This window comes from Gymnoscopelus microlampas, assembly GCF_963454915.1.
Source record: "Gymnoscopelus microlampas genome assembly, chromosome: 7".
Lineage (NCBI taxonomy): Eukaryota > Metazoa > Chordata > Actinopteri > Myctophiformes > Myctophidae > Gymnoscopelus > Gymnoscopelus microlampas.
Genome location: NC_139944.1, coordinates 17,443,472 through 17,587,650, shown reverse-complemented (window position 1 = coordinate 17,587,650; position 144,179 = coordinate 17,443,472). Strand labels below are relative to the sequence as shown.

The following is a 144,179-nucleotide window of genomic DNA, read 5'->3' as shown; positions in this document are numbered from 1 at the left end:
AAGTCTAGATGTGAAGGCCTGAATATCTAGTTGATTAAATATTTATAAAACCCACAGACAGACGCAACCACATTCAACCTGGCGTCCCCGTTTTGGGCATTTAATTGCAGGCGAAGTCTTTCAAGAATCTTCTGCATTGTTCAGCAGTTCACGACACATTTTGAGCTTGTAGATCTGCTAGTTTCACTACTTTTGCGTGACACTATCATACGATGATGATGATCTGCTACTTTTGCTGCTGTTGTGTGACACTGTAGTATGATCACGTAGGACATTCATTTATGAAAAAAACACAAAAAGGTAAAACACAGAGATAAGAGGTTTCTGCCTGACAGCAACGATATAAAAGAACACTTGATGGAGATGGCATGAGAAGAGCTCGAGCTTGCAGCCCAGATGGCTCCCTCTTACACAAAGCTACCTGTCTTTAAGACATGCTCAGAGTTACATAAGAGCACAGTGGAAGCGGGTACAGTATGGGATGACCTTGAAGCATGCTGCAGAGGGCAGGGGGCTGTGTGGGAGTACAATCTATAGCCCAAGGACAGCCAGTTTGCCGAGGGGACAAAGCAGAGCCAGCCATTGTAAATTGTGAAATTGTAAAGCGCTTGGCAAAGTCGCCCGCAGGCCCGCCGAGGGCCCAGTAGTAGAGTATGCGCTTGTGCCATGATCTCAGTGCTACAGTAGCACCCGATGGGGGTCGTCCGTGAGGGGGGAAGGAAGGTTATTACGGTTTAGCATTTTTCATTAAAAAAAAAGAATATCTTGACTTTTTGTTTTCAATTTCAGTTTTTAAAGCGGGTTTGCTAGTTTATTTTATTATTATTATTATTAAAGGCTTAGTTTTAGTTTAGTTTATATTACTTTTAGTTTAGTTTTTATTACTTTTAGTGTTTTAATGTATGTAAAAAAAAAATATTGTGATACAGTGTAGTATGGGCCGAGATTCAAAAAACTCTGAAAAACTGAGAAAATAGCCAATCTACAAGCTCACAACACTTCAAGATGCGACTCATTGTGAGCTTATAGATTATTATAGCTATTTTCCCTGTTTTTGAAGAAAAATATTGGATATGGACAAAACAATGAAACTAAGGACATTTTCTCAGATTATTTTAGTTAGTTTTAGACAGTATTGTAAACGCACAATATCATTTCAGTTAGATATAGTTTATTTGTAAAGCCTAATGTTTTATTTTTAGCGGCGCTAGCCGCTCTATACCTTTAGGTATAGAGCGGATAGTAGCCCTCTATACCTGGCTTTTGCGTCAACGTTCTGATTGGTCAGGCTCGCCAACGTTCTGATTGGTCAGGCTCGCCAATGTTCTGATTGGTCAGGTCCGTCAACGTTCTGATTGGTCAGGCTCGCCAACGTTCTGATTGGTCAGGTCCGTCAACGTTCTGATTGGTCAGGCTCGCCAACGTTCTGATTGGTCAGGTCCGTCAACGTTCTGATTGGTCAGGCTCGCCAACGTTCTGATTGGTCAGGTCCGTCAACGTTCTGATTGGTCAGGCTCGCCAACGTTCTGATTGGTCAGGTCCATCAACGTTGGGATTGGTCACTATTCATGACATCACTATGTTACTATTCATGACATCACTATGATGTCATGAATATAGAATTAGATCTCTATATAAACAGAAATATTTATTAATTTCATTTTATTATTCATTTGGCTAAAGCCTCCTTCTAGGTAAGTTATTTAAAGTTAGATCCTCAATTTAACCTTATCTTGGGAATCTTGGGATCTGTCCAAGATTCCTCACAATATGACCAATAGAAAGAGAAAGATACAAGAACGTCATGTTCATGAGGAAATCCAGTCATCCGTTATGCGAGAATGGTTTGACGAAGGAGATCTAGTGTCCAAGAGTCCTTTCATTCGGCAGCCGAAAAACGCAGTCATTGACCCAAAAATTAGCTCAAAGAGTGATGTTATCCCGGGGGACACAAGAGGAGGTAGGGACACAAACAATGTTATTGACCCTATGACCTCGCTTGTAGTAGAAAGTTTGAGCTCGGGGATCCCGTCGTCCGTTATGAGAGAATGGTTTGATAAAGACGATCAAGAATCCAAGAGTCCTTTCTTTCAGGAGCCGAAAAACGCAGTCATCGAACCAAAAATTAGGATCCCAGAGGAAACAAGCGAAGTCATTGACCCTATAATTTCAAAGGATATCACAGAAATAATGATGTCCTATAAGTTCGAATTGAATGAACGTGATGTTCAAATACAGTTGCTCACCAAGGAACTCGACACCTTTAGAGGTAGAAACGCAGCCATGTCACAGAACCCGATGTTAAAACAGCTAGAGAGACCTTCGATCTGTAACAGTGCAAGTGCAGATACTCTGTTACGAATTACCGAGACCAAAGTATATGGAACCACAAATACTGAAGTAGCAGCCAATGTTTCAATAACCCCTATTGCCGAACTTAGAGTCTCTATGACCTGGAAAATTCAAGGAGTCGTCGCAGAAAGCTCAGATGTCAGGAAATATGTAAATTTCTCGGGAACGGGCAAGATATCTCATTTTACTGTGAGCGATCAAAGTGGAGCAATTAAAATCATTGCATTTGGAGAAGACGCAGAGAGGTTCTTTTTAAAAGTGAAGAAAAACAATTCTTATTGTATTTCGAATGCAAGACTACAAGTAGCTAACCATAAGTATCTCACGGTAAACAGGGATTATGAAATTATCTTACAAAGGAATAGTAAGGTAGTACCATCTGAAGGAATCGTGATTAATCCTAATATTGATTTTGAATTCATACCCATGATGATGTACACCTGGAGAAATCTAAAGGAACTGAAAATGCCACAAGAAGCGTTACCCATCACTTATAAAGTTATTATGGGTGAAATTTGCGACATTCAAATGAATTATTATAAATCGTGTCAGAATTGTAACACGAAGGTCATTGAAATGAATGAACAGTTATACTGTTCATTCTCTTGAACTCTTTTTGACTACACAGCTGAATTCCTTTTGGGCTACAACGCGAAGTATGTGGCAGAATTGAAAGAGACAGACCTATCTTCGATATATGTAAATATAATATCTAGGATATTATATTTACATATATCCCCCTTCTTTTTGTGTATTTTTAACGGCGATAGTCCTGCTCTATACCTCGCTTTTCCATCAACGTTCTGATTGGTCAGGTCTGTCAACGTTCTGATTGGTCAGAACATGGCTATAAACACATTATAAACACATATTGATGACAAAATGTATCACAGGCGCCGCTACCTTCACACAGGTGTGATTTTTATTTAATCTATAGTGTTGTTTTCAAGTCTAGTTTTTGTTATGTCATTAGTGTGTTAACCATAATAGATAACCCTGGGAGAAAGTGTAAAAACAATGTGTTGTTGTGGTTGTGTTGTTCTCCTCAGTGTTGCAGGAGGTGGTGTTTAGGGAGGAGTCGGAGAAGAACGGCCTGGGCGTGGCCCCGCGGAGCTGTTTCGGGGTTCAGGGAGGCTGCTTCCTCTCTTCTCTCTCTGAAGGTAGACCCCCCCCCGCCCCCCACCTTCTATCCTTCCCCTCTTCAGAACTGTTCTTTAAATGTCCAAGTCAGTGCACGCCATACACACACACGCACATGCACACGCACACACACACACACACACACACACACACACACACACACACACAACCATCATGAATACGACGTCACCGCCTGGTGACGTCGTATTCGTGTGCGTGTGTGTGTAGTCTATGGCTTGGTCAATGTGCATAACAATGTATAGAATTGGGTATGAAGTTATACATTGTAGGTTCATTTGCCTTTGTTTTTTTAAGCTAATTCTATAGTTTTTCTTTTTCTTTCATAATAATGTCGGTGCCGGTCGACAGGTGTGTCTGTGGCGTATAGTTAATGTTTAAGTGTGGTGCTCGCGTTGGTCCGTGTCGGTTATTATGTTTTTTCCTAAGCTAGTGTTCCCACAAACGGCTGGGTAAAACAGAGAGACGTGATGACATGGAAGTGTGGGTTGATGTGGTGCTGTTCAGGCTGGCTAACCTTTCCCTCTCCCCTCCTGTCTGTTTCTCTCTCCATCTCCTCTTCTCCTCTGCTCTCCCCCCTCTGTCCATACCTCCCTCTCCCTCTCTCTCTCTCTCTCTCTCTCTCTCTCTCTCTCTGTCCATACCCCCCCCCCCCTCTCTCCCTCTCTCTCTCTCTCTTCCCATCTCTGTCCATACCTCTCCCTCTCCCTCTCTCTCTCTCTCTCTCTCTCTCTCTCTCTCTCTCTCTCTCTGTCCATCTATTCCTCCTGCCTCTCTCTCTCCATCTCATGCACTCGTTCACCTCGCTGGCTCTGCTTCCCTTGCTCCCTCCCTCTCTCCTCCCTCCCTCCTTCCGTCCCTCCCTCCTCTCTTTCTCCCCTCCTCCCTCCTTTTCTCTCCCTCCCTCCATTCTCTCTAAATCCCCCCTTGTGTGTGTGTGTGTGTGTGTGTGTGTGTGTGTGTGTGTGTGTGTGTGTGTGTGTGTGTGTGTGTGTGTGTGTGTGTGTGTGTGTGTGTGTGTGTGTGTGTGTGTGTGTGTGTGTGTGTGTGTGTGTGTGTCACAGCTCAGAGTCCCACGGCAGCTGATCCCCTCCAGCAGGCTTACACAGGAGTCCAGCAGTACGCAGGTCTGTCTGTCACTCTCACTGGATCACTGCTGTGTATGGGCGTGCGTGTGTGTGTGGGTGTGTGTGTGTGTGTGTGTGGGTGCGTGTGTGTGTGCGTCTCCCTCAATGGGTGAGTGAGAGCGACAGAGAGAGAATGATTCATCTGTGTCTGAATTACAATTTTCTTCATGTAACATGAAGTGTGTAAGGTGAGCGGCAGCAATTTATTCTGTGTGTGAGGGAGAGAGAGAGAGAGAAACAGACTGGGTGTGTGCGTGTGCGTGTGCGTGTGTGTGTGTGTGTGTGTGTGTGAGACATGTAGACTCTATTGTCTTTGTCAATCTGATCGATTGCCTAGTGTGTCTTTGCATATACTATATCACAGTGTATTCTGGTGTGTTTGTGTGTGCGTGTGTACTGTATGTGTGTGTGTGTGCGTGTGTATGCGTGCGCGTGTGTATGTGCATGTGTGTGTGTGTGTGTGTGTGTGCGTGTGTGTGTCTCAGCAGCCTACCCAGCCGCATACGGCCAGATCAGCCAAGCTTTCCCCCAACCTCCTCCCATCATCCCACAGCAGCAGAGAGAAGGTACCACACACGCACACGCGCACACACGCACGCACGCACACACACACACACACACACACACACACACACACACACACACACACACACACAGTGTTTTCCGTGTATTTCAGTATGTGGTAGGGCTGTACAATAAATGAGGCATAATCAAATATTGTGATTTTATGCAGGCATTACAACAATTATGTACAACACAGCTGAAGTGCCCTTGAGCATGGCACTGAACCCCTGACTCTCCATATTCTAACTTTTGGTGTTTTATTCCCGTAAATTAACGCCCTACTTGATCATACAGTGTCACACAAAAGCATCAAAAGTAGCAGATCCGCAACTGTAGATCTGCTACTTTTGCTGTTTTTGAATTTGAATCCTGAAAAGTAACAGTTTTGGACATATGAGGTTTCCACCCGACAGAGACGATAAGGCTGTGGTCAGCTCCCAGGTTTTAATGTGTCTGTGTGTGTGCAGGGCGTTGCTGAAATTGAGCGTCTGTGCTCAGAAACTTTCCCTGAGTAAACATAAAGGACAATATTTTGTTAGTGAAACTTAATGGATTAATTCAAACATTATTTGATCAGCTGTTAAACCTTGCCTTCGTCTCCTCACGCTCACACAAGGGGTTAATGACTAGAACATTGTACAACAGCCCACCTAGTCTCATTGTCCGTAAGAACAATGAGCAACACAGACAAGAAAGGAACATTTTTACTGTGATATTGTAATCGCGATTGTAATCGTGATTACGATATTAAATACAACAATCAGGATGATCACTTTAGTTAAAATGGTGCAGCCCTACTGTGTGGTTAATATTGAGTTTATGTGTGTTTGTTTTGCTGTCATGTTGCATCAGCTTATAGTTCCATAATAAACACACAGTCGGTGATACTTTCATGGATAAAGTAGGTCTTCTAATTGGTCCATGATGGCTTCAATTAATTCTTTATTCCATAGGGACATCTCAATCCTAGTTTTTGCTATGATGTCAAAAAAATGTTTTTCTTATTTATTCTTTATTTAACCAGAGTAAATCACACTGGTATCTCTTTTTCACATCTAGTGTCACACATAGAAGCAACTAACAAACGGAGACAAAAACCAGCAGGTGTCCAATTTGATCATTAGATGATATCCTCTGCTTGATTTAGATTTAGAATGAATGTCCAGGGAGAGGTGGTGACATTCAACTAAGGTCTTGAGCCCAATTTGAATCCACAATGTTGACAAAGTCAATCTGATCCCTTTAGTCTGGCCGTTTTGAAAAAGTGTCCCCAGGAGGACTGTTAATGACTCGACACTAAATAAAAGCTAATAAAAGCAAAGAAAAAGGAATGTCTGCAAGGATGCCACATTATATATTTAAAAAAAAGGTTGGCTATTTTCAGTGGAGAATGTATAATAATTAGTATTAGTAACAATTCTTTGTATAGACGTCTCCTGAATGTTTGGAACAGAGAGCTGCTATGGACCAACTCCAGTCACACTGAAGAACTCAATGACCCCTGAGCCACTCCTGCTTGGGACGTTACTGCCCCCTTGTGGGAGTGAACAAAATGTTTAAAAACATAAAATAAAAAAAGGATAATTTCAAGATCCCAGCGGTCTTTGATCATCCAAAATTACTGACAGCTGATAGCTGTTTGCTCAGATGAAACACTCATTTGTTGTTTTTTTGTATTTGTTTGTTTTAATCTTCTCGCAGTTCTTTGAGGATTAACTTGATTTCACCCGGCGTGACGCAGCCGCTGAGGAAGATGTTGTTTGAGTTGGATATTCCATACAGTTTAGTGTTAGCTAGATAGCTGTGAGTTCAGAACAAGCCCATAATACATCATGTAAAAGCTTAATGTCTCTGTTATACTACGAAGGGTAACCCAGCACCTTCCAAAACCTGAAACTTTACTGAACCCATGAAGCTCTGTGCTGGTTTGTTTGTTTCTTTATGTTTCCACTAAGAACCAAGTTCTGAGTTAGCAGGGGTTCTCTTATCTGAAACAGAGCCATAACATGTGGAAACAAATCCAGAACCTGTGAAATAAGCTTCACAGCACCGCACGGTTTCATTACTTCTTCTCCATTATTTTTCATTTTCTTATCCCCCCGTCCTCACTTCTTTCTCTCACTTTGACCCTTCCCCTCTCCCCCCACCCTTCCTTCTCTCTCTCTGTCCCTCCCTCCCTCTCTGTCTCCCCCGTCCCCCCTGTCCCCCCCTCCCTCTGTCTCTCTGTCTTGTCTGCAGGACCAGAGGGTTGTAACCTGTTCATCTATCATCTCCCTCAGGAGTTTGGGGATGGAGAGCTGATGCAGATGTTCCTGCCTTTCGGTAATGTCATCTCCTCCAAAGTGTTTGTGGATCGAGCGACAAACCAAAGTAAATGCTTTGGTGGGTAAAAACGAATAAAACCAAGAGATTCTTATTATTATTCCTTCTTCTATTTTTTACTAATCACACTTCTTTACTGCAGCCAACAACCAACCCCAACCCCTTCTTTACGATTTCATGTTTCTTTTGTTTTTTTCACTGAGAAACCAAAGAGTTTATCCCTGTACTGAAAACCCTGATTGCCCCGAGAAAGCAGGCATGAAAAATCACTGTGTCTTGGAAGTTTTAATTATTCAACAACTGCTCCGTTTTAATCCCTTATCATTAATTTCTTGCTTTGTTAAACAACTCGCCGTTAATTGTAACCGCTGTAACTCACAAGTCATGTTGATCACGATGAACGCCAAACGTGTGGGAAAGGAGCTCGTTTTTAATGTCACTTTTTTTTTTCCTCCTTCATGCACCAAACATTGCCGATTTACAAGCACACGATGGCGACGTGTCAGGGCTGTGAGCTTGTAGATCTGCTATCTTCGGTGTGTGTGACACCCACACGCAGCTAAGTATACATGAGGCAGTCGTGTTTGAGTGGGCGGCACCCAGTCTCAGCGTTGTGCAGTGCATACGCACAGAGAATGGCTCATAGAGTTTCTGACAGATTCTAATCATTGACTTTACGACTATGCTATAGTCGTAACAACAAGATTTGCTAATTGTACGACGAGTCCCTCAGGTGACTTCACTTTACTAAGAGTCCCTGAGGTCAATTCTGAACAACTTCAGACTTGGGTTTAACCACTTAAAAACCCTCTATACTTAATAAACTGGATATGAGTTGGCTCTATAATTTGTGCGCTCTTTTTCCCTCTACACCAAATCTCTTTGCCAAAAAACAGCTGACCTGCTTGTAGACCGGCATTTTTTGCCGAACGTTCCCCTCAGAATAGGGATGCTGGGGTTCATGTGGTCAATATACATCACGTTTGTCAAATTTATGAACTTTACTCTTTTGGTATAACCACTTAAACCCCACCTGATTCGGATGCTATCAATGCATAGAATGGGAGATTATCACGTTCTATCAGACCATTGAATGGGCGAAGTAGGCGACCTACCGTCTACCCCGCGATTTATCAGACCATTCAGTGGGCGTAATCAGGAGCTACTGACCTACCGACGGAGATGACTTAAATACTTTAGTTTCGGTTTTGGTTTTGGTTGTTTCGGTTTCGGACCATGACGGAGGCGCGCAGTCTCAGGCGAGGTGGAGCCCCGCGACGGGCCACCGAAGGAGCTAAGGCGACTGAGTTGCCGTCCGGAGCGGTGCGACCCTCGCCTGTGCCTACTCAGCGCCGTTCGAGTTATGTACCGATATGGACAGAATCGTAAATATTGTTGTGGGGACTGCTCCGCCTCCGTCGGTAGGTCAGTAGCTCCTGATTACGCCCAATGAATGGTCTGACAAATCGCGGGGTAGACGGTAGCTCGCCTACTTCGCCCATTCAATGGTCTGATAAAACGTGATAATCTCCCATTCAATGCATTGATAGCATTCGAAGCCGGTGTAAACCCTAGCATCCATATCGTGGGGAAAGCTTTCGCTGAAAATAGCCGAATGGCAAGTTCAAAACGCGCCGCAGCGGCCCAATCCAACCCTTGATGCTGGGGCATTGGGTCCCATTTTTATAGTCTTTGGTATGACCCGGTCTCTAACCGCATGGCCACTGAGCTGGTTTTTAACAGAATTTAAACAAAGACAAATACACAATACTGCCTGGCTCAACCCAGCGGATGTTTGGGGATGATTTTGGTTGCATGTTAGTGCTGTCAATCTTGTGATCCTGTGGTATAATGTATGTCTGATGTAAAATGACTGCATGGATTCCATGACATATTTCTTGCACCTCTCGTAAGCATCGTGGATACATTCAATGATGATATCGTAGCTGTCGCGTGGAAACCTATATTGTGTCCAAAACGGTTACTTTTCAGGAAATGAAAAAAATAAATAACCTGTGTTCCTATGGATCCAATGTAGTTACTATTTAGTCACAAGCTCTTGTTAATATTTTTCATTGGATCAATATTTATAAAACCCACAGACACACTTTCATTAGGACTTTCAACATTTTCCAAAAATAGCCAAAATAGCAGATCTACAAGCTCACAATGCAACACGTTGTGAGCTTGTAGATCTACTATTTTGCTACTTTTGTGCGGCACAATCGTACGGAGAAGTAGGGCAATCATTTACAAAAAAACATAAAAAGTCAAAAAACGGAGATACAAGGTTTCTGCCAGACAGCGACAATCTGTAAAGTAGTACTGTCTACTATAATAGATTGCTAGTGACTGGATTCATCATAATACAACACTTTGAGTTATGACTGAATTGAGTTGTAGTCGATGCTTACGACAGGTCGTATGATTTGTTTAATTGAAACTCAATGTTTTGTGTTGCAGGGAATATTTTGTTTATAACCTATATGAAACAACTGCATTCTAATTGTAAAGTTGCATCTTTCATATATAACTGTACCTATATCTTTAGGCCGTGAGGATATAGCAAGTGGGCCCCCCAAATAATTGCCAAAACACTAAGATTTGAATGATAATATAACATTAATATTAAACAATGAATGGAAGAAAAAAACGAAGTCATGGTATTTTTGTTTTCTTAAAAACCTTGAAATATGAGTTTTCATTGTGATGATAAAGATAAACAAATAGGAACTTAATGTTCGTTCCAATGATTGATCATTCAAATACACGAACGCCTTCAAGATTTTTCAAAGCGGGCCCTGATCCAGAAACGTTTGGGAGCCGCCGCTCTACTGTCCTCTCTCCTCCCCTCTCTCTCTCTCTCTTTTAGCTAACCATATGGTTGTGTGTTGTGCATTCCTCCACCAGGGTTTGTAAGCTTCGACAACCCCGGCAGTGCGCAGGCTGCCATCCAGTCAATGAACGGCTTCCAGATCGGCATGAAGAGACTCAAGGTGCAGCTCAAGAGGCCGAAGGACGCCAACCGCCCCTACTAGCCCCGCCCCCCCATCCCCCCCGCCCCGCCCCTCCGCCCCACCCCGACCCACCCAGCCTTGCCCGAAAAACCCCGGGGGGCAGGGGCAGCCGCTGCACACAGGGAAATACAGGTCAGAACCGCAGTGCCTTTTTGACTCCTACACACTTTCAGGCTATACCTGCAAACTCTGTTGATTAGGGCTTCAAAATCAATATCACCATCGATTAATGAACCATATATATTTTGTTTTAATAGTGAATAGTGCGGTGTGAAAATAGACAATCTACAAGGTCACAGTGAGCTGTGATGCCAAGTTTAACACAAGGTTAATTGGTTAATCTGAAAACAATTGATTTGTTGATAGGGAAGAAAAAAAGGTATTTAAAAAACTGGTTCTTGATTATGCGATTAAGCTACATGAGCGAGGTTGACCGCCTCTGCATCCGTATTGTGGGGAAAGCTTTCGCTGAAAATAGCCGAGTGAGCTTGTCGGCAGAAAAACAGAAAAGACACTATAGAGCCCTGAGGGTCTCCGCTCAACCATATGGGGTTTAAGTGGTTAAGTTGGTTATTGGTTCTAAATGTCAGTTTAGATATATTTTCGGTTACTTTCCCAGTTTCTTTCTTTTTTCCCCCTTTATTTATTCAGGGAAGCCCATTGAGAGCATGCAAGCTCTCTTTTTCAAGGACGCCCTGATCACAGAATATAAAACACAATACATATTCATGGAGATTCTTTTGTTTTTGTCACATTCCTAAGCCAATCATTTGATGACCGGCGGAGTCTCCAGTAGGAGAAATGATTGGCTTAGGAATGCGACAAAAACAATAAAATCTCCATGAATTCAAGGCTTCATGGGGTGTGTAATAGATAGAAAATAAGTCATCTTTTGGGTGAACTACTCCTTAATATAGCATCACCAATTCACAGCTTTAACCCTTTAACCCCGTTTTTTTACTTAAGCTATTCAAAAATGTGTCACGTTGCGTTGTGGAGGCACATTGTGTTGTGGGCTTGTAGATCTGTTATTCTGCTAGACATTTTTTTTTAAACATAAATCTTCAGTTCTTGGGGTCTCCTTGAAAAAAATCTTTTCAGATGGGGTCTGCAGCCAAATACATATCAATTTGGGGGTTGGGGTTACTTCACATGGAAATGTTTGATAACCGCTGGTTAGAAAGGCTGTCTGGTAAGCAGAAGGTCACCGAATCTCCTCCCGAGTCGACCCCGGTCTATGTGTCGAAGTGTCCCTGAGTAAGACACTCAACCCTAACTGATCCCCACCAGGTGACCATCTGAGCAGCCATCAGCGGGTGAAGCTGAAACTTGAATTTCATTTGTCACATAGGTCTACTAATCATGATGAAAGCGGCAATGGCAGGGACGTTTATTGAAACTTTTATAAATGCCATAAAACATGGCAAAAACAGATCTATGCTTAAAAACTGGCTCTCTTAAAGAGCAGTCATTAAGCATTACCCAGTTCAGTTTCGTATTCATGAATATTAATTCTGTAGAAAATAGCAGATCTACATGCTCACCACGTAGAGTGTTGTGAGCATTTTTCACAGTGTATTTTTGCTATTTTTGTAAGTATAAATGGGGATTAAGTGATTGATCAGACTAATCGATTTTGTCAATTAATAAATAAATGTTCACGTTGATTCATTGAAACAAAAGCTGGTTCTCGATTATTCAACTAATCGATAGAACAATCGCTAATAAGATAATCGATAGTTGCAGCAGCCCCCTACATAACATGGTCCTGTATTGTCCGCTTGGCGGGTTGTGAAGTGTTTTTAATTGCATCCCTCCACAATGAAAGTCAAATGAGCGCAGACAGTTAATAGATTTTACTTTGGCATTGCTGGATGGTGGTGTTCATTATAATTACTCAGAGGAGCAGTCAGCTGGCATGACGCAGGCTCTGGACCAATGAGACTCTCTGCATTTATTTGCATTTTTGTAGAACGCGGTTACAGTAGGTGACCTCATGTCGTTGCTGTCTTATCTCCATATTTTAACCAGTTAACGTGGTGTTTTTTTTAATATAAATCAATGCAGTACTTCACACTACAGCGTCACACAAACACATCAAAAGTGGCAGATTCGCACGTTTCAAGCTTTCAGATCTGCTAACTTTGCTACTTTTGAATTTGAATCCTAAGAAAGTAACAGTTTTGGACATATGAGGTTTCCACCCGACAGAGACGATATATTACCATGTAGAAAAAAGATAATTGGCAAACGGTTCGCTGTGTTGCACTGGGAAGGGAACTGCATTCACATCACGGTACACTGCAAGAAATACGTTGACTGTATCTGTGATTCAAAAATGTTTTCATGTGAAGGATCCCCAAATTAATATGTATTTGGCCGCGGACCCCTTTTTAAAAAGATTTTGTGCCATCATTTTGTTCAAAACGCGCTTACAGTAGGGGATGTATCGTCTCTGTTGGGTAGAAACCTCATATCTCCAAAACTGTTCAATTTTTTTTTATTTGAATTCTGAAAAGTAACAGTTTTGGAGATATGAGGTTTCTTTCCACCCGAGCCTGGGGTATGGAAATAATTAGTTTCCCCTCCGTTACAAGCAGGAATTGTGTGGAGAGAGCGAAGGTGAGCGGAAAACGGTTCAGCAACACTTTTGCATAGCTCTTGTCGTTTTGCTTTGTAGCCGGCAGTTGAAGCCAAGCTCAACTTGGAGTGTAGCTTTGTAGATTTTGTAACAGCTACAAGCGGCGGGCATCGCTTTGTATCTTCATGTCGCTGGCTTCCATCGGAGAAAAAAAAAGAAACGGTACACGCGAGCGTCCCATTGTGGCACTCTGCGAGTGAAATGAAGACTCAGGGCTTTGCGGTGTGCAGGGGACATTTATTCCCCCTCAGGCGGGTAATTGTGCCGTTCCTCTTTGTCTCCTGTCTTCATCCGCATGATGGAGAGTTTGGAGCCGGTCGCTCATTCACCGCTGATGACTTCATTCAAGGACAACTCATCATCCGCTCACTAAATAACCCAAGCATACCTGAGCATCCTGCGGGCCACATCACACCCGCTGCACTCACTACACGCTGTTGATACATCACGTCAGGGCTGGGCGACATGACTCAACATCACGCTTATTACAAACTTTTGCCTCGATTATGATTAATGAACGATTATTATTATTTTAACCCATTCAATCCGGGAACGCATCTGTGTCATTTTAGATTTATTTGGCTATTAAAAAATAGCAGCTCTACAAGCTATCACGCTATGAGCTTGTAGATCTGCTATTTTCGCAAAATCGTGAAAATTCGTGCAAATCTTTAAATGTATATTTTTTTAAAGCGAACATTTGTAATGTAAATCTTTGCTTCTGGGGGGGGTCCCTGGAACAAAATATTGTAGAAATGTTCACTTTAAAATATATATATTCGTATAGTTGTTGCTGCTGTTCTATCCTACTGGCTCACCTGCCAGCGAGGAGCCCCCACCGGGAGGATGCAGCGCCTCCGTCCTACTCCTCCCGCCCGGAGTACGTGCAGTAACAAATATGCCCGGCTTCCCTCCACCGAACACGGGCCAATTGTGTTCGTATAGACGCTCGACAAAACCGGATGCACCGCGTAGGGATTCGAACTCCCTAGACCAGGGGTCTTCAACAGGGGGTCCGGGACCCCTAGGGGGTCCTCAGAGCTACTATAGGGGGTCCGCCATATCTTTGTGTGATAGGATTTAGTTTTTTTACATTAACCACTTGAACCCTAGAATTCCTTTTCTGAGGGGAACATTAGCCGAAAATAGCAGATCTACAAGCTCTCAACGCCTCGCTCTGCGAGGCGTTGAGAGCTTGTAGAGCTGCTATTTTTGGCAAAGAGGCTAGGTGTAGAGGGGAAAAAAGAGCAGACACATCTGAAACACAATTGTATACAACTAGAGGGTCGGGGCGCTGCGCGCCCCTCCCCCCTAGCCGCTGCGCGGTGCTTTGTGTTTGTTGGTCTCTATAATATATAAAGCCATAATAGGAGATGTTCCCAATGGAGCTATGCCCAAATATGGAGTGTGTTGTCTGACCTCACTTGGGTCTCGTTGGGCGGTTATATAAAGCCATAATAGGAGATGTTCCCAATGGAGCTATGCCCAAATATGGAGTGTGTTGTCTGACCTCACTTGGGTCTCGTTGGGCGGTGGTCGGCGATGACGCTAAGGAACAACATGGCCGACTGTAATGTTGTGAGTTTGTGTTGGCCGCAATTAATTATGCTGCGAGGGGGCAGATGTGTGCTGAGCAGTATGAAGTGGCCTACAGACTGCGCGTAGTAATTCTGCACGTTGTGGCGTGTCTTGTTAGTGACATTGATATGTTGTTTTTGTGTTTAGTCCCACACAGTGGCAGTTTTTTTTGGGGGGTTTTGGGTTTAGAAATGTATATATAGATATAGAGGGGGTCCCTGCTTTATCTCTCTCTCAGCTAGGGGGTCCCTGGCCTGAAAACGTTGAAGACCCCTGCCCTAGACTCTGTGGTGGCGGGCAGGTACTTTAGCACTGCGCCACCAAAGCACCCCATAATACAGGGTTACGTGGTTAATCAGGATAATCAATTCAGTCGATTATAACAAATCTGCTTCTCGATTAACCTACACACGAGCGAGATTAAGTCAGCCATTGGTTTTAAATATTGGTTTCGATCTATTTTCAGTTAATTTGCCGAGCCCTACATCACATCAAGTTCATCCTCATATAGAATATTTGGTTTTGAATAGATGTATTAATTTGTGGAGATAACACAGATAAGTCTACTGGTTAATATACTCAGTAAAATCACCAGTGTTGTTGATAATGGAACCAAAGATGGTGTGATTTGATGAGCAAACACAGAGTACTGTATTGTTGCATCATACACTGTCAAATCCTTCATGTTCCTTTAAATCTGAAGAGAGTGCAAATGGAACCTGGTTCCATTTGCACTCTCTTCGTAGTTGCATTACCCACTTAAGCCCTATACACACTTCTGGGAATTCATTTCAAAAGAGTTTGAAAAGTTTCACCTCCAGTATAATGACATGCAAAAATAGGGATGCCAGGTTGAAAGTGCTCAGCTAATAATACTGTGTTCCTACGCAACAATACACTCTGCGTTTGCATATCGAATCACAACAGCTACTTTATTTGTATAACATTTTTTGCTGGATGGAAATCAACGCGGTATGTTAGATTATGAAACGGCCATTATCAAGTTCAAAATCTGTGGAGTGTAGGCAGCGAGTTCAAGAGCTACTTTGCTTCTAATGAGAAGGGAGTGCTAGTAGGGCCCGCTTTAGCTAAAACGTCCCCTCTCCAGGGTAGAAATGGAAATGCAAAGCATTGTAAATTCGGTTTAAAAAGCTTCTACTCTTTTTGGCTGATCAAATAGAAACAGATTAGAAAAAAGTGCTCCACTGCCAGAGAGCTAAATGAACTGATTGTGAGTTCAGTGTGGTGCCGCACTGGAGCCTTTCCATAAATGATCTTTGTGAATCATCTATCTATCTGGCACTGGCATGCCCTTTGTGCCAACTGAGGAGCCCCGGGAATGTGCCTCGCTTGCGAATGTGTAAGGTGCTGTTAAGTAAAGTGATATTTAAAAAAATAAGTGTTAAATAGCACTATATTCCAATAGTAATCATTGCTAATAGAGTGTTTGTTCACAGCTGGGTCTCCCCATCTCTCCAGCGCTTTATTAAACGGAAAATACATTTTCAGGTCAGGATACCAATTTCATCCAATCAGAGAGAGAACTCATACAGGATATAGGATGAACGAGTGACATTGAACTGAAGAACTGGGACACTATAACATTTAAGCTGATAGATCTTTGTGTGGGGTACTCTCTCCTGATTGGATGAAATTGGCATCCCACCTGAAAACATATTTGCTTTTTATTAAAGAGCTGGAGGAGATCCCTGTTACTAAACACTAGCTATTCAAAACACTTATTTGAACAAAACATTATATACCACTTGCAGCACCATGATTTATCTCCATCAAAATATAAGAGGAATACAAGACATTTAATTGGGGCCCAATTTTATTAATAAGAAATGTATAATTTTCTTCGATTTTTTTTTTACCACTTAAAACCCTACACGTGGTTGACTGGAGTCCCTCTTTTCTATTTTCGCTCTACATTAAATATCATCGCTGAAAATAGCCGAACTTCAAGCTCGCAATGTGTCGTGTTGCGACGTAGTGCTGTGGTTTTTATTAATATAGTATGGCATTAATTTACGAAAAAACACAAAGAGTTATGAATATGGAGCAACAATGTTTTTGTTGTGCCTTCTCAGGTTATGCTGAGCTGGATTACATGTTGCTAGCCGTCATTGAGAGTGAACTGGACAACTGGACCTCTGAGACTGCTTCAGAACCAGGAGAGAGAGAGAGATCGAGAGAGACGACCCATGCAATGATGGACCCGTCTGTTGGATGTACTGAACCCTGGGAACTCCGATGGAATATGTACCAGCCTGGTTAGCAACCAGGACCTTTTCTCCTGCGCACACACACACACACACACACACACACACACACGCACACACACACACCGACCGCACACACACACACACGCACACATGCACACATGCACGCACACACACACACACACACCTCTCCCCACAAATCTCTGCTTGAGTGACAGCTATCTTTTCTGGACCACAAAGAACATTAGCTGAAAAAAACGTTCAAAAAAATATAAAAAATAAGAATAAAAAAATAAAAGGTTAAAAAAGGTTACCAATTCAAACACAATGACCAATTCCCCCCCTCCCCCCAATCCCCGCCCCATTGAACAGTTACAGGAAATATGGATGTCAAAAACTCCAACAAGAACAAAAACAAACTTTTCCAAAAGGTGAAAAGAGGATTGCCATAGGAGATGGTTCTATTAAAGCGATGTGAAGTGAACATGGGGGCAATTAGCTTCCGAAGACCAATTTCTTTCCCGGACTTTGAAAAAAGAAGTGAACGGACAAATTCTTTGAAGAGAGAACTTTAAAAGAAAAAAAAAGAGGAGGAAAAAAAGTGGGAGATGCGATGTTTTTTTCAGGACACAAATTGGCTTCGATTTTGGGATGGCCATGTTTAAGCTCGGAGTGCCTGTCCGTTTCCAGGGGTTACCGTTGTCAAGGAGAGCCATAGCAACGGTCTCTAGGGAGTCTTTACCTGTCATTCCTTAGTTGTTTTAGGGACCAAACGACCAAACGTTTTTACTGCTGAGGACTTGTAGCTCTAAAATACTTGGACCACCGCGGCTCCTTCAGCCAGCGTTGTGTTGGCTCGCTGGCTGAGGAGTTGCAAACTTAAAAAAGATGTGTGTACATTTCGAATATATATACAACATATGTATATATACATATATATTGCTGATATGCTTTTTGGAATACAGGCAAAACTATTTCAGATGACCAAATGGGGTCGCTCACTTCGCTAGTTTACAATTACTCGGACAAGAAAAGAGAAAAAAAAAAAGTGTTTATTTATTTTTAATTTTCTTTTCCTCTTGTCATTTTGTCTTGGGAGGGATGGCGTGAGTGCATGGGAGGGGCTGCTCCATATTACAGCCTTATGTCTGATTCTTACTTAGCTGCGTGCGGGTGTCGTTGCCCCCCCCCATAGGTAAATGTACAAGCTCACACACCCGCGCGCAACTAAGTATAACTCAGGCTTTAACCTTTTTCTAACTTGACATCCTAACCTCATAGTTAGAATAACATCCGAAAAACGTTTGAAATATAATGAACTTGTTTATATTTGCAGTACATATTAAATGTATAACAAGCATTCAAGCAAAATGTATTCATATATACAGTATATATGGATAAATAGATATTAATCACAAACAAATATATGTATTTATATGCACATATTTTATATATGTGTGTCTGTATATATAGAACGGCTACTGACTATGTTGAGCTGTAACTTTTTGTAGATTTTAGCAGGAGTTTGACACGTTGCTCTGCTTGGGAAGAATATCGCAGCGATCTGGCAGCTCCCAAAACTGCAGGCATTCCTCTCTCTGATGAACTACTATATGCTGACACACGATATATTGCTAAAGAATATATATATATATAGTATGTGTGAATACACACACATATGGTGTAAATACTATTTGAGACATGCAAAAAGCCACCTCTCTTTAGTAGCAGGCTTTAAGAAAAATCAGGCTCAACGGATTTTTAGAGGAAAAGGACAATTTATCTTCGACTATTCCAAACATATCTTTCGAAGCTTCACGTACACGTGATCTACACATGATACATGATATACACATGCACTCGGTACATACGCATACACAAACACACACACACACACACACACACACACACACACACACACACACACACACACACACACACACACACACACACACACACACACACACACACACACACACACACACTTGTATTACTATACTTGTGAGGATCAATGTTCTAGGACGTCAATTTTATGAATGCCATTTTTACAATGGCATTTAACCCAAAGCCTAAAGCTAAAAATATTTTTTGGTGTTTTTTGGTTTATACCTACTGTAAGTATAAATCAGGCATAACTCCAACCCCAACCCTTACACTAACCTTCAAATGTGTAATCCTGACCCTAATCTGAATGCTTTCCTGATTGTATGCCCAACTCCCCAAATCTTTAATACTATAAAACAACCCTTTCTCTTGTGAAGACCAGGAAAATTGTCCCTACAATGTCTATTTCTCAAATTCAACTTCTACTTGTGGGGACTTTTTGACCTCACAAGTATAATAATACAAGTACACGCACATCACACGCACACGCACACGCACACGAACACACACACACACAGACACAAACTTCTCTTTGAAACTTGAACCAAAATGAATGAGTCTCACGACCGTTTGCTCTTTCCTGCATTCAGTAAAAGTGCATGTAGCGTATGGTCACCACGTCAAAAGGTGTGCCTTGTCACCTGCAGAATCTGCCATCAAGCACTGTGCTCAAGAAAATTTAAATACAAATACAAAAAAAAAACACACACACTAATGCGAGCAGCCAACGCGCTATTATGATGTCAAAACTACAGTCCGATCCATTTCATAATCAACCATTTAGAGAGCGTCACGTGTCCAACTTAAAAAACATTACAGTCCGAGCACTGCATTTACAACTAATGTAGACTCCGGCGATTAGTCAGATCAAAGCGGGCATTTAAGGTACTTTGTTTGTATGGGTACTGACTATCAATGCTGTGTGCAGGACAGCCCTGACAAGGTTTCATTGGTTTTTGGTCAAAATTAGGGTAACGTTCATCGGCGCTGCAACAGAAGCAGCAGAGGCCCGGAAAGGGTAATTGACTTGAACTATGGAAATGTCAGCTTATTACACCTGTCATTGGTCGGTCATCAAAGGGATGTACTGCTGTAAATATGTTGTAGTTAAAAGGCTGGCTTCCCCATTTAATGAAAACGACGGGCCAAGAGGTTTTTAATGACAGGTTTCTCATCTAGCTAGTTCATTTTAGTTTGTTTTGGGACACTTAACTTGAAGCATATCCTTTAAGAAAATGTTATACTGCCTTACATACTCATAGACTTAGATGCGAGCCTAAAGAAAAATTCATTACGAAACTGTCAAATGAAGCGTGAAAGTGTGAAAAAGCTGTCGTTAACTTCTACAGTATGTCATAGTGGCTGGTGTCATATTGCTTAAGAGTACAGTTTCGCCTAACATTCTAAAAACCCGGCATGCAAACACACACAGTGCACCTGTAAAAGGTCAGCAGACTTTGTTTTTATTGGACCCTGGATTCAACACAGATTGGAATGGAGGTGCATGCACGCACTATGAATATTGATAAGGCTATATGACGACGTGGAAGGACAATGCTTCCTGTTGGGTGGCTGTTACTGGTTTTCCTGGGAACTGCTCGTTATAGCGTTTCCCCAGTGTCTGCATGTAACCTTTTCAGGAAGATTGGATCGTATAACATTTACCCTCCCAGTCCCAACCCCGGGCCAAAAGATGTCACGTCGCACAGTCCCGGGCAGGACACCTCACACAACATGGCATAAAATGCTAAACCAGCATCCACCGTGATTCCTAAATTGTCGCAACCCCTCCCTTGTCAGGTCATATTGGAAGTGTTATGTAAACCTCATTAAGTATTTATGTTTCGGAAACAATTTCCCGGCGAGTCGCTGAGGTGTTATTTCTGCTGAGTCGTCTTGCCGTATCAGCCCTCGCTCCTCCTTCAACCATCGGAGGGAGGACTGAATGAGCAAATTTGAAGAGAGGCCCTCACAGCACCTTCTTGATTGTCACAGTTAAAGGAATACTTTAACACCCCAAAATTAGTTTTTTTTTTTTTTTCAGTTATTCACCTCGTAAAGCTTTGAATTCGTGGAGAATGAAAACATTTTCTAACATACCTTTACGGTGAATTAAGAATCCAATAACGAGGAGAATACTTGATGAATTGAAGTTAATAAGGGGTTCAAGTTCGACAGCAGAAAATCACAATTCACAATTCTGTCTCACACAACTCTACACAGTATAATCCAACTGTATCAAGTCCTATACTCAGTACTAAATAAACAATCGCATTGACTGCGCACTAGCTCTGGAAGATGGAATCCCATTTTACACTTTTAGAGCTCAGTTAACACTCCGGATTTTACTGTCACAAAAGGTCGCTTTTTATTGAACTCTGAAAAGTGTAAGAATTGACCCTAGGGATTTTTTTTTGCACTTTCAGAGAAAAAAAATCTGTCCAGTGAGTTCAAATTGAGAGGGAAAGCAGATGAATGAAGATGACTTGAATACCATCATTATCATCATCATCATCATCATCGTCGTCACACGTTCCAACTTTCAGCTGCAACTGTTTACATGAGAAAAAGTGAGGTAACAGTGTTACACCGGTTCAAAGACAAGACACAGAGCAGAAGTTTCAATATAAATATTATATAAATATATACATAAACCGATGAATATACTGTAAATGTTTTGGTTTTATTTTCGTTGCTCAGTTTTCCTCTGTAAATAGGTTTGCATATTTTATAGGACTTTTACTTCTATCTACAAGGACTGGATAAAAATGATACTTTAAATACTTTTGGGGGAAAAAAATATGAATGAAAACATAATACTCATTGAAACCAGGTAAAAAAAAAAAAGAACAAAAAAAAAAACATGAGTCCCTAGCATACGGTACAACTGTACACAGTAAAGTGTGTTCATTTAACTCTGAGTGTACAACATGTAACATTTTGTATACGCTCAGTTAAATGAACACTCAGGCTTTTATTGTGTAGGACCTGACCAAGACATTAATCCAGGATACAGTCAGGGAGAGCATTGACCTCAGTTAGAGCCTCGACACATTGACCTTTTTTATAAAACCTTGATGGCTTCTATTTCTTTATTTATTTGTTTGAACTTATTTATTTATGACTCATGCTTTGAAAATGATATGCATGCTTTCATGGCATTATTTTTCTATGAGTTGGTACGTGACCAAATAGTTTTTTATAATATGACATGCATAAGGACCAGCAGTTGTGGTCCAAAACTGATGACCATTGTTTCCACTTCTTAAAAAAAAACAAAAAAAAAACGATGGAGAACAATGCTCCTGTTGACCAAGTGATGTCAAAGTCACACTTTGTTGTTAATTTATTTATTTAAGCATTTATTTTTTATTTAATTATTTTTCTCTGCCGTTTTGAGTCAAGATCTGAGCTCTTATAGCGCTGTTGCTTCGCTTCTGTTTGCTGATAACATGCTCTTGTCCCGATTACCCCTAGTTCATTCTGATCAATGTTCCGTCTCATTCTGAAGCTTAGCTCTACTCCATGTTACTAGAGTGTCGCTTGCCAAAAGGAACAGATCTACAAGCTTTGTAATGCATTGTGAGCTTGTCGATCTGTCTATTTTGGCAAGTGTCATACTAGAGAGTATAAATTAAGCTTAAAGAGGGGTAGTTCACCCTCATGAAGCCTAGAATCCATGGAGATTCTCCTGATCCAATATTGACTAATGTAAATAGGAGGCCAAAGAACTATTTTAAAAAATAAATTAAAAAAACTCTCAAACAACTCTCATAGTGTAATCACTGGGAGGCCTACTACTGTCCAGGTTATAATTTAATGTTTTAAATAATAGTATTGCTATTGTTATTTCAATTCAGTCCTATTTACTTCAATTCATAAAATATTGGAATATTGGATCAGGGGTGCGACAAAACAAGAATTTAAGGCTTCATGGGGTGAGTATTTGATAGATAAAAAAGGCATTTTGGGGGTGAACTATCTCTTTAAATTGAAATGATGAATTCAGCTACTTATAGAGGGCTGCTGCTATACCTTGAGATATTCTCTTAGCACTGATGCATATGTTTTAAAACATCTCAATGCAATCATTTACTGTGTTTCTAAAGCCTCATGTATGTGTAATTTACTAATATTGTTCATATGAAAAATGTAAAGAATAAAAAAAAATAAAAAATGGAAAAAAACAAGAAAGAAGAAGAAGAAGAAAAAAGAAAAGGGAAGAGAAAATAGAAAAGCTAGTTTGGAAAGTTTCTCTTCCAGATACTTTTTTGGATAATTCTTGTTTTTTGGTTGAGAAACTGTCTCAGACATCATAATAGGGGGTTAAATGGCAGTTAAACGCTCCTTAATATGCTGATTGTTCAATGATATGTATTCATATTAGAGGATATGCCTCGAGGTCGCTAAAGGTTGCTGTTAAAATGAACAAGTTAATGACTTAATTACATAGTTAATCAAAGATTAACTGCCTGCATAAAAAGCCAGACTGTGGTTTTGTAAACTATTTCCTCCCCCTCCCCACTCCTCTCCTCACCCGCTTTGCATTGTTTGACAGAGCTCTGATCTTGTTCAATTGTGTTCTGCCAAGAGCATAATGAAAACTGCACTATTCCATCAAGAAGTTACGTTACTATACCATCTTCCTTAATGATGTTAGAAGTGGTTTTGTTCCAACAAGTTAAAAAAGAAAAAGAAAAAAAAAACTAGTTTCAAAAGTATTCTGGAGATGTATCCCCAATGTCAGCACACGATGTGAAGGGTGATGGGGAATTGAATGTTGCATTGAGCTTTTCTTTGCCAGGTTCCTGACGAGCTGAGCTTCTGAGTGGGCAGTGCGCTTTAGGCCCCGCCCTCATCTCTCTGGACTGCACCATTCTACTTGGTCCCCTGGACTCTTTTTTGTAATTTTAAATGAATGATGCGTCTCAGCTTAGCCCAATAATAAAGCACAGTCTAGAATAAAAAACAAACCGTGTGATGATGTGTCGTCATTTTACCATTTTTTTGCCCCGCTTTCTGGGTGTTCGCAAGCAGTGGTGAACAAAGTACCATCATTTTTTACGTAAGTAAAAGTATCAATACCACAACGTAGAAAAAGTCCTGCATGCAAAATGTACTTGAGTAAAAGTATAAAGGTATTGGCATCAAAATGTACTTAAATTACCAAAAGTAAGTGCTCATGCAGAATGACCCATTTCACAAGTGTTAGAAATGTATATACATTTTTAGGAAATAGCCGATCTACAAGCTCACAACGCGTCGCTTTGAGACGTGTTGTGAGCTTGTAGATCGGCTATTTTCAAATAGCTAAAGTACATAGGGATGTTAATATATGTCTTGGAATAATAATATAAATCCACAAAGTAACTAAAGTTTTAAAAATAATTGTAATGGAGTAAAAAGTAAAATATTTGCCTCCGAGATGTTCTGTAGTGGAGTAGAAGTAAAAGTACTGAAAATTGAAAATACACCAGTAAAGTAAAGATTCCTCAAATGTGTACTTACGTACAGTACTTGAGTACACGTACTTAGTTACTTTCCACCACTGTTCGCAAGTAGGAGATCTACAAAGCTCACAACGACGTGTCCAACGCGACGTGTTGGTGTGAGCTTGCAGATCGGCTATTTCCGCCTCGCGACACCGTCTTGTGACAAAGTATGTAAGTCAGGTAAGAAGAAAGCACTGGAGCTACTCCTTTTCCTTAATAGAGCAAGGTGCATGGCAGGAATGACAACGTTTCAATGTCAATCACATTCTCGTCAGGTCATAAACAGACAGAGGCTACAAGTGATTTTCATAAAAAAGGTGAAAGGCAGGGTCAAGCCATTCAATTAGCCAATGTCCAAAGGCCAGCAATAATGGGCGGTACAACCTTCTGCACGTGGAAGATTCACCAAGAAACAAGTCACTATTAGCAGCATGGAAAAACTGTACTTTACAATAGAGTGCCAACGGTGTAAGGGCCAAGATTGGCCTGTATAAAAGGAACGATAAGATAATTGAACGTTACAAGGATGAATAACATACACTGCACACATGTTGTAAAAAGACACATAACGCAGAAGACCAACAATGTGGGAATAGACTGCTAGTTAGCCAAGCATATAAAGTACAAGTCAGTTTTAAGTGGTTAGAACATTTGACTCATGTACAGTAAGTAAACTGACTCGATTTGATTTGAATCTGATATAACATACATCAGTGGTTCTCAAATTGTGGTCCTGGGACCCCCAGGGGTCCTTGGGGGGGGGGGGGGGGGGGGGTTCCAGGGGCTCCCCAGCAAAAGAGTTAAAATAGCATCACAATTATTTAAACCACATTTTCCATTTGGCTATTTAAAAATAGCAGATCTACAAGCTCGCAGCATGTCACTTTGTGCCACGCTGGCAGCTTGCACATCTGCTATTTTTGTTTTGTTTTAGAAAAATATCAAAAATGTTTGGAAAATTTTAATATTTTTGAATTTTTATAACATCTTCTCTTCTGGGGGTCACTGGCACGTAACCTTTTCAGATGGGGGTCTGTGGCCAAATACATATCAGCACATCTGCCTTACATCATAAAGGCGGCAGTGCATCAAGAGTTAGAGCGGCCACTTGGGGAATCGGAAGATTCACGGTTCGATCCCCAACCCCATGGGTTAGTGTCAAAGTGTCCTTGAGCAAGACACTTAACCCCTAACTGTAGGGTGCCTTGCATGTTGTCCCCTCCCCCACCGGTGTGTGAATGTGTGAATGTAATGCACGCTGTAAAATCGTTTTGGAAAAAAGTGCTCTATAAATGCACCATTTACCATTTACATCTAAATGAAGCTCATTAAAGAAACCAGTAAAGATGAGTTGTCCTATCACAGTAAATAATTCATTGCTACTTATATAGGACAAGCATATAAAACAAGAAAGTACAGAGCACAGCATCAAACCTCCACAAAAGGAAAATATTCCATAATTGGCAGAAGTAATTACATATGTGATTCATATAAATAGTGATCATCACAAATCTATTTTTTTTAAAAGCATATATATATAGTAATTCTAACCGTGATTGATATTACTATTCTCTTTAAAATGATGGATTCATATAAAGCATATGTAGCTAATGTGTTATTCATATTCTGTGTGTTCACAACTTCAGTACTTTGCGAGTAGAGCAGATTTGCGTGCATGTCACTCACGTGTCATAAAGCGGAGGCGGTTACAGAAATAAACCGAACAGAGGCAGAGAAAACATGAATAACAAGTGATAATATGATTTTTCATCATACAGTATATCATCATGTTTATTATATCGTCTCTGTCGGGTGGAAACCTCATATGTCCAAAGCTTGTGGATCTGCTACTTTTGATGCTTTTGTGTGACGCTGTAGGATTTCATTTACGGAGGAGAAAAAAGTTAAAATATGTAGATAAGCGGTTTCCGCCCGACAACAATATAATCCATTATAGGGCCATTAACCCATTCAATCCGGGAACGCATCTGTGTTATTTTAGATTTGAGCTATAACCATTATTTCATACTTTGGGCTATTCAAGAATAGCAGTTATACAAGCTCATAGCGTGTCGTTGGCTATCAAAAAAATAGCAGATCTACAAGTTCACAGCGAGTCACTTCGTGACGTGCTGCAAGCTTGTACATCTGCTATTTTTGAAAAATATGTATGATTTGGATTTTCATAAATCTTCTTTTCCGGGGGTCCCTGGCACAAAACCTTTTCAGATGTGGGGTCCGCAGCCAAATATATATATCAGTTTGGGGGTCCTTGAGTTTAAAAAAGTTTGAGAACCCCCCTGGCCTAATGTATAACTGGGGTCCTTGAAACTGAGAATACTAGACGCTGCTTTTAGTGAGTGTTTCTTAACCCCTTGGACCCTAGCCTCCCTGTTCTGTCCAAGAGCTCTAGCTTATTAGATCGGCTATTTACGATGAGATTTGGTGTAGAGGGAAAGAAAATGAGGGCGCCAAGGACCCTTGGGGATCAACTAAGTATGGTTTAAATGGTTAATGATGTTTGACACTTGTCCAGCAAAGTTCCTTTTCAAACAGACAGGATTCATTCATTAAAAAATGTTTATTTGTAATATAAAGTATTCCATTAGAAAATTGTACAATCAATACCACGGTCTCTTTCAATTAAAAGATTGCTCTTAAAAGCGAGAGAGTAGAATCTCAATTAATTCACTCAAACGTGATAAGGTTTATTTTAGCTGCGAAAGTAGGTGGGGTCCTTGGGGCCTTTCCCTACCTACACTGCAAATTCCTGAGTATCAATTTAAGTCAGAGTGTAAACGGACCCAAGAAGTTCCATTTTAAAGGCATAGCAGCCTATGTAACTTTGCCCTGTGTTTAAATGACAAAACAATAAATACGAATTTTGTACCCATCATTTCCCTCTATACCAGCAGTTATCAGCCACTGGAGTAGTGTGGTGGTGTTTACCTGCAGAAACACGCTGCCCTCTCACTGTATTTTGGTGTTTTCACTGTTTGTTTTGGTAGACAAAAAATGTCCCTGTCTACCAAAACAAACAGTGAAAACGCCCAAAATACATCTGTTTCTGCAGGTAAACACCACCACACCATGACTGTTGGCGTACGTGTAGAGTAAAGTCTGACATCACTGCCCCTAGAAGCCGCTATCCCCCTTTTTCCATTAAAAATACCATATGGTCTCAATAGCATCGTGGCGTATAAGAACTGTGTTCCAAAAATAAACAAATGAGGAGATCACAGACGTTATCAAATGTAACTCAATATCATCAGTCACGTAACTGACGGAATCGCCGGGCTGACAATTGGAACACAGTTCTTCTATGACGCGATGTTAAGATGACCCTATGGTATTTTCAATAGAACAAAAAAACAGGGGATAACGGGGTGACATCAGGACTTTCGAGTCTATGGAGGGAAATGATGGATACAAAATATTTATTGTATCTGTTGGGTCCAAAACTGTTACTTTTCAGGATTCAAATTCAAAAACAGCAAAAGTAGCAGAACAAGCAGCTCAAAACGAGCTTCGAGTTTGTAGATCTGCTACTTTTGATGCTTTTGTGTGACGCTGTAGTATAATCAAGTAGGAAGTTCATTTACGAAGTTAGAATATGAAGATAAGAGGTTTCTGCCCGACGGCAACGATATATTGTTTTGTTACGTAAACACAGGACAAAGTTACATACTACGCCTTTAGATTGACACAGAGGATTTAGCAGTGTACAGTCAGCTTCCTCAGCAAATGAAGAAGATCTCCTCCAGCATGTGACTCTCCTCCAAGTCCTGCTGGGGGCTTTGAGGGTAGCGTCTGACGGGGGAGAGCAGGGCCCTGCGGCTCTGTCGGAGGCCACTGGGCGGCGCTCTACAGGCACTGCGTGGTATAACGGGCCTTGGGGCGGCGGGCTTTCGTTGCACGGGCAGAGAGATGGGACTGAAGACCTCCAACAACTCAATCAACGAAGAGTCCAACCTAATGAGACAGACGTGATGGTCAATTCAAATGCTCAGACGCCGTTTCAAAAGGTTTGCCCAGACAGATACATGTTGCACTGTGTGGACCGTGCCAACGGGAGTGCTGTTGGAGCAGTGGTTCTCACATTGGGGTACAAGGACAGGGTCCTTGAGGGGATTCCAGGGGGTCCCCAGTAAAAAGAGTTAATACAGCAACAAGAAACTGTTTAACCACTTTAAGCCTATCTACATCTCCCATTTGAAAATAGCCCATCTAAAAGCTCATATATAGAGATATATGATCACTATGGTTGCTTTTTTCAACTCAATGAAATAAGGTTATGGAAGGGACAAAGAGGGAATGAATGACAGTGAAAATAATGTCATAATCAGTGCAGTGTAAAAAAAGTTACGGAAACTAAAACTAAAATATACAGAACATATTTAAATAAGTAAACAAACCAAAAAGAAAAAAAGGTAATACCATTGCAAATACACTACGTACAAACTATGAACACGTTAAAAATAACTACAATAAACATTGTCTGACAACACTGACCACATACAGGTATGAGGTATCCGCAAGCAACTTAGATGCTATAATGCTATCTGGCATCTAGAATTGCAATACCAAACCGTGACAGCCCATTCATCCAAACAGAAAAGTCCTATCTGATTGTATTAAACTACGTTAAACTCACTAACATTGCAGCTGTACGGAAAGCTTGGATTATCCTCTTTGTATCTGTCAAGTTTTTGTTTCATGAAAATCCACCGTAGACATTATGAGCTACTTTCTGTCAATAAATTCCGTGCAGGTGATTCTTTTTATATATCACTGTGTGGATATGAGTCTGGTGCTTCTATGAGGATGTTTTTTTAGTTTGGAAGCGCTCGTTGGAAATCACTCAATGGTCCTGCGTAACACTTGTTTAAAAATTGCACATAATGCAGGAGGCAGCAGGACATTGCGTTATTGAAAACTAGCGCTTCCAAACTCGACACAAAATGAATACAATCAGATAGAACTTTTCTGTTTGGATGAATGGGCTGTCAAGGGTTGGTATTGCAACTCTAGGTGCCAGATAGCATTATAGCATCTGAGTTGCTTGCGGCTAGGTCTGAGGTAGTCTGGGAGGGTTAGCGTTGGAGCTTGGACAGCAGGGGCGCGGCCACTGCGTTGTGATTCAAATCAACAGCCAATGAAGAAAAGGGGGCGGGATCCACATGCAGTGGGTGTTGCATCTAAATAGGATCGACGGGAAGCAATTTCCCCTTGAGAAATTTCGGCCGCCATTGTTGTGTACTGCTGTTTGCCTCTCGTCTGACTTTTTAGACGAGTTGCACAGCTCTCAGACCGGTAAGAGGCGTGTCCGCTCAGATTCAGAGCGTAAGGTACATCCCGCCCACAAATACCAGGGCTCTGGCCCAGAAGTTCCTCGCCAGAGCTGGCGAAAACTTCTGGGAACTCAGATTAGGTCTGAGGTATTGAGACGTTTTGAGGGGCAGTTGCTATCCATGGTGCTGAAGGTTAGTTGTGCTGTGTGGATATGTGAATGCTGTCCATGGTGCTGAAGTTTAGCTACAAGGTGAGTGCTGCTCATGATATAAAGCAGCGACTCTCAACCTGTGGACCGGGGCATACTAGTGGGCCATGAGGATATTACACTAATTAGCAAAACACTAAGATTGTATTGATATTATAACATGAACATAACACAGCAACCGGCTACCGTGTTTAGTGGTCTGATGGGTGGGCCACGAATGCTTTTGAAGTTTTCAAGCGGGTGCTGAAGCTTAATTATGCTCAGTAGAAATAGGAGTGCTGTCCATGAAATGAGAGCTCTTTTCTCCATCTTTCAAAGCATAACAGGAACCTATTCTAGTTGTTCTTTTTTCAGCAGCAGCATACTTTCTTCTCCTCATTAAATATGATGTTGTTTCCGTCGGGTGGAAACCTTGTATGTCCAAAATCGTTCCTTTTATTATTATTATTATGTTTTTAAGTGAAAATAGACGATATATGTGAGCTTGTAGATCTGCAAAATTCACTACTATTTGCGACACTCCCTGTATGATGAAGTAGGGTATTAATTTATGGTAAAAAAATAATAAAACGTAGAAATATAGTGATACAAGGTTTCTGCCCAACAGCAACTCTATTGTACTGCACTGTACAGTATGTAGGATTGGTTATTCGTATTCTAGCCTACCCTTTTCCAGTTAGCTGTTTTACATGCCCATTCTGTTTGTCTGACCGTGGGCAGTTCTCAGATTGGATTGGCACACATTAATTAGTTCTACAAGCTTTCAATCTAAACGTGGGAACGCGCCCAGCTTTGAAGTGTCGACAGAGGTTGGACTGAACCGCATTTAATCTGTCAAAAGCCGAAATATACTGACTGTTGGATTCATCCAACATAGTTATCATATCGTCTGTCGGGTGGAAACCTCATATTTGTGTAACAAACCGGTGTGATTCCAAATGCAAAAAAATAAAGATAACTGAGGAAAACAGAGAATTTTATAATTCAGTGTGTGGACAGTCGTTTGCTTTCACTACCAATGCTGCTGGATTACCTGTATGTTTGATCTGCTGCATTGTGTGAAGTTAAGTAGTTAATCTTGTGTACCTGTACACAAGATGTAGGTCTCTAACAATAAAGCACAGCTCAAACATGTTTGCGGCTCCAGACAGATGTTTTAGTTTTTTCAGTCCAAAATGGCTCTTTCGACATTTAAGGTTGCTGACCCCTGCTTTAGTGTGATGCTGTAGTATGATCAAGTAGGGCGTTAATTTACAAAAAAACACAACAAGTTTGAATATGGAGATAGGAGGTTTCTGCCCGACAGCAACGATATCCAATGTTGCTGGCCGCCTCAGAATCTATAACATTAACATCAAAACAAGTGGCACATTGAGGGGGAAACAGCACAGTAGCTTTGTAGGCTATTCGTACGTACATAATAAACTCCAGGTACGTTCCATTTTTGTGTATAAACAAACAAGGCTTTGATCTGAAACCGTAGTTGCTAAAGAGACACCTAGGAAACCACACGGCAGTGGAAAACATTTCCAAAAAGACAAGAAATGACTGTTAAACATTGTTTGGATGCCGACCTTGTAGGCCGGCTGTACAGAGACTGCTGCCCTGGCACACAGACTACTAACGTGTGCCGCACTACGTAGTATGAAACCATTGCTGAGTCCCAAGGCTCGTGGCAGAAAAGCCTCCACATATAAATGTAAAGCCCGAAACCAACATGAGCCCGTGAAATCAGAATCATCAGAAATATGCGAGAAATAAAAGAGCGAACTGACCCGGCCCCGTCGGGTTTGGGCAGAGATCTTAAGCTCAAGAGTACTGTGCTGTGTGTGTGTGACCGCCATATTTTGAAAGAACAACCTTGCATTGTTTCAGGGTAAAAGGACAGAATTTGCACACAAAGACAGCCGGATATATACGTGCCCGAAGAGTTAAGCAGGGACGGCGTGAGCCCTGGGGGCCGGGGGTAGACATCGCACATGGCTAAAGTACACTTGTAGCGTGGCGTTTAGCAGCATACGTGCAGTTCATCTTTCACTTGTTAACACAGACAAATATAAAAAGCAAATCCCTCAACGAATAAAAAAGTGTTAACAAACGTTTCTTGCCGAAGTTGTCTCCTGGACCCTAACAAGCAGCGTTAACAAGTCAAAACCGCTGAGGCGGGCCGGGCAGAAAACAAGAACAGCTTCTTACAGGTGTGAGAGGAAAGCCAGAGAGAGAGAGAGGGAGAGAGAGAGAGAGAGCTTCCTACCACTGGAATAGAAATGAGGAAACACGCCGAGAAATAAATAAAGCAAAACGGGGGAGATTAAGCTAATAGAGATTCAATCCCTCAGACTGGCTGGGCTTGATAAATTATTCAGTGTATACACAGCCCAACGAGGAGCATTCAACATACAAAACATGAATTCTTTAAGAGCACACACTCTACTCATGTAGCCGGCGTAATTCTCGACTCATTTTAAAAGGCGGCATCGATTTGCATCTGTGCACGGCTCTCCCGAGGTAAGGGGTGATCGTTGGCATGCATGCGTGCGGCCGGCCGGAAGACAGACACGCGAGGGCCTCGGCGCATCACTGTGATATTGGCTGCTTTTAACCCATTAGGACCGGGAAAGCGTCCGTGCCATTTTAGACTTTAACCGTTATTTTATACTTTGGCTATTCAAAAAGAGCAGCTCTACAAGCTCATAGCGCGTCACTTCGTGCCGCGCAATGAGCTTGTAGATGTGCTATTTTTGAAAGATTGTGATTTGTTTTGCAAATATTTTAATATTTATATATATATATATTTTAAAGCAAACCTTTTTAACTCAAATCTTTGCTTTTGGGGGTTCCTGGAACAAAATATTTTGAGATGGGGGGGGGGGGGTCGGCGGCCAAATACATATAATTTTGGGGGGTCCTTGACGTAAAAAAGTCAAGTTTTCATATAGCAACATGTATTTTGTGTGATTTAGAATCTGCCTCAGGTCTTAATGGGTTAAACTCAAGGCGCCACACATCTAGGGAAAGAAGAAAAAAAAAACACAACATCTTGGAGAGCAAGAGGCTAAGAATCACAGTTTGCTTGGCCAACATGAATCAATGCATGCATGTGCTTTGAGCATAAGAGCGGATGGAGATAGTTGAGCTTCAATCTCTTTTCCTGTGCAGCGGGCTATCATCCCGTGGCTTTCCTCTCCCTCATTCACTAAGTAAATCTGTCTTCCTCATTTGGTCTCCTTCTGCCTGTCAATAGTGGTTAGTGGTGTGTGTGTGTGTGTGTGTGTGTGTGTGTGTGTGTGTGTGTGTGTGTGTGTGTGTGTGTGTGTGTGTGTGTGTGTGTAAGAGAGGGAGATTGAGAGGCAGTGGTGCTTTGTAGAGAAAGAGAGAGAGAGAGGGAGGGGGGGTGTGGGGGGAGGGGGAGGGACTTTGGCTGGGCTCCCTCTCTCGAAATGTGAGAATTTGCATTTTTATTTGTTGATTTATTTAACCCTTTAAGACCTGAAGCCGATTCCACATGTCTCCTAAATCTCAACAGTATTCTGAAAAACCTATGTTTCTATATCAGTGGTGCTCAATCTTTTTCATGTCAAGGACCCCCAAAATTATATGTATTTGGCCGTGGACCCCCATCAAAATATTTTGTTCCAGGGACCCCCAGAAGCAAAGATTTGAGTTAAAAATGTTCGCTTTAAAAATATATATATTCAGAAGATTTGCACAGATTTTCACGATTTTTCAAAAATAGCAGATCTACAAGCTCATAGCGCGGCACTCGGTGCCGCGCTATGAGCTTGTATATCTGCTATTTTTGAACAGCCCAAAGTGTAAAATAATGCTTTTTAGCTCAAATCTAAAAATGACACAGTTCCAGGTCTTAATGGGTTAACGGACAGGGCTCTCAAACAGCCATCCATCAACAGACGACATGGTGGTAATGAATAATGCATCACTTACCGGCGGTCACAATCTATAACAAGGGGTGTGTGTGTGTGTGTGTGTGTGTGTGTGTGTGTGTGTGTGTGTGTGTGTGTGTGTGTGTGTGTGTGTGTGTGTGTGTGTGTGTGTGTGTGTGTGTGTGTGTGTGTGTGTGTGTGTGTGTGTGTGTGTGTTGGGGGGGGGGTTACAGTTTGGACAGAGAAGCGGGGTGGGGGGGGGGATAGGGGATGAGGGTGGCATGGAGATTGCACACAGGCTACAGAGAATGCTAATAGATTTTCGGAGGGCTATATAGTACAACTTAATTTTTTTGGGGGGTGGGGGCTGTGATCAAAGTTGTGAATTGCTGCCCAATATTAATATCGCCCGAGGAACTCCTTCAAATCCGGTTCACTGATCCACGTATGCGGGCAAAAACTGGCATACACACAGACACACACACACACACACACACACACACACACACAACACGCCACGTCTGTCATTGTGAGGCTTTGGCTTAAGGGATATTGGGTTCTTTTGAGAGCTTCCCGAGTAGCACCATTGTGATCAATCATTTTAAAGATGCTTTTAACTGCTATGACAGTCACTACAATACAGCCATGACTGTATGAGTCCATCTCCATTAAAAAGGTAAACTTTAAGAAAACCGTAGCCGTCGGGTGGAAACCTCATATGTACTTAAATGTTACTTTTCAGGATTCAAATTTAGAAAAAATCGCAGATCTACAAGTTCAGAACACATTGAGCTTGTAGATCTGCTATTTTAGCATTTTTTTGGTGTGTGACTCTGTAGTATGCAGGGCGTTCATTTATCAAAAAACATAGAAAGTTGAGATATGAGGTTTCTCTCCCCGACAGGAATGAAATGGAACATTTCTGCAGAAAATACACTTGACAGACCACGGTGCTTCACCTTGCACAAATAATTAATAATTGGCGTAACTACACAACTGTATAGACATGCCTAATTGACTTCTTGATGTCTTGGAGGAGCCAGTGTGAGCCATTCTTTGGAATGGTACCGTTTGAGTATGACAAATTACACTGCTGACTGTCACACCTGGTGGAACAATCATCGTTATCGTTTATCGCAAAAAAACATACACTGGACCTGAGTTGGCTCCGTATCTGGACATTTATTTATTTATTTTTTAGTCTATACCAAAAATAGCAGATCTAAAAGCTCACCACGCAACGCGTTGCTAGATATGCTAATTTTGGCTAATGTTCCCCCCAGAATATGGATGCTGGGATGGAAGTGGTTAACACAAGTGGCATTTGAAGAGTTTTAAGCATATTTTGATTATCGCGATAATACCTTTAATCGCAATTATTTCACGTCATTTTCATATCATCCCATCCCCCAAGTGTGAGCCATTCTCTGGAATGCTACCGTTATGAGTATGACAAATGACACTGCTGACTGTCACACCTTAACACCTATACTCCCCCCTATAAGGCACAGATACTTTTTTTAATGTGTGCTCTCCTCTCGTCCTATAAGGCCACATAACATTTTCACAGTACCCTTCCCGACCGCTCTCTTCCCCCTCGTAACGTCGGCGGGTTATTTGGCACCTCTCTTTCATTAAAAAAAAAATAGCTGTCTCGCCTCGGCAGCTCCCCTTTCATTTGCAGTCCAAACAGTAATATAAAAAACCTATAATGGCCAGCGTGCGTACATCCCGCATGTCAATTTCCCAGCCAATCAATAGCAGGCGGGCAGTTGGCAGCCGGGGTTGGGTGGGGGGTGGGGGGGGGGCTGGAACTCTCTCATTACTAACTAGCACAGGATTCATGGAGGGATTACGGGGGTCACTTAATGTTAACCCGCAGCTTTCGCTTTGGCAATTTGCACCTCAAAATTAAATTGGTTAAAGATGCGATGGTCACTGGAGGCTTGTTGCCGAGTGAAAGGAGGTTCAAGCTTAAGGGCCTAACCTTGTGACACAATAAGATAATATCTGTGGCTTTTTTTTTTCCAGACAGAAATTGATCTATTCTTTTATTTTATTTTTTGCCAAGCTTACTTGGAGAGAGAAAAGCTTTTTTTTCTTCTATTCTTTTTTTTCCTTTTTTTTGGGGTGTTGCACAGCAGCAGTGCTCAGAAGAGTCAATGAAGATCTGGTGCAACGGCCAGCAGTGTTGCCAGATTTTGCAAGAGAAATAAGCAACAAGGTCTATGAAAACAATCCCAAAAGAAGCGACCTATAGGGCTAGCAGTGGCGGCCATTTTGTGGTGCCACAGATAGAAAACTCATACATTTTTCCCATAGAGATTTCTGAAAATATTTAAATACATTATTTTAAGCCTTGAACCAAGCCATCCAGGCTCCTGGTGAATCATGGACCATAAAACATTTGATTCTGTGTAAAAAAAAAAAATAAAAAAAAAAAGATTCACCAGGAGCCTGGATGGCTTGGTTCAAGGCTTAAAATAATTAGTATAAATACTTTCAGAAATCTCTATGGGGGAAATGAATGGGTTTTCTATCTGTGGCCCCACAAAATGGCCGCCACTGCTTTCATGCTTTGCGCTATAGGCCAAGAGCACTTTAAACCTATATACATAATACATCGGCTATATAAATCAACGAGCGTTGAGGGCTTGTAAAAAAAAATGCATGTTTTTGAAACATTTGAAATTCAGCGTTACAGTAAATAATTAGGGGGTCCATGACATGACAATGTTTAAAAACCACTGGTTTAAACAACATTAGGAAACAAGCCCAAATAAGCAACTACACTTTAGAAACAAGCGCAAAAAAATAAAACCCGCAACTACCAATATTTACAAGCAACTTAACATAAACAAGCCTAAATAATATAGGTTGCTTATAATACGCGCACATGGCAACACTGACGTCCAGTGGTGGACAAAAGCATATAGCTTAAAAGCCAAAGGCTTGAAAGCCAAAACGGAAATAATTTGCATTCTTATGTTCCAATGCTCAATGCCAAGAACACAATTAAAATCGTTAATTGCAATTATGTGTATGACAATGAATCATCAAGTAAAGTTTCATGATCCAGCCCTATTGCTCGGCGCTTGTTAAGCTGAACAGCATGGGTTTTGGGCTTGGTGTGGATTAAAGTGCATGTGAGGGGTGGGCTGATGGCATCCCACTGTTTTCAACCAGGTGCACAGAAGAGCATCATTAAGGTCAGGGAGTTTGACAAGGTCTTTGGTTCCTCTTGGCTAAACTGAATAGAAAATGAGCTGGAAGGCAACAAACGCGCAGCCTTCCTTTCATTTGCTGCTATTTATCAGAGAGGGGGGGTGGGGGGGTAATGCATTACAAATGAGGAATTTGTGATTAGTCAAGGTCAGTTTGAGCAGTTGTGGGGAGAGAGAGAAAAACAAAAACTATTAGCATTTGTCTAATCCAAATCAACAGATTAGCATAGGATTACAGATACCAGAAGGAGACTCCTTCACTATTGTTAATGAACGACCACTGTTACAGTGGTCTCTGAAGCCTAATGGGCTTCAGAGGTGTGCGTGGGTTGTAATAAGATCTGATACCTACAGTCCTTTGTTAGTAGTTAGTAGCCATCAACTGGCAAATATCCAAAGGGTACATTTTTGTAAGGACTGGAAACTTGTTTGAGATTAGGTAATCAAACACACAAAATGTTGTTGCAAAAAATCGTGACATCATTTGAGATATTTTGGAAACATTTTAACAACACACATCTTTTAACTCATTCCCTGCCTAGAACGACTAAAACGACTTCTGTCCCATAAGCCATGCCTGCCTAGAACGACTAAAACGACTTTTGGAAAAAAAAAAAACATTTTTTTTTTTTTATTTGACCCAAAGACCAAGGAGATATGATTTGTAGAAGATCTAGACCCCCATCCACTTCCTCGTTAACTTAAAACTTAAAAATTCTGTATCTCGGCTCCTGAGTACTTTTTTTTTTCAATGAAAAATCTTGGCAGTGGGCAAACGCGGCCAGAAATAATTCAGGCAGTGAATGAGTTAAGCGGTTCCTGGCGCAAAATCTTTTCAAATGGGGGTCCTTGACATGAAAAGGTTTGAGAACCACTGCTGTAACTATATATGAGCTCCCATGAAGGAGCACCCTGCAGGACATAGCGGGGAGGGGGGCTTACAGCCGTCTTCTGTAGACATGTGTTGTCAGTACAGAACAGGAGAGGAAAGCACGAAGCTGAAACGCAGAGTAAATATCATCGCTGTAGGGTAAAAAATCTTGTATCTCCATATCTCCATATTTTTGTTTTTTCGTAAATAATGCCCCACTTGATCATACTACCGCGTCTTACAAATGCATCAAAAGTAGCAGATCCGCAAGCTCGAAATGCGGCTCGAAGCGACACGTTTTTGAGCTTGTAGATGTTCTCTCCTCCACGTCATCAGTGCCCATACCCTAGGTGGGGTTGGCGAAAGAGCCTTTCTGTGTGGAGTTTGCATGTTCTCCCCGTGTCCCCTCACAACAAACATGCAGTAGTCCTGGTCTCTATACTGTCTCCCCCTGGTCAGCCGGGGCGCCTGATGGAGGGGAAAGGAACTGGTTGGAATAACGTGTTCCTTCCACACGCTACGTCCAACCGGGGAAACTCCCCCCTGTCAGGTGATAAGAAGCGGCCTGCTCACTCCTCATGCATTAAAGGAAGCATGAGCTCAGTTCGGTGCTCTCCCCAGGCTGGCAGAGGGAGAATAGCGCCCAGGATTACAAGTTTAGGCATTGGCACTGGGATAAAAAATGTAAGTAAAAAAATAAATAAATAAATTGAATCCTGAAAAGTAACAGTTTTGGACATATGAGGTCCCCCCCCCCCCCCGACAGAGATGAAATATACTTTTGAGGAGAAATAATTCTGCATTAAAAATGTGAAGCACTGCTCTTCCTTTTACAACGGACTCGGTCGTATTTTACCTCTTCTCCTTTTTTTGGGCCAAATCAACTTAGAATTTTCTCCACACACACGAGAAGGAAGACAACATGCTGTCACATTAATTACCTTTCCACATCAACTGAGGAGGGGGACATGGGGGACAGTAATGAATTTCCTTCCCTTTAGTTGGAGAATCTGACGCTTTGCACTCAATGATTCATTCCCACCCAGGCCTTGATCGCCCCCCCCCCCCCCCCCCCCCCCCCCCACTCCTCTCCCATCTCTCTCCCCCTCTTCTCTGGCTGCTTCCAGCTCTATCCATCTCACCCTCATTTAACTTTACTCTCGTTCCATCTCTCACACCTTATCCAATGCTCTCTTGCCCCTCAAACACACTTCGGCTTTCTCTTTCTCCCTCTCTCTCTCTTGTGCTTCTGTCTGACTCATTACTGTGGCACAGTGGTGGAAAAAGTACCCCAGTAAAAGTATCAATACCATAATGTAGAAAAACTGTGTTACAACAATACAATTCGAGTAAAAGTCCTTCATTCAAAATGTACTCTAGTGCAAGAGTATTGGCATCAAGACATACTACTAAAAGTATGCAGAATGTGCCATATCACAAGTTATCAAAATGTATTAAAAAAATATTTTGAAAACAGCAGATCTACAAGCTCACAACGCATTGCGAGCATGTAGATCAGCTATTTTTTAAATATCCGAGGTATACAGGGCTGATGTGGTTGTTTCTACGTCTGGAGACTCCCGTCAAGAAGGCTTCAGCATGCTCTATCCGCTACACTAGGGCGGACAAATCAACATTTTGTAATAATAAAAAAAATCTAATCTAGATCTAAATCTAAGTAGTAACTAAATATTTCAAATAATTGTAGTGGAGTAAAAGTACAATATGTTGTCTCTGAGATGTAGTGGAGTACAGAAGAAGAATTGAAATGTTACTACTTGGGTACTTAGTTACTTTCCACCACTGCTGTGGCAGAGGGAGAGGGAGAGAGAGATTGAGAGGGGGAGAGGGAGAGAGAGATTGAGAGGGGGAGAGGGAGAGAGAAAGAGATCGAGAGAGAGAGGGAGACAGAGAGAGATTGAGAGGGGGAGAGGAAGAGAGATAGAGAGAGAGACAGAGACAGTGAGAGATTGAGAGGGGAGAGGCAGAGAGAGAGAGAGAGAGAGAGAGGGGAGGGCAGTGTGTGCATCCAGAAGCCTGCTCCATTACACCTGCTGGTGGGACCCTGCTAGGCCCACTAATGGAACACAGCGTGTCTCCTGACAGGCTGGCCACGGCGCTAGCTAGCTTCATTTAGCCTCTCACAGTTCATAAAGTTGGCCAGACCAGGAGCAAAACTTCATTTAACCTTCCAAAAACTACCGTTTGTGAGCTCAAGAAGGAGAAAAAAAACCTGCTTCATTAAGTCTCCTACTTAAGCCTCGAGTCTTCTATCTTGTATGTTGCATAATTGTATAATAATTGCTAGTGAACTCAAGGACCCCGGTGATGAAGAGCTGTTGGTTGAACTTGCTTTTTCCAACCTGGCGTCCCTGCTTTGGCTATGTCATTATAGGCAAAAACTGTGTGGAAATTGTGGAAACATTGTGAAGAATTGTGAAAAACCTTTCTAAAATGGAGAAAACAGGAGATCTACAGCGTCCTTGTAGATAGGCTATGTTTCTGCCTTTATAGATAGTACAGTTAAGTATTGACAGGAAAGAGACGGGGAGTGATGCGCAGCAACGGTCTCTCTCTGGAATCAAACTCGGGACTCGCTGTCAGGCTGCATCAGAGCCTATATGTCTTCTCTGTCGGGTGGAAACCTCATATGTCCAAAACTGTTACTATTCAGTATTCAAATTCAAAAGTAGCAAAAGTAGCAGATCATCCACACTCAAAACGCTCCACGCTCCGAGCTTGTAGATCTGGCTACTGTTGATGCTTTTGCGTGACACTGTGGTAACAGTGTGGTATGATCAAGTAGGGCGTTAATTTACAACAAAACAAAAAGTTAGAATATGGAGATAGGAGGTTTCTGCCCGACAGCAAGGATTAATAATCTCTTCAGGGCAGCCTCACCAAGTTTCACAAAAGTACACCCATCTGTTCTCGAGTTTGACCATGACCTTCACTGTGACCTTGACCCCTGACCTTTTCCATGAAACCAAGTTTCATGGAAAATCCGACTATCTGTTCTTTATTTTGCTAGAAGATAAGAGACGGAATGGGTCAAAAACATTATGGCGGTAACGTTTTGTCCCATTAAGTAATGCCAACTGGCTAGCAAAAAGTAAAACCATTATTATTAACCCATTGAAACCGGGAACGCATCTGTGTAACCACTTTAACCATTATTTTATACTTTGGCTATTCAAAAATAGCACTAGATATACAAGCGACACTCAGTGCCGCGCTATGAACTTGTAGATCTGCTATATTTTTTTTATCGAGAGAAATTGTGCAAATCTTTGAATATATACCACTGATGATAGCAACAAAAAACTGTTAAGATTTAGAAGACATTTGTAGAACCCCAAGAAGCAAAGATTTGAGTTACAAATGTTCCCTTTAAAAATATATATATTCAAAGATTTGCACAAACTTTCAAGATTTTTCAAAAATAGCAGATCTACAAGCTCATAGCGCGGCACCCGTCATGAGCTTGTATATCTGCTATTCTTGAATAGCCAAAGAAATCTTATGGCACGGATGCTTTCCCAGTCTTTAATTGATTAAAAAAACCCTAACACGTTCTGTCTCTCACATACAGTAAGCTCAGCGATGGAAACACCTTCACTTCAAGCCCTGCTCAATCATGTTGTGCAGCAGCACTAGTTAGCCCTGAAGGAAATCCATTTAGGTTTTGTGGCTCTCGCAGGACAAAGACTACTGGGGCACACGCAGTGCTGCTAATGTGCTGCTTTTTCATTGTTGTCCAAGGAAGAAACAGGCCCTCCCACTCTTCTGGCAGGCACAGAGATGCTGCTTCTTCAGTCCAGTGTGTTAGTTCATCTAGCACTATCGCCTCTCTCTGGGTGGAATGTACTGTGTTTATTAAAACACAAAAAGTTAAAATATGGAGATAAGGTTTCTGACCGACAGCAACAACATAGTATCGTTTGCTACAGTGATTCCTTTTGCTCAGTGTTTCCAATTTGCCACGCTTGTTGCGAGATTTAGCAACGTTTACGATGAACCTAGCGACTTGTTAATTCACTTGGTTATTTCAGGACCTTTGTGTGTCAAATTCACACATTTTCCCTCTATATGACTAAAATAATAAAATATCTGTTGTATGTTGTATTACTAACTCATAACTAATGTCATAATTTTCATGGAGATGACCAGTCCTTTAGTAAGCAACTTACACAAATCAAATCGATCACCAAAAACTCATGCTTCAGAATCAAAACACTATCAAAAAAGATGCAACGATACCATCTCCACTGTTAATGTTTAGAATAGTTTCAGTGATGCTCTGTGTTGATGTGTTACCTAGCTTCGGGGGTCCCGGGCATCGCAGGCACTGAGGTGGTCTTCACAAAATTGGCAGAGGGCACGGCAGGAGAAGTGGCCATGTCCGTTTTGGAGCGATGCATGTCTTCTGTTGGGAGTTGCAACGGTTAGGGGTGATATATTCAAAATGAGGGCAGCAAGGCTGCAATGCTGCACAAGCAGGAGGTACATGCAGCTCTTGAATCCACTGTGAAAAGACTGTGGTGCACAAACTGTGGGTTGCAAACTAAACTTGGAGATATCTATTGAGGGCTACAAACACTAGCCTGCTGCACACAAGCCCCCAGAACCGCAGTAGAACAGTGATGCCCATGCTTCTACAGTTTGAAACCATAGTGCGCCTGCTCGGTGCTCAAGTCTTCCGCGTTTGGGCACCAACATTTGGTGCTCAAAATGTGGAAGAAGAGGGTACTTCCGGGTGCTTCATGCGCTGGGTGAGCAACTTCATTGAGATGAATATGAATAAAAGTCCAGTTTCTTCTATAATATAATTCAAAAAGTGAAACTTTCATATATTCTAGATTCTTTGCGCATACAGTGAAATATTCAAACCCTATTTTTGTTTTAATCTTGATTTTTATTGCACACAGCTCATGAAAATCAAAAATCCATATCTCAAAATATTAGAATATTACATCATGAGACCACTCAAAAGAAATCATTATAATACAGAAATGTCAACCATATGCACTCAATACTTGGTCTGGAATACTTTTGAACAAATGACTTCATCAATGGGGCGTGGCATGAAGGTGATCAGCCTGTGGCACTGTTGAGGTGTTATAGAAGCCCAGGTTTGCTTTGATAGCGGCCTTAAGCTCATCTATGTGGTTGGTTCTGGTGTCTCTCATCTTCCTATTGATCTTCCTTCAGATGGTAGACATTTCTGTATTATAAATCCTTCTTTTAAGTGGTCTTAAGTAATATTCTAATATTTTGAGGTAAGGATTTTTTGATTTTCATGAACTGTATGCCATAATCATTAAGATAAAACAAAAAAAGCTTTTACATATTTCACTTTATGCGCAATGAATCTAGAATTTATGAAAGTTTTACTTTTGGAATTATACAGAAGAAATGAACTTTTACACAATATTCTAATATTTGTTATAACTATGGCTGCACACAGCTGCAGTGAGTGAGATTCTAGCGTTCCATAGCCTCAAGGGATGGGAGCTTCTAATTGGTTAAGACAACGTTTCAGACTGAAATTTGAAAATAAAATGACCGAAAAGCCATTTCACCACGATTTTAACGACTGAGGGTGTGACGCTAGACCTTACCATGACTGCAAACAGCAACATGCGCAGGAGGCTGGGCTGAAGTTGAACATGTGTCTCCGTTGTCAAGCTGTGCTTCCTCACACTGCCTGCAGTACACAGACACAATATATATTCAGATAAATCCTAATCACACGGTAGTGACTCGTAACATGCGTGGCTGTAGCTTAAAGTGGTGTGTGTGTGTGTGTGTGTGTGTGTGTGTGTGTGTGTGTGTGTGTGTGTGTGTGTACGTGTGTACGTGTGTACGTGTGTGTGTGTGTGTGTGTGTGTGTGTGTGTGCGTGTACGTGTACGTGTACATGTGTACGTGTGTGCGTGTGTGCGTACGTGTGTGTGTTGACCTGGAAAGTACATGGCATCCAGACGGATCCTCTGGCTGTGACACTGCAGTTCTGTTGGTTGAGCTGCCAAGCTCACCTTGAGTGGCTTGTTGAAACCTGACAGAGAAACAGAGACAAACGGAGAGTAAAAGCCTGGTTCATAACAGCACCTACAAGCTCAGAACTTGTAAGTATGTGAGCTTGTAGGTATGCCATTTTTCGGAGCGCACATATCTATGTATGTATTTACTACTGTGTCATAGATGTATTTCATCGAGTCAGACTTTTGCTTTCATATCTAAGCAAAAGTCAGACTCAAAGTACATCTATGATAGTCTTGATCCAAGGCTAACTGTGGAGCGACTAGTCAGCACTCAGAATGTATTTAATGGACAACAGGAATTAACCAGTCAACCATCACCGGATTGTGCTGGCTCACCTTCTTCATTCACTTTAAATCCAAAATATCACCATGTTCCTACAAGTTGGGGCGTTATATACGAGCGTTGTACACCGTTATCATCTCTGCAGCGTAGCACTGTGAATCTCGCAGGCAGTGGCTCGTGGCAAATGATGTTTCCTGTTAGCCTACGTCACCGCAAAAATCCTTATTCACCAGATCACAGCCATTTGCGGTAAGAAATAGATACATCACATGACAAATAATTAATTTTGACGTTTGTCCGTCTGTAGACGGAGCTCTGCGACTACCTGTTGTAGTCCAGGCGTGACTGTCGGAGCTGCTGGTTCTGGCTGATGAGCCTGGCCTCCTGATGGGCCAGACGGACCTGCAGCCTCTCCCTCTCCATCTCCAGCTGCATCTTCTGCAGCAGCAGCTGGTGCCTCTTCTCCTCCCAGCCCTGGTGGCCCAGGAGGGGCATGGTCAGGGCTCCGTCATCCCCCGGGACCACCACAGTCTCGCTACCGGGCAGCCTGTGTGCAAGTGGAGTGGACGTGTTTATCAGAATCAGAATCAACTTTATTGTCACATCACCTAGTTTATAGGTGTAAAGTGGGTGAAATGTTTTTGTTTTTCAGGGTAAGCTCCATCAATTATTTTTTAAATGAGAAGAAAAGGGAAGGGGGTGCAGGGAGATGGAGAGCAGGGAGAAAGTAATCAAATGTCAAAAAACACTTTAACTTTACAGGTAAAAAAAAAGAAAATCCACATGGCAGGCCCACACAGGGAAAGTAAAGTCTGCACAAATGGAACATATCCACATGAAGGGTGTAGGGGGGTCCGTTTTATTGGCATAAAAAGGTCTAAAAGGGGCTCGTCTCCTTCCTGATGACACGATTTACCTGAAACCCTCATGTGTGATGTGTGGGTGACTAAAAATAAAGCCATTAACGGGACAACGATCTATGTTTATGTACGATGTACAGTATGGCTGAGGGCTGTGAATAGACTGACTACGGTCCTTTAAACCTTTACTATGTTTGCTTGTAAGAGCTTTAGCTTATTTGATCTGAATTCCTTTGATCTTTGCTCATGCATCATTTTTTCCCCCCTTTGATGTCTCAGATGAGGGGTTTTCTTATTTATTGGCTCAGCACCACTATAAATTAGGGCTAATCCCACAAAGTCTTAAAAACCCATTATTTAGCACTAGCTTTTTTGTAATGTTACATTTATTCGCCTCTGTGGGTTGTGCTACTTCCTCTTCGTATATAAAAGTTTAATTTTGTAATGGAAAAAGTCAGAGGCAGTTGGATCAGGGCTGAAACCTTTGCCCAAATATGGACTCAGACGTCATAGATATCTGACGTCACTAGACCATTGGTTCTCAAAGTGGGGTCTGGGGACCCCAGGGGTCCTTGAGGGGGTTCCAGGGGGTCCCCAGCAAATGCATTAATACATTTTAACCCCTTAATCTATATTTTATACGTTGGCTATTAGAAAATAGCAGATATACAAGCTCACAGCGCAACACAGCCGGGTCTGTGGCCAGATACTGTATATATCAATTTGGGAGTCCTTGACATGAAAACGTTTGAGAACCACTGCACTAGACTAGCCACATGAAGTCATGCCCTTATTAGGCGCCGTCTTGTCATTATCCTTTTATTAATTCACCAAATCTCATGTCTGTCTGTCTGTCACTCTATGGCTGGCGTCACTCAGAAAGCGTCCAGTGTGTAGTGCCGAATGGCAAACCGGACAGATCAACCGTTTCCGAGAACCGTAGAAAAAAAACATGAACATCTGTATCTACAAGATCCATTTCTGATCTTGTACGATATCATGAACCATCCAGATCTCATTTGGGTAAGGTCCAAAAAAAAAACGAGGGGATGGGGAAGCAGTTTTTATGCACCACATATCTGGAACAAACTCCCAGAAACTGCAAGTCTGCTGACACTCTTATTTCTTGTAAAACACAACTAAAGACCTTTCTGTTTGCCGCTGCCTTTGATTGAGTTTTTCTTTTTTCTTTCCTTTCTCTTCTGCACTGTAACTGTATCTGTTATCTTTTACTTCTTTTGTTTTATGCATCCTAATGTCTTTGTATAATTGTGTTTCCTTTGCTTGATGTTGTGTGTAAAGCACATTGAATTGCCTTGTTGTTGAAATGCTATACAAATAAAACTGCCTTGCCTATCTGTCTGCCGGCAGGTCTGAAGGGGTCGCAGACGCACAATACGTTTTCCTTGTGTTTGGGAGATTGCATGCATCGGCTTCTCTGATTGGCCAACCCCAACCATCGGCTTCAAGGATTGGCGGAGCATCACGTCATTGTTGGGCTGCTTGGCCAATAAAAGTCCCCGATTGGCTAACCCAAACCGTCGTCTTAACTGATTGGCCAAGTTTTGCTTTAACATTTGTGACGCATAGCCAATATAAATGGAACAGAAAGTGTGCAAAAGCCATAATATGGAGGAATGTGATAGAAGAATGGCTGTAATGTTGGGACGGAGGAGAACGAAGGCATCTTTATCACCTCTGTCGGGTGGAAACCTCATATGTCCGAAACTGTTACTTTACAGGATTCAAATTCAAAAATAGCAACAGTAGCTCATTTATCGCTTGAAGATCTGCTACTTTTGATGCTGTTGTGTGACGCTGTAGTATTATCAAGTAGGAAGTTAATTTACAAAAAAACACAAAGTTAAAATATGGAGATACGAGGTTTCTGCCCGACAGCAACAATTAAAGGACGACTTCACCACTTTTCAACATATCTTCATATAAAAGGTCCTCACTAATGCTCATGATAAAATGATACATTTTTTTTCTAAACAGTCTGTGTCTCAGAGGAGGGCTGTAGACAGTTCAGAAACCCGTCTACCAGTGACATCATCGATGGGGAATCCAAGCTAATAGAAACTGCAGGCTTTGTATTCCTGGAAAGTTGCAATGCAATAATAGATCCCATTGTTCTCGCCTTAATAAAAATCGGAATACATTTTTTTAAATCTTTTTGGAAAAAAAAATCCTGCCTAACGATGATGTCACTGGTAGACGGGTTTCTGGACTGTCCACAGCCCTCCTATGAGACACAGACCAAGTGGAAAAGAATGGTATCATTTTATCATGAACATTAGTGAGGACCTATTATATGAAGATATGTTGAAAAGTGGTGAAGTCGTCCTTTAAAGAAAAAAGTGGGTGAGAACAGTAGGTACTGTATGAGAAGCGAGAGAGAGGAGATCGTCATAACATGTATGATTGTAAATGGCTTTAAAAAAGTAAATATTAAACAAAAGGTTTATAGACCGGAGACCGATTGCCGGTTCTAAAAGCGCATTCTAAATCCTAACCTAAGTTTTCTGAAAAACATACATTTTGTATTCAAAACATAACAAAAATGACACAGGTGCTTTCCCGGATTGAATGGTATAACAATGTATAGGCTTTCCAGGTCTAAATGGGTTAATAAAACACACTGAAAAAGTGCTGCGAAATATCACATTAATTGTACCTGTCACACTGTAGTTCAGGGTCGCAACGGTGACGGTCCTTTTGACCTTTGTGCACTGTGTCTGTGCGGTTGCCACAGCAGTGCTTGGGTCCACAGTGACACGGCGACTGCGAGGGTTGCAGTCCCCCTCCTCCTCTCCGCCCCCTGTGGCGTGGGGTGACTGACCCCTGGCTCTCACTAGAAGAAGAGGAGGAGTCGACGGGGGGGGTCTCGGTTGACAGAGAGGCGTGATGATGATGATGACGATGATGGTGGTGGCCCCCGAGGGCGTTCGCCGATCCTTTTGCGTCCGCTTGCCGTGGCCTTCCCGTGTGAGTGGCGGCGATGCCCAGGTAAGAGCCGTCCAGGGCTGCAGACTGTCCGCTCGGACCCTCCTCGCTGCTGGACATCTGGACAAAAGAATAACCCATCAAGACCAGGGGGTCCCCAGCAAAATGAGTTAATATCGTCAATATTGCTACCGTCAATAGCGTCACAATCATTTGAACCAGTTCAACCATATTTTATACTATAATCAAAAATCCCACCCTGTGTGAAGGAAGCGGTGCCTTTGATGAGTGGCCTCCTGGTGGCGCTATAATAGGGCGGGGCGGGGCTTCAGCAATTAATGCTCGTCCCTATTGGTGGTGTAAGTCCACATACCAAATTGGGACTTGCTGGCATGCTGCGAACTGGAGTTATAGCTGTGTAAAGCGCTGTTTAAAGCCAGTGGCCTCCTGGTGGCGCTATAATAGGGCGGGGCGGGGCTTCAGCAATCAATGCTCGTCCCAATTGGTGGTGTAAGTCCACATACCAAATTTGGACTTGCTGGCATGCTGCGAACTGGAGTTATAGCTGTTTAAAGCCCGTGCTCAAACGGACATAACGGACAAACGGACAAACGGACAAACGGACAAACGGACATACGGACGGACATAGTCAAGAGTAGAGCGGCTGGCACCGCTAAAAATAGCATATCTACAAGCTCATAGCGCATCACTTCGTGCCACGCTATGAGCTTTTTTTTTTACTCAAATCTTAGCTTCTGGAGGTCCCTGGCACAGATTTTGGGGGTCCGTGACATGAAAAAAGTTTGAGAACCACTATGTTAGGGTAGAGAAAGACAGGTGGACGTGGCTACTTCCATCCATAATTCCCGGACCCCTTTACTGCGATCACAGCTGCATAAAGGCTAAACATCCCTTCGCCGCTGGCGAGGCTGGCCGGTGGCCAAAGGCATTAAGATGGAGATTTTTCAAACGGAACAGAGGCAAGCAGGTGAAGCCAAGGTCAGGGACGTTAGGAGGAGATAAACGGAACGGAAGGAAAAAGCCCACCGACCGCACGGCGGACCAAGGGGGAAGAGAGACTATGACGAATACGCCCAGGGTCGGAGACCAGGCAAACACACATTACTCAGAGCCACCGTAGGACAATCAAGATGACCAACTCATCTGTCCTTCCAGAGGCTGGAGGCGGCCGGGGGGGGAAGCATCTTTAGCCTCTAAAACGTCACCTTGGAAAGCAGTGTTGATTTTGACAGCAAATGTTGATTTAGTTTTAGTCATAGTCTTGAATAAAATTCCATTTAGTTTTAGTCAAAGTCTTTTGAATAAAATTCCATTTTTAGTTTTTTCTTTTTTAGATGCAACTGTGAACAATAGCCAAGTAAGATAATGTATCCATTGGCCAATCGTACGGTTCATTGCAGCTCAACAGTCAGTGGGAGAGTCATGAGATTTCAGTTGACTAAATCTACAGTTGATCAGGGTTCCCACACACTTTTAAAAATGAATTTTCAAAACTTTTCCATAACTTCTCCAAAGTATTTTACCCCATTTCCAGGCCTATAGCAATCATATGGTGCAATAATGAGGCTCTTACTCCAGTTTGCTATCAATGCCCCAAGACAGACTCGGGCGAAGGTGTCAACAAGAACAGATCTACAAGCTAACGTATCACGGTCCAACCGTGATACGTCCAAGGTTGTTAGCTTGTCCAAGGTTGTTAGCTTGTAGATCTATTGTTTTTGTCATGTGACATCCTCTATAATGTATATTAGGCCACACGCACGTAGCTCGGGCAGTGCAGCACTACATTTTACCATGTTACAGCTTTCACGTAATGTTAGACAATGTATATCCAAACATGTTCCAAAACATTTGATTAATTCCAAACCTTTTCCAGGCCTGGAAAACAGTTTTTTCTAATTTCAAAATATTTCCAGGAATTTCATGAACCCTGGTTAATTTAGTCAACTAAAATGTATTTTGGCGGGCCTTGATGGCATCGTAATGCCTGATTTACAGTATACTACTTAGATGTGTGCTGAAAATAGTCTACTTTCAGAGCGTGAAACTCACAAGCAGCCAAGCATAAAATGACTTGTCTCAGTTCTTTTGGATCTCTTCTCCACTATAGTCCCTCCATAATATTGTCTAGTTTTTATTTGAAAGAGCTGTTTTGCCAGACGCGCGGCCAGAGCGACCGAGCCCGGCCGGCCCGGCTTGGCCCAGCCATGCCCAGCCCAGTGGCCCCGAAGTGCGTTGCATTCTGGGGGTTATTTGTTACGCTTTGTTGAGGCGCTCTGCTGCGAGATGACGGGCCGGCACTGCGGACGTGGGGGTAGAGTGTTTTTATATAGTCGGGCTGAAACCTTGAATGTCCAAAAGCGTTGCTTTTCAGAAAAAAAGAAAAAACATTGTGTCCCAATGGATTCAATGTAGTTATATTTAGTCACAAGATCCTGTTTTGATTGATTGAATACTTTATTAGTCAGAAATGTAAACAGCATGTGCCGTGATGAAGTAAGACGTTAAAGCTAAAATTATATCACAAAAAAGTCCTGGGGATTTGTTTACATTGTGGTCCTACAGTATGTAGTCAATTCACCAACATACAGTAGCATACACAATTAGCACAATAATAATACATCAACAAATACAAACATTATGTACAAAATAGATGGGGAAATTTACATTTACCTTCCCTTGTGGTCTCCTGGTCGATTTTTTTTTTCAGGACAATTTTGGAAGACACCAGTACTGGTGTCTTCCAAAATTGTACTGAAAAGGATGTGAAACACTAGTGTTTCACATCCTTTAATGGATGGTGTCAGGGCATTCCACATTTTGGTGGACTTTTTTTTTGCCTTTTTTTGCCACACTTTGGTGGCAGTGTTAATACTTTTCATCAGTTAAATATTTATAAAACCCACAGACTTAACCACTTTCACTTGTTTCCCACTGGAAGATCTTTTTTTAAATGCAAAAATTGCTGATCTACGAGCTATTTTTGCTGCTATTGCTCGACACCGTCACATGACGACGTATGACATTAGCATAGGAAAAAAACATTCAAAGGAGATACAAGGTTTTCTTGCCTGACAGTGACAACATGTGTGAGGACTGAGGAGTGCGTGTCAGTGGGGGAGCGAGCGTGCTGTGATGGATGGTGAACGGGGCTGCTGTTTGAAGATGGCTCACTAGGGAGTAGGCTTACATGCACATTAGCGCTCCCTGGCCCCCCCGCGTGATGTGTGCAAATACATGGGACGCCAGAGACAGTCAGCCGATTTGTGTGTGTATACACTACACACACACACACACACACACACACACACACACACACATTACACCAGTGGTTCTCAAACCTTTTACGTGCCAAGGACCCCCAAATTGATATGTATTTGGCCACGGACCCCCACATCTAGAAATGCTTTGTGCCAGGGACCCCCCAGAAGGGGAGATTTATGTGTTAAAAAATATATTTTCGTTATTTTTCAAAAAATAGCAGACAAAGCTTGTGATCTTTTAGATCTGCTATTTTTGAATAGCAAACGTATAAATGGGGAAAAAAAGTGGTTGAAATGATTGTGATGCTATGTTAAATACTTTTGCTGGAGCCCCCCCGGAACCCACTTTGATAACCACTGCATTGCACACACACACACACACACACACACACACACACACACACACACACACACACACACACACACACACACACGTACCTTGCTGTGTGCTGGGGGTTGACTGAGCTGGGCGAGGGACTGGTTGAGCTTCTGCTGCTGCTGGGACAGGTACTGTTGATAGAGCACCAGCAGCTCCTGGCACTCTCTGTACTGCTGCTGCAGGCCTGTGGCACGCCAAGGGTTAAGGAGCCAAACCATGCTCAACAGCAACATTGATCAAGTGGGGCATTCATTTACCAAAAACACAACAAGTTCAAATAAAAAAATAAGAGGTTTCTGCCCGACAACAATATAAATAGTCTCTGTTGAGAAAGTATCTCTATCTCTCTAACACCATCACCCAATATTTGATACAAAATGGTGGACATGAAATCCTGGTTGACAATTAAAATTCAATTACTGTTTTTTCCCCCGCAGCCTCAATTGGACATTTGACCGGCAACAAAAGAGAGAACAGCAAAGTTGCAAACAGGAGGGGAGAGAGAGAGAGAGAGAAAGAGAAAGAGAAAGAGAGAGAGAGAGAGAGAGAGAGAGAAAGAGAAAGAGAGAGGGGGAGAGAGAGAGAGAGAGAGAGAGAGAGAGAGAGAGAGAGAGAGAGAGAGAGAGAGAGAGAGAGAGAGAGAGAGAGAGAGAGAGAGAGAGAGAGAGAGAGAGAGAGAGAGAGAGAGAGAGAGAGAGAGAGAGAGAGAGAGAAAGAGAAAGAGAGAGAGAAAGCAGCCAACAATATCAAAGTTGTTGTTGTGGCACAGAGCTGTGGCCATCTGGGTCGGGCCGAGCTATGTAGAGCTGAGCTGGGCAGTGCCGCGCCGTGCCAGGCTGCCTGCCAGACACGGAGCTGGCAGACAGGACACCACTAATCTGGAGCGGAACCACCGCTGCGCCTCAGGAGCCCACTAATGATGGTGGCCGCACCACACACACATATGCACGCCGACACTAACACAGTAACACACATACACACACATATGCACACCGACACTAACACAGTAACACACACACACATATGCACACCGACACTAACACAGTAGCACACACACACACAAACACATATCGTTGCGGTCGAGGCAGAAACCTCTTATCTCCATATTTGAACTTTTTTTTCCGTAAATTAACGGCCTACTTGATCACACTACAGCGTCACACAATAGTATCAAAAGTAGCAGATCTACAAGCTCGAAGGTTTCGAGCTTGTCGATCTGCTACTTAGGCCGTTTTTGAATTTAGTCCTGAAAAGTAATCGTTTTGGACATATGAGGTTCCCACCCGACAGAGACGATATGCACACCGACACTAACACACACAGGTTTGTGATTACTATGCTTGTGAGGAGGACATAAAAAAAATGATAGGACGGTATTAGAAATAGCTGAAAGTATAATTTCTGATCTACAACCTCACAACAACGAGTCGCGCTGTAGATCGCCTTGTAGATCGGCTATTTTTTTCCGGTGCGCGACAACGCCACACGACTAAGCCTAAAACAGGGAAAACTCTAATGCTAAGCTCCTAAGCCTAAACTATAAATGTCTAATAATCCTAACGTTAGCCTAGATCTCCAACTTTTCCTAATTGTAAGCCTAACGCAAAAACAAAACAACAATTTCTCTACAATGTCTGTTTCTCAAATTCTACTATACTAGTCTGGAGATTTGGTCCTCTAAAGTATAGTAATAAAGTGCACACACACACACACACACTTGCATGCAGCAGCAGAACCAACACATCCACTGATAATAAGCATGAAAATGAAAATTACACACACGCACACACACACACCCACCCACACACAATCAAACAGCACAGACCTTCCTCAAACAACACTGGCACACACACGCGCCAACACATACAGGAATACAAATTCCCACACCTGCACGGAAATAGCCTGCAAACAGAAAACACACCACAATAAAGTCAGTGGTATACGCACACTCCCACAGATAGCCAACTGTAAAGTATGTTCCTCCAGGCCGTATCTTTTTTTATGACGATGGCCCTGCTCTCCCCGGCTGATGAGTTTCCCAACATCGAGAAAAAAGAAGAAGAGAAAAAAAAAAGCTCTGTCTTTAACCCATTCAATGCGGGAACGCATCTGTGTCACTTTAAGATTTCTTTGGCTATTTGGCTATAATAGCAGATATACAAGCTCATATCGCTTAGAAAGATAATCGTGAAAATGTGTGAAAATCTTTGAATATATATATACATTCTTAACTCATATCTTTGCTTTTGGGTGGTCCTTGACATGAAAAAGGTTTGAGAACCACTGATATTATTATAGCAACATAAGTTTTTCTTTTTAACCATTAGGATTTAAAGGGTCTACACCATGAATTTTAACTTTTTCTTAATTTTTGTGTGTTTTTGGTCTCCCCCACCTCTCTTCTGTTCCAACAAATACCCGACTTCGAGCATGCAGGCTTTCATAGGCTATCTGTGGTTTTCATGTAAATTGGTCTGAAAACAGTCCGTCAGATTTGTTCCCCCACCCTACGTCACGTCTGGGAACAATTCCTCCCGTTTTTCAGTTCTAACCAACAAAAAAAAAAATCGGGAAAAAAATTGTTTTTTTTTTTTTCATTTTTGTTTTTTTTTAATTTTTTTCTTATTTTTTTTTTTTACTTTTTCCACACAGAACCAGGACATGACATGCATACAAACTGGCTCAGTAGCGCCCCGTGCCAAACAGGACAATGTGGTATTGCAGGTGAAAGTGCTTTATAAGCCAGACAGAAGTTAGTTGGAATGAGTATATCTGAGGCTTGATTTAGGCTCAAACCTTTTGAAAAACGTTTGAGGGACATAAACAATATGATATCAAATATTATTATTATTTTTTAAATTCATGGTGTAGCTCCTTTAAAAGACATTTGTAGAATCCCCAGAAGCAAAGATTTGAGTTAAAAACGTTCCCTTTAAAAAATATAAATATTCATAATTTTTCAAAAAGAAATTGCAGATCTACAAGCTCGAGCTTGTATATCTGCTATCTTTGAATAGCCCAAAGTATAAAATAATGGTTATAGCTAAAAGAAAAACGGGAAATGTGTTCCCGGATTGAATGGGTTAACCCATTAAGACCTGAGGCCGATTCTACAAATGCCTTCTAAATAAGCAGTTTTCAAACTTTTTTGTGCCTAGGACGCCCAAAATGATATGCATTTGGCCACGGACCACCCTCTGAATGGTGCATTTTTCAAACACTTTCGAGTTTTTTCACAAATGTTCAAAAATAGCAAAAATAGGTTGCAACGTGGCACAAAGTGACGTGCTGTGAGCTTGAATATCTGCTATTTTGGAGAACCACTGTTTTAAATCCTAAGAGTTTTCAGAAAAACTCATGTTGCTATACAGCTAACATCTAAAATGACACAGATGCTTTCCCCGGATTGAATGGGGGGTTTTAAAAGGAAATCAAGAGTTCAAAGCCAGGGTTGCATTGAAAGGATCGGCGGGGCCGGAATAATGCTCGCTAAGAAAAACACTTTGGCGTCTGAAGACTTCAATCAGGCCTGTGGAAATGAGACGGAGCCACTGGAAGAAAAGGGGTGAAAAGGGGTGACTTCCAAGCCCAGGCACAAACACCAGACAATTGCAATGCAGGCAGGCAGCAGTATTGCCATGTCTGCTTATTATAAGCGACTTTGGGCTTGGGTTTTTTTCTGTAAAGTCGCTTCTAAATGTTGGTGGTTGCGTTTTTTGGGGGGCTTGTTTCTAAAGTGTAGTTGTTCATTTGAACTCTTTTCCTAATTGTTGTTTAAACCAGTTAAATCCTCAAACATTTTCATGTCAAGCACCGCACCTAAATAATGATATGTTTTGTCCACGGACTTCCTTTTGTGCCAGGGACCCCCATACAGGATTTTTTTACAATGTTTAAAAAAGGTTTCAACATCTTTCAAGATTTGTTTTGAAAATAGGCGATCTACAAGCTCACAATGCGATCGGCTATTTTCAAACAGCCGCTGCAGTATATAGGTTTAAAGTGCTTGTGTGGCCTAATAGTCGCTTCTTTTGAGCTCGTTTCTCATAGACCCGGGTGGCTTATTTCTCTCGCAAACTCTGGCAACGCCGAGCAGGCAGCTTTCATAAACACGGTGCGGGGGTGTAGTGTGGGGGGGGGGGGGGGGGTTGGGTGGGGTGGACACTTTGATTGAACCCTCCGTCTATGCATGCAGGACTTGTCTACTTACTGCTACTGATAATGTCTGTGGCAGAGTTTCTATATACGGAGGAGGTAGAAGGATATCACAAGGACATCGCCATCATGTAAACCTGCTCTGGGAGGTCTATTTATTTATGCAGTACGAATACGTGTTTACAGGGGATCAGGCTGAATATCGTCTCCGTCGGGGGTGGAAACCTCATATGTCCAAGACTGTTACTTTTCAGGTTTCAAATTCAAAAAGCATCAAAAGCAGCAGATCTACAAGCTCGAAACGCGTCGCTTCGCGCCGCGTTTCGAGCTTGTAGATCTGCTACTTTTGATGCTTGTGTGACGCAGTAGCGTGATCAAGTAGGGCGTTCATTTTACGAAAAAACACAAAAAGTTAAGAATATGGAGATAGGAGGTTTCTGGCTCGACAGCGATGATATACAAGTATCTGTTGTTTCTGAGTTCGCGGAACCAAATTCACACGGTCAGCCATGACTCAGACAGAAATCTCTCTTCCCAGCGGACAAGACAAGATTACTGACGTCACCATAACCACATACATAATCAGCGCCGTCAGGCAGAAAACCTTGTACGTCCAAAAGAAGAAAAAATACCCTTGTGTTTGGCCAAATGTAGTTATCAGTTAATCAGAAGCCCTTATTACTTGATGAAACATATTTATATATATTTTTAAAACACACAGACTTAACCACTTTTTAAACCTGGCACCACTATTTTTGGGCATGTCAATATGGGCAATATGTTTAGAAACTTTCCAGGGGCTCCCCAGCAAAAAATATTGATATAGCATCACAATCATTTCAACCACTTTATCCATTTATATGTTGGCTACTAAAAATATTTTTTGTAAACATAAATCTCCTTTTCTGGGGGTCCCTGGCACAAAACCTTTTCAGATGGGGGTCCGCGGCCAAATACATATCAATTTGGGGGTCCCTGAGATGAAAAGGTTTGAGAATCAGTGTACTAGACGGCATCTCTCTTCCCACTAAGCTATGGCTGCCCCAAGATCTACAAGCTCCGAGCATGTTACATCGCATGAGCTTCTTTCCACCACTTTTGCACGACAGTGTGATGCCATGAAGTATACCGTCGCTGTCGGGCAGAAACCTCTTATCTCCGTATTTTTACTTTGTGTTTTTCGTAAATTAACGTCCTACTCGATCATACTGCAGCGTCACACAAAAGTACCAAAAGTAGAAGATCCACTAGATCAGCTACTCTTGTCGTTTTTGAATTTAAATCCTTAAAAGTAACAGTTTTGGACATATGAGGTTTCCACCCGACAGAGACGATAAAATAGGGCATTCACATATGAAAAGAACAAACAAACATAAAAACATGAAATATGGAGATACAAGGTTTCTGCCAACAACCCCCAATCTATGCTTCCAACAGCACTGCAGTATAGCCCCCCTGTTGTGAGCGAAGGAAAGGCGTGTTAACTTTAATACGCTGCCGGACTGACGCGGCCCCTAGAAGACAGTGACTGCTAGGACTAGGTAATGTGGACAGAGTGGCGTAACGCAGATAACATTCAAGCAGCTCTCCACCCGTCCCTCCAACTAAATGGCTCCTCAGCCTTGGACGTCAGCCAATCGGAGACAGAGAACACTCGGCGCCGTGGCCCCTGGTCTTACAATCGAAGCGGCGAAAGGCGCCCGTCGACGACTATAGCTCCTCCCCCCTCCCCCCTCGCCGCTCTGAAAATACAAAGAATCGAGGGCTCGTATTGAGGCTTCAGACGGGCGGCCTGTCAAAATGATTCACTCCCCTGTCAGATCCAAGACCCAAATGAAGTAATGAAAACCGGCTCAAGGTGGAACAAATTTGCGCAGGTGGGAGGGAGGATATTTTAAAGCCTGCTTTAGCACACTGTGCCAAATAGATTGAGGCCTGAGCTGCATCGTGAGAAAGTCGAGGGCGGAGACTGATGTACGTGTGTGTGTGAGAGAGAGAGAGAGATAGAGAGAGAGAGTGTGTGTGTGTGTGTGTGCGTGTGTACACGAGAAAAGGAGGCAACGATGGGGAACTGATGAAAGAGGACAGTTTACATAACCGCTTCAATACTTGTGAACTCTGAGAAGACAAATGCACGTGCAGTGCACACAATCCGCATAGTAATAATAAAAAAAAAAAATGTAAATATCAGCAAACAATCTATTCTGAAAACTTGTTTAAAATTCTGCAGGCAGAAAACTACTGTATTACACTGCACCGGTGTGATCTTTATTAGGCCTATGGCACATTAAGCTCAATTTTACTGAAACTTTACACATATATGCAGACCCTCCAAACTGCTTCTCCTGCTGGCAGTAGTTTTCAAACTTTTTCATGCCAAGGACCCACAATTTGACATGTGTTTGGCCGGGGGGTCTGAAAATGTTTTTAATTGCAGGGTACTGCAAATTCTTTTGTTTGTTCTCATTAGGCCTGTTCAGAAACCAAAGAAATCATGAAAGTCAAATGAGCCAACATACTGTAATGACATGGCTAACAAAAACACCAAATGGATTCAGATATGTATTCACAGGTGATGTAAAAAAGCATGATTTACAAGTAAATCCACTGCTGGTAATCGTATTTACTGTCTGTATGTATCTATCTATACTACAGAAAGGCAACACTTGGCAGTGGTTTGGCAGTGAATATGTACTCTTGAGACCAATATATAGTTGGAATAAAAAAACTGCACTGCACTTTTCAGTTTGTTCACTCTTTCCAATGGTATTACGGTCCTTTTCAAATCCATAATAGTAATTCCTAGAATACAATGGTATCATAATTTTGATTACTACATTTTGTGTAATTGTCATTGTGTAATCCAACATGTCCGGTGTATAATTCCTCAAGCCAAAATGGCCAATAACTAAAGAGTTTCAACATACTCAACAAATTTATATCAAGCTACAAACACTTATATAAATATATATATATATAAAACGTTGTGAACGAGATGTTCCCTTAATTGGCAGGAGAAATCACTCATCAGCATCACAGTCACACACTTGACGCTACAGTATCAATCTATAAACTGAGGGCATGGGGAGGGATTTAGGACTTGGCCCTTTCCCTGCCTCAAGTCCAGCTTGAGACATCTATCAATGACACATCCTAACAGGGCTAGAATTTCCTTCCCTCCATGGCCTGAGGTATCCCCAGCCTCATTTTCAACCTAAATCAATGGTATTAGGTCTGACATGTCACTGCTCCTTGGAAGTTCTGGAAACTGGCATTATAGCACACAGAGTTAGCCACACCACCTTGATTCCTGTCCAAGTGCCCTAGCACAGGGGTATTCAATGTTTTTTTGGGGGGGGTTTCCAGGCCAAGGACCCTTTAGCTGAGAGAGAGATGAAGCAGAGACCCCCGCTACATAATACAATTCTGTTGCAGATTAAACTTCTTCATAGATTTCATACTCAGAGAGCCTCATAGACGTGGTGTAAATGTATTATCATTTCTATTAATATGTTGGGTTCAGGTGTATTTACATTTTTACCACTTAAATCCTCAATACTTAGTAAACTTGACCTTTGGCTCTGTATTTGGTCTGATCCTTTTTCCCTCTACACCAAAGCTCTTTGCCGTAAAATAGCCGATCTGGAAGCTCACAACGTGTCATGCAGCGAAGCGTTGTGAGCTTGCAGATCGGCAATTTTCAGCAAATGTTTCCCCCAGAACAGGAATGCTAGGGTTCAAGTTCCTATCACACAAATATTTGGCAGCCACCGTGTATTCTGAGGACCACCTAGGGGTCCCGGACCCCTTGTTGAAGACCCATGCCCTAGGCTAGCGGCACAAGAAACCACCCTTCATTTCACATTGTCCAGCATTTCATCCTTATGTGTTGGTCAGTTCCAAATGTCAGCCAAACACGCAAAGATCTCAGGGGAACTTTTTCCTGCTCATCCCAGGGGGCTAATAACACACAGGCCTACATTCTTTATAGCGCTGATAACCCTGGACCATGGTTAGATAAGATAAGCTGAGCGGTAATGGAATTAGACCCGACAAGATTCTCCTTCAGTTTTGTTTGCCTTTGGTGTCTCCTTAACCTTTCAGAGGAGAAGTGCCGGAACCTTCCTCCTCCGAAGAGCCTTTATCGTGACTCTTGCACGCACTTTTAAAAAGACGTTATGTCCCACAGGGTATTTTGATCCAAATGCATTTTTCCCCCCTCAAATGCCTTTTTAATGGAGTTTGGTGTAAATGCCAAGACTTGGAGCCAAAGTGCCTTTAATTGAGTTGTGCCGTCCTAATTTTCCCCACCACCGTTGCCAATCACGCAATTTAGCAGCCAGGTCAATTACTCTTCATATTTTGCTGTGTTTTTTCAAACTAAATTGACTGCTGGCCGCGCTCTGGTTTGACCTGAGTGGAATCGTTAAGAGGGCAGCTTGGTCGGGGTAGCAAGGTAGTGAAGGTACAGAAAATTAGCACACTGGAAGCAGAAAGGAGCAAAAGGGCAAAGCTTATTCTAACCATTCTAAAGAACCAACAGACCGTATAAAAGCTGATCTAACGGTGCAAGAATCTACAATACCCAAACCTTGAACACAGTCTTACTACGAATCATCCAGACTGGTTACAAGTAAACCTGGCAAAACCAACCGTTATTTTCTTGTTTTGAAAACACAAATTAACCTGTCGGTTACCTCAAAAAAACTAATCCAAGCTATAAGAGCACCAGAAGAGGATGTCTGGAGCCTTCAACAAACATTTCAAATTAATCTGTCCAGGTTTCTGTCATTTCACACTAAAGGACTGGAATAATACTGTATTTCACCTTAATCAACACTGCCCCCTAGTGTCTATAATGCAAAACAGCCCAGAGAATCCTACGAAATGATTCACATTTGGATGCAACTTTTGAGAGTGGTTGCAGACCGTTTGCACCCACTGAACCCTTTCAGAGTATAATGAAGTTGAATGGAAAGGTAAATAATTCATTTCATTAATGTTAGGGATGGAATTTTTAATCCACCGCCATGATGCTACTGATGAAAATCATATCCTCCCATGTTGTGCATGTGTTCCCCAGGCAGCACATGCACGAGAACACATGAGCACCTCACGAAGGGGGGCGTACTTGAAAAACTGCAAAAACAGTTTGCTGCCCGCTAACATATTTTCAGAGCATGTATATTTTACATGCAGAGGTTCTCAAACTATCTAATGTCAAGGACCCCCAAAACGATATGTATTCGGCTGCGGGCCCCCATCTGAAGAATATGTTGTGCCAGGGACCTCCAGAAGCAAAGATTTGAGTAAAAGAAATTTGCTTAACAATATTTTAAAAATGCCATGATTTAAAAAATATTGCAGATCTGCAAGCTCAAGACCTCACTTTGAGAACCAACGTTTTAATCAGGGTTGAGCTCTAGGGGGTACGGGCGGGTACGGCGTACCCTTAGTTCTGAGACTGTGGGGGCTGGGGGCTCGCGCGTGCTCCACATGCACTCACCGTCAGCGGCGGTCGTTAACACCTTAAAGTTTAAACAATAGCATCTGAAGGTTCGCGCCGTCAGTGGCGAGACATTCTCAATAGCGTCTACCTGGCTGCTTTGCATAACATTGGGCTACTGGAGAAAAGCCATGGACTTGAATTGAATGTGTTACATTCCTCTCACAATGAGAGACAACAGTCTCTGCACTGCAGTGTGAAGGGGATTGCTTAGCAGAGCACCCAGTTCTCTGAGACAAGACAAAGACAAGTTGTCTGATTATTTTAACTGCTTATGTGTGGGTGAGTCTATGTAAAGTAAAGTAAGTTTTTTTTTATATAAAACTAAAAATAAAATAATTGATTAATTGAAACAAAAATAAAAACAACAAATTAACAATGCAACAAAATAATAAGAAATATAAATACATTAATAATCACATGTTGAATACAGTATTAGTAAGTGGCTATATGCACATGCCTGTGCGCGCGCACGTGACGTCATAAAATACAGTACCCTTAGTTCAAAAATCCACAGCTCACCACTGGTTTTAATGATCGATCAATCGATTGTGCTCCAGCTTGGACCAATATACTTGAAATTCCTATTGATCAAAATGAAAACTTGAGGATTTTTCAAGGTTTTAAAGAAACCAGGAAGGTCTTTTTTCTTCATACTGTACATAAACCAATAACAATAACCTGCCAATCAAACAAGGGGCGGGGGCAGCGCCCGCATGCCGAGCTGCTAAAACGCAATTTGAATGCAAACATCGTGCCACGACGAACATCGTATGAGGAGGTAATAAATGCTTTCAACTTATGCACAGTGGACCGATAACATAAATTATGAATAAATAATTAAATGCATAATTTATGATATGTTATGTTATCAGGCTATATTGGCTTTAAGGAATTATGAAACCCCTTGTGGGGAAAGTGCAGGTCTGCGTTAAGTTTGTTTAACCGTTAAAAACGGGGAAAGCATCCGTGTCATTTTTTTATCTTAACTATATAATTTATATAGCAACATAAGTAAGGATTTAGAACAGTGGTTTAGAACGGTGGTTCTCAAAAATAGCAGATGTACAAGCTCGCAGCGCGGCACGAACATATTTTCAGAGGGGGGGTCTGCGGTGTGAGTACTACTGATTTAGTAGGCATTTGTAGAAGCTCTTCATGGGTTAATCATAAATGGAAAGGATACTCCCTCTCTCCTGCACGATCAGTAGGTTCTGCTGCTCCAGGTGTTGGATCTTGCGTTCAAACGTTTCCTGTTCATTTCTCAGTCGCTGGACCGACTCGTCCTTCTCTTCACTCACTCTGTCCAAAGACAGAGAACAGAGACATAATATGGATTAAAACTAAATAAAATCTCAGGACTGAAACATTTTGTTAGGCCATGTCCTAATCTGCGATTTGTGAAACAGGAGCACCCCTGTTTCTATTATTGCGAACGCGGAAGTGGAGCATACTATGACACTCGGCTCGGCTTGTGTGTCTGTGTGCAGTATGTGTGCAGCCGCGCCCCCATGTCACTCACGCTCTCATTGGCTGCCCCCATGTGAGTCACGCTCTCATTGCCTGCATGCACTACAGAGTAGCTGAAATTCGCCTGTGCCCCTGCGTGACTAATTACACTCCTCTGAGAAAAATATAGCAGCGACAGTCAAAAATAACATATCTACAAGCATCTACACGAGTTCATCTATTGGGATATCTAAGAATTCCATGTCATTTGTGCATATTTCAGGCCGGATGGCAAGTAATTGCTCATTCCTTTCTATTTGCGCGTCTTACTTGTATTATATTGGTGTCAGCCATTTCTTTGTGTATTTGAGTTTTTGTCATATCTGCCCCGTGCAACTTTTGTTTACAAGGCCCAAAAGCCACACAATTAAATTGTTAATCGCAACTATTTGTATGACAATTAATGGTCAAGTAACATTTCATAATCGTGACAGCCCTAAATATGATACGGTCATCAATTCCCTTACCTGGCTAGCTCTTGGATAAGGTTAGCAATACGTCGCTTATCTTCAGGACAGAGGTCCTTCAGAGAGGCCTGGCTTTTAGCTTGGCTGAAATCAGATATTCCCTAAAAGGAGAAGCCAACGACACATAATACGAGGAAAGCAATTAGAAGAACCACTTATATAAGACCAATGCAGAGATGTCAGTTTATACATTTCTGTGAGCTACAGCCGGCGTATCAATCAGGCCGTACACCGTTCTCAGAATGGCCAAGGCGTTTATCACCATAAATTAAACATTTAATGTAGTATACATGGAATAAAGCTAAATAAAATCTCATGACTGAAATGTTTTGTTAGGCCAAGTCCTAATCTGTGAAACAGCATGAAGGGAGCCTTCGCCACACAATTAGCACAATATGTCAAATGATGATGTTTATTGTTTAGGTATTATTCTAACGTTCTAAACCCTATGTTCTTGTAGTTCTACATACAGCCAAACAGTTGAAGAAATTGCAGATTGAGGCCCATTTGCTTTTATGAAATATCAGAGACAATTACGGGAAATGCTTCTGAACATGTATTCTATTGTCAGTTTGACCCCTTCAAATACTCTGAAACTAGCCTAACTAGCTGAAAATAGCCTATCTACAAGCTCACAACACGTCATAGCACGAGCTTGTAGATAGGCTATTTTCTGTGCACGACATGCTTCCAAATGACTGGAATCAGTCGTGGCGACGGGGAACTTTAATCCATGAGTATATCTGTTGGAAAGATGTAAATAAAAGAAGAGGACAGTGCTGTTGATTTACCTGTAATGTGGGGTTACAGTTGGACAGGATGTGTTCCTCCATGTCTACAGCAGTGGTCAGTTGGCTCACCGTTTTCCCCTTGGTATCAGAGGGCCCACTTTGCATCTGGAGCCGTTTCTTGTTGCCACCGTGGGTCTTTGTTGGGACTTCAGCTCTGTTATCAGCACCGTGTACTCTGTTCCTGCTTTTTACACTGGTACGGGTCTGGAACTTCACCCCTCTGTGCTCTTCTCCTGAGACAAATTCAGGAAGAACAGAGAAAATAATTATCTTCAGATGAGTGGTCTAGACCAGTGGTTCCCAAACTCAAGACCCAAAAGAGAAATTACTACGTTTGCCCAGGACCCAAACTAGTGAAAATAGCAGATCTACTTGTGAGCTTGTAGAGCTGCTATTTTCACTAATTCTTAAACGTTTTAATTTTTTATTTACTTATGGAAATTAGATGTTTTCATTTTATTCATGAAATACTTGTGTTGGAATTGTTTTTAAAAATTGTTGTTTCAAAATCTTTTGAAATATATCTATTTTTTTAAATGTAGGAAATGAAAAAAAAGGGAGTTTATTTACTCGCGGCAGTTAATTTAGCTCTGAGAGGATTTTTACTGTGTAAAAAAGAAGGAGGAAATGAAAAAGTGACAGACTGAGCCCTTAAAGAACGTCTTGACATTTACCAGGGACAAACACCACGGGCTGCTCTCCGTCCGAGGCTGTGTGTGGACAGGAAAAGAAACAGAATGAAAAAAGATTGAACCTCTCAGCCCAACGGGGTGATGAACTTGTCAGCTGTCTAATCACATTATGTTAGATTTAGTTCAACTCAGTTCACTATATCCTTTGAGATTTTCCTGAGCTATACCCGAAATATCAAATGCCACCCACATTTCTGTGGCAATGAGGACAGGCAAAGCACCTGCGGTGTCACAACAAGGTCACCATGAAGAAGAGACGGCAAGAGTTATTTTTCTTTTCTTTTTTTTCCTCAGGCTACCACAGGGCTGAAGAGACACACCACACCTTTTTGTTTAGATTATCGATTAAAGCAGTGATGTCGTTGCTGTCAGGCAGAAACCTCTTATCTCATTGTCCATATTTTAACTTTTTGTGTTTTTCCGTAAATTAACGCCCTATTCGATCACACTACAGTGTCACACAAAAGCATCAAAAGTAGCAGATCCACAAGCAAGCTCAAAAAACGTTGCTTTGCACCACGTTTTGAGCTTGTAGATCTGCTACTTTTGCCGTTTTTGAATTTGAATCCTGAAAAGTAACAGTTTTGGACATATGAGGTTTCCACCCGACGGAGACGACATATATGTAGCCTTTGCTCCTTGCGATAACGAATGTTGGGAATCAGATTAATTGTTTAATTGATTAATTTAATCGAGTATTGAGAATTAAAATTCTCAATAATGTTCCGACTATTCGATTAATTGTTAACATCCCTATTTACAAGAGAGCACACACTGCCTTTGTTCTTTTTTATTATGAGACGAATCCCCAGCACATATTGTACGTTGCTCATACTATTGTACTTGCAACATATTATTTACAGAGGCTGCTAATTTATTCTGAATTCATGTTGTTGCTGTTGGGTGGAAACCTCATGTCCAAAACGGTTAGCCACAAGCAACTCAGATACTATAATGCTATCTGACATCTAGAGTTGCAATACCAAGCCTTGACATCCCATCAATCAAGGTGATCAAGGTAGAAGCGTTCACGTCGCTATCCCCGTCAAGTAATACTTGCTAGTACCTGCGAATTCTACCAAACACTTTGAAGTGAATGTGGAGAAGAGGACCATATGATACAGCACTGCCTGATCTGCCCACCCAACAAGTGCAGCTTAAAACATCTCGCAGAATTCCATAATAATGCAATGGACTGTGTAAAAGAAATGGGAAACTGTCATATGTGGTTACATGCTTCAAAGACACGAAAAGAAGAAGTCCATTCATTGAAACTGAAAAGTCCTAACTGATTGTTGTTGTTTTTTTGTTTGTTTTTGAGCGGTGTATATAAGTGGGGCTGTTAGTACACCCTTCACTGTACTGTGATTGGCTCATAATAGCACACCCCTCTACATTAGTACACCCCTAGCTGTACTATGATTGGCTGACTCTATTGGCTGACTCTATTCAGCACTGTGATTGGCTAGCGAGACACAAGATGAAATTAATAACCTATAAATATGACTATGCACTTAAAAAAAAAAAAAAATTCAAAGTGAGCTTCCATCACTGTGATGACCACACCGCTCACTTCACACTGGGTGTGCTTTTTTTGTTTTATTTAGAGTAGCCAATTATTTTCTAACCCCTTTTTCTCCCCAATTTAGTCGTGCCAATTGATTCCTCGCCACACACATTTCTGTGTTGTCACTGCTGTTGTATCCTACTGACTCATCAGCCAGTGAGGAGCCCCCACCAGGAAGACGTAGAGCCTTCATCCTACTCCTCCCGCCCAACACTCCCCCAGCCCGTAGGTGTACATGGAATGTCCAGCATCACCCTGGCTTCCCTCCCCCGAACGGGCCCGACGGGCTAATTGTGTTTGTATAGACGCTCGACAAAGCCGGATGCACCACGTGGATTTTAACCCACAACCTCCGTGGTGGTGGGCAGGGACTTTACCACTGCACCACCCGAGCACGGATTATCCTCTTTGTATCTGTCATGTTTTTTGTTTCATATAAATCCACCGTAGACATGTTAGGAGCTACTTTCTGTCAATAAATTACGTGCAGGTGATTATTGTTCTAAGCGCACGATTCCAAAAACGCAACATCCTGCAATTTTGAAACGGGTGGTACCAGGACCGTTTAGTGATTTCAAGTCAACTTGTCTACGGTGGATTTTTATTTAACAAAATCTTGACAGATATAAAGAGGATAATCCAACCTTTCCGTATAGCTGCAATCTTGGTGAGTTTAGATAGGACTTTTCTGTTTGGATGAATGGGATGTCAAGGGTTGGTATTGCAACTCTAGATGCCAGATAGTATCATAGCATCTGAGTTGCTTGTGGTTACAAAACGGTTACTTACTTTTCAGGATTCAGATTCATAAGTAGCAAAAGTAGCAGATCTACAAGCTCAAAACGTTTTGAGGTTGCTGCCCAACGGCAACAATATTCTGTATACTCTCTTCATTGCTCCTGAATGTTTTCCCTACTTACATTACTTTACATTATGTCTCTACTAACCAGTATTATGTTGCTGTTATACATTATTCTTGTCATTGTTAGCAATGTCTGCAGAAAAGGTGTGTCACACCAGCATTTGACTCAGGCTGCTTGTACTTTGTAAGGTAAGCGGAGTGGGCACCTAAACATCGTGGGCACCTCAATGTTAAATTGGCTATTTTCCCCCAAATGTTGTGAATTACAAATTAAGAATTTGGATAACTGTCTGAAGTAATGTAAAGTATAGATGATTTGAACATTTGACAATTTAGGCCCAGTATTTCTACAATTGCAACAAATTGCCTGATAATGATGTAACGTGCATGTTGTTCAAATCATGTATAGTCTACTTTTCATTACTTCAGACCATTTTCCAATTTTTATATATATAGTTGTTGTTTTTGTTTTTTTTTACTTTTTTTAGGTAAATTACCAGTTTAAAATTGAGGTCCACTGTCCACAATGTTTATGTTCCCACTCTTTCTGTATCCCGTTGTATGGGTGATTGATTAGTAAACCCCATTGAAATGCTGAATCTACATAGACATTTACGCTGTTTAGGACTATGGCAGTACAATGACAGAACAATGACAGTGACTTTTAAAGGCTGTTGTTGTTGTTGGACACAACTTTCTCCACACACACACTACATCCTCCTACAACTCCCTCTGCCAGCAGCAACAGGGACGCATAACGCTACATGACACCGACCTATAACAGTACAACACTACGAGTAGTCTCTCTACAACACGTGTTTTCTCAAAGTCATTCAACAACACATAAAAAATACCGTCATTAATCCAACAAATGCCCGACTCTTCGCGTTGTGTCGCCGCCATGTTGAAACTAACAAACAAACAAACTGAACCGCCACTCCCAGCAGGAGCCAAGCGTTGCGAAGGAACCCGAGCCCCGCCCATTAGTTCATATCCGAGGACACGATTGGCTGCTCTGCAGAACTAGCCCTCATTCTATTGGCTGACGGGGTTGTTAGTCAAACCCACAATAGGGCGTTGGCAAAAAACTATGCTTCCCATGATGCATTTTATGTTGCTAGTAGCGTTGCCATGTCTGCTTATTCTAAGCTACTTTGTGCTTGTTTTTCTGTGAAGTCGCTTATTTTGGGCTTGTTCCATGTTGTTTAAACCAGTGGTTCTCAATACTTTTTTGACGTCAAGGACCCCAAATTAATATGTATTTCTCCACGGACCCCCATTGGAAAAAATGTTGTGCCCCAGCCCCGGGCCGTACCAGATTTGTGTTGTTAAACTGTTTTTAAAAATATTCAAAATGTGTCCATAGCAGATCTACAAGATCACAACGCGTCGCTGTGAGCTTGTAGATCTCCTATTTTCAAATATCCGATTGTATAGGTTTAAAGTGCTCATGACGTGGCCCACTTCTTTCGGGCTTGTTTTCATAGACCTGCTTATTTCTCTCGCAAAATCTGTCAACGCTGGTTGCCAGTCAAACTTGGGTCAAACTCACGCTAGAAACTACGCTTCCCATAATGCATTGTGTGTTGCTAGTAGCTGTCAGTGTTGCTAGAGGATGAATGAACGCATCCCCTACATGTCGTTGTGATCTGCTGTGGTCCAGATGGAGGAGAATAAAGAAGGAACACCCTTTAAATGTGTTGCTGACAGGCTGACACTCGGCATCACTCGAATCCTCGGTGCGTAACGTTTGTTTTCACCACTCATTATTAACATGCTAGCTAAGGTGGCACATATTGTGGACACCTGACAATGTTAAATTGGCTGTTTCCCCCCCCCCCCCCCAAAATGTAATAAATAAACATTAAAGAATGTCATGGGAAATGGTAAATGTAAACTAAATGATACATGATTTGAACATGCTCGATGCATTTGACATTTAAGGATGGCTAGACTAGTATTTCTACAATTGCTACAAATTGCTACAAAACCAGTGGAATGTAGGTCTGATAATAATGATGTACCAATCATGTTCAAATTATGTATACTTTACATTACTTCAGACCATTACCCACATTTTCTTTCTTTTCTTTTTTTACATGTAGGAAACAATAGCTACTTTTAACATTGAGATGCTTACAATGTTTAGATGCCCACTCTTCCTGTATAAAACCAATTGATTGACTGCTGGGTTCCCACTTGAAGTCAAAAATAAAAAAGTAACCGTCTGTATTTGAACTGATGTTTGCAGAGAGCATGCCTGGAGTGATGGACCTGCGTTTTGTAGAGAGAGAGCCTGCAGAGAAGAGATCTCTGCTGTCATGGGAACAGGTGAGCAAAAACACCCTGACATCCACTGGTTCTCAAAGTGGGATCCTGGACCCCCCCCCCTCTAGGGGTCCATGTGGACGTTCCAGGTGGTCCCCAGCAAAATCTATGAATTAATAGGTATCATCAAAATCTGTCTAATGACTTTAACCCTATTTTATACTTTGGTAAAAAAATATATATAATAATTGTGAACATTTCTAACAACACAAATCTTCTCGTATGGGGGTCCCTTCCCTGGCACAAACTCTTTTCAAATGGGGGGTCCGCAGCCGAATACATATTCATTTGGGTGTTGATATGACAAAGTTGGAGAACCACTGCTATATGAGACGTATGCTGCTCATGTCATTGTTATAGTCACTAATGCATTTGTTTCTACATTAGAAAAACAACTGTATTCTACCAGAGGACCTGAGAGATTTCTATCTGACCACGGATGGATTCACTCTCACTTGGAGTGTTAAACTAGACAGTAGGTGACCTCATGTGTATTTGCATAAAACAAATAAAACAAATAAGGTGCGTTATTGACATGAGAAAAGAAAACATTTCTTCACATAAAATTACCAATGCCTAAGTGGAACAAAACAGTCAAAATAATCTATGTACAATTAAAAGGGAATAACGAAATGTGTAAATGTCTAAACAGAGCTGTGTTACATTGCAACTCAGGAAAACTAGCTTACAAAACCATAAGAATGTTGCATTTTCTGTCAGAAATGGTTATATACACGTATGAAAGGATAGCCTGGGATAAACTTTGACAGTAATATTCTCAATGTTCGGCTTAGTATAAAGCCTTTGGGACGAATATAGCACCACATTTTTCAAATGTATTAACAATTTTGCACAAGTCGTGTTTAAAGATTGATGCTCTGTCTGTCTGTCTGTCTGTCTGTCTGTCTGTCTCTACCTGTCTCCCTCTCTCTCTCTCTCTCCCTCTTTCCCTCTCCCCCTCTCCCTGTCTCTCTCAGGTGAGTGTGTACCAGTAGGATGCATGGTGATTAACAGCGTGACACGGTTGCGTCAACTTGTTCAGCCGACGTCGCATTTCGCTCTCCCCAACGCGCCTACGCTGGCTGACCTGGACTGGGAGGAGGATGACACGGATACTGGTAAAAGTCCTTTATCCCTACCAAGGCAAAGTTCATCAATCACAATCTGTGTGTGTGTGTGTGTGTGTGTGTGTGTGTGTGTGTGTGTGTGTGTGTGTGTGTGTGTGTGTGTGTGTGTGTGTGTGTGTGTGAGTGTGAGTGTGTGAGTGAATTGGGGAGTGATACATGGAAACTTTAGTGAAAGTAAAGATTTGTTTTGTCCATCTCTCCACCGGTGTCAGGTGGTCCAGGTGCGCCCCATTTTGACTCCCGAAGCCGGATGTTTGAGCTGGATGCCTGTGGCGGGAACGGAAAGGTCTGCCTGGTCTACAAAAGCTGCACCCAAGGTGTTCCGTTTACTCCCATTCTTTGTCTATACTAATGTATGCCGCAAAACTACAAAAGATCTAGGTGTCCATCGCTTGATTGATTGAATACTTTATTAGTCAACAGCAGGGAGGTAACGTAAGACATTAAGGCTAAAAGGGATGACACAAAAAAGTCCTGGGCACTTGTGTCCATTGTGGTCCTATGTATTCAATTCATCAACATAGCATATAAAATACATACAACAATGTCATACAACAAAACAAATACAAACACTACAGTATATGTACAAAATGGATGGGAGAATTACATTTACCTACCCTTGTGGTCTCCTAGATGTTTTTTCAGGCCAATTTTGAAAGAAAGTGTTACACATCCTTCAATGGATGGTGTCAGTACATTCCACATTTTGGTGGCAGAGCAGTAGAATGACAACTTTCCCATGTTTGTTCTAAATGTGGGTGGTACCAGATCATGGTTGCTCCCTCTGGTGTTGTGCCTGTGGGTGTCACTCACTTTGGAGAAGTAGTTCGACAGGTATGAGGGTATTGAGGGCACTGTCCGTCAATACTATATTAATATATAATAGTGTGTGTGTGTGTGTGTGTGTGTGCACGTGTTTTTCAGGGGTGGTGGCCCAGCAGAGTGAAGTCTGGTTCCTGGACCGCTCGTTGTACTGGCATTATCTGACCCCAACGTTCACCTCCTACTACAGACTGATGATCACTCACCTGGGCCTTCCTGAGTGGCAGTACGCCTACACTCCGTACGGACCCAGCCCCCGGGCCAAGGTACACACACACACCCTGACATGTGGTTAACCCACTGGTTCTCAAAACCCCCAGAAGACAAGATTCAAATGTAAAATTATTCAAAAGGTTCTAAACATTTTCGATATTTTTCCAAAAATCGTCAAAAATAGCAGATGTATATGACCTTGTAGATCTGCTATTTTTGAATAGCCAACGTATAAATGGATGAAGTGGTTAAAATGATTGTAATGGGCCCGGACGGCTGGAGTAGAGGTTCGGGCACCTAGGCTGCTGATACAGCCTGACAGCGTGTCGCGGGTTCGAATCCCGATCCCGCGACCTTTGCTGCGTGTCACTCCCCATCTCTCTCTCTCTTTCCCCATTTCCTATCAGACTACTGTATACTATCTAATAAAGACAGAAATATCTTCTTTTAAAAAAAATGATTGTGATGTTACATGAACTATTTGGCCAAAAAATATATATTATTGTTGGTGCAGCTATCCCCATCTTGTCTCCCATGTCTCTCTTCTCTGTCTGCCCTTGGTGTCCTGTCTCTCTACTCAGCCCTATCTGTTTCTGATCTAATGAAGCATTAAAACGCCCAAACACATTTTTAACAGAAAAAGAAAACTTTATTTTATATGTAATACACTACAATGTTGGCTGTAACAGTTTTTCGCTACATGAAAGGACGACAGTCATCTTCCTATAGAAGATGTTGAGGTAAAACACAGACAATTCATTTGGTCTCCTATCATTGATAATAGTGCAGCTCACAAGTTGAGTTAAGTCTTTATTTATTTAGTCCCATCCAAAATAAACTCCTAAATGACTACTTCACCCGTTTTCAACCCTATCTTCATATAATGTGTTGGTCACTAATGCTCATTATAAGATGGCACAATTTCCGTCTCATTGGTGGGTTGTGGACAGTTCAGAAACCTGCCAACCAATGACATTATCTTCCAAGCAAATAGAAACTGCAGTCTTTATCTTCCTGGAAAGTTAGCATGCTGAAATAGAAGCCATTGTTCCTTCATTATAAAAAGAATACGTTTGAAATCTTGTTTTATATGACCAAACCTTCCTACCGATGATGATGATGTCAATGGTGGGCAGGTTTCTAAACTGTCTGCAGCCCTCCTCTGAGACACAGAGTGAGTAGACAAAATGGTGCTGTCTTATAATGAGCATTAGCGAGGATCGATTATATGAAGAAAGGTTGAAAATGTGTGAAGTGGTCCTTTGCTAGATGTGCTGTAAATGCAGGCTGTTCCACTAAACATAATTTAAACGGTTTGCCCTCCTCTGGTGGGCTCTTGTGCCCTCCTCCGCAGCAGTGGGCATCCCTGTATCAGCCCCTGACATTCAGCAGTGAGCTCGGCCTCACTGAACCCATCGGAGGAGATTCCTATGTCAACAAGCTGGACCCCACAAAAGCCTTCAGGGGGAAAGCCAAGCCACCTGCTCCCAAGAAGAAGCAGTCATCCCAGGGCAGCACAGCGGGGGGCGCCAAAGGCCAGGGAAGCTCAGGGAGACACAGCGGGATTAGGCGATGAGAAGAGAAGGACCCCGGACTACTTTTAGCAACATCCAACAGAGACATTATGAGTCAGCAATATGTCTTTGTGAGTGAGCGCTTTGGATTAGATCAGTAGTTCTCAAACTTTTTACATTTCAAGCACCCCCATAACTCTGAGAGTGAGAGTCTGTAAGGGTCCATTTGGAAACCCCTGAGGGTCCCTGGACCGACTTTGAGAACCACTGTATTAGATTGATTTGGTATTGCGCAATAATACTCCTTTCATTTAACTCTGGTTAAATGAAACCTCAGAATTCATGCTGTTTGACACCAAGGTATGAAACCTGTGTCCAGCGCAAGTAAAGGTTTTATCATTTTACATATTAATGCTGATCTGCTAACATGAACCACAAAATAAAAGAAGTGGGCCTTTCCCTAATACTATCTACTTTCATTATTACATATCCAATGGCTTGCTGCCAGAAGGGCATACAATATACGGTAATTCAAGTAACATTTGGAAAGGTTTCTGTATCCACTTAATGCTTCTAATGACGTGTGCCAAAAGCACATTTTGGGAGGAACCCTGACCAAAACACAGCAAAACATAGACCGTTGTACCCGGACTTTGGTAGGTACGGCGTAAACAGTCAAGAGGCGTGCACGTATACATTATTTGGCAGTTTTGAGCTGGACTGTCATGTTTATTTTCGCTTCTTTGGCGGTGTTGAACCTCGCTGAGCCATCTCCGACTGTTGACTATACTTATATAAATGATGTTTCTGTTTATTTAGGTTAGGTAATGTATACTGTGTATTTTTGTTAAATCTTTTAAATGTTTGTCAGATTAAGATTGCACATCTTAATGATTTTGAGCATTGTGAGCTTGTATATCGGCTGCTATTTTCGCTGCTTTTGCACTATTGTACGACAAAGTAGGGCATTCATTTACGGGGGGAAAGAATTGAAATATAGCGATGCATCCCTCTATTTTCTGCTCTTCAAGCTCATGTCAGCTGGAATTCCATAAATAATGTGAACATAAGGGAATGACTTGTGTGTTTTCTTTCTGATCCTTCTTGTGCAATCAGGGGTTCTATTGGATAGCCCGTATCTGTGTGTTGAAGACTGACCCTGGTGTTGACATCATTATCTATGTCAATACCCAAGGTCCAAGGGGTCTTATTATTGTGGGTTTCTACACAGTAAAATCCTGCCCACCACCGCAGACAGAGTTTGGTGGTTGGATTCGACAGCGGTGCATCTGGCTTTATTGATTGTACAAACGAACACAATTGGCCCGTGTTCAGGGGAGGGTTATATTTGTCACTGCACGTGCTCCTACAGGCTGGGATGGCACCTGTCAGCAGGGGGGGGGGGGGGGGGGAGTAGGACGGAGGCTCTACGTCGTCCCGTTGGGGGCTCCTTACTGGCAGACGATCGAGCCAGTAGAATCGAGCCTGTATGGGGAGGAATTAATTGGCAACAACTAAATTGGCCCGAAAAAGGGATAAAAAGCTAAAAAATAAAATAAAAAAAGGGGGGGGGGGGATTGATTTTGCTGTGCATTTGTACTAGTTGGTACAGCTTTATTGCGGATCTTATCGCTGATGTCAGGAAGTTGTTAGGTTTTCAGATTGCAAAGCCCCTGCATTTGTTTCACCTCACTGGAGGATTTTACTTTGGTTCATATGGGGTTTAATTCTCTCTCAGATAATTAAACTGACTTGACTGCTTTCCTGAGTTCTTGCTCCATGAAAAACAAAATCAACTTTCCAGTTATTTTCCCCAGCGTGGAATGTTATCGGCTAGTGTGTGTGTGTATGTGTGTAGCCACACACACACACGTCTCACTGTGAGCCAGACTGTCGACTCACACAATTTTCAAATGTCGTCATAAAGGCGCTGAAAATGATCAGGCAGTACAGCGGCTATTTTGTCAAAGCATGTCGTTGCTGTCGGGCAGAAACCTCTTATCTCCATATTCTCTTTGTGTTTTTTCGTAAATGAATGCCCTTCTTGATCATACTGCAGCGTCACACAAAAGCATCCTTTGCTGATCTGCTACTTTTGCTATTTTTGCATTTGAATCCTGAAAAGTAACAGTTTTGGACATAATGAGGTTTCCACCCGACTGAGCTTGCTGCTTAGCGGAAATGGAAATTTAAAAATATATTCTAATTTTCATGGACGGAAATGATGATCAGAAGACAGCTTCTGCTCTCAGGAGCCATAGTTCCAGACTCAATGTAGCATTCAGACTTTGTGGAATAGTCATCTGGCTATGCAAGACAAGGGCCTCACACACACACACGTCTCACTGTTGTGCCTAATTTGTGCTCTGCTGTGCGACGAAAATAGCAGACCTACAAGCTCACAGCTCACTGTGAGCTTGTAGCTCTGCTATTTTCGTTGCGTGCCGAAGGATGAAACAGGCTTTAGTGTGTCACACACACACACACACACACGTGTCACTGTAAGGGCCTCACACACACACATCAACACAGATGCTCTTCTGCTTTTCCAGAGGCTGAGACTCATCCGTAAGCTCCTCCTGCCCTTGGTCACAAAGCGAGGGATGGTGCAACTCTACGCAGGCCTTGTAGACCGCTGCCCCCATGACCCCTCCCACGAGGGGGGCTACTACAGGCACCCACCACCACGCTTTTCCAGCCCTGTGTGTGTGTGAAAGGTTAAGGGGAAAATAGATGAGAATCTCCCAAGAGCAAACGTCGCTCTTTCGATAATTTCAGTTTAAGGTGTTTTTTGTCGTTATAAATGTGTGTGTGTGTGTGTGTGTGTGTGTGTGTGTGTGTGTGTGTGTGTGTGTGTGTGTGTGTGTGTGTGTGTGTTTGTGTGTGTATTTCTACACTTGTGATTACCAAATGTCCTCATTTGTATAGTAGAATTTTTTTAGTAGAACATTTTTTTTGGCCCTCACAACAAAATACGTTTTTATGGAAATAAACATGTTCGATTTAGAATTGATTTATACTTAGCTGTGCAATGCTGTCGCACGCCCGAAATAGCCGATCTACAAGTTGACAACGTGTTGCAGTGCGATGCTTTCCGAGCCTGTAGATCAGCTATTTTGGGTGGATGAAACCAGCACTCAGTGTAACTGAGGGTTCGGGTTAAAAATGGCAAAAAGTGGTAAATATATTTATAGATATACCTGAAGACTTCCGTTCCCCAGCCCGCCATGGCGGTGAAGAGTCTGGGCGCCAGGTCTCTGGTGGGGTTGATGGCGTAGCCGCTGTTGCTGCCCAGCGAGACGCCAATGAGCAGCACCAGGAGGCCCACGGCCAGCGGCTCGCTGCCCGCCCGCGCAGGCTGGTTCCTCTGGTCCGACAGAGCCATCAGACACAGCAGCAGCATGGCCGTGCCAAACACCTGGCAAACACCACGCGTGACGCAGAGATAATCACATCACACACACACACTGATTTTTTTAGGCCTGCCTGTCTGTCACAATTATTATAATTGCCTAAATATTTGAGGTAGTCGCAATTGTTTTGCATAATCGCGTCCGTGTTGAAAAATGTTCATACATTTTCAAACATGTTCAAATTAAAAGCGGAAATAGCAGATCTACAAGCTCACAATGTGTTGCGATGGGTTGTGAGCTTGCAGATCAGCTATTTCCGCTATAAGATTTTTGAAAGTAGTAGTAGAAGATACTGAATATGTCAGTCATTTCTTTGTATATTTAAGAAATGTCATATCTGCCCAGTGCAACTTTTGTTTACGAAGCCTAAAAGCCAAACAGAAATGTAATATTTTGTATATATATGTTCCAATGTTCAATGCCAAAGACACAATTATATTGTTAATCGCAATTATTTTTGTGACAATGAATGGTCAATTTCATAAAACACGTAGCCTAAAAGCAAAGCTTTAGTGCGGTGCGTGCGTGCGTGTGCGTACGTGTGTGCGTACACGTGCGTGTGATGATTTGCAGGCCTTTCATGTTATAAGCCTGTAAATGCCCACCTGGTCGATGAATCCAGCATGTATGGGGAGGTAAGGTGCAGGGTAGGTGGCAAAGATCCCAGCCGTGGCTTTTGAACCAGTCACTGTCAGGTTCCCTCCGCTGAAGACATGAATGGCATCTGTAATCAAACAGTATAGTGATTCTCAGTGTTATTTTTTTACTGCAGTAGTTCTCAAACCTCTTCGTGTCATTTGGCGCAAGGTTTTGTGCCAGGAACCCCCAGAAGAGAAAATGTGTGTTTAAAAAAATCTAAATTATTCAATTTTTTCCAAATATTTTTCAAAAATAGCATGTATAAGTTTGCTTGTGGCCTTCGTCAGGTAAGATTCAATTTATCCCCTGAGCAATCAATGGTAAAAAAGATTGCGCCTGCACCAGGACACTGGGTTCAAACTTTCACTTTCTACAAGCTCAGATCTACAAGCTCACATCTACAACAAGCTACAAGCTTGTACATCTGCAAATTTGAAAAGGTTCTTTAATACTTTTTTTTTTTCAATGTGGATTGTTTTTTTAAACATTGTAACAACGCTAATCTCTAGGGTTCTGTTCTGGCACAAAATATTTTCAGATGGGGGGTCCGTGGCCAAATACGTATTCATTTGGGGGTCTGTCTCAAACAAAAATGTTTGAGAACCACATTAGGAAGCAAGCCCAAATAAGCAGCTATACTTATTTAGAACTTTACAGGAAAAACAAGCCAGACTTGGCAACACAGATTTGAACCTGAATTCAGTCTTAGAGCCATATAAGAGAGTCATGACCTTGTTTTTTAACTCTATGGTCATGACTAGCGTTGACTCCCATCGTAAGAATGGAATGCGGAAGTGCTCTGTCTATCTCATAGTTCCAATTAGTCCATGGGCCCAGCCCAGAATTTTCACTAATCAGGGACACTCAAGGTGGCAAACTCTAGTTTGGTATTTTGAAAAGATCTATATATCTAGATAATATTTCAACATGATAGCCCCTCCCAAGTAGTAGCTTAGTCCCTGTTATCAGCCTTCAATGACACCAACCATAGTTCCAAAGAATGAAAGAATTCTCTAACTTTTGCCTATTCTGGGGCAAACATTCAGCAAATGGCATGTCTACAATCCAAAAGAAAACCACCTAAGTGGAAAAAAGCGGCACTCCAAAATAAAGATAGCAAGACAGTGGCTCAGATGTGGTTTCTCATTTCATTGAGATGTGGCCCCAATGTCCGGCATGATTAAAATGTATCGGACATCTGATAAAAATAATGGTCATAGATATTATTAAGCATTAATGACAAGCAGGTGTGTAAATGCAGCCTAACACTTACAGCATGATATTTTGGATTGGACATAATTAGTAATATACACATTTTACAGCTGGGTCATCTTGTTATTGAAAAATTACATTGACTTTGATATTTCAATGACAAGATGCTCCTTAATGGTCAAAACAATATCAGAAAGTAATTATAAATGTCAGAATTAGTTGAATTAGTCTTATTGCACCTGTCTTTGGTACCGTTGTGCAAATCTTGCCTGTAAATCTATGGTTCCTCAGTCAAGCAAAGGGTCTTGGGTTGTTGTCTTCCTTGTTGACTTCACCAGTCTCACATAACTTGTTCCTAAGTTTGGAAATGGTGCTGTCACTCTGCATAACAGAACACCAGCTTCACTTGCCCTATTGCACGGGCCTTATCCTGAAGGGACAAACGTGCCATCTTTCCATGGGGATAGTGTTGCTGCTTGGAGCATACGCAAACTCAACAAAGTTGCAGAACCCATGTTCAGGTGCCAGTCACCCAGTTGCTCAAAACAAGAGCGATTACCAACAGAAGCATTATATTGAGTGATTTTGGCAAATCTTTTGGAGGCGCCACCCACCCACACGTTTAGCTGTGTTGCTCATTCGACGAATGCCCGATCCTTAGCTGTACCTTGTTGTTGTAAAGGTGACAACAACGATATAAGTGATATAAAACACAATACCAATTGGTATCATTAAAGGGGAGCTATAATTGACCGAAGTTAAGTTTCCAAACCTTTTTTGAGCAGTTTATATGGGTTCAAACCATAGGTTCAAACGTGTTCCTGTGGCCTGCTTCTTTTGGGCTTGTTTTCATGGACCTAGTTGCTTATTTCTCTCGCAATATCTGGCAACGTCAACGTTGGTCATCAACCAGCGCCGCTCTATCTCACTTGTTGACAAAACTGCTCGCTAGGTCGAGACTCGAGAGAGTAAACAAACGCTGCGTATAATATAAAGTTGTGACATGTCAGATACAGGCAGTGTACAACCACAAGTACAAAACACCTGCCGGCTGTGTGGGGTGAGTTTATTAGGCAGCAGGGGAACGTTGGGGGGTATGCGTGCTCTGTTTGGACCCACGAAGGAGAACCAGAAAACCAGACCACTGTGGCAACGGTTCTCCGCCATAGGGGTGTCCTTGGTGGACCGACCCGGCCTGTCGCCACGCATATGTTCAGGCTGCTACCGTGTGTTTCTAAAGGTGGAGTTATGTATGGCCACGTTGAAAAGATGGCAGGCAGTGCACAACAACAACAACAACAGCAACCGCCAGGCCGACACCGTTGTTGAGGAGAAGAGGATGGACAGTGGCACTCCTCCTGAAGGTCCCCCCATAAATCTGTCTGAAGGTCCCCCCATCAACCTTTCTAAAGGTCTTCCCATCAACCGCTCTAAAGGTCCCCCCATCAAGCTTTCTAAAGGTACCCCCACCATCAACCGCTCTAAAGGTCCCCCCATCAAGCTTTCTAAAGGTACCCCCATCAACCTTGCTAAAGGTCCCCCCATCAACCTCTCTGAAGGTCCCCCCATCATTCTTTCTATAGTAGGTCCCCCCATCATCCTTTCTAAAGTAGGTCCCCCCATCATCCTTTCTAAAGGTCCCCCCATCATCCTCTCTAAAGGTCCCCCCATCATCCTTTCTCAAGGTCCCCACATCCTTTCTCAAGGTCCCCCCATTTTTTCTGAAGGTCCTCCCATCATGCCCTCTGAAGTCATCATCCATTCTGAAGGTCCTCCCATCATGCCCTCTGAAGTCATCATCCATTCTGAAGGTCCCCCCATCGACCCCAGTGCATTGAAGAAGAGGAGGTGCCCAGATCCCAGTCCTCTGCAAATGCGATGCAGAGTCAGTACCACAGAGGTACGTTACTCTAGCTAATAATAACCTTAGTTATGATTCTATTTAGAGTGTTGTCAAATTATCTAAGCAATCAATGTAGCTGCAAATACTTTGATGTGAAACTTGTGTTTGATTTAGTCAACAGGACATTAAAGGTTAATGTGAAGCATGTATTAAGTTAGCCCTAGAATGCATTCTATTCCATGAAATGCATGGGCTGTGATATAAATCGTTAATCTCAATTATTTGTATGACAGTTACTCATCAAGTTAAATGTTTTAATGGTGACAGACCTATACACTTGACCTTCTCATAGGTGTTTGTCCAGTACCCCAGCAAAAGAGTGAGGCTGCAGTGTCATCCGGATGTGGCTGGAATCATTGTAAATCTCGCTAAGGGGAACTGGAGGACGGCAGCCAAGAAAATTGTGCTACACGAGGATCTTTTGGAGGAAATGAAACCTGGGATCCTACAAATTGTTGAGAGAGAATGCCGTGTTCTCTGTGACCACAAGCAGAGTTTCGTGCTGCGGCGGTCTCCCCCAGATCAATTGAGGACTTTTTCATTCGCTGCCCTGAGCAATGACTTGAAGCGCCTGGCTCCGTTGATCTCCTCCATCTTCTCCACCATCACGAAGCGCAAGTCTCGGCGCACTGCCTGTGCGGCTGCAGCCATTGCCCTCAGAGGGAGAGAGAACCGTTTATCTGCATTTGCCTACTACATTAACAGTGTGCTGCAGTTTGGTGGTGCCAAGAAGTCGGTATTTAAAAGATTGTCCAAGCTAAGAATAACAACATCTCATTCCTGTGCCATTAGAAATAAATTAAATTCTCGTAGAAGAGACTTGGGGCCCTATCGCGTGCCACGCATTGTCCCCTGTTTAACAGACAGCGCAGCCCCGCTGCCCGTAAACGATATCTTCCATCAGCGCTCACCGGTCAAACTCGAGCCGAAGGACGAATTTGTGACTGTAGTTGTGGTTTAGGGGCGTGTCATGCTATTTTCAGTAAATCTTGAACATTTTAATTTAATTCATTTGAATATTTTTTAAACATTTTGACAACAAAAATCTGGTATGGGGCCAGTCCCTGGCACAAAAGAGTTTCAGATGGGGGTCCGTGGACAAACAGTTTGAGAACCACTTCTGTAAAGGGTAAAACGCATTGAGTAATTAAGTCAATTAAGTATTCATTTACAAAGTATAGTGTTTAATGGAGGGTTAGCCTCCTCTTCTGTCTCCTGATATGCATACAATGTTTTGTGGGATATTAAACCATTCAAAAGTTATGCATTTTGGGAAAAAGGCACACTGCAGTTTTTGTTAACTGATATTGTAAGAACTATCCCATGCTTTGACTAAGGCTTGTCACATGTTTTTATTTCATAATTTTCTACCTCTGTTCTGGTATGTACCTCTTTTTATATTCTTTCTTTTGTATAATTTGATAATAAATGGAAAAATTCAATTGACAAAAAAATGTGCTTGACTCTGATGTTCTTTTCTGATGTAATAACCACGCAAACATAAGTAGTTTACATCAGTGTGTGTGATGTGTGTATCCTCCTTACCGTAGTAAACCAAGTAAACTGTCCCAGCAGCCAGGAATGAGCCCAGAAACTGGGTGAAAACATACAGCGGCAGCATCCTCCACGCCAGGCGGCCAAACACGCACATGGTAAATGACACTGCTGCGTTCATATGTGCCCCTGGTACAATGGAAGAGTGAAGAATCACACAATGCCTTCAGTCACTTTAACCACTTTCAACCTGCCGTCTCTATTTTGGGTGTCATTATAAGCAAGCATTTTCCAAACTTTTCAAAGAAATGCAGATTTACCACCAGCTCACAATTATCTATTGTTGTGAGCTTGTAGATCGAACCATTTTCATAAGACAAAATAGGGCTTAATGTATACGTTAATGTTAATAACATTTTAAAATACAATTACAATTTAGACATTTTGCAGACACTCTTATCCAGAGCCACTTACAATAAGCAAGGTAATCAAATACACAGAAAGCAGAGACCGTGTAGTGTCTCAAGAAACTAGGATCCCAGGTAAACCAAGAATCTAGCATCAGTCTACAAACAATATGCTATCAAAAACAAATCTGTACATTTAAACTAATAAGATACCAGGTAAACAATGAACCTAGCATCTGTTTAAATAACATATTATTAACAATAACATGCTATCTAAATTGCATTTTTAACATTGTGGTCACTTTATCCCTATTAGTCAATAGTAACCTACCTGAGACCTTCCCTCCAACATGAACTCCCATGGCCACGCCCAGACCAAAGCCCAGGTTGATGCTGATGTATTGGCCAAACTCTCCCCGGCCTGTGACTACCTGGGCCACAGAACCCAAGCCAAACACCTAGGCAAAGACAGAATCAAAAAACTAAAAGCTATCTACATATTTACAGTACATACATGGGGTACAGACATGGTGCATGGGCATAGCAGCTGATATACAGTATAACTGGTCATGATATAGACCAGGGGTCTTCAACGTTTTTTCAGGCCAAGGACCCCTTAGCTGAGAGAGAGATGAAGCAGGGTTAAATGTGTGTTTTCAGACATTTAACCACTTAAACCCTCAATACTTTGTAAACTTTCACTTTGGCTCGGTACTTGGTCTGCTCTTTTTTCCCTGTACACCACACCAGGTAGGTAGGAAAAGCAAAAGTCATGGACCAATCATGGAAAGGCACACAATTGGAGCACCTGAAAGGCCTAAAGTAAAAAAAAACTTAAGTACAGTACTTGAGTACATGTACTTACTTAGTTACTTTCCACCACTGCTTACACTAGTGGCAACGACGTGGGACACACTACACGAAACACAACCGGTTTATTGCGGGGTAGGTGCTTCTCGATGGCCCCGTTTGCCCGACCAGACCTTGGATTTTTCAGCCCTTTACTACTGTCTCCTGCTGTTGACTTGTCAGCAGGTCACCAGTATCTTCAGCCTCCACATAACATTCATGCTGTTGTTTTATGTTCTCAGCTGCAGATGGAGTTGGAGGAGAGAGGACGAGAACAGGCTGAAGCCTACACTCGATGTACACTCGCCGTTTGACGCTCCAAGCACACTCCGGTCTCGGCTCCTCCAAAAAGCTAATTACCAATTGGGACAAAACTATTTCCAGGTTAAACTGGAGGACCGAGTGTGCAGAGATTTGGGGTATTGGAATTTGGCTATGAATCTCAAAGTCATTATTTTTAGCACATAATTGAACGCAAACAAAGCAGACTCTGGCAATGTATCAATTAGAAAACCAGATATGGCATTTTTATTGTACTTATAAAATTGGTAACTTTGTGTTGATTTGACTATTTTATATATATTTTTAGGAAGAAGATCCGGCAGGTGAATCACCGTTTGTTATTCCACGTGTAAGAAAGGACAGTAGTAGACAATGACTGACATGGTCAGCAATTGAAAACAGATGAAATGATGCTGAGTCAGGTTTGTGTAATGTTACATATTGTCAGAATGTGATTTGTTTGCATTAATTTTATGTGCTAAAAGAGTGACTTTGAGACCTGTTTCACTGTGCAATGCAAGTCCATCAGTGGATCAACTATTGAAGCTATGATGTAACACCAATATTTGGTGTTACATCATAGCAAAATAAATACTGTACAAAACTTGTGTGTGTGTGTGTGTGTGTGTGTGTGTGTGTGTGTGTGTGTGTGTGTGTGTGTGTGTGTGTGTGCGTGTGTGCGTGTGCGTGCATGCGTGCGTGCGTGTCATAGGGCTGTCAAACGAATATTCGATATTATTCGAATATTGGGAAAATATGTATATTCGAATATGAAAATTAATATTCTAATATTAAAAGATATATATATTTTTTTTTTTATGTTTATTTGACAGGGACAATACAAAAAACAATGTATCAAGTTATAAAAACAAACAAAAGATATGTTTTATTGGATCCGAGCACTCGATACATTATTTTTTGTACTGTTTCTGTCAAAACATGTCTACGCCTATGCTCCGGCTTTTGCGCGCCAAAAATGTTTTGATATTAATGGTTTTAACTCAAAACCTACACATCTTAGATCTTTAGGTTAAAGCGGAGAGCGGACCCGTGCGAACGTGGTGATGTAAAAAAAACATATCTGTAGTGTAAAAACTGTGAGCGTAGTGAGTTTACGAACAGAAAGAGTCATTCCTCCAGTCTCCTCTCTCCCTTCTAGTAAACACCATTAGTGTGTATTGGGAAAAGCTGAAAAGACTGTGAGATCCACATGTGCTTTGAAGTGGGATTGCCTCAAAAGTATAAAAGTTATAAAAGTTATTTCTAAGTATAAATGTTCAAGCATGTTGAAGTAACATGACCGCAAATGGGTGAAAGAAAAAAAAAGGTTTTCGGATTAAATCTCCATAGACTTTGCATTAGATGCTTAAAGCTAAATATTTCAAAAAAATATAACAATTTCAAAATGACATGAACAAGCATGCGTGTCTACGGTAAGCTGGACTTTTTAATGGAGTTTCTAGGTGAAAGTATACGGAGTAGTTGGGTGAAAAGGTTTTGAGGAGAATTAATAGAAGTTATAATAAATAGTGAGGAGGACATGAGAGTGCTCACTGAAGCTCTTCAAGTTCATATAAATTGGTCCTCACTAATACTCATGATAAAAGGATTTTAAAAAATGTACTCGGTCTACGTCTTATAGTTAGGCAGGTTTTTTCTTTTTTCAAACAAGATTTTAAATGTTTTATTTTGATTTTTATTAACGCGAGAACAATGGCTTCCATTGCAGCATGCTAACTTTCCAGGAATAGAAAGCCTGCACTTTCTATTTGCTTGGATTCCCCATCGATGATGTCACTGGTAGGCGGGTTTCTGAACTGTCCACAGCCCTCCTCTGAGACACAGACAGACTAGACAACAATGGTACCGTATTATAATGAGCAATAGTGAGGCCCAATTATATGAAGATAGGTTGAAAATGGGTGAAGTCTTCCTTTAAGACAATACAGATATACTTCTCCTGAGTTCTCCAGTTCTGTTGCATTCCAACCTTTTAGCTCTTGCAGTATTGGACCAAAACATTGACACACAAGGAATGTGCAATGACTATTTTCTTTTTTATCCTATGGTTGGGTTAGACTGTAAAGCTGTTATCCGAGATAACTTGCACTCTAACATGCACCCTACCCCCATGATAAGTATTAATCAGCAGAAGGCTGCCATACAATGACATCATTGATGACTTTGCATCAAAAACATGTAGGAAACTAATTCTTAAGAAAAGCATGAAGTCTTTACTAACAAACTACCACAAACGCACATTATTCACTTATAGCAAAAAATTGCAGATCTACAAGCTCAAAATGAGTCGCAATGCAATGCAATTTTGACCTTGTAGATCTAATATTTTTTTATTTGAATCCTGAAAAGTAACAGTTTTGGACATAGTATACAGTGTAAGTATAAGGTTTTCACTTGACAGCAACAAGATACTGACGTACACATTAATATTGTACATAATTATTCATGTAATAATGTGAATTATTTGTGAAAATCTCTTAGTATGCCTACTACTAGTCATTAATATTCATTCAGGGATATTAAAATGACAGTTGTTTGGGATTTGGGAAGCCTCACATCATGTAGGATGTCGCTAAGTCTAGAACAATCTAGTATTTGACTGCATGTTGATACAACAACTGTGGGTATTCAGCTTAATGAAGTCATTGGCCTATTTCCTTTAAGCACATACACAGCAGTATGAAGCTGTAATCCCCCAAAGTTAAACCTCCTTAAAAATTGCATGTGAGGAGGTAAAGTCTGCATGTGACTCCATGTGTATAAACAGTGTGTGTGTGTGTGTGTGTGTGTGTGTGTGTGTGTGTGTGTGTGCGTGCGTGCGTGCGTGCGTGCGTGTGTGTGCGTGCTCACGCGCGCGTGTGTGTGTGTGTGTGTGTGCGCGCGTGTGTGCGTCGCCTGCATACGTGTGTGTGCGTGTGTGTGTGTGTCATGCAGCGGTCTAAGTTTAGGCTTTGATATGACAGGTGGCTAACACGTGACTTGTGCAAACCTCAACATGTGGCAATGCCATGCTGTTGAGACCAGCCAGTGTTTCCCGAACAGAGGGGACCATGTTATCACCTGGTCATCGAGTTTGACGTAATCAATAGCACATGGTGAGACTTGACCCTGTGTAATTCAGGAAAAGCCATAAATAACTCTGTATGTCACTAAACGTATGACTTATAACCACTTAAAACCCCTCTAGACTTAGTCAACTGGACCTGATCTACAAGCTCACAACATGTTGCGTTGCAGCGTGTTGTGAGCTTGTAGATCTGCAATTTTTTGGGGCTAAAGTTTGCCCCAGAATATGGATGCTGGGGTTCAAGTTGTTGAGAGCCATAAGCATTTGCTGTTGTTACATAGATTTCTGCTGAACCTCACAATGCTGTGGTGTGTGTGTACACAGCCAGCCTGTGGAGTAAATTCCAGCCTGCATGTGTTGTAAATTCTTCGCAGTAAAATCCTGAGTGTTAATCTAACCCAGAGAGAGAGAACAAATGGAACCACATGGACCCTTTATGGGTCCATGTGGTTCCATTAGTTCACTCTCTGGGGTTAAATTAACACCCAGGATTTGACATTGTTCTCTTACCATCATGACATATGTGCACAGGGTCTCAGCAAGTCCCACTCGAAAAACCTCATTCTTGATCCAAGCCTGCAACCCGGTTTTGCGGCCCTCCTTCTTCTGAGGGCCCGGAAGTGCTGCTGACCGCTCTCTCATTCTTTCTTCTTCTTTCCACCCTTATTTATTTGGGTTGATTTTCAGTGGTTGTTGTTTTCAAGTTAACGTTGCTAGTCCCTTCAGTTAACTGGAGATTTAGCTATATTCCACAAAAACACGTCACTTTTTGCTGATCTCTGCTTTCAAGGTTCCTTCCTTCCTCTCTCTCTCTCTTCTCTCTCTGTCTCTCTCTCCCTCTCTCTGGCCCTCTCTCTGGCCCTCTCTCTCTATCTCTGTAGTGAGTACCCCATGAAGTGTGTTCAAATGTTAAGGCCTCAGCCCCCTCCTCGCTGTGTCACACAGTCACACACAGGGCGTCCAAAAGTTCAATGTCTCTGACTCAGCTAACAGGGTAGAGAAGGCTGAAGAATCAGCCTGCCTTGTTATCAGGAAACATCCTAGTACTTTCTGTGATTAAGAAAGCCTTTGGTTACATACACTTTAGGGCATTTTTGTGTTTGAATGCGATGGTGGGTTAGAATTCATTTTAATATAGACTAATAATGCTTAGTTTAGCAGCCACAAGGTCACTGCTTCCTGTAGGAAAGATATTATGGCTATACTCTGTTTATGGCACGGTGACAACCAGGTCAGAGGTTTTTTCCTGTTGGCTAGACCACAATAGCGGTCCAGCCCTGTAAACTCAAATGTATGTCTGTCCGTCTGTCTGACTGACTGACTGACTGACTGACTGACTGACTGACTGACTGACTGACTGACTGACTGACTGACTGACTGACTGACTGACTGAATGAATGAATGAATGAATGAATGAATGAATGAATGGTGTCCGTCCAGGTCCAATGGTGAATTTACACCATTGGTTGGCCGGCCCAACAATGAGCTTATGGCTAGTAGTAATAGCAGCAACATCCAAATTGCTAGTTAGCCAATCGCAGTACAGTTGTCTCTCTAGGCCACACATGGGCAACATACGGCCCGAGGGCCATACCTGGCCCCTGGACCATCTCAATCCAGCCTGAGACGTCCTCAAATGACATCCCATATATACTGAGTGTGTGTGTATATATATATATATATATATATTTTTTTTTAATGCCCTCACTACCCTAAACAATGCACATTTCATGTTTTTGCATTAAGGCGTCAGTGAATTAGAGCCTACCATCTCAATGATCAGACTCTACATTAAAACATGCACCATTTTGCTAACTGACCATGTTGTGTGGGAACACACAAGCAAGAATAATTGTTTCCTGATTTTAATCAGTTTTATTTATTGGTAAATTGACTGGAACACAGTTTTCTGCCACTGTTTGTCAAGGAGATCCATCTTGACACATTTCAGTGTCAAGATTCATACCTTTTGGAACCAATGAGAGAGTGTGGCTTCCCTCTAGTGGTTCATACGTGTATCACATTGACCCTTTGCTCAGATTGTATTAGAATGGACTGCAATTGACCACCTTAACCACCAGGAACCCCCCTTGGTTATGTTGTTGTTGCTGTTGTTTATAATGGCTACAGCAATACATTTTTTTTCTCCCCTTTTTTAAAACTTATTTTTATTTGAGAAACAAGTGTACAGCACATACATGCCCCACAGTAGGACACAGTAATTCTCCCATGCCCTCCCTCCACCCTTATACCCACTGACAAACAAATAACTAATAAAAAATAACGTATAATTTAAGCATGAAAGACTTGTTTGGTGTACGAAATATGCAATTAACGGTAATTTGGTTTTGTTTTTAAGGATAAGAAAAGTCCTCAAACTGCAGACTAGGCTATGTGAGGTCAACAATGGAGTGGTCTTACAATGATAGTGTAAGAGGAGATATCAGCACTGGCAGATGGCTGTCATCTGTTTGCATCAAAACCATATATATAGGAAACAAACATCATTCACATCACCCACATCACATAAATACAAGGAGTTCACTTGAGATCAGTGTTGGGTAAGTTACTTTATATTTTTAATAGATTACATAAATTACTTCATTACCTTCATTTTAAAGTAATGCATTTCGTTACAATGTTACTGTCTGAGCAAGAGTAATATAATATATATTACTTTTTAGTTACTTTTCAAAAATGCCTAAATTGAACAATTAAATAGTCTAAATATTTTGTTTATTTATTCGACGTAAAATGAGTAAACAAATAGGCTACCTATTTTAAATGTGGACAAAGTAGACAATTTTACATCGAGGTGCCCAGATGTCCCTATATTGTGCCCACTATTCCTAGTAAGCATTGACACCTATTTGCTATTCAATACACAACGAAAATGATCAGATAGATCAGTTTAAGAACCATGATGTCCCATACCATATGGGGAGATGCTTGGGGTAGCCACATGTGTGAGTGTGACACTGCTGCTGCTGGAGTGATCTGTGTTTCTGACATGACGTTACGTTACGGGACTGTTTGCCCTATGGGTGCGTTCGAAAATACAGCACTGAGCGCACTGGCCAATACAAACTAATAGGTGTACAAACTAATAGGCGAGTGTGCTCCGGTGCGTAATTTCCGAACGCAGCCTTGTTTTGTGCATGGACAGAACATGGCACAGAGTGGAAGGCATGGGAGGTCCAACCTGGGTCCTACGACAAAACTTACTGGCCTTCTTCTTGTGTTTTATTTTGTTCATTACTGTTAAATTCAGTGTTGATCGACAGGGGGGGATGTTTATGAAAATATGGAACAAAATGTGTCCCATTGGTTCTAAACGGGACGATAGGACCCTGGTCGGTAACGCGGCAAGTAACTTGGCTAATTATAATAATGTATTACTGAATTGCCGTTTGGTAACGCCGCGTTATGATTAGGCTACCGCAACTCTATGGTTATTACCAGTTACCGCAATTTGGTACTAATAAACCAATACGTTAATAAGTAAGTAGGCTAACTCGTTAGTTAAGGAACTCGTTACCCCCAGCAGTGCCACTGCTTGAGATGCACAATTTTAAAACTATTTCATTATTATTAATTAAAATTATTAAAATATTAATACAAATACTATTTAAAAAGTTCCCATTTTAATTATTTTTATTCTTTTAAGATTCAGTAAGATGTTTCTTATTAGGCAGGGCATCACATGTTCTGAAAACTTCCTCAGCTCAAATTATTAGACTAACACATTTGGGGAGAGAAAAAAAGGTTGATTGAATTATAAGATTATCGAGAATCTGTATTTATTTACCCTCTGCCTCTTCACTCTAGCTATGCGTATTTTTTATTTTATTAATCAAGTTATTATTGTATTTGTTTTATTTTCTAAACAGTAAAAATGTGTCAGTGTCAGTAGGAAGCCTGTAATTATTCTCACCAATAAACTGTAGGCAGAATTAAAAGAACAATGAGGGGGCGGGGCACGGTGCAGTTTAACTAGCCTTTGAACTGTGAACGGTTTGGCCATAATATACAGAGGGAACGCATGCATGCCAGGGTTGTCATGTCTGCTTATTATAAGCGACTTGGGGCTTCTTTTTCTGTAAAGTTGCTTGTAAATATTGGTAGTTGGTAGATCTGCTATTTTCAAATAGCCGACGTGTAAGTGCTCTTGTGGCCTATAATCGCTTCTTTTGGGCTTGTTTTCATAGACCTGGCTGCTTATTTCTATTGCAGAATCTGGCAACGGTGATGCACGCGCAGTCGCGCGCGCGCCGCTGGTTCATTCTCAATTGCTTCTTGTTCTAAGATCTCTGAGGGATCCGAGGACAGTAACAACAGTCTCAATGTCTTGGACCTGGACGGACATAGCTGTCCATCCACTATGGACAGTGTCCACTCTGCTGTTGGGATGGATCCTAAGGTCTCAGCGGAGAGGTCCATGGAACCCGATTAACTGTCCGACCAGACTGAATGGAAAGACTGCCATAGTGACAGGAGCCAATACAGGTAGATATTATATTCTATTTGGAAATCCGGAGAGTTGATTTTCAGTGGTGTAACTAAGTACATGTACTTAAATACTGTAATTAAGTACACATTTTAGGATGTTTTACTTTACTGGATTATTTTCTATTTTCAGTACTTTTACTCCACTATAGGCATACATCTCAGAGGTAAATACTGTACTTTTTACTGCACTACCACTATTTGAAAAGTTGTACTAGTTACTGGTAGATTTTGATTATATTTACAAAACATACATTAACCACTTTATACATTTTGGCCATTTGAAAATAGCCCATCTATGAGCTCTCAATGCTCAATATTGAGCCTAGAAACTTCAAAAATAGATAATAAGTTGTCTGGTAACAATTAAATGTTGCACAAAAGTTGTGGGCTTAGCTATAAATAGCCTACATTTGTTATGAGGTTAACTGCAGCCTCTAACCCCTGTTATTATAGTTGTCACTTTGAAGCTGTAAACAAAACAAGAATTTTAGTCGACATACCGGTAGCCTATATGTATTAAATGGATAAACATACAGGTGGCGGGGGCAATGGTTGATTGTATCTCCAGCAAAACTCGTGCGTCATGACGCACGGAGAATATCGAAAGCAGGCATATCGTTCTTTATTACACAATAATGATCTGAAAACCTGCTCATAACAGGCATTATGAGGAAATCGGCGACCTATCCAATTATGTTAAATTGCAATGGCTTCAGAAATAACTCATCGTGAGTCATGATGACAATAACGTTATTCAGGAGGAGCACTCTTTTTTTCAAAACACAACCAGAGAGCAGCTGTGGCAAGTCTGGCAACCCCCAGCTCTCCGCCCCGCCCCCTATAGCACTGCACCGTGCGACTAGTCAGAGGCTTGATGTGACGAATGGTCTGTGTCCAGGATGGAAGAATATCTGGAAAACAGGGAACATCTGTCCCACTCCCTTGTGTTGTGTGTTAACTAAGCGTGATGTAGGCTAAGGCAGTGGTTCTTAACCCCCCCCCCCCCATATTATGCTATATTAATACATTTTGCCTCAAGGATACCTGGGGGTCACCGGTCCCCACTTTTGAGAACCACTGATGTAAGGGGCTGGTGATCACCGCTAAGTCCCACACAAATTACCAATAATTTGGTGCCAGGACCAGGAAACTCTGCACCTCTCCTATTTTCTGGGGTGGTGCCTGCCAGTCCTTAACAGTATGACGACCTTGCTTGGGTCAGTGGTGAACCCATGGGTCAAATAGGAAGTGATGACACAAATAAAAGAGGACACAAAATTGAAAGTGGAACACTATACAATTGAAGCTGATAAATGCATAGGCCTACTCTCTCCTGCTCTGATTAAATTGGCAAACCACATGACCACTACAGCCTATTTTTTGTTTATTAAAGAGACAGAGACGGGGGACTCCTGTTACAAAGTATACAAACATGCTATAGGAACGATTACCATCAGAATATAGAGCTTTAACTTTTTAACATACAAACGTTTTGTTTTAACCAAAATATATCACTTACCACCTTTAACCTGAGGGCCATATTAGGAAACTGGCAAGGGACCCAGGGGCCAATTCATAAATGTCGGCCCTTTGATAACAGACACTATATGTTGAGTTATTGACAAATCAAACACAGCGGTAAAGGATTGGCGTGAGATGGTAAAATGAAAGTGAAATCATTATACGTCCATTTGGGCTTGATTGATGCTGAAAACCAGTTCAGCATTAAACTCTCAGCGCAAACTGCTGTTCATTGCTGCTGCTTGTTGTAAATGTCAGTCAGGTTAGTCAGAGTCAGGTGACTTCCCCTGAGTGAGGACAGTCTTACTGTACCTGACTTGATGATATCATCAGGATGATGCTATCATCAGGATGATCATCAGGGTGATATCATCAGTGTAATATCTTATTTATTCTGTATACAAGCTTTTTAGCAGTCTGTTGCCAGTGGCTCTGAGACTGCGTAGCCTTTTTCATGCAGCATCATCTGAAACAGTCTAGTTGTTGGGATGGCTTGGATCCTTGATGATTCCACGAGCTTTGCTGACACAACGTGTGTCGTATAGGGCTTGGATCAAGTTGGATGGGGGAGATCACATCCACTGATGCGTTTGGCTGTCCACACAACGCTTTGCATTGCCTTGTGGTTGAGGTCGATACAGTTGCCATACCAGGCAGTGAAGCAGCCAGTCAGGGTGCTCTCGGTGGGGCCTCTATAGACCTATGGTTATAGGCCAAAACTTGAAGTGGGCTGTTGTATGGCTTCCTTGGCTTAGTGGGTATTGTAGCAACTACTTCTTCCCAATATTCAAAAACCATTTAGAAGTGGTGCTATGAGGCTGAGCTTCGGCAGATACTGTGTGACGCGTTTCCAAGCAAAACCAGAGAACTTATTGCAGTTAAGGTGAATTTATTCATACAAAATAATAAGGTCCAAAAATGTTGCTGAAAAGTAAATTAATGAAATGTAGGCTAAACGTATAAAGCAAAACGGTCAACAGAAAATATTGAGCCTAGCTCACCCCCATTCTCTCACTGAATGCCCAGCAGCCTGAGACACACACCTGAAATAAACTAAAAGGTAATGAACAGACACACAGCAGGAGCTAATCAGTTGATTACTGTGGGAAGTGGGACATCAAACCAAAGCGTGGGAAAAACCAAACAAAAATAAAATGGCAAGCAAAATATACATTTTGGCCCCTACAATACCGGCCCCTAATTATTATGCAACAAATAATAATTACACAATCGTAAGTGGCATTCAAAGCAATACGAAAGCGATTTTTTTTTTTACGCAAAGTCTTCTTCTTCTTTCTTCAAGAACAGTGTATAGTGTAGTGAGTGTAGTGAATCAGTAAGGTGTAATTCAAGGGGCAAAAAGGGGCAAAGGTCAGTGTCAAGGGCATGGGCATGGGGTAAAAAAGGTGATTTCAAAGTCAATTTTCTCAATTATCTTCCGTCTCCTGTAGCAAGCAGATTTTGGTGATGGGTCTGTTCAAAAAAACGGTCTTGGTCTTAATTCGAACTTGACGTACGAGTCCTCTTCTGTCCAGAATGGTCTCCACAATTTTCCCAGTTAGCCAGGAGTTCCGAGGCGCAGAGTCATCCACTATGATCACGAGGTCTCCTGGTGTGAAGTTACGTCTGATGTTAGACCATTTTTGCCTTTCCTGTAACTGGGGAAGATATTCTTTGACCCATCTTTTCCAAAATAAATCCGACATATATTGAACTTGCCTCCACCTGCGGCGAGCATATATGTCTTCCTTCTGAAACTGTCCTGGTGGCATGGAAGGTGCAGTCTTCAGAAGCAGAAGGTGGTTCGGGGTAAGTGCTTCAAGGTCATTGGGATCTGTAGAAGCCTTGGTGATCGGTCGGCTATTGAGGATAGCTTCAACTTCACATAGAATGGTGTGCAGACTTTCTTCATCAAGATTTTGCACATTAAGTGTGGAATTGAGCACCTTTCTCACCGATCGAATCAGTCTTTCCCAAACACCTCCATGGTGTGAGCCAGCAGGGGGATTGAAGATCCAATTGATTCCTTTCTGGAGCATTGCATTGTGAATTTGGGCTTGATTCCAACTTTGAATCGCCTCCTTCAACTCACGTTGAGCTCCCACAAAATTGGTCCCATTATCAGATCTCAGTTCTTTCACTTGACCACGTCTGGCTGTAAAACGGCGAAGGGCATTGATGAACGAGTCTGTCTCAAGTGATGATGCCACTTCAATGTGAATCGCTCTTATAGCCAAACACGTGAATATGACACCGTAGCGTTTCACAATACTCCTGCCACGTTTCACTCCAAAGGGTCCAAAATAATCGACTCCAACAAACGTGAATGGAGGTTCATCAGGAGAGATTCTGTCCAGAGGCAGGTCTGCCATCTGCTGTTGTCCAGGAATAGCGTTTATGCGGCGGCAAACAACACATTTTGACATGATTCCTCTGATCGCAACAGTAGCACCAGGAATCCAATATTTCTGGCGTAGTCTGGATAACATGTGGTTGCGACCACCATGTCCCACCTGTTCATGGATATGCCGAAGAATTAGTTCTGAAACATGAAATTCTTTGGCCAATATGACAGGATGTTTAGTTTCTTCTGGCATTGCTGCCCTGCTAAGTCGGCCGCCCACTCTCAATACATCATTGTCCAGAATGGGATTGAGTTTATGAATGTGACTAGTCCTCTTGACATTCATTCCATTTTTCAAACTTGAGATTTCATCTGCAAATCTCTTCTTCTGGCAAAAGCAGATTATCTCCATCTCAGCAGTAGCCAGTTCTTCAACTGTGAGACCATGATATTTCTGAGTCTCAAGATTTCTTGTCTCCTTCCGTGCAGATCTCAGAGTTCTCTGATGGATGTTATCTTTCTGAAGCTGAGCAGTGACATCGCTTGCTTGTTTCTTCTTTCTGCTACGGTTGAGAAGCAGTCCTTTAAGTCTGAGCATCCAAGCTGCGGCCTTCTTCAAACAAGTCCAGGATGAGAAGTAATGGATGAAGCGAGTTGTTGCATCCACTTCTTCAGATGTTATCTGAGCAGCATTTACAGTCATGCTCCTGACTTCAGAGTCCTTGGCTGAGATTTCTTCCAAGCAGTCTGGATTCTGAGGCCATTCTTCCTTGGGACGAAGAAGAAACTGAGGACCTGACACCCATACGGTTTTCTTCAGAAAGGATTTCACTGTCAAGCCTCGTGAAGCCATGTCTGCTGGGTTGTTAACAGAGTTCACATATCTCCACTGTGGTGCATGTGAGACTTTGACGATTGCAGCAACTCTGTTTGCCACAAACGTTCGAAATCTTGCAGTCTTGTTGTTGATGTATTTGAGCACAGATGTGCTGTCGGTCCAAAATACAGAGTCTGCTAGTTTCATCTGCAGCTCTTTTCTCAATAGTGTGTCCATTCTGCTTGCCATGGTAGCAGCAGTCAACTCCATTCTAGGGATAGTAGCTGGTTTTAACGGAGCCACTCTTGCTTTCCCCATCACAAAAGCACAGTGCATCTGGCCACGGTTGTCATGCAGTACAAGGTAAGTAACAGTCCCATAACCGTCTTCACAAGCATCAGCGAAATGATGCAGTTGAGCAGATGTTACCGTTCCAAAGCTGGTGGGTTTGAAGCATCTGTCAACCTGGAAATCTTCCAACATATGAAGATCTTGAATCCAACTCATCCATTCCTGTGCAATGGAATCTGGAATTGCATCATCCCAACCAATCTTTTTCCTACACAAATTTTGCAGGATCTTCTTTGCAGTCAAGACTACCGGTGCCAACATTCCTAGGGGGTCATACACTGAACTGACTGCAGAAAGAATTCCCCTTCTTGTGAGAGGTCGGTTTTTCAAGAGGATTTTAAACTTGAAGACGTCCGATTGTACGCACCATTGTACTCCTAACACTCTTTCCACAGGCAGATCGTCATGATCCAAATCAAGGTTCTTCACTTCCTTTGCTCTCTCTGTTTCAGGTATGACAGCCAAGACTTGACGACTGTTACTCATCCACTTGGTAAGTAGAAAGCCTCCCTTGAAACAGATTGCTCGTAGTTCATGATACAGAGCGATTGCATCTTCCTCTGTAGCTGCTGACGTCAGGCAGTCATCAACGTAAAAGTTGTTCATGATAGTATTTACGGCCTGAGCAGTGAACTGGTTGACGTTGTCCTCAGCACATTTCCTAACGGAAAAGTTGGCGCAGCTGGGCGAGGAAGTTGCTCCAAATAGGTGTACGGTCATTCTGTATTCCACCATGTTCTGACTGTAGTCTCCATCTGACCACCAGAGGAATCGTAACAAGTCACGATCTTCAGTAGGTACTTTCACCTGGTGAAACATTGCTTCTATGTCGGCAGCGATGACAACCGGTTCCTTACGGAACCTGGCCAAGACTCCAATCAAAGAACTGGTCAGGTCTGGCCCCTGTAAGAGCTGAGAGTTCAGTGAAACTCCCCGAAACGTCGCTCCACAGTCGAACACCACTCTGAGTTTTTTCTTTTGTGGATGAAAAACCCCGTGGTGTGGTAGATACCATTTTCCTCCATCACTGCGTTCCAAGACATGGTCAGGTACCTTCTCAGCGTAACCTTTAGATATCATGTCAGACACAAACTTGGTGTATTCAGAATGAAAAGAAGGATCTCTATTGAATCTTTTCTTCAAGTTCAGTGTGCGTTGTTCTGCAACACTTCTGTTGTCAGGCATGCATATCTCCCTTTGTTTTAAAGGTAATCCAATGCAATAATGGCCATCGACAAGTTTGGCAGACGTTGAGACTAAATTCAAGAACTGTTGGTCTTCTCTTGAATGTTCTTGGTCATCTCTGATGCACTCAGGAAAGTCGATCTTGAACTGCTGTTCCCACAGTTGATCAAGTTTCACAACTGATATCCGATTGGCACTTATCACTGACTGCTCCTGCGCATCATCAGTCTTTCCATCTAATGGCCCATTAACTGTCCAACCAAGCATGGTTTTTACAGCGTACGGTCCATCTCCCACACTCCGGATGACATCCATTGGCTCCAGTGCTTTTGGTACGTCTGAGCCAATCAGCAGCTCTACCTCAGAGTCAAGTTCAGGTAAGTGAACATTCCTTAAATGAGGCCACTGATCGATGTCATTTTGCTGTGGGATGTTTCCTTTGTTCACAGGCATAGTCCTCTGCGTATATATGCCTGGAAGATTACAAAAGTCGCTGCTGTTCAGTCCAGCCACTTCTAGGCCTGAAACAATGTGTGTTTCAATAACCTTCTTCTGACCCATAGTTCTCAACAAGATATTCGATCTTCTTCCTTGAAGGTTGAGTTTAGCCATTAGCCCCACTGTACAGAACGATGCCGTGCTACCTGGGTCAAGGAATGCATATGTATGCACTGTTGTGTTCCCCTTCCTGGCCTTTACCTGAACCGGCACTATGGCAAGCTTGCAGTTGTCTTCACCGGCCCCAGTAAGACCACTTGTCAGCACGGAAGCCATGGCTCTGTCTTTGGTGGTTTCCTTTCCTTCAGCTGGGTCTTTATTCCATTCCTTGGTTCTTTGGTAGATATGTAGCATTCTGGGATGCTTCAAACTACAAACACTGCAACTGAGTCTCTTTTTGCAGTCTTTACTGATGTGTCCTTTGCACAAACAGCCAAAGCATATTCCATTTTCTTTTAGAAAAGTGAATTTCTCATTGTGTGTCCTCTTTTCCAATTGTGGACACAGTTCAAGAGCATGTCCACCGTCACAAAATAAACAGCTCTTCAGAGTAAACTGACTTTCCTTCGTTCCTTTTTCTTTTGCAGCCATCACAGTGGTTGCAAACGTACTTCCTTTTGTTCTGGGAAGCGGTTGTGACCTGGACTTTCTTGTGTCCTTACTCACTGGAGTGTCTTTGATGTCACCAAAAATGGGATCCGTTATGATCTTGACTTGTTTTTCAAGAAAAACAACAACGTCCTTGAAGCTTGCTCTTCGGTCGTGTTTCTCCTGGAAATCACATACCACGGTTCTCCATTTATCCCTTAGTCGGTAGGGCACCTTCTTAATGATTATCAACAAATTAGAAGGCATATCAAGCTCATGCATGTAGTTGTCATCCTCCATGGAATTACAACATCCCCGTAGGAAGAGAGTGTATGCTTGCAGAGCTTTAGTGTCATCAGGTTTAATTGACGGCCATGAAAGAGCTTTCTCAATGAAGGCTGTAGCGATTTTATGCTCATTGCCAAAATGCTCTTTCAGTAGAGACTTAGCCTTCCTGTATCCTCTATCCGACATCATGTGTAGACAACTCCTCACAAGTTCCCTTGGTTGTCCTCGGGTGTACTGTTCCAGATAATAGAGACAATCTGTGGGATTTGAGTTCTTGGTTTCGATGCTATGTTCGAATGATTTTAAGAAAGTGTGATATTGAAGTGGGTCACCATCAAAAATGTAAACTTCCTTCTTGGGCATAGAAGACAGACTCTGCTGTTGTACGAGTAAAGCTGTGATTTCGTTTTGTTTCTCCATGACAGAATATATATTATTGTTGTCTTGTTCAATTGGACCTGTGGTGTCCATTTGGCTTGCCAAGGGTGCTGCAGTGCGAGACCGGACGGCCGGAGCCACAGCTCCCCCGGTGGCAGTGACCACTGGCACTGATGCCCCAATAGCCATTGTTGTTGTGTTTGCTGTCAGTGAATGGACCGGAGCCACAGCGCCACCTGTGGTTGTTACAGTTGGTGCTGGTGCATGCCTGGCAACACTGGGTTGTGAGGGGACCTGTCCCAGTGTGGGTTGTGAATGTGGTGTGGAAACAGTTGCCCGCTGTCCCTTCTCAAAATATGACATCATTCCACCTGTCACTTTAGACTTAATAGAAACACCAGATCTCCTTGAACCTAGTACTTTCATTTTTGCTACATTAGCAGCCATGCTTGTATCCAGCTCCAGCTGCTCCTTTTGCCTTCTTAGCTGCTCATTTTGTCTTCTTAGCTGCTCCATTTGTACCTCCAGGTCATGTCTCTCCTGGATCATTTTTTGCTGAACAATGAGAGCAGCCATTTCTGCCTCAGCTTTCAAGCGTGCTGATGCTGTACTTGAAACTTTAGATCCTTTTGTTTTCTTGCTTATATTTGACGCACTGTCCTCAGGTTGAATCGTTTCCTGTAGGTCAAATATTGCAGATGTTGCCTTATGTGACTGGGACGGGTGGTGCTGTTGAGCATTAGTGCGTGGCATTTCATCCTGCTGCCCAGCATTAGTGTGTGGCATTTCCTCCTGCCCAACAGGTAGCTCTTCACTTTCCTCCTGCGGCCCAACAGGTAGGCCTTCCTCTTCAGTTGCAATAGCTCCAGTATCTGCCTTTGCAGGAATGGATTCAGTATCTGCCTTTGCAGGAATGGATTCATCAGCAGTACTTTTTTGCTGCATTGACATTCCAAGACCAACAAGCCATTGCATCACATCAGATATGAAATCTGTATTGTGTTTTGTAACACGTGCAAACCATAAATTTTGAGTTTCCAGTTCCTCCTGTGGAATCAATACAATGAGTGAATCATGTGCTGCTTTTGCATTTTCATATACATTTTTCAGATCCTCCATTGTGCTTTGCACATCCTTTGCATTTTCATCATTTTTCATTAGCCCTTTAATTTCATTTGTGAGCACTTGAAGTTGTTTCACACATGAGTGGCGGTCTTTCTGCACCTTTTCAATTTTATTAGCCAGCGCTTTGGCCGTGAGCTTGACCGTCCTCCGTGACTCCTCCTCCATTTGTTCCGGATCCATTTCCTTTTTGTCGCTCTTTGTGACGTTTATATCACTCATTTTGACATTTGTACTTTTGACAACATGTACAATTCATCCAGAATACACAGCAGCAATTGAACATCACCCCAGATATTGCACATTCACCGTGGCAACTTTGGCAAGGCGATTTCCAATTCAACAGAGCAGCACACAGTGGAACGAGCGCAGCAGCGCCGTATAAGGAGCGCCCATATATGGAGCGCAGCAGCCAAACCCAGTCCGACGCTCACGCAATCCTCGCTGCCAGCCAGCGCGCACAACAACAGCCAAAACCAACAACAACAGTCCCCAATGGACAAGCGGCAGCACTTCCAACTGTGTTCAAACAATGAACAACAAATACACAGAAGGAACCTGCAATGCGAATATATTTCTCACCGCTTCTGAAGGCTCAAGGCTGTGATGCGCTGCTGCTATCACACAAACATTTCCACCGCAGCCGCGGTCAATCAATGTGGCTTCATTCAGAGTCACAGAGGGGCAACATAAAGTCCAAATGTTGCGATGTCCATTTCCATCATGTTCCAATGTTTCGATCCAAATTCATTCATTTCAGAACTTGCTCCATTTTCCATTTAACCCCAAAACGTAAGTTACGTATGTAACTATGGTTCTATGAATCCTGGATGACTGCCAGAGGCAGTGCTTAACACTGGATATATCCGTCTCACGCACGTGCAGTCGAGTAATTAATATCAACAAAGTCACAGCTGTGACATAATGACGGTGGGCGTGGAACGCAGTAGCCAGCGTACATAAGCCCACAGCCGTCATTAATGACTTCCCTGCGGAATCTTCTCGCGAGATTCCGAGTGACAGGGAACTCTGGCAGTCATCCAGGATTCATAGAACCATAGTTACATACGTAACTTACGTTCTATTTCATCCTTCCTGACTGCCAGAGGCAGTGCTTAACACTGGATGACTAATATCAACAAAGTCACGAGGAATCTTACCTTGCCGGGAACGGCCTAGGGGACCCCCAGAACAGCGGTTGCCACCGCATTCGTTGCAGCCACATTGACCCTATAGAACCGGGCAAAGGTGCATGGTGCAGCCCACGTGGCTGCTGCACAAATTTCGCTCAGAGGAACTCCCCGTAGGGCCGCCCAGGAAGTGGAAACGCTCCTGGTGGAGTGGCCTCTGATATTATGAGGCGGTGGTAGGCCTCTTGATCTATATGCCTCCTCTATTGCCATGACAACCCATTTGGAAAGCCTCTGTTTGGACAGGGCATGCCCCTTTCTGTGCCCACCATAACAGACGAATAGGCTGTCCGAGCGACGGAACCCAGCAGTCACCTGTATGTAATGCCTCAAGGCCCTCACCGGGCAGAGCTGCCTTGCCAAAGCAGCCTCACCCTGTAGGCCTGAGGGGTCATAAGCCGCCAGTTGTATGACCTGGTTAGTATGGTCTGAAGCCAAGTTCTTGGGCAAAAACGAGGGGTTAGGCCAAAGCGCCACCCCCGTGCCATCAGAGTTCCAGCGTATGCACGCGTCACTCGTCGATAGGGCATGCAGTTCGCTCACCCGCTTTGCCGATGCCATTGCAAGAAGAAAGGCCAATTTGGCTGAAGCCCACTTCAGTCCTGATCGTTCTAGGGGCTCGAAGGGGGGGAGACGAAGAGCCTCCAGGACCAGGGTTAAGTCCCATGAGGGGTGTTTCACGGCCCGCGGGGGGTTCCGCCGCTGGGCCCCACGAAGGAACCGGGTCACCAGAGTGTGGGACCCCACAGTCTGGTTGTCCACCCTGCAGTGACTGGCCGAGATCGCGGCCACATAGACCTTCAGTGTCGACACTGATAGTCTCTTTTCCAATAGAGATTGCAAAAAACGCAATATCATCGGCACCGAGCAAGACTCAGGGACCTCTCGGTTTACCCCACACCATTCCGAGAATATTTTCCACCTGTTTGCATAGATTGCCCTGGTGGAGGGTGCTCTTGCGTCCAACACGGTCTGGATCACAGCCTGGTCGCACAGACTCAGGAGCGGGTCCGGCCCCTCAGGGGCCACACGCACAGTTGTAGGCGTTCCGGGCACGGATGCCAAATGCGGCCATCCAATTGGGACAGGAGATCCTCCCTGTTGGGGAGGTGCCATGGAGAGCTGCAACAAAGATTGTGCAGCGCCGAGAACCACGTCCTCCCCGGCCATGCCGGAGCAACCAGCAGGACTCTGTGGCTGTCTTGCTGGACCCTGTGTAGCGTCAATGCTATCAGCGGAAAAGGTGGGAAAGCATATAGGAGGTGATCTGGCCACGGGTGCGCTAGAGCATCCTGTCCTAACGGACTCGATGTCTCCGTCAGGGAGAACCAAAGAGGGCAGTGTGTTGTGGACTCTGAGGCAAACAGGTCCACCTCTGCAGCGCCGTATCTGCGCCAAATCTCCTCCACTACCTCCGGGTGGAGTCTCCACTCCCCCGAAGGAGGTTTCTGGCGTGACAGAAAATCCGCCACCACATTCTGTGGCCCTGGCAGATACATAGCCCTCAGGCTGGGAAAATGAGGGAAAGCCCATGTGAGGAGTCGCCGTGCCACTTGTAACGACAGGGTCGACCTGGTGCCCCCCTGCCGGTTCACGTTGTAGACAGCTGACCTGCTGTCGGACCGCACAAGCACATGCCGGCCCTCCAACTGCGGTACGAAGTGTTGTAGCGCTAAGAATATAGCACGAAGCTCGAGCACATTTATGTGCTCCGTCATCTCTTGCCTCGTCCAGAGCCCCCTCACAGCCCTGTGTTGCCATACTGCCCCCCACCCGGAGGGAGAGGCATCCGTCACCACCACCTCGCGACGCGAGGGGATCGAACCCAAGGAGACACCTCTGGACAGATATGCCCTGTCTCTCCAGGGCTGTAGTGTGAGGAGGCAGCTGCCGGATACCCTGACTCTCCTGGACCCGTGGAACTTTGGGTCTAGATGTAGGCCATTGACCCAGATCTGGAATGGCCGCAAGCGTAGGAGGCCCAGTGGCACTACCGCAGTCACTGACGTCAGCATCCCTAACAGCCTGAGAAAAAGGCTGAATCTCAACTTCTTGTTCCCCCGAAACCAGAGAAGAAGCTGCAGGATGGCTTCCACCCGTTGAGGAGTGGGAGAGGCCAGCATTCGGCAGGAGTCCAGGGCCAAGCCGATAAATACAACCCTCTGGCTGGGAACAAGGCAGCTTTTTTTGTGGTTGACTGTGAGACCTAGTCGTGTCACATGACGTATTAGGGCCGCCGTATCCCGCCCCACCTGTTCCCTGGTTGGAGCACAGACCAACCAGTCGTCCAGGTATGGGAGGATTTGCATGCCCCGGCCCTGCATTGGGGCCAACGCAGCCCGCATGCATCTCGTAAATACCCGAGGGGCCAGGGAAATCCCGAACGGGAGCACCCTGAATTGGTAGGCCCTGCCTTCGAACGCGAAGCGCAGGTACTGCCTGTGATGCGGGGCTATAGGGACGTGAAAGTATGCGTCTTTTAAATCGATTGAAGTGAACCAACTGTGCACTTTGACCGTTTGGAGCACATCCGCTGTCTTCAACATGTGGAAGGGCAACACCTTCAGGTAGGCGTTGAGCCCCCGTAAGTCCAGTATAGGGCGAAAACCTCCGTCTTTTTTTGTAACCAAAAAATACATTGAGTAAAACCCACCTTGCCGTGTATGTAGATCTAGTTCCTCGATGGCATTCTTCTCCAGGAGGGTGGCCACCTCCTGTCTGAGTGCCTCGGATTTGGTGGGATCGTTGACGATGGTCATCCTGATCCCGCTGTAAGTGGGGGGCCGGCGGCGGAACTGGATACTGTACCCTTGGGAGAGCGTGGCCACCACCCAAGGGTCTGAAGCGCAGCTTTCCCAGTAGCTGAGCTGCTGCTGGGAGAAGCGTCCCACCGCCGGCCCCATGCGTTCATTGCCTACCCCTCTGGCCCCTTGAGGGGCGAAACCCAGACCCTCGAGCCCTCTGCGTTTGAGGTGCCGGACGTGGAGGGCCTGGGCGAGTAGGGGCGCGGCGACGCTGGTCGGGCTGCTCGAAGGTCGAGGACCTCGGGTAGCTGTCCTGCCGCGGCTGTGGCCGGGGGCGACCGGTGCCATAACCTGGCGCAGGCCGTTGCCTCACTGCAGGGGAAGGCCCCTGAAGGCTGGCATACTGCTGCCGTGTCTGGTTGGCCTGGAGGCTACGCTCCAAGGCCTGCTGTCCTGCAGGGCCAAACAGCTGCCCCGGGACCACGGGGAGTGCACGGAGTACCCTCCGGCATGGCTCCGACAGTGGGGACTGAGCCAGCCACACCTGTCGGCGCGTCAGAGTCAGCGTTGACAGTAATCTGCCAAGCTCCGTTGTCATGTAGGCGAACGCTTCCAGAGAAGCGTCGCTCAGGCTCTGGACGGAAGCGTCCATGCCTGGGTTAGTGTCTGCGGCAGACGTAGCCTCCGCGCCTGAGGGAGCCGCCGTGCCCAGGGGCTGCAGAGACTGGGACAAGGCCAGCAAGATATGTGACAGAGAGTTGCCTATGCGGCCGACACGGGCCGCTGCGTCGTAGCTCTTGACCAGCAGGTCATCTGTGATGCGGCACTGGGGCCTGGGGCAACGGGAAACCGGCCGCAGGACCTCATCGGGTGAGCATATCAGGGAGGCGATGGATGGCTCCACTGATGGCATGCTGCCCAACCCGTACCTGTCCGCATCCCGCATAGACGCCAAGGCCCTAGCGTCGGAGACCCGATGGGTCTGGGACTTGGGGTCTTCCCAGCACCTGTGGAGCTCCTGAATGTACTGCTCTGCGGGAGGTACAGTGAAGGCAGCCTGAGGTGGAGCGCGTCTAAAGAAAACGTTTGCAGGCCTTGCTGCTGCCGGGGCCTCGTCCTGACCCAGGCGTGCCAGCGCCATCCGGATCACAGGCTTGATTGAAGCCGAGGCAGGCCCCGAGCCCGCTCTAGACTCACTTCCCGACCGCTGAGAGCCGGGGTATGAGGTGTGGGTGGCCTCTTCTGCCTCCTCTGGACCATCATTGAAGTCGGTACAGGAGGCCATTGTCGACAGTGAATCAACCTCCCACCCTGGGGCAGGGGCGGCTGCCGGTGGACTGCCGGCCCGGGGAACAGGCCTGTCCGGTTGGATATTAAGGAGCAGCTCCTTCAACTCCTCAAACTGGGATGCCAAGGTGTCTACCTTGGTAGCCAGATGGTCCTTCTTCCTCTCCTTGCTGTGCGGGGCATGACGGTGCGGAGACCCTTTCCGCCGCCTGCCTGCCTGTGGAGGGACACCAGATGGGGGCATCCGGTCCTCTGGCTGCTGCCCCTCCACTTCAGCCAGTCTGGCCAGCTTCAGATCATGCGGCATGAAACTGCAGTTTGTGCACTGCTCCTCTGTCAGCCCCTGCCTTAGGTGTGCTACACCCAGGCACCTGTGGCATTCGTCATGGCCATCGTCGGGCAACAAAGGCACCGCGCAGGCGCGGCACGCATGTGCCATGGCCAGTATATAACGGAGCGAAAACACTCCGGAAGGAAAAACAAAAAACACCCACTAAGCGTGCACGCTTTGGGAACTTCAACTCAGTTACTGTGGAGCGAAAGCACCCCTAGTAACAAACAAAAAACACCCAAAAATGGGAAAGAGCTATAAAGCTGAAATAAGTATTATAATACGATCCACTATAGGGAGACAGTTATAATTTCAACTCAAAAGAAAACACCGTAAAGAGCGGAAACACTCAACAGGTAATCAAAAATTCTTAAATCTGCAACATAGGCTGTTCAGTTTACTGAAACATGCAATTCAACAGAAAATGCAAATTAAATATATATATATGGCGTCTTTCCAACTTAAATAATAAAGAGACAGAGACCGAAAACAGACTCTGATTACTATACCAACCTGTGCGTTTCCCACAGCGTGGCCGCGCAAACACTGCTCTGCTGGGGAGCTATGTTGGTCTTCGGAAAGAACAGAAAATAGCGAGCCTTAATCGCAGCCCTTGGAGGACGCGACACGCGAAGCTCCAACCTACTGTAGGTTACAGGGCTCCCTGCGAAAAAGACGATGGTTTAGTAGTTTGTTTTTTAGAACCTCAAACCTGCAACGCGTAGCTTGCGAGAAGATCAAAGGGAAGTCATTAATGACGGCTGTGGGCTTATGTACGCTGGCTACTGCGTTCCACGCCCACCGTCATTATGTCACAGCTGTGACTTTGTTGATATTAATTACTCGACTGCACGTGCGTGAGACGGATATATCCAGTGTTAAGCACTGCCTCTGGCAGTCAGGAAGGATGAAATAGAACCCCACGATCAAATGTCCAGAACTCCCGTGATTCAAATGTCCATTAATTGCATTTCCAATCCATTGAATCCTGGTCCATAGATGAGTCGTGGTGCGGGTTATTTTCTGTTGACAATATTGTAGCAACTACTTCTTCCCAATATTCAAAAACCATTTAGAAGTGGTGCTATGAGGCTGAGCTTCGGCAGATACTGTGTGACGCGTTTCCAAGCAAAACCAGAGAACTTATTGCAGTTAAGGTGAATTTATTCATACAAAATAATAAGGTCCAAAAATGTTGCTGAAAAGTAAATTAATGAAATGTAGGCTAAACGTATAAAGCAAAACGGTCAACAGAAAATATTGAGCCTAGCTCACCCCCATTCTCTCACTGAATGCCCAGCAGCCTGAGACACACACCTGAAATAAACTAAAAGGTAATGAACAGACACACAGCAGGAGCTAATCAGTTGATTACTGTGGGAAGTGGGACATCAAACCAAAGCGTGGGAAAAACCAAACAAAAATAAAATGGCAAGCAAAATATACATTTTGGCCCCTACAGTGGGAATGTAAGTGCAACATTTCACAGCAATTGGGCGCTGCATTCATCATGTGTGGCATGTTGTTCAAAACGGGCCACCCCCACAAACTTTGGACACCAATCATAGCCAATCAGAATGGAATATGAGAAATGTGACAGATACGGCTTGATCACATTACTACAGAGATCATGTAGGCCTATACTGATTTGTGTGAGGACACAATCTGTAGGAGTAGTAACAGAAGATGTGTTTCGCAAAGATCTGTCTCATGGTGGCGCTATAACAGGCCGATGACAACAAAATGTGGTGAAGATTCTTCCTTGGCCTACTGGGAGTGTGCATGCAAAGTTTACCACTGATCGGTCCAGTGGTGGTTGTAGCATGTTGTTGTGCAAAACGGGCCCCTCCAGCAAACTTTGAAAGCCAATCATAGTCCATTGGAATACAATCTGAAACATCTGACAGATACATCTGTGCTGTTCAATAGACCAGTTTGTGGTCAGGAAAGGTAAAACCCGCATATTTCACATAGTTACAATAAACCAACCAGGTAGAATCCACATAAGGAAGTGTGATAGAATAAAACAGATGTTTATTGTCCTTTAACATGGCCATTTCCTGTAGGAAGTCTTTGTGTTTTCACTGGCAGTGGGTGAAGAAAGTAATGTCCTTAGACACGCACGCACGCACGCACGCACACACACACACACACACACACACACACACACACACACACACACACACACACACACACACACACACACACACAGCAGCACTATGCTTTCTGTCACAAACCAGGCCAAACTCACACGCATCACAAAAACAGCTGCTAAAATCATCGGTCTCCCTACACCCAACCTCACAGAACTGAACAATAGATCCATCACACGCATAGCTAACTCCATAGTTCAAGACACCACCCACCCACTCAACAAATTCATCAATCTCCTACCCTCAGGGCGCAGGTACAGAACACTCACATTTAACAGGGGCCGCTTTAGGAAAAGCCTGGTTCCTGCAGCTATCGAGGTCCTGAACAAAAGGCCCCGCTGAAAAATCTGTCCTATTGACACCAGTTGTCTTGTTGCTTGTTGTCTGTCTTGTGTGATGTGAAATTGTCCTTTATGTAATGTACAGTCAGTGAAGACGAATTTCCCCACGGGGACCAATAAATCTAATCTAATCTAAGCAGTTGGCTTCATTATTCCCACCATTACAACTCCCTGACTGGAAGGCCAGAACAGAATCCAGCCAAAGTACAACCCAAAGTTAGTAGTTAGCTAGTGTCAAACAATTTTGTATAGTGTCCCATGTATGCCAGTGTGTGACAGATATTACATTTCGACCATGCCCCGGGGTGCACACCAATGGTTTTGTTATTGCATATGTTATTTGAGTTAAGAAATGGGTTACATGTCTATTGTGATTAATGTTGTAGGTTGATTTAGCCATTTATTGTACACACACACACACGCACGCACGCACGCACGCACGCACGCACGCACGCACGCACGCACGCACACACACACACACACACACACACACACACACATGCATGGTGTACACTATGCACTGCAACATACAGTGCAGGATAACATTAACAATGTGCATGACATGGGTGTGTCAGGTTGCTGAGTAATAATAACTGAACTAAAATGTAACTGATCTCCCCTCTTTCACTTCCCTATAGACCAATTAATTGTTTACTAACATTGAGACTGGATGCGCAGGTGATTGTTTCACGCAATCAATTTCCAACCTGTTGTTTCGGGGTGCGCTAGTTTCAGCACACCCCAACCCCCTCTTGTGTGTTGGCTAGTGTGGCACGTCCTGGCGAGACCTGATAGAATGGGTTTCATTTAACGCATACTGGTTGCACGCATACTGGTTCTTATCAGTGTGACGTCGTCTGTTAAGGGGTCTATAGAGCAGTGGTTCTCAACCTGTGGGTCCCCACATGATTTTGGGGGGATACCCAGATGACAGTAAAGTGACAATTTAAGGACTTTTAATACCTAAAAAAAATAAAAAATGAAATGAAATGGAAAAAGAGCATTACCGTATCAAAAGTAATCAACAAACTGTACTATAAATACTATATTGGCCAAATTGTCAAATAATATAAGAAAGAGGCAAATATGTATCTGTGGAACCGAGTCAAACAAAATGCCTCAACCCCTACACGTGCTTGTCAGGGTGGGGGGGTCCCCAAATCAAATATTATGATTATTCTGGGGGGTCCCGAGATCAGATATGATTATTTGGGAGGGGGGCAGTTAAAATATGATAATTTTGGGGGGTCGCGGCCTGAAAAGGTTGAGAACCACTGCTATAGAGTACCGAAGTCCTGACGTCACTCCCACCACCCTTGGATTGGCATTATTCTTTGTATTGGATTTCCCATAGGGAACTTGTACTTGTATCAGTACTTGTTTCCTATTTGGGTATATGCTCCTATCCATTTATATTGGTTACTTACACATGCAATCTATGTTATTTAGTTAGATAATGTATGCTGTCAGCTTGTCCACAGATGCTGAGTATGTTATTTAGATAGTATGCTATTTAGACACATGCTAGGTTTGATATTTACTTGGTATCCTTGTTACTTTGTAGCACTTACTTGTTTTTTTGGCACTCTAATGAAGTTGACATGGGATCATGCCATTTACTCTAATCTTAATGTTTTGACAATTATTTGGGGGCCCACTTGCAGTATCCTCACGGCCCACCAGTGGGCCCCGGCCCACAGGTTGAGAATATAGGAGCTGCCCCACTCCTCTTCTGGAAAAGTGATTCTGATTCTGATCCCTTTTCCTCCCATGCAACCATTCCAATTGATTTTCTCTCCCTCTGCCCTACAGGGATTGGGAAGTTCATTGCCCTGGACTTTGCACGTCGTGGGGCCCGTGTTATCTTGGCGTGTCGTAGTGAGGCACGTGGGAGCGCAGCACTGGAAGAGATTCGACAGCTGACGGGGAACGCGAACGTCCACCTACGTCAGGTGGACACTTCCTGTCTGGATTCTGTCAGGGCTTTTGCTGAGAAGGTCAATGAAGAGGAGAAGGCTCTCCACATTCTGGTGAACAATGCTGGAGTATCAGGTGAGGATCAACCATGGATAGAAGGAGCTGGCATATAGCTAGAATGCTCCAAACTTTGTTTAAAATACAGTCCACTATCATGGCTGTAATGTAACTATAGGTTTATAGGACAGTAGTCCGCATAAGGAATAAATCCACATGAAGGAAGGTAATCCAACATAACGAAAAGCAGTCCATCATAAAGGAAAGTGTTCCAGTGTGGCTTACAGCAGGGTTTCTCAAATTGGGTTCTGTGGCACCCGAGGGTGCCGTGATGCAAGTCCAGGGGTGCCTCAGAATACTTTGATAATATTTGGAATTCATCAATATCACTTCAGTTTAACCACTTAGTAAAACAGGCCTGAGTTGCACTGTACTTGATGCGTTCTTCTTCGGATTCTCATATCTCTTCACCAAAAACAACAGATCTATAAGCTCACAACGTGTCATGTTGTGATGCGTTGTGAGCTTGTACAGTAGATCTGTTGTTTTTTGGTGAATATTCCCCCCAGAATAGGGATGCTGGGGTTCAAGTGGTTACTTCAAGTATAAAGTTATTTTCAATCTGTCCTATAATGGAAACGGATATTGTCTCAAGTTTTCCTCCTGACATATTGTATCTTAAGGGGAAAGATTTACATATCTATGTACCGTAATATGACATAAATGTAAGGTGCTATAATTAAGGGGTGCCGTGGATGAAAAGGTTATTTACAGGGGTGCCCTGAGCCAAAAACGTTTGAGAACCACTGACTTACAGTAGATGTGGTATGCGCCTTAACCACTACTAGACCATCGGTGCCCACTCAATAATCAGAAATTAATACTCCTTTCTTCCCATTTGTCCATTGCCATAGTAATCACAACATTTCTCAATACCTGTGACCATCTGATTGATTGATTGAATATTTTATTAGGCAGAACATTTAAAACAGCACAATTACATTTAAAATACTTTGTCTAGAAGGTCCGTTCATAAAAGTCCTTGCGGTCTTGTTTCCAACAAGGTCCTTGGTCGTTGGTATGGACAAAGTGTTGAAAGATCTTTCTCCAAACTTGAATTAAAAACACATTTGACATGATGGTGCAGGGTAGATGGGGCCGTTTGTAGCCTATTGAAAACAGATGAGGCTGTTAGTCTTGATTGACATTAAAGACCTGGACACTCAAAATGAAGTTCCCCTATTCAGCTGTAAGCGTGTAAGAGCACATGCACAGCCACAGAGAGAGAGAGAAAAATATGACTGGTTTTATTGAATTGTAGAATTTCGATAGATCTGTTGTGTGGTTGTGGTTAGAGAGTGTCATGCACTAGGGTTGCATGGCAAAAGAAGGGAGTCCACACATGATGCAAACATTTAAATTTATATTTATTTGACTATAACTTAGAAATAAACAAAAGGAATGGAATGAGGTGTGAATAAGTCAGTAGTTAGTTATGTATGCAGTGTGTGAATGTGTGGAGTGTGCTGTGTGAGTGTTGTATAGAAAGTGCAAAACCAAACAAAAGGGCTGAGCCCACTCAGGCCAAGTGACACTCAAGACAGGCTCTGGAGTGGATATGGAGAGTGATCATAAGGTTTCAAGGAGAGGACCTTATAGACCAATTATTTGTTTACTAACATTGAGCCTGGACGCACAGGTGATTGTTTCACGCAATCAATTCCCAACCTGTTTCGGGGTGCACTGGTTTCAGCACACCCCAACCCCCTCTTGTGTGTGTTGGCTAGTGAGACGCGTCCTAACGAGACCTGATATAATGGGTTTCGTTGCGCGCATACTGGCTGCACGCAGCCAGTATGACGTCGTCTGTTAAGGGGTCTATATACTCTGCCACACCCATAACCCCAGGTGTACCAAGTTGGCCTGACGGCCTGCTCCACTCTGGCAATCACCAAGGCTGCCGGTTAGCCAACAGTGAGGCAGAGGGGCAGGGCCGTCACAAGAGTGAGGGGTTTACTCATAGCGACCTGCAAGGGGCCCCATGAATTTGCACTGCCTGCATGTCTGCCTCACAGATCCAGACTCATTCTGTGACATACAGACAATAATCTCTTCAAATGCCTTTTTGGGACTCCACAACATGGCTTATCGAGCTCCCATTGCTGATTACTGTGTGTGTGTGTGTGTGTGTGTGTGTGTGTGTGTGTGTGTGTGTGTGTGTGTGTGTGGGTGGGTGGGTGGGTGGGTGGGTGCGTGCGCGCGTGCGCGCTTGCGTGTGTGCGTGCGTGAGAGAGAGAGAGAGAGTCCCACATGATTTTAATAATCATTAGCGGGTGCATTTCTCCTTTCCGACATGTCGCCTTTCCGACGTTGACGAACCCTATACCTAACCCTAACCCTAACCTTAACCGCACGCGGAAGCCACTAGTCGGAGTGGTGAGATGTCGGAATGGAAGGAGCACCCCATCATTAGCACATGGTGGCTACAGATGCAAGCAGCTCATGTATTGGTTTTGGGCACCGAACAATTGGGGTTGCAAAGTTTTGCACAAAATGAACGCATACAAAGCTCATTCATTCTACCACTACATAATTTCACAAAATCCAGTATCCGGATCCAGATCTTCATATAGTAAAATCAACAGGAAGCTGACAGTTTTCTTTTTAAGAAATGCCGTAGGCTACTAGGTTTTGTGATTTTACATAATTAGCAGAATCATTGTTTGTATTTGTTTATGTGTTAAAAGAGTGACTTTGAGAGCTGTTTCACGCTCGTTGCTCAGCTGATACCAACAATAAGCCACTCAAACTCGACTACTTACTTACAAAATATATAAAATCTAATTGCCATGAAAGTTGCGGAGTGTACTTATACTCCATGAAGGATGAACCCTACTGATTTTGGTGACCACATTTCCTCTATCACCATCACCCGTAGGCCTAAATTCCCTCTAGCACTCTATTTGGCAGCTTGCCATATAATTAGCTGTTCACATTCATACTCCCTGAGTAATGATTTTGGCGACCCCTTTACTGGTTCTCTAGCATCAACCTCAGGTCAAACATTTGATTAGCCTCCCTCGTGACAAAGCTCTAGACAATGTTTGATTGTTCAGTCGGTTATTCATTTAGTTAGTTGTCTGTCCCCCATGGTTTTGTTGGGCTCCCACCCCCATTGGTGGGTGCACACCTTTTCCTTATTGGCCATGATTGTGTATATGTCATAACCTTTGAACCACTTGTTATTTCACAAAAGCCCCTAGCCATTAACCAGAGGGGAAGCTGCCCACTTGTGGGACATTAAAATGGTTTCAGTCTTGTTTATGACACCATCATCATCATCTGTTTTTACGTCTGGAGACTCCTGTCCAGGACAGGCTTCAGACGTGCCTCCTGCAGGAGACTCAGCTAATTAGCAAATAATAGTGCAGAGCCAAGTGTTGTGTAGCTACACATGTGCATGTGTGTAAACGTACACTTTGTCAAAATGCTTTCCACTACCACATATGGTCCATGAAATACTAGAAGAATCAAATGATTGACAAAGTAGTCAATCTGTTACGCATTCTCATGCAATTTACTGACAGGGATAATGGAATTTGTTCGTTATTAGCCTGCCCTGGGAATGATTAGCAGGTCGACACAAGGGGTTGATTAAGTTTAAACTCTAAAAACTGCAACAGTGAGCTGAAATAACTAGCTGAAATAAAGTTAAAAAAGATCAAACTTCAAATGTCAGGAACTGAGACGTGGAATAATAGTTGTTGGTGCGGGCAAGGTTTAGACTTCCAGGTGCGTGTATATCGTTCCCATTGAAATAACTGGTTTTGCCACCAGTGTGTCACGACTCATGGAATGTTGATTTAATCTCAACTATGTTATCAGCACTACCGAGGCAGAGAAGTAAAGACTTCATTTAACCAATGGCATTGACATTTCCAGCTCTTTTTCAAGTCGGCCCTGTGACCTTTTCGTCAAAGCCCTGACACAGAAACACACATTTGAACACCTCAGAGCAGCTAAATGGCAATTTGGAGAACTTTTTCAGATAACTGAAAAACCACAGATATCTGTATCTGTCTGACCGCGGGTCTGAGGAGGACGCACAATTTGTCATTGTATTTGTGAAATTGTATGCATCGGCTTCCTTGATTGGCCAACCCAAACCGCCGGCTTCACGGATTGGCACAGCCATGTCACGTCACGTTTGTGCTGCTTAGCAAATAGAAGTCCCTGGTTGGGACTTCTATTGGTCAGCAATAACCGATTGGCCGAGCCTCGCGTAACGTTTGTGTCGCATAGCCAATATAAATGGAACAGAAAGCATTGGCAGTAATGTTGGGATGGAGGAGAAGGAAGGCATCTTTATCAACTTAAAAGACATGTGGAGGGTGAGAGCCAAAGGTACACTATGAGAAGTAGGAGAGAGGAGGTCATCATAACGTGATGACCATGTATTCCCGGCTTGCATCGTTCCCGATATGCATGTCCCCAAGTAGGCCGTTTATCTAAAGTTCCATTTAGTTTTTGGTAGCAGACACTTCCCTCAACTAGAGAATGATGCAATCTCTGCTTTCATTTGGAAACAAATTAGAGAGTGAAAAAAAACAACAACACAACAACTGCATTGCAGAACCAATCCAAAGTCTTCAGGGTGGGTCTTCATATTGGAGTGGTGATATGATTGGTGGGCAGACATCTCTGATCGTCTGGCAACACCAGACTATACCCAGGTGGGTACAAATTGAACGTGAGCTGGGCAACCAAAGGCAGGTGTGCGTTTCCCAGCGATGACATCTGGCTCAGTGATGATGAAATAGTGGCTCAACGTTGTAAAGTAATTAATTTTCATCTCCAATGAGACACTTGAGTCTAACCATAACATACATTAACAAGGACACAGGGGTGACATAATTACTACTGTAGCTATAAGTCTATTGTGTCATAATACAGACAGGGATGGGCACCATACATCAAAATAGTTGTTAATACGAAATATATTGAAATGAATGACCTGTGGGTTTCAGATGGGAAGAATTAGTCATGACTATTTATAGACTATTTATAGACTAGATGAGCTGTTCTTATGCTATTTGTATGTAGATCGTGCTCTTTTCATGTTCTCTTTGACATGCTTATTTAATTGACTGACTGACTGACTGACTGACTGACTGACTGACTGACTGACTGACTGACTGACTGACTGCTGACTGTTAGGTTCAATTCATAAAGGTCTCACAGGCAATTTTATTACCTGTGTAGGTCCTATAAAGAGAAGAATGCATTCGCCATCTGTTTTGAATAAGGGGTGTCATGTTTTGCAATTAATTAAGTTTACCTAGACTAAAGGTAAAACCATTTCTTAATTCCATTTAAGGATGTGTTTTCATTATAATTTATAATTATAAGTTTTGGGCCATGACGGAGGCGCGCCGAATCAGCAGACCTTGAAGCTGAGGAGACGCGCACGAGCGCCTCCAGGCGCGAGTGCCCGCGACGACCAGCCGATGGTTTGCTAGTCGAATCAGCGCCGTCCGAGTTATGTACCGATAGGGACAGAATCGTAAATATTTTTGGTGCGGACTGCGTTTGCTCCACTGACTGCGTTTGTCCCAACTGCCACTCAAAGTGGCTACTGGCCAACTGCCTGGATGAGGCAGACTTATTTTTTAAAGCTTTGTGCTTTCTATTAGACTGTGCAGGGCAGAGGCGTCTGACTGACTGACTGACTGACTGACAGAGGTTACTCCATTTTATTGTTGTCTGTCCCCCATGGTTTTGTTGGGCTCCCACCCCCATTGGTGGGAGCACACCTTTTCCTTATTGGCCATGGTCGTGCATGTCATAACCTTTGAACCACTTGTTATTTCACAAAAGCCCCCCAGCCATTAACCAGAGGGGAAGCTGCCCACTTGTGGGACTTTAAAACGGTTTTAGTCTTGCATTTTATGACTTTGTATTTTATGAATCTTATGTTATGTAGTCTTTTGTGTATTTACCTGCATAGCCTGATGTCATTTGCTAATAATATTTCTTCGCGGTTAGTATTTCTAATACTTTGTGTCTTCTACAATCAGGCTTACCCACTGAGATAACCAAAGATGGGCTGGAGGTTTCTTTTGCTACAAATCATTTGGGTCCCTTTCTTCTCACCAACCTGCTGCTGGGTAAGATCCACGTGTTAAATGTTAATCTACCTATCTAATCATTAATGTATCTATGGCTCTGTTATTGTTTCAGAGTAAATCCTTGATCCTAACCCTAACCCTTAATAATATTATGAATGCCCTATGTGGGCAGCACTTTACAGTGTGCCTTACATTGCTTCACCCATTCACACACCATTAATCCATTAAGACCGGGAACGCATCTGTGTCATTTTAAGATTTCTTTGGCTATTCAAAAATAGCAGATATACAAGCACATAGTGCAGCACCAATTGCCGCGCTATGAGCTTGTAGATCTGCTATTTTTGAAAAAAATCGTGAAAATGTGAGCAAATCTTTGAATGTATACAGTATATACATTTTTAACTCAAATCTTTGCTTCTGGGGGTCCCTGAAAAAAACAAAATATATATAAATAACAATATAAATATAAATAACAAAATATTGTGAGATGGGGGGGTCCGCAGACATATACATATCATTTTGGGTGGTCCTTGACATGAAAAAAGTTTGAGAACCACTGATATTATAGCAACATAGGTTTTTTTTTTGTTTAAACTGATTTAGGAGACATTTGTAGAATCCCTAGAAGCAAAAACTTGAGTTAAAAATGTTCGCTTTAAAAAACATATATATTCAAAGATTTGCACACATTTTCACGAGTTTTCCCCGAATCTACGATCTACAAGCTCATAGCTTGTATATCTGCTATTTAAAAATAAATAAAATGAATTCATATTTGTATTAGAAGTTAGGCACAAAATCTGCATGACTGCACATATCATGCTTATTTAGGGACACATGAAGTGACAACTTTCCATCATCAACACAGGATCGTTTGTCTTGCCTACTTCCTTAAATGTTGTCACTTTTAAACATACACATAAAAAACAGACATAAGAAATTAAGAAAACATTTTCAAATAAAATTAGCAGTTATATTAGACGTTCAGTGTCTTGCTGCTCAAGTACACTTCGACACTAACCCAGGGATCGAACCGGGAACCTTTCGATTCCCAAGCTAGCCATTGCCACTCTAGTGTGGGCCCCGGCCCTCTAGGTTGAGAACCAGTGATTTATAATATTGTCATCTGTCCGTCCATATGGATCTATCTGTCATTCCAGAGCTGATGAAGCGCTCAGCCCCCGCTCGCATTGTCACCGTCTCCTCTGTCAACCACCAGAAGGGTGAAGTGGACTTCTCTCATTTCCATGGTGAAAACCTCACCGTCAGAAGAATGGACTCTATCTACAACCACACCAAGCTACACAATGTCATCTGCACCAATGAGTTTGCACGCAGGCTGCAGGGGACAGGTAGGTTGAAATTAACCCATTAAGGCCGGGAAAGCATTTTAACCACTTTAACCGTTATTTTCTACTTTGGCTATTCAAAAATAGCAGATATACAAGCTCATAGTGCGGCACTCGCTATGAGCCTGTAGATCTGCTATTTTTATAAAATCATGAACATTTGTGCAAATCTTTGAATATATACTGTATGTTTTTAAAGCGAAAATTTGTAACTCAAATCTTTGCTTCTCAAATATTTTGAGATGGGGGTCCGCGGCCAAATACATATTTTGGGTGGTCCTTGACATGAAAACATTTGAGCACCACTGATATAGCATAATAGGTTTTTTTTTAAAACAACTGAAAGACATTTGTAGATGCGTTCCCAGATTGAATGGGTTAAAATTGGCATGATTGGCATGATACCTTTGTGGCAAGGACCTTATATCCCAGAGTTTATTCAAACCATATTATTTTATTATTATTAGATTCCTTGAGGGACTCTAAAGGCAATAGAGGCCTTTCATGGAATGTTAAGAATGCCCATTAATCCTCCGTGTTGGAAGAACCACTATTTGAAAAACAACAACTGCTTTGTGTTGTTATAAATGTTTGTTGTTTAATCGCTGAATCTTATAAGTCACAGTGCAACAGTAATTCAATGTTTTTCTACCTAGAAAGTTTTGGCTACACTGCACAGAAAATAGGCATTTTCTTTTGAAAGAAGTTACCAATGGTTACAGGCAGTCATGCAGGAACAAATAGAACTATTAAAACATTCCGTGCAAGGCCTCTATTGAGTTGGTAAAAGAAGCCTTGCAGAAAGGCCACAGTAAAGCCAAGCGCATGCAATGTGATGGCACACGGACAAGCCCATGTGGTGCAACTCAAGTAACCTTCGGGGCTTTCATTTTAGAGTACTTTTGTTGCAAAAATGAATGAATGAAAGCCTCCCAGGAGCTATGTGTTTGAAAGGAGTCCCTAAGGACATGACCCCACTGAACCCCACTGCCACAACCCGATTGGGAATAATTTATGATTCTTAAACATTTGAACCCCAGCATTCTTATTATAGGGGGAACATTAGCCAAAAATAGCTGACGCATAGTGAGCTTGTAGATCGGCTATTTTTGTCAAAGAGATTTAGTGTAGATATAAAAAAGGGTCCAAGTACAGACCCAACTTAGGTCCAGTTTACTAAAGTCTAGCGTGTTTAATGATGTTTCTGTTCAGGGTAATACTCTAACCTCACCCAGACATGCCTTGTATGTGCAATCATGAACTGGCAATGAAAAAGATTTTAGACTATTATTTTGTTCCAAAAAGAAAATAAGAAAACTGTGAGGGAGAGCTTGCAATAGCATTTCCAAAATTGTGTTGGCATGGATATCGACTTTTGCGATTATTTTAATGTTGTTTTATGCTTCTACTTTTCTTTTTTGCTTTATTGTCAAAGTTGTGACATTGTAATGTGATTCAAATGTTTGTTATCAGGGCGTCCTTGAAAAAGAGAGCTTGCTCTCAATGGGTTTCCCTGAATAAATAAAGGAAAAAGAAAGAAAGAAAGAAATCACAGTGTTAAAAGTGTCAAATAAAGGATACAATTACAAATGTTGGCTACACACCACAGCACATTGCAATGGATATTGCAATGTGCTGTGGATAAGTAATGACATTCTGGCCCTTTAGGAACTTGGGGATGTTCTTGTGGCTTAAACCCCCAATCTCTATCTCTTTGTGTCTTTGTGGGCGAGATAGGTGTGACCGCCAACTCGGTTCATCCTGGTGTTGTTATGACAGAAGTCATGAGACACTATGGTGGTGCAGTGCGATGCATCTTCAAATTGATCGGATTCTTCTTTTTCAAGGTGAGTGCTTTTGTCCATTCTATAAAGTTTTCTGAAAAACCTATGTTGCTATATATCGTTGCTGTCGGGAAGAAACCTTTTAACTACATATTTTTAACTTTTTGTGTTTTTTCATAAGTTAATGCCTTACTTGATCATACTACAGCACGTCACACAAACGCATTAAAAAAATACGTTCTTTCTCTCCCATAAAATGAAATAAAAAAATATAAAAAATAATGATAATAAAAAAACGTAGATTTGCACCTAGGCACAATGTTGCCTGACAGCGCGTTGTGGGTTCGAGTCTCGATCCAGAGGGCCTTTGCTGCGTGTCACTCCCCATCTCTCGCTCACAATTTCCTGTCAGCCTACTGTACTATCATTAAAGGCATAAACCCCCCCAAAAAAAAATCTTTAAAATGACACATATGTATGGGGCACACAATTGATAAGTACGTTGCGATTGGTGTGGGGTAATTAATCACACCTGTATGTGAACATACATGTGAAATGTATGTAATATCACAGCCATTCCAGGGCTAGTGACTGTCAACAGATGGAAAACATGCTATTAATCTAATCCCTTGTTCAATGTCCAAGAATGCAATGAGGTTACCGTAACAGCAGGTCAAATCTAAACCACACGGCGGGGTGATTTATGTGAACCAGGTCTTCAGCAGCTGGACCAGTATGTGTTTGATTGCTGGAAATGACTCAAAGCAGTCTGTTGTTCTTTGGTGATGATGTAGATCAGTGCATTAGATCTGTTGATCTTTGTCTGCGGAGTGAAATTGACCAGAACCTGCTGTAGTCATGCCCTGGATTCTAACCAGAACACGGTTGCTGCTGGTCTAAATAGACCAGTAACAGTTCTCTGGCGGCGACGCATAAAATAAATACAATGACTGGATGAATAAAATAATAAACATTAATTAATTTCTAAATTTGTTAGGAATATGACATTCCATTCACTGGAGTTTGAACAGTGTTGCATTTGCATGCAGTGTGCGCTGCTTTGCAACAGGCTTTTTTAGTGTCATGTTTTTACGTTCATAGTTAAGAATTAGAATGAAGCTCAGGTCCTTCCGACATCCGAACGTTTTTTTCTTTTTTTTCTTCGGAAAGGGAGGCGATAATTACATTTTGACTTCATTTAGAACTTCTGATGATTTTTTTGGGACACTCCTGCACCCCCAGATGGACTGACTGAAATACTTTGGAAAGCCCTTTTTCTGACGTCGGAAGAATAGGTCGGAAGGAGCATAAGTATACCGAAAAGTGTGTGTGTGTCTGTGCGTGCACGCACGTGCGTGTGTGTCTGTGTTTATTTCCACGTACATGAAAGATTATTCCCATAAAAACATACAGTATGCATGCGTGCACTGCGAAATCCTTAACCCATTAAAACCGGGAAAGCATCTGTCATTTTAGATTTTAGCTCTATAAGCAAGTTTTTTTTTTTTATAGTGTGGTATATTGAAATAGCATAATTCTAGAGATACCTGAGATGAACACACATAAGGGCTTACAGAGCCATGGTTTGAACCACATAATGAACAGGCCTCGAAAGCTCATCCCCCACTGAACACATGCACATGATGCTCCTATGGTCAATGATTAACAGTGATCTAAAACAGCAGTCTTTGTACTTATATACATGCATCCATACATAGTATCATATACCATTATACACTAATATACCAGTACCCATGCACATTACTATTGAAGGCCTAATAGACATAGTCCATTGATTACTGTGGTCAACCTTAAAACTGATACTAGTTGGCCTAGTAAGACATTCCCGATTAGTCACAAAAACTTTAAGCCCTTTCATAGGAGATAAAGGCACATTCTTTAGGAGGTCCAGATGTCCAGTTTCCAGGGGTCTGCAGACCTTAGCTGACCACTATATTGTCTTAACCAACTCATGTACAATGGACATACACACACACACCAAACTACTTAATTTAGCACATACACATTTACACACATAGTCTCAGAATGTGTAACACACACACACCTACGTGCACACTGAAGTACATCCATACATGCCCACACACACACACACACACACACACACACACATTTAGGCATCTGGATCAGAGCACACACACCACATGCACAAGCCTAGAAAACAGTGTGCATGTACACACACACTGAGTATAAATATTGTGTTGAGTTCTGTCTCTTGTCCTGCTGAAGTTGCCATGTGATGTTAACTCTTTACTCTCCTTAAATAAAGTAACAAAGTAGAAGTAATGCCTGGACCTTTTCATTCTTCTTAAACAAGGGCAAATAGTCCCACAGATTAATGCACTTTACCACAATAGCAAGCTCAAAATAGCAGATATACAAGCTTGTACATCTGCTATTTGTTTTACACTTTTGAAAAATCTTGAAACTGAAACAGTTTTAGCAAAAAACGTCTCTTCTGGGGGGGTCCCAGGCACGAGACATTTTCAGATGGGGGGTGGGGTGTCCGCGGCCAAATATATATCATTTTGGGGGTCCTTGGCACGAAAAAAAAGTTTTCGAACAACTGATTTGGAAGGCATTCGTAGAATCGGCCTCAGGTCTGAATGGGTTTATGTCTGAGGAACACTCAGACACTCTGTGTTGTTTGCTCTCCCCATCCTCCCTCTGAACCCCACTCCCCTCCACTCTTCAGTCTGCAGAGGAGGGTGCGTTCAGCCCCATCTACTGTGCCGTAGCAGAGGAGACCGACGGGATAACAGGGAAGTACTTTGACAGCGACTGTGCCCTGGTGCTCCCCGCCCCTTTAGCCAGAGACTCCGCCCTGGCGGTCAAGGACTTTGAGCTCTGCGAGAGACTGACCTCCAAGCTCTGAAACGGTGATCTGCTCCACAGAGCCGTGATAACAGATTTGTGGTCAAGTTCCTGTGTGTTGAATGGCATATAACAAAATGCTTGATACTCTGATATATTTTAATGCATAATCATTGTATTACATATTGTTGATTATGCTGTACATGTAATGTATATTTCTATTTAGCACATATTCTAAAAACAATAAGACCATTTACACATACAAAGGTGTAATAAAAGCCCCCAAAACACTCAAGGGGCTTGACAGATGGAATTCTCAAAATTAACTTTAGAGTCTCTCTCTCTCTCTCTCTAGACAACTAGAAGAGATCAAAACAATTAAAGGGAAACAATTTCACGGGTCATATTGCACCACAGTATAATTGCATATAGCAAGATATGTTTCACAGATTTTGTTTTAATGAGATAGGTTAACAAGATGAGGTGGAACCTCTGTAAGTGATCCTAAATTGAGATGAAGTAGCCTAGTTTGTGATTGAAAAGGCTGAAGCTGGGTGGTGTAATTGTGAAATTGTTTGTTTGGCATAAAGACATTCTGGAAGGATGAGGGAAGTGTTTAGTTTAAGGAACCTTATGTAAATTGGCTGTTATTTAATTTGGTAAACATTGAGGATGCCAAGCTTATGAAATTGGAGTAATCATTGTTGTTCTTTTTTGAGCTGAGGCGGCAATGATTCTAACAGTTTGTTTGTATAACCAGCGAATGGATTGCAGTTTATTCTGTGGTGAGTACTGACCCAAGCAATGCAATTCAACTGATAAATCATAGAATAATAAAGCATGAGGGAGACGTTTGTGTTTAAGAGGTTGCAAATTTGTGCAATAATAATGTTATTTTGCTTCTTAGCCATTTTGGATGATATTAGTCAATATGAGGTTTCCAATAGGGTTTTCATCAATAAGTACACAGCTAAAGAAAACAAGTTGATTTGACATTAGCTATTGAGATGATCAATCTGCACTGTTTTACTCTCAGGGTACATTTTATATTTGTGCATGGCCAAAAACAATACATTGTGTTTTCTTATTTTTAGTAACAATTTATTAATTTTTGAACAATTGTGGAAAAACATATCATTGACAACTTGCATTATAGAATAGGATAAGGATAATTCCTTTTAACAGGTTGTTCATGAAAGTCCTTGCGGTCTTGTTTCCAATGAGAACCTGTGAGCATTTAGGGGTTAAGAGTCTTGCTCAGGGACAAATTTCATTTCATCGACACATATGCTGGCCTGGCCTGGCATCAAACCTGGGGCAATCAGGGCCTCTGGTTCCCTAGGCGGGCTCACTAACCACTCAGCTATGGCCGCCCCATGATATTGCTGAAGGAATAGTTTCTGATGGTGGAAGGTCTGGGTCTCAACCACCGCTCTATCCCTGGGCCAACAAACAAGAACACAAAGTGGTGCTGCTGGCTTTGTCGGCCATCTATGCGACCGCAATTGGCCCGTGTTCGGGGGAGGGTGATATTTATCACTGCACGTACTCCTACAGGCTGGGCAGCACCTGTCAGCAGGGAGTGTTGGACACACAGAAATGTGTGTGGGGAGGAATTAATTGGCATAAGGACTAAATTGGGGAGAAAAAGGGGTAAAACATTATTGGCCATTCTAAATAAAAATACATTTTAAAAAGAAACAAAGGGACAACGAAATCAGATCAGGAAATTGTAACAATGGACAATGAAATGTGTAACCAATGATGTAGGTGATGTTGAAGAGATTGCTTTTGGTGAAGCCTTATTGTGAAAGATATTTATTGTATATAATGCCTTTTGTAAATTCTCATTACACCTAAGACAGGCAGCCTCTGTGGATAGCTTTAAAGCACAGCTCAAGACCTATTTCTTCACTCTTGCTTTTAGTTGATTTTTAAATCTCTGCGTTGTTTTCATGTCCTCACTGTTTTTCCTGATTAAATGCCTTTTTTGCAATATATATATTTTTTAATGTTGTTTTATGCTTTAAATTATTTGTACTTTTTCGGTAAAGCATGTTAGGATTTAAAGTTCATACTGGAGCCACAAACCACCAGGAAACAAAGTTGCAATCAAATATCCAGTTTATTTTTAGCCGGATAATGATGAATAGGGTTGACATTGGGTTTCATGATGATGCCATGGTTCTAAACAAAGACACAAAGGAACAAATTATAATATCATGCCAGATAAAACGTCAAACATAAATATGGCCTTTAAATCATGTTATATATTAAGGTATATCATCAAAATAATAATAATAATAATAATATAATAATAATAATAATAGGCCAAGTATTTCATTTACTAGTATTTACATAATATTAAGCATCTAAATATCCAAATAACTCAAGTTCATCAATTCTTAAATATAATCATATAATCCACATCACTAGAAGTAAAACGCTGGAACTTTATACCAGGTTTAACATACGCATGGCAATCATCAGAGGTACATCAGCAGCACATGGCAAACACAGGCCGGCTGCATGTGTTTGGAACAAAGGACAAGGGGGGTACTGGGAATCCAGTCCTGGTTTTATAGTGGGAGGAAGTGAGGTCACCACCACAGGTACCAGTCTGAATCCCATTGTGGTGTCTCCTTGTGGAGTGGAGGGGAAATGAACCTTGCAGTTTCTGACAAAGCACTTGTGCTTTATTCTTGCTCTGTAAAGCACTTTGGGCTGCATTTCATGTCATGAAAGGTGCTATACAAATAAAGTTTATTAAAGTGTTTTATTATTATTTGTATTATTGCTTTGACTGTGTAATTGGAAGACTGACAGATTTTTAGCTGGCTCCTTTCCAAGTGCAGGAGCAGTGGCTCTACTCTCAGTCTCTCTCGGGTGACTGAACTTCTCACCCTATCCCTACCACCCGTCTGAGAAATCTCATCCACTTGTATCCTTGATCTTCTTCTTTCAGTCATGTCCCTCACATCATGACCATAGCTGAGAGTAGGAATGAACATTGCCCGGTATATCGAAAGCTTTGCCCTCTGGCTCAGCTCTCTTTTCATCACAACAGTATTACACTCGGGGGAAACTAAGAAATATAGTGAAATTCAGGCACGAACCGGATTAAAACACCTCTTTATTGAACAATATTGATTTCGGAACACTAATTTGACAGGTAATATCCATTTTTTAAGTTAAGCACTTTATATTTTAAATGTGTACATGTACATGGAGAGGTAAGACCATGAAACACAGAGCTTCCATTGGATATTGGAGGTGGTTGACTGAGACTGACAGAGACGATACAAATGTCAGAATTATAAATTAAATAGGATCTCTGTCAGTCAAGGCTAAGGCAAATGTGTAGTAGTAACAGGTTATGTTGCAAGTTTATGTCACTACCAAGAATTAGGGGAATGTGTCAGACAGCTGTGAGTTCAGTGGAAGTAAAGGGGCATTTAGGATTGTGCCCTTATTTGACATGGGGTTAACACATTGAACCAGCCAGGGCTGTGCAGTAGGTATAAATAGAGGTGTCAGGGCACAATCTACATTTACCAACTATGATGATAAAAAGTGTGAAAAAATGTTTTGGGAAGAAACAGAGAAGAGATCCCCCAAGAGACTAATGGCCCGGTCTGGTGCCCGGTCTGATGGGACATCGAATGGTCCAGCCTCTCATAGAAAGAAATGTTTTACCTAACTCAGCAAAGTAATATTTATCTAGAAAATGTATTACTTAAGAAAGAATAACAGTATGTGTCTGTATTTCCTCTGAAAGAGACAGAGAAGAATTTTATAATATTATGATGACATGATACTGACATGATACCAAGATGATACTGAAAAGAAATTCTATAGGGCTGTCAAAATTATATATATATATATATATATATATTTACACTGATTTGAGCTAAGCTATCCTGTTCAGCTGAGCAATAGACTCTGTAACATTAGGAGATGAGGTCATCACCTTTGAGGCCCCTTTGTCTCTTTCACACTTCATCACCTGACTATAGACACAGACACTACTGCTGTAATGTTAATATAGTGCTTTAAATGATTTCATAAAGTTAGTAATGTTTTGTGGTCTTAACTATCTTATATTATTATTGTAATGCTAACAAGTGAAATGGATGTTTGTCTGCACATCCATAGTCAGGCCAGTTCCCAGCAAACAGACACTTAATATATTATTCTCAGTGTCTCAGCCAAACAGACAACTGTTGCATAGAACTCTTATAGGCAGAAGTTAAGGAGGGAACATTCTACAGGTGCCCAGAGAAGCCAAGGTCATCTCCCATGGCAGCCATGAGAGAATAAACACACGGGGAGGAAACCTTTTGCCTTGCTTCGATGGATCGATGGAAGGACAAACAGCGACTCGTGTTGATGATTTTTTGATGATGTTTTATAATAGTATAGCATGTAGATTTAAGGGCTTGTTGGAAGGGATATTACTCCATTACAAACTTCTCGACCAGCTCGAGAGGAGTGTATCTCGGAGCTCCGATGTAATATCTGGTGTAGTATTATTTTTGTATATGACAATTCATTCTGATTGTTTAATAGGCTCATAAATGATTGTAAACTTAGTTTAAAGGATAATAAATGATTTGATCTTACAATTGTAAAATCTCCTGTCACGTTCATTTAAGGGTGTTTTAACTCCTAACTTCACAGAACCACTGAACCAAGTACCTTATCTAGATTTACTTTTAATGGTGTCATAGGTTCAGTAATAGATCTAACAATACTGACCATGGCACTGACATGATAGGCCTACTGACCATGATATTGACCATGATACTGACATGATATTGACCATGATACTGACCATGATATTGACCATGATACTGACCATGATACTGACCATGATATTGACCATGATACTGACCATGATAAGACATCATGGTCAGTATCATTGCTTGTTTGTTAAGACAAACAAGCAAATGCACGACAGAAAATTACTGTTAAGTACATGCTGGTACTTTGGCTACTTGGCAGCCAAATCTTAACAAACTAAAGTCTATAATTATTTAGATATAAAAAAAAGAATTCCCTCCTCCAAATAAGCTTCTTGATATCCATTTTATTTGAACGCAGTGGATCGTCACCTCAACTGATTCACCTGTTTAGACCTGTTTGAAGAATAAAACCAGTTGATCCCAGTTCCTCTGGGCATTGTTTGCCAATTTGCCAATTTTAATGAATAATTAGATTATTTGGCATAATGTGTGAGTACACATGCCCTGGGTGTTTATCTATGAAAACACACACACACACACACACACACACACACACACACACACACACACACACACACACACACACACACACACACACACACACACACACACACACACACACACACACACACACTGTCAGCTCACATTTCATTTGCTTCAAGTGATTATAGCCTGGGTACTGTATGCGTTGAATCTGCCAGCTCCATTCATTTACTCTGGCAGAACATTTGCATATTGGTTCTGGTGATGCCAGGGTAGCAAATGACAGGGCTATCATTAAACCGGCCCACCAGTAGGGGAGGATGTTATTGGATACTTTCATTGACCACCGGGATTTTGATGGCAGGTAGTGCGTAGCAAAAAAATCCTGAAGTGTCCAACAATTGTCATTTGGTAGTGTGGACATCTTGGTGCGTCATAAACAGCATTGACTCCCACCAATATGTCTGCACCTACTATGCCACGGTGACGACACGTTGCCAAGCACTATTGGTCCACTTTTCAGTAAAGAACTGAAGCTATTGTTGCTGGATCCTTGATGAATGAACCAACAACGTTAATTTAATTGGGATTGGATCTTTGTTTTATCCTTTTGTTGAGAATATGATTAATGACTGCCCTTATTTGTACACACAATAAATCCTGGCTCTTAGAACCTGTATTAACCACTTAAAGCTAAACTTGCTAGTAAAACGGACCTCAGATGCAACTGTACTTATACGCTCTTTTTTCACTTTGTTCACCAAATCTCTTCACCAAAAATAGCCAAGCTTTCATATTGGCTATTTTTGGCAAACGTTCCCCCCTGAGGAATGATGGGGTTCAAGTGGTTCTTCTTCTTTCTTCTTTTTATCATGCAGGAAATCTGCCTCCCATGCATCATGCATGACTATAAACAAAACTTGGCACACAGACACAGCTCGAGCTGGTCTGGTCCTATGCCAAATGTCCTCAGCTGACATTGAGGGCCAAAATAGTCCTATAATGGTGGCATCACAGCAACTGTCTAAAGTTTAAAACGTTGATAGTAATTAAGTCATACATGCTATCACTTTGCAACTTTCACCAAAATGTATGCTAAGTTAACCTGCTTTGAGTAATGAAATCCACTCTCTTTTTCTCAAGTGTTAAACTAAGGTGAGAGATGTTCAGTCAACTCCAGGGGTGATTCTATAGGATCAGATGTTTAGGGGGCTCTGCTTCTAAGCCCATTGCATAACAACTAATACACTGCAACATCAATTATTACAACACATACATTAATACATAAAATACCTCCTGACTCAGGAGTCCTGAGCCCCTGCTGCCCTATTAAGGACAGTTAGGACATGAAACTGTCTCAAAACAAAACTGCATTGATGGGAAATGATCCATGCATCCATCATTATATCCATAAACATTTCCACTTGTATCTGGAATTTCCAAACACAAGAGGAGAGAAAACAAAAGGGGCTTTTATCAAAATGAAACTAAATATTTACGGAAATATGTTTACGGAGGACACCGTCCACTAGCTGTCATATTACATGGCAGTATGAATTAGGCTTTTGTGGAGTAGTTTCTTATATTCACTGTTAGGTATGGCCTGACTTTCTTGTTATCGTGTGTGCTACACTGTGTAATGTACAAACATTAATGTGAGAGAATGTTGCTCATCCTTGGCCTTATGATTATGTGCTGATAATGTGATTATCATGGAATCAAGACACACCAGCATGCAGGCCTGGTAGTTATTGTTTTGACTACACTCAGCTTGTCTCATATGACACGAACACTCCCATTGTCTTTGTGAAAACTATAATCTGATCCCTGCTTTCTACAGACAACTAGGCCACTTTACTGCCAACCTGCGTGTTTAATGTAGGCCTACTTCTAACGTTAACAGTGGTGGACTACAACTAAGTACATTTACTTGAGTAGGCTATGTACTCCCTACATTTTTGGAGGGTTGTTGTTGTTGTTGTTTTTTGTTTGTTTTTTTTGCAAATGGAGTGGGTTCCATTTGCACTCTCTTCCAGAGTTAAACAAATGAGGATTATATTGTGAAGCTGTTTCTGAGGTGAGTTGATGTTATGTTATCAGGCTGGCATTGGCCAGAGGTTTGTCGCTACTCTTTTAAAATAATTTTGATGAGCTTCCTCAATTTTAGTGGCTTTGGAATCCAATTTGAGATTATTTGTTAGCATCTCATACAGTAGATGTTGTGCACTGTTTCAGCCACGTTGTCTGGGTCTAAAACTCTCTATAATAATATTGTTTTTCCAAAAGAATCCATCTTTGTTACAACATTCATTGTGTGAGGGGGGCTTGTTTAGGACAGTACTTCTCAAAGTTGGGTCTCCGGGGGCCCTTGAAGGGGTTCCAGCCAGAGGGTCCCCAGCAAAATGAGTTTATAGCATAAAAATATGTATATATATATTTCTTCAGATATTGAAAAATAGCAATGCAGAATCTAGCACTATCTGCATGGAAGAGTGTGCTGCCTTACATGTTACAGCTAGTGTGCAGTAATTGCATCAGTGGATGTTATGTTTTGACACATAAAGTATTCTGTTTTTCTCTAAAGGATGCTGACACCTTGTGGAGAGTTGACAGTAAGTGCATCTGAATGTCCATGAGAGTGTGAATGAGGCGGACAAGAAGGTAAAGAGTTACACAGTCTCTTTCCTTTATTGATTAATTCATGAAAATATAATAAAATATTTGTGCATTTATTCAGTGCTGATGGGAGAATTCAGGCGGCTTTCGTCTCCAGTTGGATTCTGCTTCACTATTTGGCTGCAGAGAGAGCGAGGGGGAGGGAGGGGAGGGAGAGAGAGAGAGAGAGAGAGAGGAGGAAGGGAGAGGGGGGTGGGGGGATTTGAATACATTTCACAGAAATAACACATCAAGGATAAAACCACAATAAAGACTAAGACCTATTTCCATTGTGGTCCTTGGTCTTGCACAGACAAACATAACAACAAATAACAGACATTGTTACATAAGACACTATAAAAACTATAAAACTATAAAAAACAATAAAACTATAAAAAACATAAAACTAAAAGCTGATTCACAGCATGAATAAATACAAATAAATGAAACAAACAATCATGCTATACCGTAACATTTTCTAGAGGCCATGATTTGATGATTTTCTTACACAAACTATTGCTCTTTTTGAGCATGCTCTGTGAGAGACAGAGACAGAGACAAAGACGGAAAGAGACAGATAGAGATAGGCAGAGTTCCAGGATATCAAAGTGCTATAGTGGTCACTTGTACTGTACTTGACACCCTTTGATAAAGATAACAATGACGGTCATGAGTGTCAAGTTCAACTCAGGAGTTGTTGTTTAACCGTTTCACTGTCATTTAATATAGGCTACACACAGTTAATGTGTCCATTTGTAACTGTGTGAGAGTGACCTTTACAGGTGGTTACATTTGTACACGCTCAAGGAGCACTTCACCAATTTACAACCTTATCATATAATCCTCAATAATGCTCATTATGAGATGGCACATTGTCCGTCTACTCGCTCTGTGTCTCATTGGTGGACTATGGACAGTTGGGAAACCTGCCTACCAATGACATCACCAATGGGGATTCTAAGATAATAGAAACTACAGCCTTTATCTTCCTGGCAAGTCATGAATAAAAACTATTTTTGAAATAGTTAACCCAATTTAACAAACCTGCCTACCAATGATGTCAATGGTAGGCAGGTTTCTGAAATGTCCACAGTTCTCCTCTGAGACACAGAGTGAGTAGACTAGAAAGAAATGGTGCCATATTTAATGAGCACTAGTGAGGACCAGTTATATGAAAATAGCTTTGAAAATGGGTGAAGTGGTCCTTTACATGAACACATTTACTGTGTATTCACACACTTGTACCTTTTTGGCTCTCCTCCACTATTTCATGGATGATCTCTTCCAGTACAGGGGCCATGTTTTCCAACTGTTTTGCTGACAGACGAACAGAAACCTCCACCGCTTTATCCTGAACACACATACACACACACACAAACACACACACACACACACACACACACACACACACACACACACACACACACACACACACACACACACACACACACACACACACACACACACACACACACACACACACACATGGAAATAAAGTTGACAAACAGATTCATTAAAAAAAATGTTTTCATTGTGATACCGATACAGGAACTTAAAGTAGGCCTATACTGTTAGTTCCATTGACCCAAGCCAGGACCCAGTCGATTGCTTGATCGTTAAAATCTGAAAATGTACACGGCCCAGTGGCCCACCCATCCGGGCCCACCCATCTGAACAACACAGCCACAAACGCTTTTTAGATTTTCAAGAGGGCCCTGATCCAGAAAAGGCTGAAAACCTCTGCTGTAGAGTGCATAATGTATGTGTGCATGTGCAGTGTCACACCACAGACATGAGGTCATAGCTGGAGGTCCATCACTCACTCCCACCTGGGTTCTCTCCCGCAGGTGATTACATCACCAAATGTGTGTGTGTGTGTGTGTGTGTGTGTGTGTGTGTGTGTGTGTGTGTGTGTGTGTGTGTGTGTGTGTGTGTGTGTGTGTGTGTGTGTGTGTGTGTGTGTGTGTGTGTGTGTGTGTGTGTGTGTGTGTGTGTGTGTGTGTGTGTGTGTGTGTGTCTTACAGGATGGTTCCCGGCAATTTCTGCCTCAGGAAGTTGTTGGCTGGTGACGTCTTCAAACCCGTCCTCTGACCGGGGCTCCATTACTTTTTTACCCTCACGCTCCTGTAACACACACACACACACACACACACACACACACACACACACACACACACACACACACACACACACACACACACACACACACACACACACACACACACACACACACACACACACACACACACAATATCAATACACTGTTAAAATACCATACGGATAAATGCCACTGTAGATGTTGAGTGTGTCTGCTTCTCATCTATTTCGGGATTCATTTCAAGATGTTACTGTGTATGCTCACAGACACAAACAATGCTATAGGTTTCTCTCTATCACAAAGTCACACATAAAAGAAACATAGTAATAATGGAAATAATATAAAAAATGACAAGAAATATTAAAATGTTCATGTTATGGTGGTGTATTTACAGGATATTGAATTCACTCTAACCACTTAAACCGTGTATGCTCAGTTGACCGGGGTCACCCAGGCCTCTATATTAGATCCGCTCCTTTTTCGTTACCACAAAACCAAATCTCTTTGCTGAAAATAGCCCATCTACAAGCTTGTAGATCCGCCATTTTAACTGAATGATCAACCCAGAATGGTGATTCATAATTATTTGATTGCCTTGGGGTGTATATTTGATTTCTTCTGTACACTAAACACTACTTTAATTCAGAGAATGTAAAGGACAAAATGTGTCTCAGAGTTAAGTGAATGCTCAGGATGTTTGCTGTGTGCTTGCAGTCCTCCTCTTACTTTCATCTTGATCATCTCGTTGGGGCTGAAGAAGGTGATGTGTCCCTCTGTGCTGTCAGCCAGCATGGCGACCAGGCACACCAGTCCTACACAAACCACAACTACACTGTGCATCTTCATTCTGCTGGGTCCTGAGGATGCACACAGACACACACATAGTACATTTGTAGTCTTGTGTTAACCACTTAAAGACTTTAGTAAAGTGGACCTGAGTAAGCTCTGTACTTTGGACCACTTCTTTGTCTACATGAATCTCTTCACCAAAAACAGACGATCTACAAGCTCACAACGTGTAACCATCCCCCCAGCATATAGATGCTGAGGTCCAAGTGGTTAAAGTGGAAATTCAGTTTCAGCTTCACCCAGATGATGGCTGCTTAGATGGTCAATATGTGTCTTGCTCAGGGACACTTCGACACATATGGGCAGGCTGGGAGGAAAACCGGTGACCCTCTGATTAGCAGACGGCCTCTATACCAACTAAGCTAAGACCGCCCCTAAACAGATGCTACATAAACAGATGCACGTGTACGCATACAAGCACACACAAGCACACACACACACACACACACACACACACGCACACGCACACGCACACACACACACACACACACACACACACACACACACAGGCCCATTCATATTAGCACATTTAAACCCAATTATGCCCTTTATTGACATATTTCGTTGAATAGCAAAAAAAAGGAAACAAAAAAAACCTTTGAAAATAAATTGACATTTTGTGTCTGCAATGATGATAAATTAGGAACACCATGGTTGAAGGTGTTATTGTGAATAGATTTTCCCATACAACTGAGTGAGTGAGTGGCATACTGTAGAGGCTAAACCACTTCCAGAAAGTAATGAGTGTTTGTTGCTGCTATGAAGAGAAGAGGCCAGGAGATAACACTCAAAATAGGTCAGCGTGCATTACAGCATTTGACACAAGATACAGCGTGACTCAAACACTACTGAGCCCACCAGAGTTCAGAGGGGGTCCCATATCATTATGCAATGAAGGAGGGAGGGAGAGAGAGATAGAAAGGCAGTGATTGAAAGATAGATACAGAGAGTGAGAGCGAGAGAGAGAGAGAGAGGGGGGGGACCTTGTTGCAATACAAGAGCGATAAGAAATTGATGAGAACTGCACTTTTAAAACTCATGCTTACAAAACTCTGCCACTGTACACAAAGGTGACAGAATAAAGAATGGCATTACAGGGGAAACATAGTACATAGGGAGGAATAGAAAGAAAGAAAGAAAAATATACTCACGTGCTGCTGTGTCAAGCCTGGGTCAGTTGCTTAGGGAAGTGTGTTCAAAGGAAGAGCTGCTGGTGTGAAGAACAACTGGCCCCCGAACTGCCTTTATATCAAGCCTTCTCCTGATGCCTGGATTTTACTGTCCTCCCTGACATCCACTCCTTCAAGTCCTCTATACCACACCACTATGGAGACACAGATATTCCTCTGGAGTCCAGCTTGTGTGTTTATGACTGTAGTTAGCTGTCCACTCTGCGTCTGCCCTTCTCTGACGGGGGTTTTCTCGGACAGGACACGCTAGTATCTCACACTGTACTGTACTGTTTGTCACTGTATTTCAGCGGTATCTGGATGTTGTTCAGTGGTTTCGTGGGTAGATATGCAATCTACTTTTGATTAGGTGTAATACTTTATTGTTGAAATTCGTGGACAGAATGCTGCATATAGCTACGGTATGTTGTATGTCACAGTGGATTTGGATTTGGAAAACCAGGGAGTTAGTGAGCCTTAAACGTTGTTGGATTTCCAAATCCACCTTTGAACAAATCCATATATAAATAAATAAATAAATAGAAATGTCAAATTAGCAACAAAGGTCTTACTGTGTTTAAAAATACAGTACTGGGAAAGATATTCTGCATGAGTGCGTGCATGCCTGCACGTGTGTGCCGTGATTTTAAAGGGAACATGCAAAAAAAGGAAAAAACATCATCTGCTCAATGGGAGGTCACTCATAAATTCTTAACTCTCGAGTAATATCCTGCATACTGTGACATTTACGACCTGCCAGTAATTTCCCTTTTGAGCAAACAGACCCACATGCCTCCATTCCTTGGGAACACATGAATCTGGAGAGCTGTTAATGTGCTCTTTCCTGATATGACACTTAAACGGTTCCCCGCATGCTGTTGAAATGTTATCTCATGCTCTCTGGCCAGGCTCAGATGGTTGAAGGCACGGCAACAAGGACAGTTACTTAGTTATTTGTTGTAACCCGGCCTTTCTGAATGAATGGTTACCATTGAAATATTTAGCATAATGTCACTGTCAGGTGGAAACCTTGTATGTCCAACAACGTGCCTTTTTTATTATTATTTCAAAGAAAAGTAAAAAATAGTGACAATAGAAGATCTACAAGCTTGTTGCATTGTGACACGTGTAGATCTGGTATTTTCACTACTAGTGGCGTGGGATGTGCACAGTGTCAGCCTGCTACACAGTGGTGAAACACCACATATGAACAGTCAAACAGTAGATATAATGAGCAGTATACAGTCTGTAGACCATGGGTCTTCAATAGGGGGTCCGGGACCCCTAGAGGGTCCTCAGAGTCACTACAGGGGGGCCGCCAAATCTTTGTGCGATCAAATTACATTCATTTACATTAATTACAAATTAAACATTTATAGACATGTCATACAGATGAAGAAACAAAACAAAAAAGATCAATAATGACAATATAACAAAGAAAGAAACAGCTAAAACATATTGGAACAATAAAAGTCAAAGGAACAAAAAGTAAACCTCTAGGGAAAATATTATTATATTATATTAGGCAGACCATATGGAAAGTATTTGGTGGTTAAGAGAAGCGATTTCAGAACCTTCTTGAATTGGTGAGAAGACAACTCCCATAGATGTAATGGCAGAGAATTCCATGTTTTAGACCCTCTGAATCCTGTATTAAACTGAGTTTGAGAGGTACGGTCCTTTGGGGGTCTGAGGTTATTTGAGCTACGTGTTGGGTTATTATGGACCTGAAAATTACACTCAAATATATGATGAAAAAAGGTGGGAAGGGTTCTCCCCAATGAGCCATGAACAAATAGACCAATTTGAAGATGGTTCACTTGGTAAACACTGAGGACACCTAATCGAATAGACAAAGGCTGAGATGAATGTCTTGGATGTACACAACTTATTGTTCTTAGAGCTCGTTTCTGAAGACGATATATGGGCTCATGTTTGGTCTGATGAGTACTATCCCAGACTATATTACAATAATTAACACACGGATAGATAAATCATAGAATAATATAACATAGTGGCTACCTCAGAGCTAATCAAATGACGGGTTTTACGTAGGATACCAATACTCTTAGCAACTCGCATATTCAGTTAAATAATGTCTGGGCTTGATATGCTTTACGTGCAACAAATCAAATCAAGCCCTTAACAGTCATTATTTCATTTGAAGCTGATAAAATACTGCTGAAAAGTGAGTTTCTAAATCGTTTTGAATGTTAGGAAGTGTGTAAAACACTGGAAGTGTGGGAAGTGTCAGGAATGACTTTGAAGAACCCTAAAGCAGTACGACCAAAGCAATGATCAAAGTTTTGAGGTTTATTAACCAAACTTAAGCAACCCATAAAATGGGTAAGGCAAAACAGGAACAGAATATACAGATGGCTTTCAGCCTAAGTACAGCACTAAGCATTCACTAACATCAAACGACGACCTAACAAGGAACTGAATAAACAGGGGAATATATATAGACACAGGGTTAGCTGGACACAGGTGAACACAAGACAAATCAGCACAGGGATTGGCTGGGGCACAACAGGACACAGGTGGAGAACATAACTAATACAGACTGGTGAGACAAGACAGGAAGCGATAACAAGGCAGACAGGAAACAAGACTACAAAATAAGGTACACAACATGAGGGCAGAAGGCAACAGTAACCACCAATACAAATATACAATTAAAACGTGAAGTATTCAGAAACATACAGTAAGCAGAATACAGAACATGCAGTATGCACTTTAGGCCTAACCGGCCTAAAGTGTCCACGACCATATAAGGCATTCAAGGTCTAAATAATAAAGTCGGCCTAACTGGCATAAAGTGTCCATGACCATATAAGGGTATTCAAGGTCTAAATAATAAAGTCAAAGTCCACGGCCCGAGGAGCGGACCGTGACAGGAAGTTCAGCATGTTCTACCATCATGAAATCATGTGCACTTTTACTGAGATCGTCATTATCCAGGATGTCCTTGAATTTTCCATGGATGGATTCCTGAAATTCTGTGGTGGGTTTTTTGTTTTGTTAGTTTTTACAGTCATTTGATTGTCTCTCAACTTCCTTCTCACCTCCCTTATTGGCTGGTTTCATAATAATTGCAGTGGCCTTTTCAACTCCATGAGGGCCTTTCTTTCAGCTTGTGTCATGTTGTATGTATGTAGAATGAACGTTGCGCTTGGTACAGACATGCGCAGAGCAAGTTCTGTCAGGAAACTCAGTGCAGTTGTTGGCGTCCGACCTACTCATCCCTGCTTGCTTTTGCTGCTGCTCTCACCACTGCTATCTTGCTCAAACACTGCTGCTCACCCTCCACCACCCCAGCAACCACCTGTCGTTTTGGATCTGCTGCTTGGGTACGGGGGATTCAGAGTCCCTATGGTTGGGAGATGCGCTTTATCAGAGTGCGTAAAAGCAGATCCAATTCATTGCCAAACCATAATAAATATATTGCTCATTTTATATTCAATAAGAATATTTTATCCATTGACAAGTTGTCCTGACTGAACTCTGTATTCTCCATTCTTGTTTAGGGCTGCATTAATGTCTCTCTCCACCAGACGGCAGTATGTATTAAGTGAGACAGCCTTGCAGGATATCAACACATATTCATTGACAGTATGACTGTCATACAGTTGGTTGTGGGTAAAAAATAAAATAAAAACCTAGGCCTTCAGTTCACGCTGAGCTGAAATGTCTGTGTGTGTAAAACATGGCCTGATTGAGATATTAATCTAGGAGTGTATCATCATCTTAATCTCCTGTCCCGTCCCCTATAGCGGCTCAGTTGTCCAGGCATTGTCTTAATCACTGGTTCTCAACTTTGGTCCAGGGAGCTGTAGGCTGTGATTTTTCTTCTGGTACTTTAAAAAACAGTTATATAAATAGTTAAGAAAACAACAGTGAACCAGAGCATGGGCAGAGAGATTGCTCTTAAGACAACAGGCGCTGAAAGCTGCTCTGCTTTGTAGACTGCACAAAACACCCAGATTTTTTTCAGCCTGCAGCCAAAGTGTGATTATTGTTTGGAACCCCCCCCCACTTTGAGAATTACTGCCCTAAGGCATTCTTCCTAATTAAGACTAATTGTGCAGAATTGTCCAAGCTTCATATATAGATCAGTCACTCTTGTCAAGTGTCCATCTGCAGCTGTCTTCAATAGTGTTCGACCTTTACCCTCAATCAAATATTCATGCTGTTGACATGGAAGTGGCATTAATTTTAGCTTTGTACACCTTGTATGTTCATGTCTCAATGTGTGTGTGGATGGAAAGATGGCCATCAAGACACAAAATATGTTTTGGCTTAAATTGCATCCTGTATTCTGTTGTCCTACCGTACATAATGGAGTGCCATAAAGGAGCACTTCACTCATTTTCAACCTATCTATCTTCATATAATTGGTCGTCACTAATGCTCATTATAAGATAACAATTATTTCCGTCTACTCGCTCTGTCTCTCATTGGAGGGCTATATGGACAGTTCAGAAACCTGCCTACCAATGACATGATTGACATCATCGATGGGCATTCCAAGCTAATAGGAACTACAGCCTTTTTCTTCCTAAAAACCTAGCATACTGAAATAGAAGCCATTGTTCTTTTATTAATATAAAAAAAGAAGACGTTTAAAATGTTTGAAATGACCAAACCTGCCTACCGATGATGCCACTGGTAGGTAGGTTTCTGAACTGTCCACAGACCTTGACACAGAGTAGACAGACATGGTGCCATATTATGAAGATGGTGCCATAAGATGAAGTGATTATATGAAGATTAGAGTTATAGGTGAAGTGGTCCTTTAGGAGTATTTTTGTTTTGGTCACGTCATTCTGTGTTCGGTCCCAGGGCCACTACATCAAAACTAGCCCTGGTCCAGAGCGTTAGTGAGTTCTGGACCAGGCCTACATCAACACAAGAAGTGTGTCAAGGCAGTTTTGGGCTAAATACAGTCACTATCAGTAGTATCTAATTGTATTTGTTAAATATCTTTATTTGGGGCTCTTTTATGGGGGATTTAGCCAAATCCAGAGTGTTCATTTAACTAACAGAGTGCACTTTACAGGTGGAACATCGATGTGAAATTGCAGCACATCTGGATGGAAGTTCCCCGGTGCCACCTCACGTCCACAGGTGTCTCAGGCAGGAATCACCGGATGTCTCGTCAATGACGCACGTCTAACTGCGTCATGGTGGCGCCTGAACCAATCCCCTCTCATCATCTGACATCCCCATGTCACTGCTAAAGCCAGCAGTTCAACTAAGTCAACAACAGCGGGGTCACCTTGTCAAACTCTCCCTGAACAAGGTACTCGACCTGCGTCTAAAACCACAGGAAAAAAGAGCGTGTCAATATTTTCATCGATTCATTCACCAGGAAACGCCTGATTGAGAGGTATTAGAGGTATGTGTGGCCAGTGCCGGAAGCTGTGTGTTTACTCCTGCGGCCGCCCTGACCCAAGAGGTTAACCGGAATGGGTCCGTGCGATGGTCAGAACAAAACATGGTTTGATCTGATGCTCTCACTCGCTGGTAGACGGAAGTTACTCTGGGCACCATTTGTTTTATATTTATTTAATTAGTATTATTATTTTTATTTACATTTATAGTATAAATGGGGGGCCAAAGACATAATCTTTTTTATTGACAATTCTACAATTGCTACAAATTGATACAGATCTTTGGATATCCAGTCATTTTGGGCATAAACAAGTTCAAGGGTAGATTTAGGCCTGATTATGAGGTAGCATTAAAACAATTGTACCATAGGCCTGATAATGAGGTACCATAAAAGAAAACGGAAACAATGTTACTTTAGGTGCCCGCTCTACCTGTATTCCTCTATGCTGGCACCAGACCCATTGGCAACAATGCCATCGCCAAGGATTAAAGAAGATCAATGTGAGCATGTCTAATGGATTTGTTTACATTTGTACACTCTCAGAGTTAAATTACCATTCTGTGGAGAAGGTTCGCTAAGCCTGTATGGTGTGTGGTGTTCGCTGCGCCGTGTGTCTTCAGTGTGTTTAATGGGTGGCCATGAGAGTCCGGTGGTGGGTGGGTGATGGTGCAGGACAGGTGATGTTTGAGGGTGGAGGAGGAGGGTGCGGAGACGGCTGCGTGTGAGGGGATGAGAGGCAGAGGCTTCCCAATGAGGTCAGCTCTGTTTGCAGATGATAATTGGAATTTAGTGGATCTTTACGCATCCGTTTGTCCCCCCCAAAGACCACTCACCTGACCACTGGGAATGAAAGGAGCCAAGAGGTCAGGGTGGACGTATTGTGACGCAGGCTGTGAGGGAAGCACTTTGGTTCAGATGGGAACATATATTGAGAGCTTGTGAGGATCACTAGAATATAAGCTGCACTATAAGAGGAGGTGAGAGATACTTGTTGGCTGCAGAAAGACAGAAGTGAAGCGATCTCATCGAGGAACATCAGGGTACGCCTGCAGAAAACCAGAGTGAAGTGAATTCCTTGAGGAACATCGGCGGACACTCACAGTGACAAAACCACCAGATACGAGCAATAGCTGGAACTATAAGGTAAGGTACCACTGACCATCTGATCAGCCATGTGAAGCAGCTGGGTGAAGCTGAAACTGAATTTCCCTGGCGGGACTTAACAAAGGTCCCCCCTTTCTCTCTATAGGTGAGAATATGACATGTGTATCTGGGCTTGTGTTGCTGCTGGGTGTGCTGCTGTGTCTGGGGGCTCAGCTGTCCCATAGCCAGCACTGGTCCCATGGTTGGTACCCGGGAGGCAAGAGGGACCTGGACTCATTAGCCACTTCAGAGGTAGGCCCGTCACAATTATCAAATCGTCTGATCACAATTATTACTTGCAGTTATTTAGCAAAATCGTCATGATCGTTACTATGTTGATTTTTTTTATACAATTTGAACATGGTAAAAAAAAATAGATATGTTATTTCCACAATTAGTTTTAACTTATTTTGAAAGTAAACTTCAGTAGTTTCTTGGTATAGGGCTATTTTTGTTATTTGTCATATCTGCCCTATTGAATTTTTCTTTACGGAACCTAAAAGGCAAACAGAAATGTAGTTTGTTTTGTAATAATTTTGTATATTCCAAAGTTCAATGCCCAAAACACAATTAAATCGTTAATGGCATTTTTTTGTGTGACAATTAATCGTCAAGTAACATTTCATGATCGTGACAATCCTACTCAGAGGCAGGGCCCTGGGCTCATTTATACTTCATCTTAAGACTGTTACTCAATGAAAATAAGTGATTTTCACACATCTGCTATTTTCGTCACATGGCACGCTTATGTGACTAATTGTATGCTAGGCTTATCTGAGCATTTTCGATTTGCATTCTATGCTTCATTTCACATAGATACATTGAGAGAGAGAGAGAGAGAGAGAGAGAGAGAGAGAGAGAGAGAGAGAGAGAGAGAGAGAGAGAGAGAGAGAGAGAGAAAGGCAGGAGAGCAAGGGGGGATGACATGCAGTAAAATGCCTTTGATCAGATTCGAACCGGGGTCACCTTCGAGATGGAGCATTATGTGTTCTGTTCCGTTCTGCAACCCCCTGGGTAGGGCTTGATAATTGAACTTTACCATGATCACACAAGTACATACAATTAGAGAATGTACAGTAAAGAATGGCAGAATGTATTTCTAACAACAGTTTAGACAATCATGTTATTCTAGACCAAATCATGTATAACAATAAACTCTTCTTGGAGCGGGATACCAGAGACAGGCGCCTATCCCTTATGCCTAATCTTAATAGGCACTTTTTGGTATTTTGAAAACATTTAAAAATAGGGAAACAGCCGATCTACATCTACACGTTGTGAGCTTGTAGATCGGCTATTTTCAAAAAACAAAAAAAATGGTTAATAAGATTAGGCAAAAGGGAAAGGCGCAAGATAGGGCCCAAAGTCTATCAAATGAGGGCCTAATCCTAGTGCATATCAATTTGAGGGTCGTTGACACAAAAAAGGTTGAGAACCACTATTATAGAGGACCCATCTTGATTCTCTACCATATTGCACAAGCCTTCCCTTTACCTAACCTGTCTTCTTTTTATTCTCTTTTTGTCTGGTTTTCTCAGATTTCAGAGGAGATTAAGTTGTGCGAGGCAGGTGAATGCAGCTACCTGAGACCCCAGCGGAGGAACATTCTGAGAAACATGTTTGTAAGTGAACGCACATGAGCACTGGATAATCACACTCTGTTTTAGGGTTGGGCCAATATATCGATGTTATATCGACGATATCATGATATGAGAATAAATATCGTCCGGGATTTTTTATATTGTAATATCGCAACATGGCATAAGCGTTTTTTCTCTTCCTGGTTTTACTGACTTGAGCCTTATTTTATACTGAGGCAACTTTAGACAAACAAAAATAGCCGATAAGCTAATGATGTTAGAGCTATTATTTTTGCTATTCTTTTAAATGCATGAAAAATGTAAAAAAAAATGGATATTATGGTCACAATACAATTTTATCATCACAATATCAATATCGAGGTATTTGGTAAAAAAGATATTGAATTGTGTTCATTTCGCCCAGCCCTACCCTGCATAAGTGAAATAATAGCATAATAGCTAAACAAAACTACATCTAATATTGTATGTGATAGGTTCTAATATAATTCTCTTCACAGCTGGACGCCATGGCCCGGGAGTACCAGAAGAAAAAGTGATAACTTCTCTACCTCGCTTTTCTACCTGATCCAGAGTTGATCAGCTCTCCACATATGTTTTATTTTCCCCTTGCATATCAAATTAATTTTGGTCTTTGCTCTAATCTATTATGATTCAATGGTGTGAAATAAATGTGCTTTCCAGCATTCTGTGCTATTCGCTGTTGTAACAAATGTTTCAAAAAATATTATCCCGTAATAAAGTATTTATTTTGTTATTTATGTTTCATCTTTGTTGATTTGGCTGAGTGTAAACAAGTGAAGGCAATTCATAAATGCTCAATCTAATTAGGTCTATCATTTGGAACACTTAAGTTTCATAAGAGGCCTCTTTCATGAGCCTGTTGGAATAAGGCCTTATTATTTATTTAAGTTCTCAGAAATGTGTGGTTTGCAAGTCCAAGTTAGGTCTCAAATAATCTGAGATAATTCTGAGTCTAGTTTTAAGTGATCAGAGGAGAGCAAGTCACCAGTCAAGTGTAGTCTTTCAGGGCTCTGAATGCTGACTGCCGATTAAAATGATACGGCACCAGCTCTAGTGGATGGATTTTAATTTAACTTAGCAAGTGCTGCAAAAGGAAATGTATATACATTAATTTGCACACTGTAATTCAAATTTGAATCGTGTACACAGACTAGACCGGTCTGGTAACTTTGATCTATAACAGATTTCACAGATTTATTGAAGGGATAGCCCCTTGAGATGCAGCATCTCATACAGTATTTGAGGGGGTCCCATAAAAACATGAACGACAGACATAGATACATACATACAATACAAGTACACAGATACGTTCAATCACAGATACCTTGCTCACCCTCTCCCACCAACCATCATCACACCATCAGCTGTTAAACAACGAAGAGAAAGAAGGGTACAGTACAAATACATCAGTGTATCCCGACAAGTACAGTCAATTTAGAAGCATTAACAAGTCTATCATGTAGACTACTGTCATTGTGGCATAATTGTGTGGAGGCGGCCCTATCATACCAGCTGAGTACAATATATAGAAGGAAATGGTGCCAATAATATTTAATAAATTCCAAAAACAAAACAAAAAGACAGCTCTATCAAATAATAAGAAAAAGCAGTCTTTCGGTCAAAGTAAAGACTCAACTCTGTCTCAAATCCAGACTAGGAAACATAACCAAAACCAGTAAAACCAGCTCAACTAATCCTTTTCACAGCAGCCATTTTGAAAGGTAAACACAACTGATAATAATAAAATTAATTGTGCATATATTTCATTTAGGTGTCACTGTGTGCCATCTTGGGCACCTGCTGTACTGGCAACTGCTTGCACACAGAAA

At 42.3% G+C, this 144,179-nt stretch overlaps 7 protein-coding genes across 25 annotated transcripts in view; 4 read left to right on the top strand and 3 right to left on the bottom strand.

Moving 5' to 3' along the window:
- Positions 1–10,561, top strand: part of celf4 (CUGBP, Elav-like family member 4) — a gene marked incomplete at both ends in the record, with an annotated part of 133,672 nt that extends 123,111 nt beyond the window's left edge. For 3 of the 16 annotated variants that reach the window (XM_084061588.1, XM_084061598.1, XM_084061600.1), the window contains 4 exons: positions 4,575–4,637; positions 5,123–5,203; positions 7,440–7,523; positions 10,434–10,561. In XM_084061588.1, coding sequence (XP_083917714.1) covers positions 4,575–4,637; positions 5,123–5,203; positions 7,440–7,523; positions 10,434–10,561 — 356 coding nt within the window. Of the gene's footprint in view, positions 1–3,401; positions 3,513–4,574; positions 4,671–5,122; positions 5,204–7,439; positions 7,584–10,433 lie in introns of all 16 variants that reach the window. The other 13 variants (XM_084061599.1, XM_084061596.1, XM_084061597.1 and 10 more) reach the window with 5 other exon arrangements.
- A 16,778-nt stretch (positions 10,562–27,339) lies between these two features.
- Positions 27,340–68,078, bottom strand: kiaa1328 (KIAA1328 ortholog). 3 transcript variants are annotated; one of them, XM_084062241.1, is made up of 12 exons: positions 68,038–68,078; positions 64,737–64,772; positions 64,063–64,295; positions 63,272–63,372; positions 62,482–62,597; positions 51,694–51,818; positions 47,703–48,091; positions 44,491–44,712; positions 43,801–43,896; positions 43,461–43,546; positions 42,157–42,265; positions 27,340–28,332 (listed from the first exon to the last, which is right to left on the bottom strand). In XM_084062241.1, exons 3-12 carry the CDS (start codon positions 64,165–64,167, stop codon positions 28,098–28,100), a joined length of 1,584 nt encoding a protein of 527 aa, XP_083918367.1. In that variant the 5' UTR covers positions 64,168–64,295; positions 64,737–64,772; positions 68,038–68,078; the 3' UTR covers positions 27,340–28,097. The 3 variants fall into 3 exon arrangements, with proteins under 3 accessions (XP_083918367.1, XP_083918368.1, XP_083918369.1); XM_084062243.1 differs by having other exon boundaries at positions 28,193–28,332; positions 43,787–43,896; XM_084062242.1 differs by lacking the exon at positions 64,737–64,772 and having other exon boundaries at positions 68,038–68,073.
- Positions 68,079–68,778: 700 nt separating this feature from the next.
- Positions 68,779–73,576, top strand: tpgs2 (tubulin polyglutamylase complex subunit 2). 2 transcript variants are annotated; one of them, XM_084063628.1, is made up of 7 exons: positions 68,779–68,922; positions 69,435–69,514; positions 69,899–69,986; positions 70,489–70,629; positions 70,851–70,955; positions 71,563–71,726; positions 73,031–73,576. In XM_084063628.1, exons 1-7 carry the CDS (start codon positions 68,847–68,849, stop codon positions 73,247–73,249), a joined length of 873 nt encoding a protein of 290 aa, XP_083919754.1. In that variant the 5' UTR covers positions 68,779–68,846; the 3' UTR covers positions 73,250–73,576. The 2 variants fall into 2 exon arrangements, with proteins under 2 accessions (XP_083919754.1, XP_083919753.1); XM_084063627.1 differs by having other exon boundaries at positions 73,028–73,576.
- Positions 73,577–73,713: 137 nt separating this feature from the next.
- Positions 73,714–87,325, bottom strand: aqp7 (aquaporin 7). Its single transcript, XM_084063626.1, has 6 exons — positions 86,985–87,325; positions 82,587–82,713; positions 81,900–82,037; positions 77,206–77,324; positions 76,388–76,605; positions 73,714–75,887 (listed from the first exon to the last, which is right to left on the bottom strand). Exons 1-6 carry the CDS (start codon positions 87,114–87,116, stop codon positions 75,698–75,700), a joined length of 924 nt encoding a protein of 307 aa, XP_083919752.1. The 5' UTR covers positions 87,117–87,325; the 3' UTR covers positions 73,714–75,697.
- On the top strand, positions 80,188–81,796 carry LOC311049784 (uncharacterized protein). Its single transcript, XM_084063629.1, has 2 exons — positions 80,188–80,351; positions 80,647–81,796. The coding sequence occupies exons 1-2, from the start codon at positions 80,190–80,192 to the stop codon at positions 81,313–81,315; spliced, it is 831 nt and encodes a 276-aa protein (XP_083919755.1). The 5' UTR covers positions 80,188–80,189; the 3' UTR covers positions 81,316–81,796.
- Positions 87,326–89,006: 1,681 nt separating the features above from the next.
- Positions 89,007–124,917, top strand: LOC311049271 (retinol dehydrogenase 12). Its single transcript, XM_084062795.1, has 7 exons — positions 89,007–89,035; positions 90,781–90,980; positions 109,934–110,173; positions 116,173–116,262; positions 117,387–117,578; positions 119,313–119,422; positions 122,073–124,917. The coding sequence occupies exons 2-7, from the start codon at positions 90,818–90,820 to the stop codon at positions 122,250–122,252; spliced, it is 975 nt and encodes a 324-aa protein (XP_083918921.1). The 5' UTR covers positions 89,007–89,035; positions 90,781–90,817; the 3' UTR covers positions 122,253–124,917.
- A 5,180-nt stretch (positions 124,918–130,097) lies between these two features.
- Positions 130,098–134,400, bottom strand: mlnl (motilin-like). The gene is made up of 5 exons (XM_084062968.1): positions 134,173–134,400; positions 132,899–133,029; positions 132,097–132,198; positions 131,320–131,425; positions 130,098–130,215 (listed from the first exon to the last, which is right to left on the bottom strand). Exons 2-5 carry the CDS (start codon positions 133,016–133,018, stop codon positions 130,208–130,210), a joined length of 336 nt encoding a protein of 111 aa, XP_083919094.1. The 5' UTR covers positions 133,019–133,029; positions 134,173–134,400; the 3' UTR covers positions 130,098–130,207.
- Between the last annotated feature and the right edge of the window lie 9,779 nt (positions 134,401–144,179).

Excerpts from the sequence above, each read along its gene's own strand:
- kiaa1328 (XM_084062241.1), bottom strand. The coding sequence starts at position 64,167 with ATGCAAAGTGGGCCCTCTGATACCAAGGGGAAAACGGTGAGCCAACTG. Across the intron at positions 48,092-51,693 it reads AACCCCCAGCACACAGCAAG|ATGTCCAGCAGCGAGGAGGG; the intron begins GTACGTGTGTGT and ends TCTTTTGTCCAG. Across the intron at positions 28,333-42,156 it reads CCCGGGACCCCCGAAGCTAG|GTTGGACTCTTCGTTGATTG; the intron begins GTAACACATCAA and ends CTGTCTCATTAG.
- tpgs2 (XM_084063627.1), top strand. The coding sequence starts at position 68,847 with ATGGAGGAGAATAAAGAAGGAACACCCTTTAAATGTGTTGCTGACAGG. Across the intron at positions 68,923-69,434 it reads CGGCATCACTCGAATCCTCG|AGAGCATGCCTGGAGTGATG; the intron begins GTGCGTAACGTT and ends TGATGTTTGCAG. Across the intron at positions 71,727-73,027 it reads GACCCAGCCCCCGGGCCAAG|CAGTGGGCATCCCTGTATCA; the intron begins GTACACACACAC and ends CCTCCTCCGCAG.
- LOC311049784 (XM_084063629.1), top strand. The coding sequence starts at position 80,190 with ATGCCCTCTGAAGTCATCATCCATTCTGAAGGTCCTCCCATCATGCCC. Across the intron at positions 80,352-80,646 it reads GCAGAGTCAGTACCACAGAG|GTGTTTGTCCAGTACCCCAG; the intron begins GTACGTTACTCT and ends ACCTTCTCATAG.
- aqp7 (XM_084063626.1), bottom strand. The coding sequence starts at position 87,116 with ATGAGAGAGCGGTCAGCAGCACTTCCGGGCCCTCAGAAGAAGGAGGGC. Across the intron at positions 82,038-82,586 it reads TGTTGGAGGGAAGGTCTCAG|GGGCACATATGAACGCAGCA; the intron begins GTAGGTTACTAT and ends CCATTGTACCAG. Across the intron at positions 77,325-81,899 it reads AGTTTACTTGGTTTACTACG|ATGCCATTCATGTCTTCAGC; the intron begins GTAAGGAGGATA and ends GTTTGATTACAG.
- LOC311049271 (XM_084062795.1), top strand. The coding sequence starts at position 90,818 with ATGTCTTGGACCTGGACGGACATAGCTGTCCATCCACTATGGACAGTG. Across the intron at positions 110,174-116,172 it reads GAACAATGCTGGAGTATCAG|GCTTACCCACTGAGATAACC; the intron begins GTGAGGATCAAC and ends TTCTACAATCAG. Across the intron at positions 117,579-119,312 it reads ACGCAGGCTGCAGGGGACAG|GTGTGACCGCCAACTCGGTT; the intron begins GTAGGTTGAAAT and ends TGGGCGAGATAG.
- mlnl (XM_084062968.1), bottom strand. The coding sequence starts at position 133,018 with ATGAAGATGCACAGTGTAGTTGTGGTTTGTGTAGGACTGGTGTGCCTG. Across the intron at positions 132,199-132,898 it reads ACGAGATGATCAAGATGAAA|GAGCGTGAGGGTAAAAAAGT; the intron begins GTAAGAGGAGGA and ends TGTGTGTTACAG. Across the intron at positions 131,426-132,096 it reads AAATTGCCGGGAACCATCCT|GATAAAGCGGTGGAGGTTTC; the intron begins GTAAGACACACA and ends ATGTGTGTTCAG.